This window comes from Odocoileus virginianus, chromosome 4 (assembly GCF_023699985.2).
Source record: "Odocoileus virginianus isolate 20LAN1187 ecotype Illinois chromosome 4, Ovbor_1.2, whole genome shotgun sequence".
Taxonomy (NCBI): domain Eukaryota; kingdom Metazoa; phylum Chordata; class Mammalia; order Artiodactyla; family Cervidae; genus Odocoileus; species Odocoileus virginianus.
The window spans coordinates 59,344,920-59,489,098 of NC_069677.1; the positions used below are offsets into that span (position 1 = coordinate 59,344,920).

General features: G+C 38.2%; 1 non-coding gene across 1 annotated transcript; it reads right to left on the reverse strand.

Annotated features, from left to right (window-relative positions):
* Positions 1-98,003: 98,003 nt before the first annotated feature.
* LOC139034890 (U6 spliceosomal RNA) lies at positions 98,004-98,110 on the reverse strand. Its single transcript, XR_011487468.1, has one exon. It is a non-coding gene; the product is annotated as a U6 spliceosomal RNA (small nuclear RNA).
* Between the last annotated feature and the right edge of the window lie 46,069 nt (positions 98,111-144,179).

Sequence of the window (144,179 nt, forward strand, 5' to 3'; positions counted from 1 at the left end):
TCCAGACTCTCAGCCTACTGGACTCCAGTATCCCCTGCTGTGTGACTCAACATCTGACTGACCACAGACAGCCTCTGGTTTCAACTTTGTTACTATCATTTTGGTGCTGACAGCGCTTTGGTAAGCAACCCAAAGCCAGCTCTGCCATCCGAAGACTTGAATCAGCCCAGAAACCTGGAGAGCAGGATGACTAGGGAGCCAAACCAGGCCACTGTTGTCAGGCTCCCACCCTTACCCTTCATTGGCAGAATTCTAATTTGGTTAGGAATTTTTTTAACACTTCTGTGCCACTATATAGTTGTTTTAAAGGCAAATCAAATATCCATTTTTAAATGTAATCTAGCCTTTGAAATCACAGATCACTTAAACAGAACAAATACAAGATTCTTATTTACATTATGATAAAAATGAGTGTGTATGTATATTTAATTAAATATGAAATCCTCTGAGCATTAAAAGAAAACATTTTTTACATCAATTACTTGCATTTTCTCTTAAAGTTAACTTTTAAGTTTCAGAATGCACGTGAACATTTGTTTTATTTTTAGTGTAAAACAACACATCAGATTCATTTAATAAAGTCAGTTCAGTAACTGTGTGTCTTACTAATATCTCCAAAGACATCTTTTTACAAAAGGCAATGGGGTTAGAAGACAATCTATTGTTTCAAAGAGAAATAGTCTCTTAAACCCTGGTAAGTATCAATTACTATTCATACTACTGTCTAAACAGAGAGAAATTTCTTGACTCAGAAAGCTTCAGTTAGAAAGTATTATGTGCTACTATATGTGGAATGTTTGAGCCTAATCTTCTATATCAAATACACTGTCATTTAACAGCTTTTATTGGAAGAATCTTTTACTATTATTTTAAGACAGTATTTAAGATTGTATTATAATTATACTGAAAATTTGTATTCAGCCAGGAAAATTTTTAGCTTCTCTGTAATCCACCATTTTAATAGAAATATTTCCTCTAGCAATTATCTCTTCTCATTGTTTCTATCTGTATTAAAATCTTCTAAAGCTTAAAATTATAGTAGAGGATAAAATAAAAGGCACTATCAATATCTAATGATCTGAAAATGACCTTATATTTTTAAATAATTTTCCTAGCTCTGCATTAATTATTGTGTGCAATTACCGTTGTAGATATGGATAGAATGCCTGCTAGTGTCCACAGCGAGATACGACAAGAAGAAAATCTATGAATTCTTCTCCTGTTTACACTTCAGTTTCAAAGTTTAAATGTTTACTTAAGCTATTTATGTGTTGATCAGAGATGTTTCTATAGGACAGTGTGGATTAGTTTTCTTCTTGATATGAAATATAAGTGCATGAAAATCAAATCTGCACCAGGAAGTCATGGCTTCACTTATCACATGGCAGTGAACATTACAGAACCTATGGAATAAATAAATGATTCAATCCATTCCGCTTAAAGTACGTTTATGACCTGTCTACACTGTCCAAGACTCTATACTACCTTTGTAAAGCTTAAATCTAGTAAGTAAACCTTACACACACAACATACACAGCTAATTCACAGAGTCAGGTTTGTGAAGGACGTGTTCAAGGGCAAAGACACTACACTTTGCCCCAAATATAGGCAGGGCTGATCCTCCGGGGAAGGCACCAGCATAGCGGTTCTATTTGTTTAAACCGTATAGCATTTCCATACTGGAGTATCTTCCTTTGACTTAAGCTGCTGAAAGCCCTCCCCCAACTTTTCCAATGTTCAGAAACAATAGGGCTGAAGTTGACCCAGCAGGAGTCTTTTCAAGCTGCATGTTTTTCTAGGGGGCTGGTGCCTGGTGGTTGGAAGCCAGCTGCCCACTGGTATGATCTCTTGAGAACCCATTCTGAGAATAAGGTGTAGGTACCCACCAATAAGAGAGCTGAACTGGAAGCAAATCAAAAACAAATATATGCAAAACAGAAAAAGAGACTCAGATGTATAGAACAGACTTGTGGACTCTGGGAGAAGGCGAGGGTGGGAATGTTTCAAGAGAACAGCATCGAAACATGTATATTATCTAGGGTGAAACAGATCACCAGCCCAGGTTGGGTGCATGAGACAAGTGCTCGGGCCTGGTGCACTGGGAAGACCCAGAGGGATTGGGTGGAGAGGGAGGTGGGAGGGGGGACCGGGATGGGGAATACATGTAAATCCATGGCTAATTCATTTCAACGTATGACAATAACCACTGCAATGATGTAAGGTAATTAGCCTCCAACTAATAAAAATAAATGGAAAAAAAAAAAACAAATATATTGGAACATCATCTGAAAACTAGTACCTAAGGCCATGATGAAAACTTCACATGCCCAGCAGTTAAGCAAACAAAACGGACCAGGGCCGGAGGCTGTGTGCCCCAGAGAAGTTGCTGCTGTTCAGCTCAGCATCAGGAAGTCACCTCCTTTTTCAGGCAACACTAGAAATCTGCATCTGTATGTGAAGTCTATTAATTTCTAAATATTCACAATTAACTCAGGGAAAACCAAAATCAAAACACGAATCAAACGACATATGTCTATGAGTATGATTCACCTTGAAGTCCATTAGCTTGCAGCTTCAGATTTGAAATTTTCATTCTTCTCTGGTGAGGTGTGAGCCTGTGCTTTCTCTTCTGACTTGCATAGTGCAAGTAGGAAACTCAGTGCTTATGGCTGTTGTGATCTCATCAGTTCACAGCTATACAAAATGCTGCAGAATCGTATACCCTGGATATGATCAGATGGGTTGAACTCATCTTACAAATCCAAATAGTTGGCATTCATGAGGCCAAGAAAAAAGCATAATGTTATAAGGTTAGAGATCAGAAACTGATTCCTTCTCCCACCCACTTTAAAATATGCAGAGTGTATATTATTCTATGGAAACATAAATTGGTGTTCATTTTGCCTCTGATTTAATGAAACTCTGATATAAACTCTGGTCTAGGATTTTTACCTAAAAAATCTGGGCAATTATTTTTAAAATATATACTAAAAGCATGATTAAACACAGTGAAAACAAAACATACATGTCCACTTCATCGTTTATACAAAATGAAGAGAAGAACAGGGCATCACTTCCCAAAGAGAGGCTTAGGAAAAATCAGAATTTAGTGCAGAATTTAGAAATATTGAGCACTTCCCTGGAATTTTTCCTACTCATTAATGAGGAAATAGTGATTCCTAAGAACTGCTTAGAAGAATCACAGTCTGTTTGGTACTTTAAGAAGTCTCTCACTGAACATAAATTAAATATTTTGGGAGTGGGGGAAGAATGTAGTGAATTACAATGTTTTAGAACTTGTAGACTCACAGATAGTACGAATATGATTATGAATCTGAGTAAGAGTTTGAGTGTGAACTTGAGGTTGGGTATGAGTTTGCGTGGCTTCCCAGGTGGTGTTAGTGGCAAAGAATCTACCTGACAAAGCACAAGACATAAGAGGGGTGAGTTGGATCCTTTGGCAGGAAGATCCCCTGGAGAATCCACTGGAGAAACTACTCAGTATTCTGCAACAATCCTCTTGCCTGGAGAATTCCATGGACAGAGGGGCCTGGCAGGCTACAGTCCACAGAGTTGCAAAGCTGGACATGACTAAACGACTTAGCACACAGACACACATGAGTCTGAATCTGAGTTTGAGTTTGAGTGTGGAGTGAGCAAATGATGCCAGAGTTCAGGCATCAGAAAGACCTGTCGTGTACTAGCTGAATGACTTAAAGCAAGCTGTTTAACCCCTCTAAAGGTCAATTTGATCTTCTGTAAAGTAGGAACAAAAGTGCCTACTGAAAAAAAAAAAATGCCTACTGAAAAAGTTACAAGGATCAAATGGGGTTACAAAGGATTTACCAAGGACTAAATATATTCATCATGATGTCTAGACCGCATTAATTTCCTGATACTTCACCCACTCAACACACAGAGAACAAAAACAGCAGTTATTCACAGCCAAGGACTGAGATGTTAGAGCAAGTTTGCCAGTGAGCAGACCGAGGCGATCAGCCCTCCTGCCCACGCAGCTGACCCAGTACCAAGAAGTCTACTCTTCGGGAACAGAAGACCCTTCAGAAGTTAAAGGGGCTCCTACCAGCCTCTCTGTCTCTTCCTTATCTCTTCCTCTTCCCCTCCTCTACATCATTAAAGTGTCTAGAAGGAATAATGTCTTCAAGTTTATCGACTAGTAACTTAGCAGAGATTTATTTTGTGGCTATAGTAGAGTGACAAAAAGCACCTGAGGATAGGATATCACATATCCTCTAAGGAGCCTCCTAAAGGAACGATGAATAAATGAACGAAGGACCTGTAGCTGGACAGGCATTCCTGGATGGGCAAAAAGGGAAGACTTAGGGATTTTAGCAAAGCCAGAGACTTGAGACCAGTCCTATATGAACAACAGGTATCGTGATGATTAACGGGAGCTGTTTTTTATTGCTGGCTGATTCTGTTCCAATTACCGTGTAAAGGGTATTTAAAACAATGATTTCTTTAATCCCTGTACTTAACTCTAGGAAGATACTATTATACCCATTTAACAGATGTGGAAATGGGAACTGAGGGAAAGGAATGGATGCTGCATTCAAGTTCTAATCAAATTTCAGAGCCAGTGTTCTTAACCAATTCTGTATATTGTCTCCCTCCCAAAGAAAGAGAATACTCCTCTAGTCTGATGATATAAGGTATCCAAGCAGCTCCTTCCATCAAAAGCATGGAAGCTAGTCAACAGTAGTGCTTGACGGAGGGGAAGAAAGAACCTAGGCATTTTGGTTCTGGAGAAATAGCCATGAGAGAAGGCAGAAAGGAAACGAGGCAGCAGTCGTGGACAGACGTGAACAGTGGGAGGTGAGAAGGAACGAGTCAAGGGGATGGGGGAGAGAGGGGGGGAAGGAGAAGGACAGAGAGCCCTTTCCTCCGAGGAGAGCAGGAGTGATAACAGAGCAAGCTGGGAGGTGGGCAAGCCATAACCCAGAGACGGGAGGGAGTGTGGTGAGCAGGAAGGAGGCCCAGCTAACACGGCTCCAGCCAGGAGCTGTGCTAACGAGCTCTCTGGAAGCCACCACCAAACCGCTATTCCGAGGCCTTCGGCAGTTTCAGAACTGCTCTGCCACCCCAGGGGGGGCCCAGCCCCAATTCCTCAACCACAAGGTTAGAGGATCCATTCACTTAGCTCTTTTTCATTTTCTCATCTAAATCAGTCTGCTGAGGAAAGATTGGTTCAGGAGGGAATATACTTGTCCTTTGAGAAATGGAATTAAGATACATCTCCTTCCAACTATATTGAAAACTAAAAGGGAAAAAGTGTTCCTCTGTGTGAAGTTGCGTTTCCTATATATTCAGGATTTCTCCTTCTTTTTAAAATTGGGGTATATTTGCTTTACAGTATTACGTTAGCTTCTGCGGTACAGACATGAATCCGCTATATGTGCACACATGTCCCCTCCCTCCTGGATTTCCCTCCCAGCCCCTCATCCCACCGCTCTGGGTCACCACAGGGCGCTGAGCTGAGATGCGCGTGCTTTCTAACAGGTTCCCTCTAGCTGGCTATTTTACACACGGCGGTGTATGTATGGCATTTCCGTCTCCCCGCTCATCCCTCCTCTCCTTTGCCACCCTGTGTCCACTCGTCTCTACGTCTGCATCTCTATTCCTTCCTGGCAAATATATTGGTCTGTACCATTTTTCTAGATTTCACATATATACATTCATGTACAACATTCGTTTTTCTCTTTCTTACTTCAGTTATATGACAGTCTGTAGGTCCATTCACGTCTCCAGAAATGGCCCAATTTCATTCCTTTTAATGGCTGAGTAATAGTCCATTGTGTATATGTACCACATCTATGTAGTCATTCGATTGTAATCGCACATGCTCTCTACTATACCAGGAATATCACTGTTGTATTTAAGGCAAGCCACAGTGTCAAGTGAAACAAATGCAAATTCTTGCATATAGAGTTTTGCCTCGCTAACTGTCAGTGAACCACTCCCTAACTAAATGCTAGGCTCCCTTCCATTCCAGTCATGCCCTTGCTTTCAAGACAGAGCTCTCAAGAGTTGAAATACTTTGTCTTTTTTCCTGTCTATGACTTTAAGCAAGCGACCAGCTATGAAATGTCTTAGAGTACTTTCTCCTACATTATGCTTTAATTCAGAATCACTTAGAGACGAACATCTTCTACCCTGGCACTTAGCTTTAATTCAACAATGAATTTCTTCTAAAGAGGCCATCTTGCTAATATTGAAGCAGGCCTCCAATTTTCTCTTCTACCATTTTCTCAGTTTCTATAAATCTTTTCTCTTTTCTCCATCAGAAACAAAACACTCCGAGAAATAACCAAATGATTTGCACCTAATCAATGTAAATTTTTATTCAGACCTTTTGATGTCACTTTCAATCAAGAAGTTTGGCAATTAAATAACTCATTCATTTCATTGACTTTACCTTGCCTATTTTGTATGTAGTCAATTACTTGAATCACTCTTTGACCAAATCATGCATTTTTGTTATCTGCATTCTTCTGCCATCATTTCTTATTTCCTAAAGTGGACACTCCCTTTAAGAAATTTTTTTTAATTAGCACTTTATCAAAAAGCTATAAAATATATTGGGTTGGCCCAAAAGTTCATTCAGGTTTTTCCATTAGATGTTACATAAATCCCTGAACAAACTTTTTGGCCAACCCAATAGTTACTATGTAGTTTCTTTGTAAGTAAAATTAAAATTTTACCTATGGAGAATTGTGTCCATTTATCATTAAGACATCTTTTTAAACAGGAAAGGATACAGATATACTCTTATTTTGAAGACTACTACTGATCAGTAAGATAACCTAATTTATGGAGATAATGTAAAGAAATTTAAGGGAAAGTACAATGGATTAGAAGAAAGATGGGAGTTTTTCTTTTTGAAAGATAGAGAAAAATTTACCCTATGGTATAATTAGAAATATCAAGGCTACATTTTAAAAAAATCTTAATTATGTACACCAATAATGTTGGAATTGCTTATATAACATTGACATCCTAGAAAAGAAGAAAAGCACCTAGTTGACAGATATTGCTTCCATTGATGAAATATCTATTTTAATTTGATTATCGTTAAGGAGATTAGTGCATGACGCCCACTTGACCATCTGTAGCAAGGAGGCAGCTCTTACAAATTCAGCCACGTATGGCAAGCGATTATGTCCAGGCAGTGTTAGATCCAGAGGCACTCTTTCTGAAGCGTCCAGAACCCAGCTGAGTTACGGTGCCATTAAGTTTTGTTGGCTTTCCCCCCCCGACAAAAAATAAAGGTAAAATGTGCACTATAGCAACGACTGTGGTCTACCATAATTTTAAAAGTTCAGTATACGATCAGGGAAAAAGACAAAACACAAAATGGGTAAGGAATTTCAACAGCTTTTTGTTGAGGTAAAAGTTTCCCTCTCTTATGATACCAAAAGCACATCTTTAAAAATCCACAAGAAAATCTTGTTGAGAAATGCACATTTACCAGAAAGGCTTTTAATGACCATTTCAACTATTAAAAAACTAGGCTAAATTGTTACTTTTGGCAAGCTATCTGTATATATGAACTAAATATAAACCTCATACAGAAACTGTTTTTCTTCTACTTTCTCCTTTTATAGTGTCCAGGAGGGCTTCAGCCTCTATACTCTGATGAGCGGTACCAAATTTGTCACACAGTAACTTTGAGTTAAAAGTACATTGGCCTATTTTTCTGAACACAAAATTGGGACATATAGTCTGACAAAAGATTCTGTGGCTTGTCCAGTGAAAGACGTAGTCTGGAATAAATGTCAGACACCAAAAATATGGGCGATTCTAAGATGTTTCAATAATTTTTGGTGATAGAACATTGAGAATCAGGACTGCCCCAGAAAATTCACAATAGTAGAGTGTGATCTGTACCCTGCTTTTGAATATCTTTTTTCTCGTGTGTTTTGGTACCCACCCTTCTTCTAGATTATCTAAAGGAATCCCACAGTGCCTCATGGAATGTTGAAAAACCCATGTTTTGTGCAAACTAGGGCTGGAGGTTGTACCCTTGTCTAGGCCAGCTTTGGCAATAGTCACCAGGAAAAAACATAGAGACTGGAGCAGTAGAAGAGACCCAGTTTCCTCACAGCCTATTACACTCCACAGCCATGCAGGACAGTGAAAGTACTTGCCGTATCATTTGTTTCTTAACTAGGGAAGCAAAAGCTACACTATTAGCATGATGACAGAGTTCAGTGGTCAGGGCTAGAATTCAAGACTTACAGCTGATTGGCTTTTGTAGTAATCTATTATTGCATAAAAACAATCACAAGATGTGGTGTCTACTGTCTATATGCCTCATGATTTCATGGGTTAGAAATTAAGTCAAGTCTTAGCCATATGATTCTTCTGTTTCATTTGGCATTGAAAGAGCTTAAGTTGTGTTCAGCCAGCAGAAGCACTGATCTGGAGGGTCTAACAGGGCTTCACCCACATATCTGGTTCTTTGGCAGGGACAGTGGGGCTGATTATGTCGACCAGGGAACCCAAACATGGCCTCTCCATAAGGAGAACGTGGCAGCCTCATTGTTGACAGGCATTTTATGTCATGGCTTGGGACTTCAAAGGTGAGTGTTCTAGACAATAAGAACAAAATTGCATGATTCTCATGACCTAGTTTTGGAGACAAAATGACATCATACCCACGCTGCTCTATTGGTAAAGGCAGTCACGGGGTCCACCCAAGCTGGGACCTAGACCCAGCCCCCTGATGGGAAGATGTCACAGATTGGGGCCACATTTGTAAATGACAACACCAGGACTGAATGACTAACCATAGGGACACAGACAAATTCACTGGAGCTTTACAGGGGGACTTTTTCTCTGGGAGGCCGACCTACAGATAAGATGCTTGAACAAGTTAATTTTTACATTGTACCATGCTTCTCAGTCAGATTCTACTGCTTTTGATATTTGTACATGTTCTTAAGGAAAATATAAAAGTATTACTCTTAAAATAAAGAATTAAAGTAACATAAATAATCAAGCAAAATACCCACCAGACACATCTATTCATTGGAGCCCAACATATACTATAAACTGCTTGTCAGTGTTCATTCTTTCCTTCTCTCTATGTCAATGTTGTCTCTGATTCTCTCCACACATCTGAATCAGTCATTCATCGACACACAGGGTAAATCCCATGAAGTTTTCCCTATTATTTATGCTGCACCAAACCATTTTTTCTCATTGCATTTTTTTTTTTTTTACTGTTTCTATCATTTGACTTTCTTTTACTGTTAAGTATTTTAGTTCAGTCACTCAGTCATGTCCAACTCTTTGCGATCCCAAGAACTGCAGCACGCCAGGCCTCCCTGTCCATCACCAACTCCTGGAGGTCACCAAAACTCATATCCATTGAGTTGGTGATGCCATCCAACCATCTCATCCTCTGTCATCCCCTTATCCTCCTGCCCCCAATCCCTCCCAGCATCAGGGTCTTTCCAATGAGTCAGCTCTCCACATGAGGTGGCCAAAGTATTGGAGTTTCAGCTTCAGCATCAGTCCTTCCAATGAATATCCAGGACTGATCTGCTTTAGGATGGACTGGTTGGATCTCCTTGCAGTCCAAGGGACTCTCAAGAGTCTTCTCCAAAACCACGGTTCAAAAACATCAATTCTTTGGTGCTCAGCTTTCTTTATAGTCCAACTCTCACATCCATACATGACCACTGGAAAAACCATAGCCTTGACTAGATGGACCTTTGTTGACAAAGTAATGTCTCTGCTTTTTAATATGCTGTCTAGGGTGGTCTTAACTTTCCTTCCAAGGAGTAAGCATCTTTTAATTTCATGCCTGCAATCACCATCTGCAGTGATTTTGGAGCCCAGAAAAATAAAGTCAGCCACTGTTTCCCCTGTTTCCCCATCTATTTGTCATGAAGTGATGGGACTGGATGCCATGATCTTAGTTTTCTGAATGTTGAGCTTTAAGCCAACGTTTTCACTCTCCTCTTTCATTTTCATCAAGAGGCTCTTTAGTTCTTCTTTACTTTCTGTCATACGAGTGGTGTCATCTGCATATCTGAGATTATTGATATTTCTCTCAGCAATCTTGATTCCAGCTTGTGCTTCCTCCAGCCCAGCATTTCTCATGATGTACTCTGCATAGAAGGTAAATAAGCAGAGTGATACAGCCTTGATGTACTCCTTTTCCTATTTGGAACCAGTCTGTTGTTCCATGTCCAGTTCTAACTGTTGCTTCCTGACCTGTATACAGGTTTCTCAAGAGGCAGGTCAGATGGTCTGGTATTCCCATCTCTTTCAGAATTTTCCACAGTTTATTGTGATCCACACAGTCAAAGGCTTCGGCATAGTCAATAAAGCAGAAACAGATTGAGGTTGGAAGGAAAGTTATGACCAACTTAGACAGCATATTAAAAAGCAGAGACATTACTTTGCCAAAAAAGGTCCATCTAGTCAAGGCTATGGTTTTTCCAGTGATCATGTATGGATGTGAGAGTTGCACTCACTTTCTTTATGAAAGCTGAGCGCCGAAGAATTGATGTTTTTGAACTGTGGTGTTGGAGAACACTTTGAGAGTCCCTTGGACTGCGAGGATATCTGACCAGTCCATTCTAAAGCAGATCAGTCCTGGGTGTTCATTGGAAGGACTGATTTTGAAGCTGAAACTCCAGTACTTTGGGTACCTGATGAGAAGAGCTGACTCATTGGAAAAGACCCTGATGCTGGGAAAGATTGAGGGCAGGAGAAGGAGGGGACGACAGAGGATGAGATGGTTGGATGGCATCATCAACTCGATGGACATGGGTTTGGGTGGACTCCGGGAGTTGGTGATGGACAGGGAGGCCTGGCATGCCGCGATTCATGGGATCGCAAAGAGTCGACCACGACTGAGCAACTGAACTGCACCGAGATTTAGGCTTACATTTTCTGACTCCTCAGGTGAAGTGAAAGCTCCTTAACTGCATGAATTATTGCATCCTTCACAGAGTATAGCATACTGATTGCTGACCAATTCAATAATTAATTGATTAATAGACTATTCTCCCTAAACTACAGGAATTCTATTGCTTAGAGCTGTTAAATGTTAAAGTATTCTATAACCCTGGTTTGAGAGGATGCCACCTTTTGCATAATGGAGAAACTTCTAGATAAGCAATAATGATTCTCTACAGAATGAGAACAGATTCATTCTATAGAACAAAAGACTAAACGGAGTAAAACATAGCTGCTCTGGGCAGCACGTCTTTCATTTCTTGGAGAATAACTTTGGACCTCAACTTCTTCACCTGTAAAACAGAAATCGTTGCACCTACTTTACAAGAAAGATGGTTTTAAGAGTCAAGTGATATAAAGTGTCCACCATGTCTAGGACTATGAAAGTATCAATAAATTAGGATAGCAGTAACTGCTTCAGGAGAAATTGCAATTCTTGATTCCACTATCATGATCATCTTGTCCCCTGATATTCTGACATAAGAAATCTGAAGATATTCTGCCACTCGGTTTTCTCTCAGTGAAACACTCTCCGGAGATTTAAGAGCACACTGGCCACTGAAGCTGTTTTCTGTAAACTGGCAGCAGGGTAACATGTGTTAGGGCTAAGGCTCAGGAGTCAGATCCTTCTGGGTTAAAACCCCAGTTGCAAGTCTCCTTAGCTCTGTGAATGGGCATAGTGTTTACCGTCACTTTGCCCTAGCTTATTTATCTGTAAAATGGAAGTGGTAATATTATTTACCTATTATTATTATTATTATTATTTGAGTACAATTCAGCTCAGTTCAGTTCAGTCGCTCAGTCGTGTCCGACTCTTTGCGATCCCCTGGACAGCATCACGCCAGGCCCCCCGTCCATCACGAACTCCCGGAGTTTACTCAGACTCATGTCCATCGAGTCGGTGATGTCATCCAACCATCTCATCCTCTGTCGTCCCCTTCTCCTGCCTTCAATCTTTCCCAGCATCAGAGTCTTTTCCAATGAGTCAGTTCTTTGAACCAGGTGGCCAAAGTATTGGAGCTTCAGCTTCAGGATCAGCCCTTCCAATGAATATTCAGGACTGATTTCCTTTAGGATTGACGGGTTGGATCTCCTTGCTGTCCAAGGGACTCTCAAGAGTCTTCAACACCACAGTTCAAAGGCAGCAACTGGCTTCTGAGCTCAGTTAGCATGAGGTTGAGGTTCTACATGTCCGGGATGAATTTTGGTAGAGGATTTAGTCCACTCTTTGTCTTTAAATATAGAAAAGTAAAATGTAGAGTTTGAGAGAAACCTCAGAAGTAATCTAACTCAGGTCTTCAATCATACCAAAATGCTTTATAAATACCTTCCATAAATCATTCAGACTTCCATGGAGGAAATTCATTACCTCATTCTAGCTTAATGTAACTTAAAATTGTTTCTTATTGATTGAATCTAATTCTATTTCCATATAATCTCACACTTTAATCCTAAACATATTCTTATAGTACAAAGAAAAATGCAAAATCCATTTTTCTTTTCAATAAATTATTTAAGATTATCATCACACGGTCTAAGAGTCTTCCATTTTTCTTTCCTTCCAATGGCTCCGCACATGCCCTGAACTTATAATTTTTCTCTCTTGTTGTCTCACCGCCATGTTGATCTACATTCCTTTTGGTGAGAACCAGAAATGAAGACAATGAAATAAACGTGCAGGGAAGAGTTGGGGTGCTACCTCCTTGGTCTAAGGACTAAAATTTTCATTGAACGCAAAATACACTGACTCAACTGTCAGCTCAATCATGCCATTGTGAAGCACAGAGTTTCTCTTCCAAGCTACACAAAGGCCTGTGAAGGTCTGTAATAAGTTTATACTGTGATTATTGCACATAATTTTTAAAGATTTACTTATATTCATAAAACAAAAAAATATATTTCCATTTCTAATCCATGGAGTACATGTGGTCACAGAATTCATCCCATAAAACAAAGAATTGACAGAAAAAAAAATTCTATAGACTATCCATTTTAGTAATATTTTAAAGACATTCAGAGTAAAAAAAAATCAATATTAATTAAAAAACAAGAAATAACATTATATGGGATATTTTATTTAACTTTTCTATATTGTATGACAAGAAAAATATTTTAGTAGAGAATTTATATTTTCAGCCTAACATGACAAGTTATTAGTGTAAATGTTGATATCTTTTAATGATGAAGTTAAGTTACATGACATTTTCAACTAAAATTTAGAAGATATTAGATAAATCTCAGGAATTTTTTTTATTGACCTGGTAAAAAATTTTGGTCCAGTTAGCTAAAGTTGAAACATACAAACTTATTTGAACAGGTTTTTCTGTCATAGAAGAGACTTGTAATCAAAATTATTCAGTGGCCCACTAAGACAAAAGAAGTTTGCCTTATTTTTTCCCACTGTCTTCCTCAACTTATCTTAGATTAAGTGTTTAACCTTTACTTTATATTAGTTGTGTAATCATGTATAATACAGTATAAACTATAGGCACATCAGAAAAATTAAATTAGTAGTCAAAGAGTCTTAGGTTTTAAAAATACAGTAATAACAATTAGGAATAAAGATTATTAAAGAATATTTTCAGAAATAATATTAAAGAATATGGAAAGGATAATAAATTCCAAGACCAGGAAGAGATCCTAATTCTGGTTTTTGTGCTTGGTTCAAGTTGGCCATGAATTTCTGGAGTTATTCAAAGACACCTTTCACATTTGTGGCCAGTTTGACTTGTCCTATCCTAGAGTAATCAAATATCACCAAAAATGTGAAAAATCCTGGGTCTAGCAAAGCGAAGCCAAGATTAGGGGTGTGTAGTTAAGACTGAAATCCTTTTTTGAAATATTTATTTATTCATTCATTTCTTTGGCTGTGCCTGTCTTAGTGGCAGCACATGGGATCTTTGAACTTCATTGCAGCATGTGGGATCTAGTTCTCTGACCAGGGATCAAAATCAGGTCCCCTACAGTGGAAATGAAGAGTATTAGCCTCTGACCACCAAGGAGATACCAAGACCAGACCTTTCAAACCAAAAATTACGCTTAGATTAATGCTGGGCTGGAGGAAGCACAAGCTGGAATCAAGATTGCCGGGAGAAATATCAATAACCTCAGATATGCAGATGACACCATCCTCATGGCAGAAAGTGAAGGAGAACTAAAGAGCCTCTTGATGAAAGTGAAAGACGAGAGTGAAAAAGTTGGCTTAAAGCTCAACATTCAGAAAACTAAGATCATGGCATCCTGTCCCATCACTGCATGGCAAATAGATGGAGAAACAGGGGAAACAGTGGCTGACTTTATTTTCTGGGCTCCAAAATCACTGCAGATGGTGATTGCAGCCATGAAATTAAAAGATGCTTACTCCTTGGAAGGAAAGTTATGACCAACCTAGACAGCATATTAAAAAGCAGAGACATTATACTTTGTCAACAAAGGTCCATCTAGTCAAGGCTATGGTTTTTCCAGTGGTCATGTATGGATGTGATAGCTGGACTATAAAGAAAGCTGAGTGCCAAAAAATTGATGCTTTTGAACTGTGGCGTTGGAGAAGATTCTTGAGAGTCCCTTGGACTTCAAGGAGATCCAACCAGTCCATCCTAAAGGAGATCAGTCCTGGGTGTTCATTGAAAGGACTGATGCTGAAGCTGAAACTCCAATACTTTGGCCACCTGATGTGAAGAGCTGACCTATTTGAACAGACCCTGATGCTGGGAGGGATTGGGGGCAGGAGGAGAAGGGGACGACAGAGGATGAGATGGCTGGATGGCATCAACAACTCCATAAACATGAGTTTGAGTAAACTCCGAGAGTTGGTGATGTACAGGGAGGCCTGGCGTGCTGCGATTCACGGGGTCGCAAAGAGTCAGACACGACTGAGCGACTGAACTGAGCAGGAGACCACATTTTATTTTCTACATGCAATCCCTGTTACTTTGCAAAAGTATTAGTGATTCACACATAACAGCCAGAAGAAGTAGTTGGAAAGTAAAGCAGTTAACCCAAACACCAAAATTAAAAAAAAAAAAATTAAAATATATATATATAAATCCCAATAATTTGAAATGTTAACTTCATAGTTTTATCTCTTCTGATTGATCTGTTTTATCATTCCCGTCTGAAAGGAGAGATCTTTTCTTGGATATATGCTAACCATTAGGATACTGTCTAATTTCACTGTGATAAAGGCTGATTGTATTAACTAGTTATCCTGCCTAAAAAAAGAATACCCTGAGTCAAGAAGACAGGATATAACAGGGTGCTGTAGGCATCCTTTGTGTTTAAATATCCAATCTGTGTTTCACTGAATAGATATCTAAATGACATAGTACCACATTATCCACCAAGCTTCAGAACAAAATAATGTAACCCAATTTAAACAACCAAATACAGCTTTGAATATCATAACTTTTTCATATCGCATCTCATTTTATTTATTATTAACGAGATTTCCTCATTAAGATTACTTACCAAAATAAATTTAGAATGTCCCTATCATGTAATTTTCTTCTTGGCAACTAGGATGCATAGAATTCAAAACTTTTGTGCTATTTTTTCATTCATCTAAGCAATCTGAATGTATTAAAAGATGCAAAGAATATCTATCCTCTATAGAATTAGAAAGTAGCAGTTTCCTTCACTCATAGAGAATGCTCTAGTAAGCAGATCCTTGCTTATCTGTGTCCTCATTTCCTTGTGGTCTAAGATTTAATACTCTTTAATAAAATCACAGGGGAAGGGAGGAACAAATGGAAGCAGAAAAGAGTTCTGTTAAGGCTAATTAGCCAGATTGCCAGAGGACTTTGATTTCAGGATCAGAAGAGCTTAAGATTTTGGTTTATAATTTGATAATTGATCACATGGCCTGACAGTCAAGTTAATAATAACCAGAAACGAAAGTAATGTGCATTCTGCTACTAATTTTAAAGGTAAATTTTAATTATTTAAATCTAGTCTACATATTAGGATTTTTAATCCCTACAAAATTTAGTTATGATAGATTCATTTCTGAGATTTTTTTTAAAAACCCACTATGATTTTGCATATGTTGACTTTACCTTGTAATTCTGTACATCTTTGAATTTACATATTTTGAGATTATATCATTAGGTGAAACACATTTATATTACATATCTTTTCCCATTCCTTTATCATAAGTCTTTCCACATGTTTTGCTTAAGTATGTCACACATATCTAGAGTCTTTTTCTCATCTAAGAGCTAGATCTTTATTTAAATAACTTTACTTAACTAGCATTTTATCTTTCCAATCTTTTAAATAATGTCAATTTACAAAGCATTATAGTCTCAATTTCTAAACTTCAATTATTTTTTTCCAGAGTCTTTTAAAAAGCCAATGTACCCAACTTGAAAGTCTTTGACATTTAATAGAAGAGTTTAATCTATTTACACTTATTGTGCTTACCAACATGCTAAAATAACATTTTTGCAGAAAATTTTCTGGTCTATAGCTGATGTTCATTAAATAGTTGCTGAATATTTGGCCTATTTTTTCTCTTCCTTTCCTAATTTCTATTGAGTTGACAGTGTTTTTCTTTATCCTCCTTTTACTTTCCCTCTAACAGTTTGGAAGTCATGCATTCTATTTTAATTCTTTCAGTAATTTATCACCCAGCCTTAGACAATTATTTTGATGAACAAATTTTATAGATGTTTATTTTAACTAAGACATTATTTTTACACATTTGTATCATTTCTAACTATTCTTCAGTCTAATTTACCAAAATAATATCCATAGGAAACAACAATGGACCTGTGTCAGACAAAGAAATATTTGTGAACATAGATATTTAAATGTGATATTCATCCATTTTAAACTTAAATCAAATGACTATAAAATAATAAAACTTAAAAACAAGAGAATCAATGTAAAAATACTTAAAACACCAATATAATACCCTGTATTTTATAAAATAGTATTCAATAAAGATGGAAATGTTTCCTTTTAAACATATTTTTTATGGACTACTGAATTCACCAAGCAGCATGAGGTACCCAATAAATATTCATATCATTATGACCTGGCTTTGATTGTCATTCTCGTGAGGCTGCACATAGCCATCGAGTTACTACATGACTCAGTTTTTTTACTGATGAAACTGTATGTTTCTTCTGCTGTCAGTGATGTGTAATCAACTGCTGCAGGTTTATTTGTACTGTCTACAGCACAGAAGCAAATTGAGATTAGCATAAATAATTGTAACATTTAACCTTTGGCTAGCATGAAGCCATACATAAATAACAAACTAAAATGTTGGGAAAGGATCATCCATTCCACAGTGTAGATGGACAAAACTATGAAAGTCAAATGAGATAAGAAGTGTCCCTGTTAATTAATGTTCAAGTATACTAATAGAACTCTTACATATTGGCATTTTTAGAGAGATAATTCATTATACAAATAAACTCACAAAAAAAAAGATGTTTTTCTCACTCACATGGAGAATTTTCATAAAAGTGATGTTTCTCCCTGTCAGTAGTAGGGTGAAAGAGTAACGGCCTAACAATAGCAGAAGAGATTAAGAAAAGGTGGCAAGAATACACAGACGAACTATACCAAAAAGGTCTTAATGACCCAGATAACCACGATGGTGTGGTCACTCACCGAGAGCCTAACAGTATGGAGTCTGAAGTCAAGTGGGCCTCAGGGAGCATTACTGCGAACAAGGCTAGTGGAGGTGATGGAATTCCAGCTGAGCCATTTAAAATCCTTAAAGATGATGATGTTAAAGTGCTGCACTCAATATGTCAGCAAATTTGAAAAACTCGGCAGTGACCACAAGAATGGAAAAGTTAGTTTTTCTTCGAATCCCAGAGAAGGGCAATGCCAAAGAATGTACAAACTACCACACAAATTGTGCTTATTTTGCAAGCTAGTAAGGTTATGCTCAAAATCCTTCAAGCTAGGCTTTAGCAGTGTATGAACCAAGAAATTCCAGGTGTAGAAGTTGGATTTAGAAAAGGCAGAGGAACCAGAAATCAAATTGCCAACATGCATTGGATCATAAAGAAAGCGACATAATTCCAGAAAAAAACATTTACTCCTGTTGGTTCAAAATTGGGAAAGGCTATATATATATATATGGCTATATATTGTCACCCTGCTTATTTAATTTATATGCAGAGTACATCGTGTAAAATGCTGGGCTGGATGAAGCACAAGCTGGAATCAAGATTGCCAGGAGAAATATCAATAACCTCAGATATGCAGATGACACCACCCTAATGGCAGAGAGTGAAGAAGAATTCAATAATAGCCTCCTGATGAAGGTGAAAACAGGAGGGACAAAGCTGCCTTAAAACTCAACACTCAAAAAACTAAGATCACGGCATCTGATCACTTCATGGCAAATAGATGGGGAAAAAGTTGGAACAGTGACAGATTTTATTTCCTTGGGCTCCTAACGGCTACAGATGCTGACTGCAGCCATAAAAATAATAGATGCTTGCCCCTGGGAAGGAAAGCTACAATGAATCTAGTGCATGCAAGCTAAGTCACTTCATTTATGTCCGACTCTTTGTGATCCTATGGACTGTGGCCCTCCAGGATCTGATATCCATGGGATTCTCCAGGCAAGATCACTGGGGTGGGTTGCCATGCTCCCCTCCAGGGGATCTTCCTGACCTGGGGATCGAACCCACGTCTTTCATGTCTCCTGCATTTGCAGGCAGGTTCTTTACCAGTAGCACCTAGACAGTGTATTGTTGATCAGTAGCTCAGTCGTGTCCATCTCTTAGCAACCCCATGGACTGCAGCACACCAGGCTTCCCTGTCCCTCACCATCTCCCAGTCCACTAAAACTCAAGTCCATTGAGTTGGTGATGCCATCCAAACATCTTGTCCTCTGTTGTCCCCTTCTCTTCTTGCACTCAATCCTTCCCAGCAGCAGGATCTTATCCAATGAGTCAGTGCTTCACATCAGATGGCTAAAATGCTGAAGCTTCAGCTTCAGCATCTGTCCTTCCAATTAATATTCAGGGTTGGTTTCCTTTAGGATTGACTGGTTTGACTTCTTTGCAGTCCAAGGGACTCTCAAGAGTCTTCTCCAACACCACAGTTCAAGAGCATCAGTTCTTCGGTTCTCAGCCTTCTTTGTAGTCCAATCTCACATTCATATATGACTACTGGAGAAGGAAATAGCAACTCACTCCAGTACTCTTGCCTGGAAAATCCCATGGATGGAGAATCCTGATAGGCTACAGTCCATGGGGTCGCAAAGAGTTGGACACGACTGAGCGACTTCACTTCACTGGAAAAACCATAGCTTTGACTATATGGACTGTTGTCGGAAAAGTAATGTCTCTGCTTTAATACACTGCCTAAGTTTGTCATAGCTTTTCTTCCAAGGAGCATGTGCCTATTAATTTTATGGCTGCAGTCATGGTCCACAGTGATTTTGGAGCCCAAGGAAATAAAGTCTGTCACTGTTTTCATTGTTTCCCCATCTATTTGCCATGAAGTGATGGGACTGGATGCTATGATATTCATTTTTTGAATGTCGAGTTTTAAGCCAAATTTTTCACTCTTCTTTTTGGCTTTCATCAAGAGGCTCTGCAGTTCCTCTTCACTTTCTTCCATTAGGGTGGTGTCATCTGCATATCTGAGGTTATTGATATTTCTCCTGGCAATCTTGATTCCAGCTTGTGCTTCATCCAGACCAGCATTTCACATGACATACTCTGCATATTAATTAAATAAGCAGGGTGACAATATACAGCCTTAACATACTCCTTTCCCAATTTTGAACCAGTCCATTGTTCCATTTCCAGTTCTAACTGTTGCTTCTTGACCAGCATACAGGTTTCTCAGGAGGCAGATAAGGTGGTCTGGCATTCCCATCTCTTTCAGAATTTTCCACAACCTGTTGTGAACCACACAGTCAAAGGCTTTTCATAGTCAATGAAGCAGATGTTTTTCTGGAATTCTCTTGCTTTTTCTATGATCCCACGGATGTTGGCAATTTAATCTCTGGTTCCTCTGACTTTTCTAAATCCAGATTTCTAAATTCCAGATGGAAGTTCTTGGTTCATGTAATGCTGAAGCCTAGCTTGAAGGATTTTGAGCGCTATCTTGCTAGCACGTGAAATGAGTGCAATTGTACGGTAGTTTGCACATTCTTTGGCATTGCCTTTGTTTGGGATTGGAATGAAAATTATGTCTTTTAATACACTACAGAGTGTATTAAAAGGAAAAGACATCACTTTGCTGACAAAAGTCTGTATAGTCAAAGCTATGGTTTTTCCACTAGTTTTGTATGGATGCGAGAGTTGGACCATAAAGAAGGCTGAATACAGAAGAATTGATGCTTTTGAATTGTGGTGCTGGAGAAGAGTCTTGAGAGTCCCTTGGACAGCAAGGAGATCTAACCAGTCAATCCTAAAGGAAATCAATCCTGAATATTCACTGGAAGGACTAATGCTAAAGCTGAAGCACCAATACTTTAGCCACCTGATGCAAAGAGCCAACTCATTGGAAATGACTTTGACGCTAGGAAAGATTGAAGTCAAAGGTGAAGAGCACAGCAGGGGATGAAATGGTTAGAAAGCATCACAGACTCAATCGACATGAATCTGACCATATTCCTGGAGACAGTGAAGGATAGGGAAGCCTAGTGTGTGGCAGTCCATGGGGCTGCAAAGAGTCAGACACAACTTAGCAACTGAAGAACAACAACAGCAGGGTGAAGAGGTATACATCTATAGTATGTACCCTTTCTGACCTTGTGATGGCAGAATAAGGCATTAGGATGTCCGCTTCTTAATCTTATATTTCATACCGTAAGGATCTATTCCTTACATAGCAAAATGTACTTTACATCTGATTAAATTTAAAAAATCGGGAGATTATCCTAGATTATCTGTGATCACAAGGCTTTTATATATGCATGAAGAAGGTAAGAGGATCAGAGAAATAGACACAGCAAGTGAAGTGAAACTCAAAGTGATGAACTGATGGCCTCCAAGTGGAACGGGGTCACAGACAGGAGGAGAGCAGCTTCTAGAAGCTGGAAAAGGCAAGGAAGCAGATGTGCCTCCAGGCCCTCTAGAAGGCATGCGGTCTTGCTGACACATGGCACTGGTCCAGGGAGGCCTATTTCAGACTCCAGAACTCCAGAACTGAACAGTAATTTTGGTTTTGTTTGTGGTAATTTGTTACAGCAGTAATAGAAGCTAATACAGACCTCCACTTGTGAAAAATTCTGAATGGAAAGGAAAGGTCACTGTAAGCTGGGAAGAGTAGCAACTGAGGCCCAGGGAGGATAAAATTTGTTCTGGAGTTACTGATAGAAAATGAATTCAGATGTGGGTCTTTCTAAACCATTACCCCCCACTATATTACCAAGAATTTGGAACTCTCTCAGTGCAGAATGAGTAGAGTCTATCCAAAGGTAAAGTGAAAACTTCTTCTTTTCATGGCTAAAGCAATAGGAAAAATTAAGCTAAAATACGTTCACTTCTACATAAAAATGAAATGCATTGTAAGTCATTAAGGAAGCTCAGATTTTTGCATAGTTCTGCATAAAACTCAAACACCAACAATTTCAAACTACTCTTTTACACTGAAGGGGTTCTTGGATGGCACAAAATCCGACTGAAAGGACTCACACACAATGACATTTTCAGGATGAAGAGGTTTTTATGTAAAATGCCATTTTAAATGAATTAGAGAAAAAACATCATCAAGCCTAAGCATACATATTTTTAATCATGAGACTGGTGAGAGACAAAAATTATTTAAAATAGTAGTGAACAATTTCTCCATTTTTAAATTTTCCAATTTTAAGTAAACTGGAACTTCCTGAAAAACAGAAGTAAGTTTGCCAATGGTGATTCAAGGCATAATTTCTGGTGCCCAAACATCGGTGACCAAACCAAAAGGGGCATGTTAATTACTTTTGAGTAACTTCTTTGAGGTCCAGCAGAGGCTGATTAGGTTCTTTTCATATTATTACATTCCTTTTTAGACTCTACTGGGTCCTTACCTGCTCAAAGATCTCTAATCCTTTTATTTGTTGTTCTATGACATTATTGGCAGAAGTCTGCCGCGTTAAGGAGCTAATCCAGTGGGTGTCCCCCAGACAGTTACAGATGACCGTTTCTCGTATTTGACACTGACGATCGCAGTGATCTGACTATGGTTCCGCCACCTCGAATATTTTCAGTCGAATGTTTGCTCTTTGCCTCCCTTATTTTTGGAATGTAGTTGCTTTATGAGGCTGCGTTGGTTTACGCTATAGAGCAAAGTGAATCGCTTGTAGCATACATGTGACCCTCCTCCGCATTTCCTTCCCGTTTCGGCCACCGCGCATCACTGATACAGCCCCCTCCGCGCTAGAGCAGGTTCCCATCAGTTTTCTGCTTCACACGCAGTGCTCTGCCTGTCAATCACGGCCTCCCAGCCCATCCGGCCTCCCAGCCCATCCGGCCCCTGCGTCCCCCTCGGTATCCTTGCACTTGCTCTCTACGCCTGTGTCTCTCTTCCTGCTTTGAGAGTAAGTTCATCTGTACCACTTTTCTAGATTCCACATCTTTGTGTTAATAGACAGCGTCTGTTTTTCACTTTTTGACAAAGTCGACTTGGCGTGACAGACCCTAGGTCCACCCACGTCTCTGCAAATGTCTCTGCAAATCAACAGATGTCAAGCCTGACTCCTCTATTTTTACTATTGATTGCATTTACTTCACTTTCCCTGAGATAGAGTATCACCTGAAAACTCTCCTCCTACTTTCTGCCTCCAAAAATTCCCAACTTAAGAAACCTTAAATAAATAATAGTAATTCATTGGCCTTACCCCCTTAAGTGCTTAGACTTCTCTTTCTGTCTCTGTTGTTTTCGTGCACACGAGCTCATTTCAGTCTGCTTTCAGCACTTCTCTCTGCTGAAATTACTCTGCCATACATGGCCACTGACTCTCAAAATGCCACCTCCTACGCTCTCTCCAGTCTTTCCAATGCTTGTTTTCCTCACACTGTTTTTCTCTATTATGAATGTTCTCTTTCTTCAGACTCTCATCTACTCTCAGAGCGTTAAATTCTATGAATCTCTTTCCACTTTTATGATTGCTCCTTCTCCCTTTGGCGAGATTGATCCTCTTTTTTTAACCTACTTTCATAAGCATTTCCTCTCTTCCACATGCACTGCAACCAAATATTCTATTATTTTATGTAAAATGTAATTTTAAAAGAATGAGTCACAATTACGAAATCCTTAATTGGAAGAATGGTATAAATAAACATTAGCAGGGAAAACATCCTAGAACCCGAGTATATGTATTTTAACCAAAACAATGGTATGACATTCTCCTATTTTTCTAATTGTTTTCACTTTTCCTAAATTAACTTATTCATTTTAATTGGAGGCTAATTACTTTACAACACTGTGGTGGTTTTTGCCACACACTGACATGAATCCACCATAGGCGTACACATGTCCCCATCCTGAATCCGCCTCCCACCTCCCTCCCCATCCCATCCCTCTGGGTCTTCCCAGTGCACTGGCTCTGAGCACCTGTCTCATGCATCGAGCCTGGACTGGCAGTCTATTTCACATATGGTAATATACATGTTTCAGTGCTATTCTCTCAAATCATCCCACCCTCGCCTTCTCCCACAGAGTCCAAAAGTCTGTTCTTTACATCTGTGTCTCTTTTGCTGTCTCACATATAGGGTCATCATTACCATCTTTCTAAATTCCTTATATATGCATTAATATACTGTATTGGTGTTTTTCTTTCTGACTTACTTCACTCTGTATAATAGGCTCCAGTTTCATCCACCTCATTAGAACGGATTCAAATGTGTTCTTTTTAATTCTTTTTACTAACTGAGTAATATTCCATTGTGTATATGTACAGCTTTCTTATCCGTTCATCTGGTGATGGGCATCTAGGTTGCTTCCATGTCCTGGCTGTTGTAAACAGTGCTGCAGGGAACCCTGGGGTGCACGTGTCTCTTTCAATTCTGGTTTCCTCGGTGTGTATGCCCAGCAGTGGGACTGTTGGTAGAGATTTTTGAGTATATCATCATATTATCTATAAACAGTGATAATTTTTCCCATTCCTTATTTCTTATTTACATTGGTCATTAATTCCAGAAAAGCTTTAAATGATAACTGTGGAAGTCATGATCTTGTGTTTCACCATTAAGCTTTATTTGAAATGTAAATATTTTTATCACATAAAAAGTTATATTTATTTCTCTGTTTCTAAGACATTATTATCAAAGGTGAATTAAAATGTACCACTGTGATTTTTTACATCTGTGGAAATGATTATAACTTTTTTCTTATTTGAATAATTAACATGAATTATGTCATATTTTACTTTAAACAGTTTTATAAGATCTATATTATATCATTCTGTATAAGAGGATTGAATTGCTGAGAGATTCAGCATTACAAGAAGTCACAGAAAAAAATGTAAACCTATTCTGGATTAAATGGTAGAAAGAGAAAAAAAAGGAAGGAAGGAATGATGAAGGGAGGGAAAGAGAAGAAGGAGATGGAGAAGGAGGAAAGATGAGAGAAAATAAAAACAAAATCCTTTATTCAAATGAAATCTAATATGATGACTCTAAAAAAATGATACAAGATGACTACTCCAGTGAAGTGAGGGTAGCAAGCACAGCGGCTCCAATTTTTCAGCCATCCTGAACAATCGGAAAGTTTTTTGATGTACCTGAATTGAACTCTGAGGAACAGAATTTGAAATCATGCTTAGCTCATTTACTCATTCGACAGATTCTTTATTATAAAAGCTACATAAGCATATAAGCTAATTCAAATACTAAACAGTATTAAATGAAATGCAAAAGTATCTTTCACGACCCTCCGTAGGCTTAAATACTCTAAACTCTATTTTTTTTTCTGAAGTGTAATTGACATAATATTATACTGATTTCAGCTGTACCACATACAGATGCAATGTTTCTATACATTGCAAAATGACCACCAGGATAAGACTATTTACCACCTGTCACCATACAAAGTTAACTTTTAGGATTTATTCTCTTGGCAACTGAAAAGTATGCTCTACAATATTATTGAACAGAGTCAGCATGCTGTACATTATATCCCCATGGCTTATTTTATCGCTGGAAATTGTACTTCTTGACTCCGTTCACTCATTTCACTCACTCCCCAGTCTTTCTCCTCTCTAGCAACTACCATTCTGTTCTTTATAGCTCAGATTTCTGTTTTGTTTTGCTTTGTTCATTTGTTTTGCTTTTTAGATTCCACATACAAATGAAATCATATAGCACAAGGTTGTGTGTACCCCAACATACTGTTTACCCCAGTGTAAACCCCGAGGGTACATCCATAGCGTCTAGATATGTTGCAATCAATCATCCCCTGACGTCCAGCAGATGTTTTAAGATTAACAAATGAGTCTCTTTTATATAGTTTAGATGTTTTTCAAACTAAAGCTTTTGCACTGGGTCATTTGATGACTGAAACCACATGTGAGCTCTTTAATAGGAGTATCTTGGTTCATTATATCCCTTTGTATGCCTTGGATATAGACCCCATTGGTTTTCTAAACCAAACCTTTGGAGACTCATATCTCTGGTGCAAGTCCCAAAGGTTGGGGTGCCTGATATGGAGCACGTGCTGTGTGCTAAGTCGCTTCAGCTGTGTCTGACTTTTTGTGAATCTATGGACTGTAGCCTGCCAGGCTCCTCTGTCCATGGAATTTTCCAGTCAACAATGCAGGAATGGGTAGCCATTCCCTTCTCCAGGGCATCTTCCGGACCCAAGGATTGCACCGGGGTCTCCCTCATTGCAAGCAGATTCTTCACTGTCTGAGCCAGCGGGAAAGCGCTTTGCCCTCTGTTAATTGCTTACTTCTCTATCACCCTCTCATTCACTGTGCTTCTGTTTCTCTGGAAGCCTTCTTCCTCGAGCACGCCCGGTCTCATTCAGCCACTGTATTTGCACCAAAGCTCCATGCTGACTGCTCAGTCAAATCACATCCCCTTATTCACAGTCAAAGAAAAATTTCTCATGACAAACAATTCTGCCATATGTTCACTTTCAAAATTCTGAGATACATAGATACAAGCATAAAAAACTTGGATTGAATGGGCAGATTTCCTCTGTGTCCTATCCTTTCTGCATCCTTGGAGTAGCATTCTGCAAATTACCTTTTATCTCCTTTACATCACCCAATTCTCCCCCCCCGCATTAGTTTCTCCCACTTAGAACCCAGATGTGTTTATTCTTTTCTTAAAGAACCACAATAGCAAAGACCTCTCTGGTCCCTGCGTCCCTCTCAAGCTTCTTATTTATCTCTTTTCCTTCTGCCAAAATTCTTGGGGATGAATCCATACTGTAGCACCTAACTTCTCATCTTTCATTTCAGACCATTGCACCCAACTTCAGACCATCTTCCTCCTGCCCCTCTACTTTCCTAAACTATCTTCACCAGCATTACTAACAATTTACTAATTGTTAAGTTCAAGAGCACCTTTTAAGATCTCACATCCCTTGACCTTTCTTCAGCACATTCCACACGACTGAGTCCTTACCCATCTCGGCTCCCCTCTCCCATTACCCTGGCTTCGTCCTTTATTGGCCTTTTCCTGGAACACTGAATAACTGGCTTCCCTCTGATCTGGCTTCTCCACCACCTCCAGTTTTCTTTCTATTGCCCACATCTGTTCAATTCAAAGAAGATTTTGGGAGTTGCCAAAATAAAGAAGACAATTCTAAGGGCAAATGTTCTCAATATGATATTAAGTGAGTAAAACATTTTAAAAACTGTATAAACTGGATATAAATTGTATGACTAGTATAATTTCAACTATGTATGAATATATGTAATGTACACTAAGCATGTATATATGAGCATGTGTGTATTTTTTGTGAAAAAAAAAAATCAAAATGTGAACGTGGTTTTCTGTTAGTAGGATCCTGCATGCTTATTTTCCAAATTACCATTTACTGCTCTTGTAATTTAGAATAAAATGTGATGTGTAGTATGTCAGAAAGCATTTAATTTTGCTTGAGGCATGAAAAAGTCCAAGAGAGCTAAAGATGTAGCATTGCTCTAGCCAGTTTTTAAAGAATAAAAGGGCATTTTCCAGGTAGAAAAAAGTGTCTTTTAGGTAGAAAATCCACAGAGATGAGAAAAAAACACAGAGAATATTCCAGTAGGCTAGAAAATGTGGTGAGTTCTCATCACGATAACCTTCTCTACCGTCCTTGTTAGTATAACGATCTCCAAGTACATCCTCCAAGGTTTTCATAAAATTCACCTCTGCTGGGCCATGCCCCAGCACATCATGGATGCTCTGCTCTGCTCGCTTCTCTCTTATTTCTTAGACCATGCCAACATATTACATAATGATGGAACAGTCCTCATGATTGGCTGGATCCCAAACCCTTGTTTCCTGCTACAATTTCTCTGCCTCTGTCGTAACTTGCGTGGATTATTTCTAGGCAGTAGCATAGAAAGTGATAGATGAACAAATATCCCCGACTACCAACTCCAACCACACATATGTCGGACACTCCAACTACACATGTACGCATACTCACACTCAGATCTTTCCTCTGAGATGCGTATCATCTCCACTGGCATCAAAATGCCATAAAAACCAGCTCGGTGTGGAAGTGTATATAAATGTCTTCCTTCAACAATTCTCATATTCAGGATAACTTCAATAAAAAGCACAAGTAATCTGTTTTCTGAATTTGCTACTTTTTAGCAAAACTTCATCTAGAGATGGCTGCTTTCTAATCTTTTCACCAAAAGTTCTTTCATAAGAATGACTTAAATGTGTTTTAACAAGCAACAAATGCACAGTGAGTAGGATCAAGTCAGCACAACTGCTCTTTTTCTATCCTACACAACCATTCAAGCAGGTATCAGTTTTGATGTGAGTGAACGGGTTAGAGGGATGGAAATAATACTGGCCTGGAATGTAGGGAACTCAGATTTTTGTCCTGGGAATGCTAACTGCCTATAGGACTTTGGGGAAAGTATTACAACTCTCAGGCCTTCAACCTCCTTATCTCTAAAATGAACTCTGAAATAATTTAACCAAAAATGTCTCCCTGACTCTAAAATTCAATGTCTATAAAGAAATATTAATACAAGTTTACCTTAACTCTGTATGTCATTTTGCCCATTTACAAATCAAACTTTAATATCATTTTCAACACTGATTTTTATTTTTACCTTTGAATAACAGTGATAAAACAAAAGCAAATTATCCTGAACTTCAATTTGAAGCCAACTTTCTCAAACACTAGAATAAATTCACTCTAGACAAAATGTTTATAGGCCTAGAAACAGACCATATTTTAGTTCCTTAAAAGACAATTCTTAATACTATTATACTGAAATTAAACTTTGTCTTCTCTGTAGATTTGTGAGCCACATCACTAGATTTCTTACCATAATCATGACTTAACATGTAAGACATCTGAGTAATAATTGTTTCATTATTTTCAATAAGATAAACAAAACAGGTAACAATAAGCCTTTAGGTACTCACTGTCTTTTCACTGTGTGATACTAGCCTTTAAGTAATAAGTGCATTACCTTCTCATAGAAATTAGAGTGCAAATGCTGACCATGCACTTCGGCAATTTTAAAAAACAACAATACATTAAGCGCTGAGACACAAGCAAAATTAGGCTCCCACATCCCCTCCACCAAAAAAAACCAAGAAAAGTTACCTTCCCTTTGAGGAACCAGCTCTATTTTATAATGTGGGTTCAGTCCTTTAGTCGTGTCTGACTCTTTGCAACTCTGTGGGCTGCAGTCCACCAGGCTCCTCTGTCCATGGATTTTCCAGGCAAGAATACTGGAGTGGGTTGCCACTTCCTATGGTAAAAGTAAAGTGAAAGTGTTGGTCGCTCAGCCGTGTCCAGCTCTTTTAGACTCTACTGGACTGTAGCCCACCAGTCTCCTCTGTCCATGGAATTCTCCAGGCAAGAATCCTGGAGTGGGTTGCCATTCCCTTCTCCAGGGAATCTTCCCCACCCAGGGATCGAACTCATGTCTCCTGTATTGCTGGCAGATTCTTCACTGTCTCAGCCACCAGGGAAGCCCCCGTGGTAAAATAAATTCAACATAATTTAAAGTTACAACTAATGCTAACATGCCTGGTCAATGTTTTTTTAAATAACTAGCTAAACAATAGTTTCTTTTACTGTATTCCATTACAGTTTTTTCCATACAAGAAGCATAGATAAATTTTGAGTGATTTCTCAGGACCAGGTATAAAAACCACTTACCTACATTGACCACATGCTCTGATATCATTTGGCCAAAGCCATGTAAAGCAATTTTACCTTCTTTGAAGCAGCAATACTTAGTTTTGTCAAGAAAATCACTCTACCAGTAGAAGCTCCAAAAATAGTTTTAGAAGCTTGGAATCTCCGACAGTTATCATTTATCTCTTCAGTTTATGGCTTGGTCACATCCTAATTACAGACACATGACTATGAAAGTCAATGATATTTTCCAAGCATGAATCTGTTGTTTTACCCTCAAGATTAAAAGAAAAAAAATCCAATCTCTGACTGCTTACCACTAATATTAACAAAAATCACCCTAATACATTCATGGGCATATTGAAGACTCTGTATAGTGCCAAACAACTGGAAGACTCAATCAAATTAGGTGTTGAAGATTTCAGTACTGGAAAAAATTCCCTAATTTATTTTTTACTGATAACTAAATCTAGGTCTATAAAAATAAACTATAATTTTAATCTGCATATGTTTATGGCCAAACATAAAGGAAGTCAGAGCCTTTATTTTTCAAGCAAATGTATGCAGCTTAGAGGGGCAATAGAATTTTTAAATCATAACCCTTAGCTCCAAATAATAGGATTTCAGAGAGTCCCTGGTTGATTAATCAATTTCACAAACTTTCAGTGTAAATACATAGAAAAAAAGAAAAAATAACATAAATTCTTTGTCTTCTAGATTTTCAAATATATAATGAAAATATAACTTTCATTATATCTTTGTAAACATCAGAAATTATATTTTCTCATTGATCGATTAAAGCTTGTTTACATGAAACTGTTTTTTTGTGCAAAAGCATTTTAAAATGCATGAGAAACTTGGTCAAATAACAGTAAAATTACGTCCATGCATTAGTATTTTTAAGAGGCCAAAAAATGATATTCTATTACCATGATGAGACTAGAATTAATTTAAATAACTTTGGGCTTGATTCATGAAAAACAAAAATACTTACACAGTAGGGGGGCATTATTTCTGCATTTTTTTTTATATGCACAAGTCATGGTCTGTATTCAACTTCCAATTCAAAAAGAAAAGTTGCAGATTTATGTAGGCAGGTTTTTGTGTGAGTGCACAGTTCCAAAGTGAAAAATAAATACGCCTGTAGAGAACTTACGCCTTTTAGCAGAGTGTTAAAAGGATTGCAGGCTGAACTCCAGGCAAAAAAATCTCATCCCAATAAATTATTACCAAAATGTTAGCAAGCACTGCGCTGTCACACCCAGGCAGCAGGGACATAATGGTGACACAGAAGAAAACTGCCACATAAATCACTTTAAAATAGCCCTTTGCTCAGTACAGGGGACAAACTTCCATCCTCAGCTGATTCCCATCTTCCACCTTTTCATCTCTGTGATAAAATGGCAACTGTCCAAATCACTAAAAATAATTTAAAATAAATCCCTGGAGATATTGCTGCCAAACTTAGTAAAGCCTTTCATAATTATGAAAGAAACAGATAGACAGAGGATGTGTAAGAAAAACTCTTTTCAGAAATGGTCTCCCTTTTAAATCTGAATTGATAAAGTTAATCACAGGCTTTAAACTAAATCAGAAGACATATAAATATTGATTTTTTTTTCTTAATTCTTCTTGGAAAGTACATCTTTTTATAAAGTATAGAAACCAAAAAAAGTGGATTATGTTAGTAAAATAGTATGGCATTTCAGGGCCATCTCCATAGAGGGGAATGCAATGAAATTCATGAAAAAATGTTCTCAGGATTTTTATGTATATCTGGAAAAGCCAAATTTAAGCATTCAGATCACAACTAAAATTATTTTTAAATAACCATTCAGTAGGAAAATATATCTATTAAAGTCGTCTGTCTTTGAATTAAATGGGCTTTGCAATTATGATCATAAAAAGTCATTCTAGTGGCAAATAAGTCAATATTATTTATATTTTCTTAAAAATAAAATAGAGTATATGTGCTTTTGAAAGACATATTTGTATGTTTATAGAAGTAAAGTAGCTGGCAAAAATAAAGTTAATCAATTTTAAGAAAATAGGTAGAAACACTGTCATAACTCTACAGTGTCTCATGTTCTTAAAAAAAAAAAAATCAATTTTGTTGCTCTTTATGCCTTACACAAATTGAAAATCTTAGCTATCTCAGAGGTGCATCCTGTGAAAAAATTTTATCTTCAGCTTTACTTTTTAATCATGTTTTGAAAATAACTCAGGAATAAACCCAGGCATTCAAGATAATTTTATTAATTCTGTGAAAACTATTGCATCATAACTCAGAGAGCACTCAACTACTTTCCTTGTCAATTTGAAACAGAGACCTACTGTTACTGTCTTAAATTTAGCATCATTCCTTAAGATGAAGCAGAAGAAAAAAAAAAAAAACAACTTGCAATTTAGACAGTTACCAAATCACCAAAACTGTACAGCAACTCTTAATGAGCAAAACCATTAACCATTTTCCAACTGAAGCCCCTGTTCAAATACCTCGGACACCTTGTTAGCACAGAATGAGGTGTTCAATCAAGAGGCTGGGGATTGGAAGTACCAGGGCACAGTGTTGAGCGGTGATTACAAGGGCGAGAGGGTGAGTGCCAAAGTAACAGTCTTCTACCCTGCAGGAAGCTGAGAAACCTTCAAGTCTACATTTGTAAATCAGGCCCGGTGATTACAGCAGTCACAAGCAAGGAACATATGAAACAATTATTTGCACCATTCTTTCAGTGTTTTAATTTGCTCTTAAAATGAACAAGATGATCCCCAGAGTCACTGGCACTTTGTCTTTATAAATTTAGGGCATGCTCTAGGATTTTTCATGGCACCATAAGCAACAGAAAAGACTAAAGGAATCATTTCAAATAGCATTCTTTTTTCTCACAAGCTATATAATTATTCAGGTTTGCTGTAACTTTGAATGTACAGAGAAGTCTGCAGTTTATTTTAGTTAGTTTAGTGGTTGACTCTTTTTAAAACCTTAAGATATGTATTGATTAATTATTCACTTCTAATTTTTGTGTTATAGTTTCCTATCTAAATGAAGTCACTTAGACATTGAAACGCTTGCGTTAAACTGATGAGAGTAACACAATATGTTTCCACTTTTTACCTGTCTTAATCTTTTTTCTGCCAACTGACAGCTTACAAATAACTTACTGAAAGATTTTTACCTTAGACTCTAGTATCTAAGGTGCCCTAAACATTTAATAATTGAGCAATATCAAACTTGTGTGTAAGAGAATATATTTAAGGAAAACATTGTTTTTAAAATAAACATCATTTTTCTTAAGTGAAAAAGTTACACTGAAAAAGCAATGCTAGACAGAAAAGCAAACCTTTAAGACACCGATATATTAGGTTGATTTTATTGCTATTAAGCACATTTTTCAACTGACTTGCCTATTGAGAGAATTAATATTTAGGTGTCATAAAATAAAGAGTTTATAGGTAGAAAAAGGAATTGCAAACATATATTTAATTTTTTTATTCCATGTTATAAAAATCTGTTGTAATTTTTTAAATGTATAACATATGTGAATAATTTTTCTCTTCTGAATTATTTAAAGGATGATATTCTAATTGTTTGGGGTTAGATTTGCTAATTAATTACAGAATTACAGACATGAGGATTTACATATAAGATGGATGATTATATTTTTATATGTCTTTAAAATTTCATAAACAACTTTGTTATGACTTAACCTGAAAAAGAATTTTCAAAAGAACTTAAACACAAATTTATTTTATTATCTTTTATTTCATGCAAACATATTAAATGCTAGATTCTAAGTCTGTATTTTCTTCAATATTTGGATACTGGAAACTATAAAGCATTTTTTAAAAAACCTTTAATCCATTTTCAAATTTGAAAACATCACAACATCCTATTTATATAAGCAAGAAAGGAAAATAATACAATTTTAACTACTCACAACTGATTTCTGGAAATCTATTAAATAATATGATTGTCTATTTTTGAAACAGGTTTATGTACTTTCCTAGAGAGCTTTCTATTTCCTCATGACTATTATTTCTGTCAGTTTGTTTACTGAATGGTACAATACTGAGTTTCCAGATTTTGATTTCCCATAATAAATCAATGGTTTAAAATACTGTAAACTCATATGAGAGATTACCATGTAATTTTGTAATGTATTACAATCACATCATTTGTCCCCAAACCCACAGTGATTATTGTTAAAACGCTCCCTTTCTCAACCAGTAAAATCTTTTTCATCATTTGCCATCCAAATGTAGAGGGCGCTGTTGTTCATGTATTCTGAAAGTGTTTCATAAAGCAAAATACATTCAGCTAATAGTTTAGTATTTGTTTTTCAATAGCTGCCTGTAAATTACAGTGGAAGTATTAACATGCAAAGCTTGAATTTAAATTTAAAGTAAATGTTCATATATTAAGTCATTAAAGTTGTTGTATTTGCCATTAAGGATATGTGTATTTTTAATCAACCCTGAGTTCTAACAAAACTTTAATCCATTTTAAACATCCTGATTACTAGATTCTATACAAATATTTCCATTTTAGTGGCATAGTTATATAAATGAATGATCTTGTGCTTAGGAGATGCATGCTGAAAAATCTAGCAGTGTCATTCTCAAATAGTTCAAAGAAAAAAGAAGTAAATGCGGAAAATATGCAAGTGTTTGTTAAATTATGCTCCCAACATTTTCTATATTTGAAATTCTTCAAAGCAAAATCTTGGGGGAAATATTCTGACTACTTGGCTCATTTTTAATTTCTATGATTATTTCTGTTAATTTTTTTTCTAAGTAAGCATACATTTTAAAAGTATTTCACTGAGCATGCTAGCTTCTTTTTTTGGTTAACATTTAAAGCAGTCCTAAAACATAAAAGCTTATTTTGATTATATGACAAATAGAATATTTCTTTCATTTATTCATTGAGATTGAGCAGAGAAAAACAATTTTAAAATAAAAATTTATATTCACTCCTATTTTTACAAATGTTTTTAAATGAGTATATAAAATAGTGATTTCTCTGTGTTTTAAACATTTCTCCAATATGAAATCATTTGAGTTCACTTCTTTTGTCCTATGACATATGGTTGCTGTAAAGAATTTTAAAATAGATTTTAAAATGCAAGTAAATCATAGTCAATCTTGTTCTAAACACAAAATTTAGGTAAGCCATTGTTATAACTTAAAAAGTCAGTTTTTAAGTTCTAAAAATTTGAGTGCAACTTTATATAGAAAGCATTGAATAAATGCTGCACATAACAAATCAGCACTTTACCAGAAATGACAAGTATTATATAAGCATTAAAATTCCAGATTTAAAATGCATTAACTTAGAAAACTCTAGCCAGACACTAAAAACAGATTATATTATTCTAATGTAGTTTTTATTCTTAATTCTTTATATTTAATGTAATGTACTAAGAATTAACCGTTTCAAGTTTTCTTTCCATTGTTGTATATTTGCTACATCTAAAGGTATTTTTAAAATATTTTTATATGGTGATATATGCTGAATAGAGTTAAGAAAAGGATATTCTCTCCAGTTAAGATTACATTTGAAATCATCCAGATTTTGAATATTTCTTTTTTATTTATATTATGAGGCACTATTGAAGCAGCAGTAACACCTCTCTTTTTCTTTGAAATTTAACTTGCAGAAAAAAAGAGGGAGAGAATGTGAGTGGCTAGAATACATAAATATATATTCCATGCATATCCATAAAACGAAATCACTAGAAAAGCATAAATACAGCTTAAAGAAAAGTTCTGAATGTAACTCGGGCATAACTTTTCACCACTTCAAGTTGTTTTAAAATCAAAATAAGCATGGCAGAAAGCACAAGACGCAAAAGCAGTCACTAAAATGGCTCGCAATTCGCTCTTGTGAACAGGGCATCTGAAACCTCGTCTGCTTAAACTGCATCTAATCCAGCACAAGTAGTCACTGTGTTATTCTTGTGGTACGCACGAACATTCAGGAAGTTCCACCTTAAAAAGCGAGGAGGTGGGGGTAGGGGCAGTAGCGGGGAGAGCTGATCCATAACTGAGTCACAGTTGCCTTTTATGATTGGCAAGTTCTTCGGGACCAAGATGCCCCCCAGCCTGACTGAGCAGGACGCTGAGATGCAGTTCGGCCCTGTCTTTATGTCAAATCACTGCCATCAAAACAATGGCTCATATTACATGAAAATCTTGTGCAAATGAGCCATAATGGGAGTGAATGACAATCTTGTAAGACCATGCAGCAGGGTCCTCCTTTGATCTGAAATACTGTTCATCTTTCTCAAACATAGCCCACTAAGTTTCCTTGGCAAATCCTATAGGAGAAAGTCCCTATAGTTCAGAGTCAGAGAGAAGCAAGCTGAAGTGCAATAGATACCAATAAAAAGTTCCCTGTTGGCCATGGATTTCCAGTTTACTTGTCATTTTTTATTTTTTGTGGTGTTGTTTTGGTAGTTGTCATTTTGGTTTCATCTTTTTCAGAGCATTTATATTTTACACTTCCTCACTGTAAAATCTCAGTTACAATTGTTTTACATATATTGGGTTGAATTTTAAACAGCTGATGTTGAAGATTATTTTGAAAAAAAACCTACAAGGGATATAATTTGAGAATGTGTGAAATTCCTTATTTACATGGGTTTTTGTCATTAATCATCGTGGACTCAGACGGGGTGGTTTCCATGCTGTTAGGCTAAAACATGAGAGAGGAGAGAACTTTCAAGCTTGATGTTTTCTGGAGTAAGAAAAGAGTGATTTAGGTGTTTCTATTTCTAAGGTGTTTTAAGCAACCATGGAAATATACCTCCTGTGGAGTTATAGATCACCCTTTAGATAACAAAAGGCATTTTCTTTTACTCTCTAGTATCAAAATCAAATTGTTTGGTTGAGTAGCCAAATACGTAAGGCACATGGAGACCAAGGCAGGCTGAGTCAATCACGGTAATTCAGTGCTGGTAGGAAATATGCCTCTTCAGTTGTGCTCTGCTTTTGAAGTGTTGCCTAAAAATCAGCCTTGGGCTTCAAAGAGAGAAGGATTATAGCCTTTATCCAGCAATTAATATGGCTGGAACTCAGAATGTCAGCGTCTAACCACGATCTTGGCCGGATAGGAGCATAGCAGGAATTCATTCTCCTTTAAGACTTGGAATAAATCATAAAAAATGAATAAATAAGCAGTGAAATATCATGAATGTGTGACAGCAAAGGGGAAAAAATAAACCCTGCTTGTTTTCGTGACACGCAGACAAGCCCTCCCCCAAAAAACGATGTCCCCAGACCTTTCACCAGTCTTCACCTAGAGCATTTTAATCTCCCACCAACTGTTTAACAGAGAGAAGTGCTACTAGAGAGAAAGCCATTCCTTTTGCTTCTAACACAGATCAGATGACAACCTCTCCAAGGCCCTCCTCTGTCAGAGTTCAAGGGTTCAAAGATGGTCAGGATATCAAACAGCAGAAAAGCAGCAGGATTTTGCAGGAAGAGTTTAAGGACCTCAGATTAGGCAGAGCGGTCAGAAGAGACACCCGTGTTCGGCCTCATTTTCACACTCAATCTCATTTTAAGTGCCTTCTGCCAGCAGCTTAGGGTGGACGAGAGATCCCCTTCTGCTCCTGCGTACTGTAGAAGGCAGGTCCTTAAAATACCACACATTTCTACTTAACATTCTGGTATGTTGGAGGTCAAATATTAAATGGCAAAATGTTCTCACCTTCGTAACAATAGCTTATTTGGAATTACTCTTTCAACATGATGTGTGTAATTTGGTCTAAAGGCAAAAGGTTGTCATGTCATTTCTGCTAGGAGTTGTGAACAAAAATGAAGGAAATCTCTCACTGAGTTTGGGGAAGATTCTCTCTTAAACCAGACAGACCTCCCAGAACAACCAAGCAATCGATCCTTTAAAGTCACACACAGTTGTTGCTGCTTGTTTTTGACACAGTTTTCTACTGACTCTGAAAAATCCCGTACGTAGAGTCTTTATAGTAGAGTTGTGGCTTCTCGTGGCGGCTAAACCATGTGTTTGATTAACAAGCAAAGTCTGTCGCTCAGTACAGAGGTTTCTGTGTGAAGACACTTGAAGAATGAACACCAGAAAATCTAATATTAACAAATTTAATATGTAATATAGCCTCTTTGATATCACATACATGTTTACCCTCAGATTCCACACATACAGAATTAAGATCATAAAGGCATTTGACTTTATTTTTCTTGCATTTAAGATATATCCTGTATTACAGAGCTTTGCATTTGATGCTCTTACGAATGGGCTGATGGTGACTTTAGTTCCAAGAAAGTTGAAAAGAAGAGGAAAAGTTGGTTGGTGGACTAAATCTCTAAGAGAAGGCAAAGTGATAGATTCAGCCTCCTTGTGTTAAAAATGGGGGCAAAACATGTGTTTATAAACTTAAGCAGGAATTTTTCCCCCTCTTCTATTTTTGTCATCTTGCTTTTGAAACAGTGACATTCCCATTCCTAGATTAAGTATCAGAGAGCCCACCATGGCTATTTTGCCACAGAACAACAGGGTCATGAGTGTAAGCAAACATGAGTCAAAGAAAACAAAATTTGTCAACCAGGAAAAAGGAAACAGGAAGCGGGTAGCAAACCTGCTTTTAAGAGTTTATCAGGATGATTTTTTTTTAGATGGGCAAAATACACTGATAACACCCATTATCCAGAAACTTGGGGTTTGGACAATGTCTACTGATACAAAGCATATCATGCAATGTCCCTATTATGATCAGTTGTCAGTAGAGCTCAATTGTTCTGTCCAAACTATTTAAAACCAGTTTCTAAAGAACCACAACCAACTTACGAGTTAATGCTAACTAGATCCACCACAATCACTACCCTGTCCTTACCCCTACCAGTGACCCTCAAGAACCACACAGCCATAAATAAATATATGCCTGCATGCCTGCATGCTAAGTTGCTTTAGTCATGTTCAATTCTTTGCGACCCCACGGAATGTATCCTGCCAGGTTCCTCTATCCATGGGATTCTTCGGGCAAGAATATTGGAGTGGGTTGCCATGCCCTCCCTCCTGGTGATTTTCCCAACCCAGGGATCCAATCCCGTCTGTCTCCTACATTGGCAGGTGGTTTCCTTACCACTAGTGCCCCCTGGGAAGTCCATAAATAAGTATATACGTAATATATAATATAAATACGACAGGCGTGTAACAAGTCGTTTATTAAATAAAATCTATTTAACCGCATTACTACATCAACATATTTTGTTGTGTAAAACTTTTTGTTATTGGTGTGCATACGAAATTAGTGTTTTCCATAATAATAATGTGCTGTGAAAAATACAAAATGTTTAAAAAACAGGAAGAGAAAAAAAATGTGATTACTGTGTCCTGTAAAGCTGAAAAGGAAAAGCCAGAGGAACCAGAGATCAAATTGCCAACACTCCCTGAAACATTCATTGAGAAAGCTAGGGAATTCCAGAAAAACATCTACCTCTGTTTCACCGACTACACCAAAGCCTTTGACTATGTGGATCATAATAAACGGCGAAAAGCTCTCAAAGAGATAGGAATACTAGACCATCTTACCTGTCTCCAGAGAAACTTGTATGCATGTCCAAAGCAACAGTTAGAACCCTGTATGGAACAACTGATTGGTTCAAGATTGACAAAGGGGAAAGACCAGGCTGTTTGCTGTCACCCTGCTTGTTTAATTTATATGCTGAGCACATCATGAGAGATGCCAGACTTGATGAGTTACAAGCTGGAATCAATATAAGCAGGAGAGATATCAACAACCTTGGATATGTGGGTGGTACCACTCTAATGGCAGAAAACAAAGAGGAACTAAGGAGCCTCTTGATGAGGGTGAAGGAGGAGAATGAAAGAGCCAACTTAAAAATAATATTAAAAAAACTAAGATCATGGCATCCGGCCCCATTACTTCATGGCAAATAGAGGAGGAAAAGATGAAAGCAGTGACGGATTTCCTCTTCTTGGGCTCTAAAATCACTGTGGATGATGACTGCAGCCATGAAATCAGAAGACATTTGCTTCTTGGCAGGAGAGAGATGACAAATCTAGACAGTGTGTTGAAAACCAGACATTACCCTGCCAACAACGGTCCGAATAGTCAAGTCTATGGTCTTCCCAGTGTTCACAGACAGTTGTGACAGCTGGACCATAACGAAGGCAGGACACCAAAGAACTGATGCTGGAGAAGACTCCTGAAAGTCCCGTGGACAACAAGGAGATCAAACCAGGAAATCAACCCTGAATACTTGTTGGAAGGACTGATGCTGAAGCTGAAACTCCCGTATTTTGGTCATCTGATGCAAACAGCTGACTCATTGGAAAAGTCCCTGATACTGGGAAAGATTGAGGGCAGAAGGCGAAGAGGGCATCAGAGGATAAGACGGCTGGCTGGCATCACCAATGCAATGGACATGAACTTGGACAAACTTTGGGAGATGACAAGGGAGAGGCAAGGCATGCCACAGTCCATGGGGCTGCAAAGAGCTGGACATGACTGGGCTACTGAACAACAGCAATAAAGCTGAAGCTTCTACAGGGTCCTCAACACTTTCTTTTTTGTTTTTATTTGGTAAGCTCATTTTTTCTAAGTCTTCTTGTCTAGTATTTTAAATTTTTATTCATTTAATCTTTTACGTGGGTTCAAACTGCTAAATAAGGAGTGAAAATTCTTCTTCTTATCCCTCTTTCCATTTTTCTCTTCTCCAGACAGATAATTTTTGTTTTTCTTCACAGTCTTTATGTTATACAAGAAATATAATCAACCACTTTAGCTCCTCTGAAACATGCATCTCTTCCTTCTTTCCTTCCTCTTATCTTTGCCTCTTGCTTCATTGCCATGGCAATGCCCTCTTTTTCCCATTCATCTACTAACTTACTCCATCTGCCTCCATCTCTTCCTTTTTCCTCCTCTAACAATGGAAAATATATTTTTTCCTTCTAGTCCAATTGTTCTACACCTGTTCTACACAGGTTTAGGCACAGTTTTTTGCACTGACTCAAAACTTCACTCCTCAGTTCCCCACTTTCTTCCCTTGCACCTCCACTGTCTACTTCTCAAGATTCTCAAGCTATGTACATTTAAATGATTAAAATGAAAAATGTACTTCCTCAGTTCCACCAGCTGCACTGCATGCGCACAGTAGTCACATGTGGCTAGTGACCACCGCACTGTTTAAACGCAGAATGGACCGGTTATGTCAGCAGCAAACATGTTCTCCCTTCCAGTAGGCTGTCCTTTCGTTATGCTGCTTGTTTCTTTGGCTATGCAAAAGCGTCTAAATCTAATTATGCACTTTTTGTTTATTTTTGCTTTTATTTCTTTTCATTTTGGAGAAGATCCCCCCAGAAAGTTACTACAATTTAAGTCAAAGAGTGTTCTGCTTATGTTTTCCTCTAGGAATTTTCTATAGTTCACTTCTAGTTTGTTTTTGACATTTGTAGTATGGTAATTAAGTCTTTCCTCAAATGTCTAGAGAGTCTTAGCTCTTCATCCATATTTAAGAGTGAGTCCCCAAGAAACTGATCACAGGAAATCTCCCAGAATGCAGCTGCTAGAAAGACACTCCAGGTCCACCTAGCCGCACAGTCATTTATCCCCGTTTTTCTCTGAGAGTCTCCCTCTGCTTTCCCACGGCGACATCAACACCTTCTCAAAATGGCAGCATCAGCCTTGGGTTCATAGGATCCCCTAATTTGGTTCCCCACAGCTCAGTGGCTCAATCTCCGTGGCTCAGTCCTATTACTTGGAAGAATGAACCTGACTGGCCTGGTCAAGTCAGCCTTTGTGGTCAGTGGTCATGAGGGACTTAGGTGGTCCATGAAAACTGCCTCTTCTCAGACTACTAGAGCTGGGAAGGTTCTTTTAGAAAGAAGCATGGAAATCTGGAGAAAATTATTAACCTCGCTAACATAGCAACAGAAAAATTCCAGATAGTTTCTACAGCACACTAGCCAACAAATGAGTGGGACCGGTCTACAACGGCGGGCATGGGTTCACAGGCTGGCGCGAACCCTGACGCAAACATCACTGAAGTTGTTTCAATGTCAGTTTACTATTGATTTGGCAAACAAAAAATGCAAAGGACAATCATCAGGTTTAAGATACAACTCAGTAGACGCAGTTCCCTTTGCCTTCCCAGATCCTCAAAGTTTTGTCAAAATTTCAGCGGATTTGGTAGCACTCACAAGGCCACAATACATAATATAAATGAGGGAAGAAACTGCAGGGCAAGGTCTATAACAGGCAAGAACGCTGAATAATGATCATTGACACCCAGTCTCTGCATAGGTAACACCCACACCCAGCCTAGAAAACTAGGATTGGACAGATTGTAATATGTGAAGAAGAAACTGGTATTTAGTTCTAGGTGACTATATTCTTGCAAAAAGATGTTTTTCTTTATTTTCTATTTTATAGAAAAAGTCAGAAATGAGATTTCCAAGTGATATTTCTGGACTTTGAAATGTTGGCAATTATCAGGAATTTTTAACACTCCCTGCTGGTCAAATGAAACATACCTACTGATAGAAACAGGCCTGCATACAGCTACTTTCTGACCCATCTGCACGTCCCTTAACATACACACACAGATGCCGTATGCAAATCTAATTGTTCCTCCAGGCAGAATCCAATACAATCAAGAAAGAGGAATTTATCTTCATACACCCGTTTTCCACAAAATCACAAGATGCTAGAATAGGAAAAAATACTGGAGTTCAGTGACCACAACTTCATTATTTTAGAGATAAGATAGCTGATGTCTAAAGAGACTTAACAACTTGTTCAAAGTCTTGCAGATAGTAAAATATAAGTATGTCAATATTTTGGGGTTTTCTTTGAAGGGTGGTAAGACTCCTTGAGTTCTAAGGTATAATTCATGGCAAGGTATCACAGCTCCACAGGCTTTCCTGCTCAATCTTATTTTAGTCTGAACCATAATTCATCAAAAACTTTATTTAAATTCCTTTCACAAAACCAACCAAAATTTTCTAATATGCCATCTAGAAGGTTTGATGTAACTAAAACATATAACAGTGGTGTGATTATGATGCAATAAATAATATCAATGTTAGTCTTTACACACTATTGGCAAGGCATGGCTCTTTAACTCCCCTCTACTTCACTTTATACACAGAACTGGTAAAATGCTATATTTATTTCAGGGTGCATTTGCCCAGGTAATTTGCAAACTCCAACTCTGGTTCTTATGGCCAGATTTTTTTTTTAGCTCTTTTGACTTCACACATTGAAATTTATGGTGCATTTCACAGTGCTCCCTGCTGTGGGCCTCATCAGGTCCTGGCTGCCAGGCCACTAGGAAACAAGAAATGAATGCTGGAACACCCCGTGGCTGTTCTTAACTAAAGAACTGCAAACATGACCAAAAGTTCCCTGCAAATCCTCCTAGATTGTCAGAAGAAAAATGGTAACAAGCTGAAGCCATTCAATGAAGCAATATTTTCCTTATTACTTGCAACATCTTTTATTTAGCCTCAACAGTATCATATTTGAAATGATTTCATGACTGGGGGCAATACTCGGTAGCCATCTGTTCTCTCCGATTAGCTGTCAGATGACTAGAGTGTTTTTAGTCAATGTTTTCAAATTACTTTAAAATACCAAAGAATTCAATATTTGTTCATGACATTAATGAGGAATATTTTCATGTTTTCATCCCAAACAAAAAGTTCAGTCTTCCAACAATCTAATATTATCTCTATAGTCACTGGTGCAAATGGGTGGATTCTGACTTTAAAAAAAGGAAAGCAAAGGAAAACAAGAAAAAATGAAAGCAGCAAAAATGTAAAGATGGGTGGGATATACCAAAGCTTCCTTTGCACTTGCAATTTTTAAGAATAAATCTTTAATTTAGAGATTTCTGCCTACCCACCATTGCAAGCCCCTTCGGGGCGATGATCTATCAAGTTCTGACTGTCTCAAACAGTTTGTGCCCAATTCCACATCGATCACACTCACACTTGCTGCACTTTCAACCAGAGAGCCAAGAAACAATAATTTTCAATTAAGAAACCAGAAGAAGACTTGGGGATTTGATTTATGGTGCATGACTAATTATCAAATAGCTGGCCTAATGAAAATTAAGCTGCTGGTTACTACAAAGATTTGACTTTATTTTCTTGAAGAGATACTGATATGATCCAGAATGCAATTTATTGAAGGAGTATGATACATTTGAACAGTCATAGACATGTAAATGAGATAATTATCATTTTTAAGTGATAGGAATAATTATTTATTTATGATGAATTTTATATTCAAAGTACATATACACATGAAATAAAAGATAATCTTTGCTTATAATAATGATTTTCACTCCCTTCTTATGCTACTGGAAGATCTAAAAATATTGCACATAATATAAGGATTGGAGGTTCTCTTTCCAAAAAAGAAAGCTAACATCAATAACTTTGTAATGTTTTTGAAGATTTCTTGATGTAAATTATTCAGAATGAGTAAATGAATGAGAATAGAAAACCATATAAAATATTATCAAGTAAATGTATCAGATCGTATGTATATTTTATGTTATAGTTTTTTCTTGTATTGTTAAATACAGACTTACAGATACAAATGCCAAAATCATAAATACGCTACCATGCAGTTTACCTTTTTCCATATAAAAAGCAATTTAATGCTGTGTCACGTGTGCTGTTCTTTGCCACACTACCTTAGCCTTATTTCCATGTTACTTTTAACTTTCGAGGTGGGGAGGTGTGAAGTCACTCAGTCATGTCCAACTCTTTGCAACCCTGTGGACTATAGCCTAACAGGCTCCTCCGTCCATGGGATTCTCCAGGCAAGAAAACTGGAGTGGGCTGCCATTTCCTTCTCCAGGGGATCTTCCCGACCCAGGGATGGAACCCAGGTCTCCTGCACTGCAGGCAGACGCTTTACCGTCTGAGCCGCCAGGGAAGGACCGACCTCAAACATTTTCTTATGCAACCAAATTGAGCCGTTCTTTGTTTCCTGAACATTGCATTGACTCCCCATCAACCTCGCTTCATTCCCGTGAGTCTACAACCTTCCCCAAATCCACATCCCAAATTTCACCATCTTTCAAGCGCAGAATCAGATGTCACATTCTTCATACAGTGAGCAAAAGTTTTCTCTCTATCCTCTCCCTGTATTCTTCAAAAATGTCTCCATCTTTTGATAGTTCACAGATATGTGTGATCATGGCCAGACCAGTAGTTCTCAGTTTTGGCTGCATGATGAGGACTGGTAATACCCTTTTTTTGACGTCTGTGTTGAATAATGGGTGTTTTCAGTTCATGAAAAATTATCAAACTACATACTTATATGCACTCTTCTAAATGTACATATTATACCTCAGTAAGAAGCAGGTTAAAAGAATGTCAATGCTGTGACTCCAATCCAAACGAATTGAATCAGAATCTCTGGGGAAGGAGCTTTGGGCATTGGTATTTTTTAAAAGTTCCCTAGCTGATTCCAATATTTGGCAAGCTATTCAGAACCACACACCTAGTTGGTGTCTGCAGAAGTTTTTGTCCACTTCCAGAGGGAAAAATACGACTGAGATAGCCGAATGTGAACAGGCAACACAAACTCTGGCAGCCCTGACCATAGACATTCTTCCAAAGAGACTTCTGTTTGACTCTTTTCTAAGCAATGTGCTTGTGGTTTATAATCATTACACGTTACAGAGTTGATAAGCTCTTCCTGAGAATGCTCATTTCTAAAATGTAATCATTTCAATGGGTTTGATATTACTATAGTGTTTGTAATGCTGTGTTTATTATAGTCTTATAAATATAACAGCTGCCCCTTCTGATTTTGTGCCTCCTGAGACCAGGAGCTGGTTCACTTTTTTCAACAAATCAGTTCAGTTCGGTTTAATCACTCAGTCGTGTTCAACTCTTTGTGACCCCATGGACTGCAGCACGCCAGGGCTCCCTGTCCATCACTAACTCCCAGAGTTTACTCAAACTCATGTCCATCGAGTCGGTGATGCCATCCAACATCTCATCCTCTGTTGTCCCCTTCTTCTGCCTCCTTCAATCTTTCCCAGCATCAGGGTCTTTTCAAATGAGTCAGTTCTTCACATCAGGTGGCCAAAAGTATTGGAGTGTCAGCTTCAACATCAGTCCTTCCAGTGAACACCCAGGACTGATCTCCTTTAGGATGGACTGGTTGTATCTCCTTGCAGTCCAAGGACTCTCAAGAGTCTTCTCCAACACCACAGTTCAAAAGCGTCAATTCTTCAGCACTCAGCTTTCTTTATAGTCCAACTATCACATCCATACATGACTACTGGGAAAACCATAGCTTCGACTAGATGGACCTTTGTTGGCAAAGTAATGTCTCTGCTTTTTAATATGCTGTCTAGGTTGGTCATAACTTTCCTTCCAAGGAGTAAGCATCTTTTAACTTCATGGCTGCAGTCACCATCTGCAATGATTTTGGAGCCCCCAAAAATGGAGTCTGCCACTGTTTCCACTGTTTCCCCATCTATTTGCCATGAAGTGACAAATATTCATCACAATATTACTTTGACATTACTTGGTCAATTATTAAAAGGAAAAGTGAGAAGAAAGAAAGCCGAAGTAGGGTGAAAGAGAGACTAACTGTGTGTCCACCCTTGGCTGTTTCATTTAAGATGCAAGAAATATTAGAAACAAGCTTACTGCTTCAATTGTAATATATCAGTATCAGAAAATCTTTTTTGAAATAGTTGGTCTTTAGTGAAACTTATTTTCAACTGTCCTAAATTTATTCATACAGATACTAATTAATGTTTTATTTCTTATTTTTTATTGTCACAAAAGTAATATAAAACATACTATTTTAACCACATTTAACTGAAGGGTTCAGTGGCACTCTGAGCATTCACATTGTTGGCAGCTCTCACCATCCTCCACCTCCCAGTTCTCTCACCTTCCTAAACTGAACCTCTGTCCCTATTAAACCTGAGTTCCAATTCTCCCGTCCCACGGCCTCTGACATCTACCAATATAGTTTCTGACTCCATGGATTTAATTGTGCTAAGTACCTCATATAAGTAGAATCAAACAGTATTTTCTACTTCATACATAGTATGTACATATGTCAATCCCAATCTTCCAAATCCTTTCCACCTTCCCCTTTCATTGGAATAAAGAATCTCAATGACAACCCTCCAATACATTTGCACTCTATCCTATGTCCAGAACTTTCTAAAGTACAGATTTAATCAAGTTTCTACCCTATTTGGGCTTCCCCTGTGGCTCAGCTGGTAAAAGAATCTGCCTGCAATGTGGTAGACCTGGGTTCAGCCCCTGGGTTGGGAAGGTCCCCTGGAGAAGGGAACGGCAGGCAATCCACTCCAGTGTTCTGACCTGGAGAATTCCATGGACTCTATAGGCCATGGGGTCGCAAAGAGTCAGACACGACTGAGCGACTTTCACTCACACACTATTTCACGATCTTTAACACTCATCCATCTCCTTACAACCCAAATTTAGGTTTGGGGGCCAGCAGATGGCTGGGAGTTTCTCAGAAATGTCAAATTTCAAGTCCCACTTCAGAACCACTGAATCAAAATCTGCTTTTAAAACAAAAAAAGTCCAAAGTGAACTGTTTGCACACTCAAGTTTGAGAAGTCAACCCTGACTGACTTTAAGTAAAGTGAGACACAGAAAGAGACGTCAGCACAGTGTTAGCACAGAGTCAGCGATCGATAATAAAGATATGCTCTTTCTGCCGGACTCGCTTCTTTTCAACTCAAATCTCTCATGCTGTGATTGTATTCCCATTGCCTTTGTTCAAAGCTTAGGGAAATAAAAAAATTAAAAATCTAAAATTAATCACTACATTTCATTTTAGTTCAAAGGTAACAGAGCATCAACAAATAAAATCTTTACTAATTTTTTTTTATTTCTTTTGCCAAAGTACTGATGAAGCACCAATACAGAGTTTCCTGTTGTTATTTCTGTTCTGTTGTTAAGAACATAGAAAGAGAATTTTATAATACAAGATCATATTTATATATATTTATAGTGGAATACTATTTGGCAATAAAAAAGAATGAGCCACTTATATATGCAACAACATGGAAGAATCTCAAAATAATAATGCTGAGTGAAACAAGCCAGAAACAAACAGGCTATACACTGTATGATTCCATTTATTAATACATGGCATCTTTCCGGTAAAGGACAAAGTAAAGGGTCAGGAATCAGATGAGGTGCCAGAGGTCATGCAAGGGGATTGAGTACAGAGGAGCATGAGGGAACTTCTTTAGATGATGGAGATGTTCTGTGACTCAAATATGAGAGTGGTGGTTACAAAAAAGCTTAGCTATAGACATACACAGATACAGGTGTGTGTATATGCATGTTTAAAAGCACTGAAGCATCTCTTGGGTTGGCCAAAAAGTTTGTTCAGGTTTTTCATAGCTTACAGAACATCCGAACAAGTTTTTGGCTCGCCCAATAAAAAAGGAGAATTTTATCAGATGGCACAGTGGTGTAGCATCTACCTGCAGGAGACACGGGAGACATGAGTTTAGTCCCTGAGTCAGGAGGGCAGAAGGAAATGACAGCCCACGCCAGGGTTCTTCTTGCCTGGAGAATCCCACGGACAGAGGAGCCTGGTGGGCTATAGTCCACGGGGTCATAGAGAGTCGGACAGGACTGAGTTACTGAGCACACATTACTACATGTCAATTATATCTCAAAAAACCGGACTTAAAAGGCTAATGATTAGTTGTTATATATTTGAAGCATATACAGATGAGGCTAGCACAGCAACAAATTTCTTCTACAGACTGAGTTCTATATAAACTAGAACAGTTATTTCCATATTTCAGTAACTGATTTGGCTATTGTAATAAAAAGAATCACATAAACTTCTCTATCTACATTCTGTAACTCCAGAAGGAAGCCAGTATCTCCCCCATTTTCATAGAACACCCCTAAAGTTCCAGGGCTAAAAGAACAGTGGAAGTTGAATGGCCTCACAAACTGAGAGTTCAACAAAGCACCTCCCCACAGTACCTGAGAGAGAAGGCAGGACTGCTAGGCTTTACCCACCATCAGCATACCAGAGCAAAAGCTAAAATAACAATATTAGCAATGAAATGAGAGGGATTGAGGAGGATCTTTGCAGGGGTGGCTCCTTCCCTCCTCTCACCTAAAGCCAGATAAGAAGGATTCTGAGCAACCCTCTCAGAGACTCGGGGAAATCTGACCTCTCACTTCCATCTGAACTTCTGTTTCTCAGGCGGGTCAGTACGGCTGCCCCGGGAAGGCGGACGGGAGCGAGGCGGCAGAGAGCTTGCGCTCCCGCGGGCCGACCTGGTAAGCCTGTGAGAGCGGCCCGCAGATCAAGTGAACCACAGAAGACAGATGCATTTGGACCATTCTGCTGTTTCTTCTGGAGATGGCTCCTTCTACATGAAGAAATCTCAGGTGCTCTGCCCGGAAAAAGCTGAAAGAGGCAGTGAGGGAACTGTTGACACTAGGGCGGTCCTTCCAGTTTAGAAAGCGCACAGTGGGGGGACCTCTGCATGACATCCGAGTAAACCCAACCAGGAGCATCCTGAAGGCGTCCAAAACCAAGAGAGGATGGCTAAGTAAAGGGCGCCCTGCTTCCTCTCCATCCTGCATCCCACCACTGCACACCAGCCGGAGAGGGAGCCCTGAGAAAGGAAAGCCCCGGAGAAAGGAAAGCAGTGCAGAGCAGGCGAGGTCTCCCTCGTGGGGGTGCCTCTCTCAGACCAAGAGACGTCCTGAGCAAATCTGGAAATGAATTTGAATCTAAATTTCACTCTAGACTTTACTGGATCAAACGCTGGAAAACTTTAAGGCAACTGGAGGGACTCCCTGATGGCCCAGTGGTTAGGAGTCAGCACTTCCAATGCAGAGGGTGCAGGTTCAATCCCCAGTCAGGGAAGTATGATGCTGCACGCTGAGCAGCAAAAAAAAAAAAAAAAATTAAATAAATAAAGTGTACAACTTGAAAAGTTTCAGACAGCCTCTTTAAACAGTAACTGGAAAGCTAGGAGTTCCATCTGAGATACTGTTCAAAAAGAGAGAAGTCAAATTCTTAAAAGCATGTTTGAAGGCCTTACTGTTAAAAAGTCATCCTGTTCGCCTGAGGTTTTGCATTGAGAAAACACTGGTTTAGGAGCTTCATGAAATTAGAAAGTGTCCACGTTAGTAAATGGGTGTCAGTGGTTTCAAGTATAATCCTGGGGACAACAGTGGAGCACTTTTAAGGAAGGTAATATGACAAATGATCTTGATAGCACAAAGAACAATATTGTGCAAGTTAATACGGAGTTTGGGGTTGACATGGACACACGGCCATATTTAAAGTGGATAGCCAACAAGGACCTACTGTATAGTGCAGAGAACTCTGCTCAATGTTACATAACAACCTAAGTGGGAAAAGAATTTGAAGAACACATACATCTATATGTCTAACTGAATCACTTGCTCTACTCCTGAAACTAATACAACATTGGGTTTTGCTATGTAGGATCTTAATTCTCCAACCAGGGATTGAACCCATGTCCCCTGCATTGGATCATGGAGTCTTAACCACTGTACTGCCAGAAAAGTCCCTAACTAAACATTGCTAATCAACTATACTTAAAAAAATACTAATATGGACATCAACAATTCTAAACCAAAATCTGATTCAGTAGTCTACATCCAAGTATAAAGAAATTTTAAGACCTTAATCAACTTATTTCACTTTTATTTTTCTATGAATGCACAGAAATGATATATGATATTTTTAAACTATGAGTAAATAGATACAAAATGAAGACCTCTTTACATAACTTTAAAATAAAAAGATATAAGTAATAATGAATCATTGTCATGATTTAATTGACTTATTCGTCTGAGGCTAAGATGGTAAAAGTGTCTGCCTACAATGCGGGAGACCCATGTTTGATCCCTGGGTTGGGAAGGTATGACCTAAATCAAATCCCTTACGATTACACAGTAGAAGTGAGAAATAGATTTAAGGGACTAGATCGAATAGACAGAGTGCCTGATGAACTATGGAAGGAAGTTCACAACATTGTACAGGAGACAGGGATCAAGACCATCCCCAAGAAAAAGAAATGCAAAAAAGAAAAACGGCTGTCTGAGGAGGCCTTACAAATATCTGAGAAACGAAGAGAAGTGAGGAGCAAAGGAGAAAAGGAAAGATACCCATTTGAATGCAGAGTTCCAAAGAATAGCAGAGAGAGATAAGAAAGCCCTCCTCAGTGATCAATGGAAAGAAATGGAGGAAAACAATAGAATGGGAAAGACTAGATATCTCTTCAAGAAAATAAGAGATACCAAGGGAACATTTCAAGCAAAGATGGGCTCAATAAAGGACAGAAATGGTAGGGATCTAACAGAAGCAGAAGATATTAAGAAGAGGTGGCAAGAATACAAAGAAGAACTACACAAAAAAGATCTTCATGACCTAGATAAGCATGATGGTATGATCACTCACCTAGAGCCAGACATCCTGGAATGTGAAGTCAAATGGGTCTTAGGAAGCACCACTATGAACAAAGCTAGTGGAGGTGATGGAATTTCAGTTGAATTATTTCAAATCCTAAAAGATGACACTGTGAAAGTGCTGCACTCAATATGCTAGCAAATTTGGAAAACTCAGCAGTGGCCATAGGACTGGAAAAGGTCAGTTTTCATTCTAATCCCAAAGAAAGGCAATGCCAAGGAATGCTCAAACTACCGCACAATTGCACTCATCTCACATGCTAGTAAAATAATGCTCAAAATTCTCCAAGCCAGGCTTCAGCAATACGTGAACGGTGAACTTCCAGATGTACAGGCTGGTTTTAGAAAAGGCAGAGGAACCAGAGATCAAATTGCCAACATCCACTGGATCAGTGAAAAAGCAAGAGAGTTCCAGTAAAACATCTATTTCTGCTTTATTGACTACGCCAAAGCCTTTGACTATGTGGATCACAATAAACTGTGGAAAATTCTTCAAGAGATGGGAATACCAGACCACCTGATCTGCCTCTTGAGAAACCTGTATGTAGGTCAGGAAGCAACAGTTAGAACTGGACATGGAACAACAGACTGGTTCCAAATAAGAAAAGGAGTAAGTCAAGGCTGTATGTTGTCACCTTGCTTATTTAACTTATATGCAGAGTACATCATGAGAAACACTGGGCTGGAGGAAGCACAAGCTGGAATCAAGATTGCTGGGAGAAATATCAGTAACCTCAGATATGCAGATGACACCACCCTTATGGCAGAAAGTGAAGAAAAACTAAAGAGCTTCTTGATGAAAGTGAAAGAGGAGAGTGAAAAAGTTGGCTTAAAGCTCAACTTTCAGAAAACTAAGATCATGGCATCTGGTCCCATCACTGCATGGCAAATAGATGGGGAAACAGTGGCTGACTTTATTTTTTGGGGGCTCCAAAATCACTGCAGATGGTGACTGCAGCCATGAAATTAAAAGACGCTTACTCCTTGAAAGGAAAGTTATGACCACCCTAGATAACATATTAAAAAGCAGAGACATTACTTTGTCAACAAAGGTCCGTCTAGTCAAGGCCATGGTTTTTCCAGTGGTCATGTATGGATGTGAGAGTTGGACTATAAAGAAAGCTGAGCACCGAAGAATTGATGCTTTTGCACTGTGGTGTTGGAGAAGATTTTTGAGAGTCCCTTGGACTGCAAGGAGATGCAAACAGTCAAAGGAGATCAGTCCTGGGTGTTCATTGGAGGGACTGATGTTGAAGCTGAAACTCCAATACTTTGGCCACCTGATGTGAAGAACTGACTCATTTGAAAAGACCCTGATGCTGGGAAGGATTGAGGGCAGGAGGAGAAGGGGGTGAGACCAACTCAATAGAGAAGAGTTTGGGTAAACTCCGGGAGTTGGTGATGGACAGGGAGGCCTGGTGTGCTGTGGTCCATGGGGTCACAAAGAGTCAGACATGACTAAGCTATTGACCTGAACTGAACTGAACTGACTTATAATAATGTTTTGTCATCCAACTGGCGGCACATTAGGCTTAATAAAGTAATGTAATATCTGGAATATGTATATATATTCCATATATATGTGTGTATATATATATATTCCATAGGTATATGTATATATACATATATATGTATATACTTGTATGTATGTAAGTATTGTATCCAACTTCTGAGCCCCAACTTTAAAAAGGAAACATAATCCTCTGCTCTTACCCCATTCTTCTATTCCCTTTCCAAGGTATTGGTTTATCGTACAGGCCTGTGCCTACCCTGCCAATGAGGGTAACATGTCATGGAATAGCAGATAAGTAATATAGAAGGAACCTGCGTCCCCAGGTAATTCCACAAAGCAAAGCCACTAACTTATTCTAGGCATCCTCTAGGTCCAGACTGTTATATAAGAGGGAAACAAACTTGTATCATATTAAGTCTGTCATTTCTATCATATTAAGATAGTCTTAAAAAATAAAATAAAATAAGATAGCCTATTTGTTATAGTAGCTTAACCCATACACCAGCTATTGCAATACATAGCAACATAAAAGCTGAAATTTAATACTATATATTAGACACTGTATTTATTGTGATTTATGTATCACAGAAGCCCTAATGGAAGGCACTATTATTATCTCCACTTTTAGAGGTAAAAAACGGACATTTGTAGAGGTTAGCTGTCTAAAGTCATACATAAATGGAGGGACTGAGGTTTGCCACTCATAGATTGACTTCGGTTCTTTACTGTGATAGTATGTTCCCAGCATAGGGCTGTTCTTCCAGCCCCACGAAACATCTCATACTAGTGCAAAGGTTTGATGTAGTGCATTCAAACTTCTGTAACTCTTTAAAACAATACAAGAAACTTGCATCCATATAATGTATAAATTATCATAATTTTGACCAAATGTAATCATAATATTGAATGCTTAATCTTAAGGAATAATTCAAAATATATACACAGAGGCAATATTACCCATAATTGACAAAAACTGAAAAACAAATAGCATCCCACAGTGGAAAAGGGGTTAAAGAAAATTAAGCAACACAAACATTGAAATGCTTGGAGGAAAATATAAATATAAACATTATACCAATCTTTAAACATTTATAGTATAATGGATGCTGTGTGGAAAAGACAGGCTACAAGAAATAGGAGAAAAAATGTCTAACATTTATTATGCATCTACTATATTCTAGACACTAAATGTCTAACATTTATTATGCATCTACTATATTCTAGACACTAAATATTTTACAGAAATATTATTGTATTTAATCATTATCCCAATGATAAATGGAGAAGATGATAACTCTTTGCCTTATCCTATTTTCCAGGTGAAGGAGCTTAGGTCCAAAGAGTTAAAACTTTTGCTAAACATCACATTGCTAGAAAGAAACGGAGAAGCAATTTTCATCCAAGTCCACATCTCACTGAAGTATTTGTTTCTGTTATTCCACACCACTCAAAAAGGACTACACACTTTGATTATGACTATAGAAAAATATGATTAATAGGAGACACAAAATTAAAAAGACATGAAAGAAGTAAAAACAGTATGCTGAGATGACAGGGTTATTTTTGGGTTTTGGCATGTTTTTTCTTACTGGTGAAAAGTATGCCTTGTCCATAATCGCACACGATACATCCCCTCCACTTAAGTATGTGTGATTCTCGCTTATCGTGTAGCACACAACAGATCTGAGAATGGTTGGGGGGGACATTTAAGAAATGCTTCTTAACTTGGTGGTGGTGGTTTATTTGCTAAGTTGTGTCTGACTCTTGCGATCCCATGGACTGTAGCCTGGCAGGCTCCTCTGTCCATGGGATTCATCAGGCAAGAATCCTGGAGTGGGTTGCCGTTTCCTTCTCCAGGGGATCTTCCCGACCCAGGGATCGAACCCTGGTCTCCTGCATTGCAGGCAGATGATTTACCAACTCAGCTATGAGGGAAGTCTAAACTCACCTTCTCTTAACTTACCTCTAGAAAAAGGTTCTATGTGTGATAGGAAACTAATTTTAGAAGCCAACACACCGTAGCTGTCCAGTGAAACCAGGTGACTCCCAGATTTACTCATGGTCTTTCTCAAACTGGATTCTCTCCCAGTGTCACCTTCTTCAGCGGTGGCATCAGCATCTGGCCAGTAACATAAATAATCCGTGACACTTCCCTTTCTCCCACCGTATCCCATTCATTGCCAGTTCCTCTCAATGTTCCAGCTTAAGAACCCCTAAATTCATTCACTTCTCTTTTGAACAAAATGCCTTCATCTCTGCCACCCATAACCTAACTGGTCCAGCCCATCCACTCTTAAAATCTGCTCTTTACTGCAGCCAGAGTAATTTTTTCATTGCCAATCTTATCGTGGCATCCCATGTTTAAAATACCTATTAAGTATTCTCCACTGATCTCAAAATAATTCTGGGTCTACCAGGCCCCAAGAAATCTCTACCAACAGCTTCATCTCTCACTTCCTCTTAGCAGTCCAGCCACTTGGAGTTTACATTACAGCCAATCGTATCACGTCCTTAGTCGCTCAGTCGTGTCAGCCCCATGGACTGCAGCCCTCCAGTCTCCTCTGTCCACGGGGATTCTCCAGGCAAGAGTACTAGAGTGGGTTGCCACGCCCTCCTCCAGGAGATCTTCCCAACCCAGGGATCAAACCCAGGTCTCTCGCACTGCAGGCGGATTCTTTACCGTCTGAGTCGCCGGGGAAGCCTAACTGTGTCATGCTCCTTTGACACAAAGGAGCCACAAAGTCTTTGGCAGACGATGTTCCCTCAACTGATGTGTGTTTCAGTAATGTCCCTTTTTCAACCCTTCCCTTAACTTAACATCTATCTATTCTTTACATTTCACCACGAGTATCACAAGGAATCCATTCTTGATCCTACTTAACGTGAGCTCTTCTCATCTTCCACTCTTCTATGGTAATATGCAATTCCTTCGAGCACTTAAATAAGAATTTTATATTTATTCACGAGAGTTTCTAATTCTCCCAGGAAATTGTAGGCCCCAGAAAGGTAAGGATCTTATCTGTTTTTGTCATGTTATACATCTAGAAACTAGCCCAGAGTCTGACAAATGGCAGACATTTAATAAATACTTCCATCTGATGGTTAAACAACTTATATAAAGATGACCTACTAATCACAGCAGTGTGTGAAATACCTCTGTCCTCTGCTTCTTTATGTCCAAAGACACAAGGTCAAGGTACTTTCTGCATCAAAACTGACAGTGACATTTGCTTTTCCATCCATTCATTCCCTTTCTGATGTTTTCTTCTCCCCAGTGGTATCTTTTGCTCTCTATACACCCAAGGCCTTCTTTTATTTCCAACCCTTACAAGATTTTTATTTAGTTAGTTAACAAACAAAGTAAGGCCTGGCTATATTCAAAGCACTGTGCTACATACAGAGTATAAAGAAATGAACAATAGTAATTCTCACTAAGAAATAAAAATGGCGTAATAGTTGGCAGTAACTATTTTACACATATCACATGCCAGTCACCATTCTCGATGATACAAGATGGGTACAGCACATAAGGATATATACATAAGGGATATATACATAAGGATATATATACATAAGGATATCTACATATATACATATAAGGATATATACATAAGGGATATATACATAAGGATATCTACATATATACATATAAGGATATATACATAAGGGATATATACATAAGGATATATATACATAAGGATATCTACATATATACATATAAGGATATATACATAAGGGATATATACATAAGGATATATATACATAAGGATATCTACATATATACATATAAGGATATATACATAAGGGATATATACATATATACATATAAGGATATATACATAAGGGATATATACATAAGGATATATATACATAAGGATATCTACATATATACATATAAGGATATATACATAAGGGATATATACATAAGGATATCTACATATATACATATAAGGATATATACATAAGGATATACACATAAGGATATATACACATAAGGATATATACACATAAGGATATATACATAAGGATATATATACATAAGGATATATATACATAAGGGATATATACATAAGGATATACACATAAGGATATATACATAAGGGATATATATACATAAGGATATCTACATATATACATATAAGGATATATACATAAGGGATATATACATAAGGATATATATACATAAGGATATCTACATATATACATATAAGGATATATACATAAGGGATATATACATAAGGATATATATACATAAGGATATCTACATATATACATATAAGGATATATACATAAGGGATATATACATAAGGATATATATACATAAGGATATCTACATATATACATATAAGGATATATACATAAGGGATATATACATAAGGATATATACATAAGGATATCTACATATATACATATAAGGATATATACATAAGGGATATATACCTAAGGATATATATACATAAGGATATCTACATATATACATATAAGGATATATACATAAGGATATATACATAAGGATATATATACATAAGGATATCTACATATATACATAAAGGATATATACATAAGGATATATATACATAAGGATATATACATAAGGATATACATACATAAGGATATACACATAAGGATATATACACATAAGGATATATATACATAAGGATATATATACATAAGGATATACACATAAGGATATATACATAAGGGATATATATACATAAGGATATATACATAAGGCTGAGACAAGATGGGTCCAGCACATACCCATGAGCAAGTAGGAACTTAAAGGCCAAACCCTCAGCAGCCAGCCTATCTTGACCTTCTCATTTCCCTTATTCCCTACCGGTAACTTGACCCAATGCAGACAAAGAGACAATATAACAGGAATGTATTAAAAGCCATGTGTAGCTCTGGCCACACTCCCTGCCCGGCCAGGACATCTGCTCAGAAGGAAATGACAAAGGAATCAATCAGAAAGCACATTTCAGGCATTTAAGTCGTCAGTCATTTGTTTAAGTTGGATAAGTTCAAGGCCGTCTTCAAACTGTGATGTTGAGAACTACAGATTGTCATACACTCTGTTAGTCTCCTGCCTTGAACTAACACTGGTGTAAGAATAAAACAAACATTGGGATAACTCAGAATTAGAAAGTTCCTGCATCTAGCATCACAGATCGGATAGCCAAGTCATGACTCTGGAGCCTCGATCATCAAGCTAACCTGGGACTGACAGGCAGCAGGAAAACTAAGGTCACCAGGGAGAAGTGCTCCTTCCAGAACCACAGAGAATCTCCAATAGTTCTTACAATGCTGCATGGTGGGAGGGGGGACCGTAGTAATATATTCATGATAGGTGAGAAAACTGACTTACAGATCATCCAGCAGATATATGAGAGATAATTCTTTCTTCTGCCTTTAAAGCCCAAATCCTTTCCACTATACTATGTAGTTGCATAGTAGAAAGCAATAAGGACATTTAGGAACAATAAGAAACATAAAATCGGCAGATACAAGCTCTAGATTTTCGGGGACAGGAGGAGGTATTCTGATAGGCCCCTGGGTAGGACAGCTTGGAGCACTGTAGAAAGGATGTTCTTGGGCACAGGTGCCAGTTGCAGTAACAATAAATTACACAGTTAAACCGAAATAGTCGCTGTGTGCTGAGGAGAGGTGCTGAAAAGTTACATGGGAACTGAAATGTAAAAGATTCTAGGCGCTAAAATCAGAGTTACCATTGGGGCCCTATGATTACTCTCCTTAAATTCAGACAGGACATAGCTAATTAATCAACTAAAGACTTGTAGTTAGAATTTGCCATTACAATACCTCATTTGTTGGGCTCCTTGTATCCTGAATGTTGAATATTCTCATCTTACTTTTGACTCTCACTAACTGCCTTTCTAAATGTAGATCAATCAATTTTCCCATTATAATTTTTAAGTTAATTATGCTATAACATAAGTTGTGAGCAAATAACACTATAACATAAGTTGTGAACAAATTTCAGTCTTCGGTGATGAGGCGGTCAGTGGAAATATGTGAAAGGTACAGAGACAACTGAAAGAGAGCTGTAGAAATTTGGCAAACTAGATAATACACTTCCCACATAAGGGCTTCAAACTGGAACTTTGGATAAACATGTATTTCTCTGTGAGTTTGTGCTACAAGTTACCTGGCTGCAGCATCTGTGTCTATGTATAAATACAGTGTTTGCTCACATCACCAAGGGCACATCAAGGACTGTCTTGGCCGCTTTACATCTATTAATCAATTTAAACATCACGACCAGCCTGTGGATTGGGAAAATTAGAAGCCTCTGCATCTCACAGAACTGAATTCAGAGAGGTTAAATAACTTACCCAAGGCCATTTAGACTCAAAATTTGAGCTGAGATCCTCTGGCTCCAGCAGGCATGGTCTTAGGTTCCGAAGTGTAAGCCTGGACTTCAGAGCGTGTGTGGGTGTGCTGAGTCTCTTAGCTGTGTCCGACCCGCTGTGACCCTGTGCACTGTAGCCCCCCAAGCTCCTCTGTCTAAGTACCCTCCAGGCGAGAATACTGGAGTGGGTTGCCATGCCCTCCTCCGTGGGCGCTTCCTGACCGAGGATTAAACTTCATGCCCCTTATGTCTCCCACTTCGGTGGGTTCTTTACCAGTAGCACCACCTGGGAAGCCCCGAACCTCAGAGAGCGCTTTAAAAGTGGATGACGGTTCATGACCGTAAAAGAATTGGGAGCAAATGTTCGTGACACCTGCATCTCAGCCAATGTGACCATAAAAAACCACAATCGGTTAAACACATTTATTGGGTTCTAGTATGCTCAAAGTGCTGGGCATCCCCCATGGAGGCTTCCTAACCAAAGCCAGAAAAACACACCCGTGTGTTTGCAGCCTAACCATCCAGTGCTATTTCATGACTAGCTCTACTGGGTATCACTCAACATTATTCAGGCAAAAGCAAAAAGAAGCATCTAACCGAATCAAATTACCAGTCAACAAAACAGAGAAATTCCATTTAAAAGTTATTGGTGTAAGACAGACATTTGGTTGTTGGTGGGACAGAGAGGGGCTTGCCGGGTGGCACTAATGATAAAGAATCCACGAACCAACGCAGGAGACTTAAGAAATGCGGGTTCGATCCCTGGGTCGGGAAGACACCCAGGAGGAGGGAATGGCACCCCACTTTCATGTTCTTGCCTGGAGAATCCTATGGACAGAGGAGTCTGGCAGGCTGCAGTCTATAGGGTTGCAAAGATTCAGACATGACTGAAGAGATTTAGCACAGACATGGGAAATAAGAGAGATGTCTGAGTCATGATTGGTGTCAACACATCTCCTTATAAAAACGGCCACCGCCCTGGCCCTTGTCACCAGATTAGTCTAGACTCTAGAGCAGTGTTTCTCAGAGCCGCGTGTTTCACAGTCACTGGGAGTAATTGTGGAAAACCCAGACTTATACAGAACCGTGCAACGTCAGAAAAATTTCAATGGAGCTCAGGGACCTGAACATTTAATAAGCCCTCAGTATTTCAGAGTCTCAAAGGTTTGAGACCTACCAGTGAGACAAAGGATGAGAAAGAAACTTTACTCACTTTTAGGAATCTATAAAAGAGCTACTCGTGCTCTCCAAAGGTAAACTCATGCTCTCTAAGATTAGAAACTGTAGGTTCATAGGTGCTCCAAATGTAGATCACCATATTATTTCTAGCTTTTTAAAAAATTAATTTATTTAATTGGAGGCTAATTACTTTACAACATTGAGGCAGTTTTTGCCATACACCGACATGAACTCAGCCATGGGTGTCCACGTGTCTCCATCCTGAACGCCCTCCCACCTCCCTTCCCATCCCATCCCTCAGGGTTGTCCCAGTGCCCCAGCTTTGAGTTTCATTCATCAGATCACCAGGCTTTTAAATACAAAAATATCACTGTTCTTTGAAAAAGTATAACATTGAATAATTTAGCTCTCTAGGATTTTACATTTAAATTCAAATTTCTGGAGAAATGTGTCAGAATTCCATTCCTCTGCAACTAACAGCAACAAAGCCAAAGTGTTTTAGACTTTTATTGTGTAACAATAAGTCCAAAGACAGGCATCTGCAGGCGATGGTCCAGAGCTTCAACTCTGCCGTAAGGAAACTCCCTGTCTTTCTGTCTTCCATCCTTACACACCCCCCTGTTGCCTCGCGGTCACAAAACGGCAGCTTTTGCTCCAGCAAAGCACTGAAGTCCGTAAAAAGAAGGAAAGAGAGAAGGGCAATGCCAGTTATATAGGCCTGAACATCCTCCCAGCAGATATCAACTTTGATTTATCTGAGTTTTATCCCAAGATCACAGCATCAGAGACTGAAAAATGACAACCAAAATGGCCACGATTGGTCTAGACCAGGAGTCAGCAAACTACATCCCACTCTCATGGCCAAATGCTGCCTGCTGTCTGTTTTTATAAATCAAGATTTTCTGAAACAACCAGACACACCAGTTTTTATATATAAGCGCTTTCACACTACAATAACAAGGCTGAGTTGTAATTACAAGACAAACCTCCTGGCCCACAAAGCCTAAGATACTTACTCTTTGATCCTTTGTGGTCAGTTTTTGGGTCCTGGATTTATACTATAACAATCCATTATGCATCTGAGAACATCACTGTATTAGGGTTCTGCTGGCAGATACAAATATTAGGCAGGCAATCCTAGTATTTGCCACACCATGCGCTAATAACACTCCTGTTTATTTGCCCCATCTGCGTGCACGCTCAGTCATTAACTCACGTCCAGCACCTCACGGCCCCATGGACTGGAGCCTGCCAGGGTCCTCTGTCCATGGGATTTCTCAGGCAGAATACTGCAGTGGGGTGCCATTCCCTTCTCAATAGTATCTTCCTGACCCGGGGATCAAACCTGAGTTTCCTGCATGGGCAGCCAGGTTCTTTACCACTGAGCCACTAGGAAAACCTGTAAATAACAGGTACTCCTAATAAAGGTGTATTTACCTCAAGTTCTTTTTAATATTAACTGTGAAAAAAATGTGAAATATTTAGAACAGTTTTACCACTTATCAAAGGCTCAATAATACTAGCTATTACTGCTGCTATTTAAATGACACCTCCTTTATTAGCCTTTCACTTTCTTAAACTGTTCACCTGAATTGCCTTTGCCATCAGCAACTGAGAGTCATTTTATTTAAAACGTGTAATTACAGGATTTGTATTTGTCTAATAGCTTTCCTATCGGTAGGTTATGGAAATATGGACTTGAAAGCACATTCTAGATATGTTTGGATTAATTAAAAGTTCTAGATCCCACAAATTGACTTTACATATTTATCAGATATTACCTATCATCAAATGTAAAAACTTCTTCACTTGTTTCATATATCCATTACAGTGATAATGCATTATTAGAAATTGTCTGTAAAGAAAATTAGTGTTTTTATGGGACCTCTTCCATGTATACTGCTATTTTCCAATAGGGTTTCAATCAGGCCTCAGATAAATGTTTTGGTAAGTAACATTTAGTCTTTAAAGTTATCCTAAAAGCAGGAAATGCTTCAAAGTTATCCTAAAATCTTTTTAGGATAACTTGCAAGAAGGTATTTAGGTACAAGAGGCCAAAACAGCTATGATATAATTTCTCTGTATTTGCATAGATTCCTCATTCCTCATAGGTGAGGAATAAATATTATCTTAAATGTTATCTTCCTTATGAAATAGATAAAAAATGTGTTACTAATAAAGCATTAGGAAAAGTTATTTTTAAATATGAAAACATAATCACAGAAAGCTAATGTATTGTATGTTTTTCTTTTCAATCTACAGCACTAAGTTTTGTATTAAAAAGACATGGAGATCTACTTTCACAACATAATTTGAAACACAGAGAAAAAAAAGTTACATGCTGAGCAATGAAATTGAATTTTTTTGAGTCTTGAAGGAAACCTATCCATTTCATTCAAGTCTTCCATATTTTTAAGTTAAAAAAATAGAAATTTACAAAATATTTTGGTAAAATCTGTGGAACTCTGCAGGGTTCCAGGGACTGGAGTGACATCTTTTCCCTGCATTACATGAATAACTCATCAACTGGTCCCATACTCATTTAGCTCCAATGAAATAATAACAGAGAGACTTGTACAAAAGTAATTATCTGTCCACTACAATCTGTCATGCTTGGTTTAAAATTTTTAATCAAAACCCAGGCATACTGAATATAGAAGACTAGAAAACTTGAGACTTGCAGCTAAATATTTAGAGATGGCTTTCTTTGTGCTGGGGGAAAATAATCTACTACAAAACAATAATCTACTGCCATGGGAAGACAACTTCAGTAAAAAATTGGCCTGAACATAAATTCTGATCTTAAAAAAAATACCACAATCAACACTGACAGATGTCATCATAAATGCTGTTGTTTGGGACATAATTCACTATACAGTCCAAAGAATTATATTACTGAAATATTCGCTCTATTTGCAATCAATAGAAACTCTTGGAAATTCAACCATAGCATAAAACTTAAAAATACTGTTTTTCATTGAGACATCTTGTATCCATTTTTTCTAAGATTACCCAAAAGCTAGCTTTCCCCATAATGTCCCTCTAATAGTTTGCATCTCTTTGGGTCTGTGAATCTGACCAACACCAGTAGACACAGTAGTCACTGTTTGACTCCAGCATTCTTCTGTAAATACTTACAGATGTAAGCACTGTGATTTTAATACCTAGGGAAAGCATTTAAGCTAAATTACAAGCTGGGCAATGTTCTGGAATAAGAGCAACTTCTCACCAACATGCTGGAATGTTTTCTCCGTAAGCCTGATGTGCCCTCCCCAAGGCCTCCAGTGTCTGCATGCTCCCCTGGGGCCTCTTCTGTGGTATCCAATCTTCAGCTTCTCTTCCGAGAATTTCCCTTGCGATGGACATCTATTTCATCCCTTTCATGTTCTACTCCAATCAGCATACTGCAAAGGTATCCCTTGGACTATATCAAGTTACTGTTCATTGGGTTCTCAAGGCAAGAATGCTGAAGTGGTCTGCCATTCCTTTCTCCATGAGTACACAAAATAACTTTACAAAAGAGATCATAATGACCCAGATAGCCACAATGGTGTGATCACTCTCCTAGAGACAGACATCCTGGAGTGAGAAGTCAAGTGGGCCTTAGGAAACATTACTACAAACTAAGTTAGTGGAGGTGATGGAATTCCAGCTAAGCTATTTCAAATCCTAAAAGATGATACTATTAAAATGCTTCACTCAATATGACAGCAAATTTGGAAAACTCAACACTAGTCACAGGACTGGAAAAGGTCAGTTTTCATTCCAATCCCAAAGAAAGGTAATGTCAAAGAATGCTCAAACTACTGCACAATTGTACTCCTCATCAGACACTAGCAAAATAATGCTCAAAATTCCCCAAGTGAGGCTTCAACAGTTACATGAACTGAGAACTTCCAGATGTTGAGGCTCGATTTTGAAAAGGCAGAGGAACCAGAGATCAAATTTCCAACATCTGTTGGGCCATAGAAAAAGCAAGAGAGTTCTAGAAAAACATCTACTGGTGCTTCACTGAATATGCTAAAGCTTTTGACTGTGTGGATCACAACAAGCTGTGGAAAATTCTTCAAGAGATGGGAAATCCAGACCATCTTACCTGCTTCCCAAGAAACCTGTGTGCAGGTCAAGAAGCAACAGTTAGAACTGAACATGGAACAAAGGACTGGTTCAAAATTGGAAAAGGAGTATGTCAAGGCTGTATATTGGCACCCTGCTTATTTAACTCACATACAAAGTACATCATGAGAAATTCTGGGCTGGATGAAGGAGAAGTTGGAAAAAAGATTGCTCAGAGAAATATCAATAACCTCAGATATGCAGATGACACCACCTTTATGGCAGAAAGCCAAGAGGAACTAAAGAGCCTCTTGATGAAAGTGAAAGAGGAGAGTGAAAAAGCTGGCTTAAAATAAACACTCAAAAGACTAAGATCATGGCATCTGGTCCCATCACTTCATGGCAAATAGATGGGGATACAATGAAAACAGTGACAGACTTTATTTCTGGGGGCTCCAAAATCAGTGCAGATGGTGACTGCAGCCATGAAATTAAAAGATGCTCACTCCTTGGAAGAAAAGCTATGACCAACCTAGACAGCATATTGAAAAGTAGAGACATTGCTTTGCCAACAAAGGTCCATCTAGTCAAAGCTATAGTTTTTCCAGTAGTCATGTATGGATGTGAGAGTTGCACTGTAAAGAAGGCTGAGTGATGCTTTTGAACTGTGGTGTTGGAGAAGATTCTTGAGAGTCCATTGGACTGCAAGGAGATCCAACTAGTCAATCCTAAAGACAATCAGTCCTGAGTGTTCATTGGAAGGACTGATGCTGAAGCTGAAACTCCAATACTTTGCCCACCTGATGCAACAAACTGACTCACTGGAAAAGACCCTGATGCTTGGAAAGATTGAGAGCGTGAGGAGAAGGGAATGACAGAAGATGAGATGGTTGGGTGGTATCACTGACTTGATGGACATGAGTTTGAGTAAGCTCCAGGAGTTGATCATGGACAGGGAAGCCTGGCGTGCTGCAATCCATAGGGTCACAAAGAGTCAGACACAACTGAGTGACTGAACTGAACAATTCATTACAATCCAAATATTCATGGCAGCATTATCCACTAGCAATAGTCCTAAAGTGGGAAAAAGTCAAATGCCCATTAACAAGCAAATGGATAAACACGCAAACAGAACTTCAGCTTTATAAGGAGGTCACTGCAAACTTCATGAAACCTTCAATCTGATGGATGTTATTTATTCATTTACCATCAAGTTTGGAAAAAAATAGTTTAAATGGTCTTAAATTCTCCTGATTCAGAATAAAAAGTCTGTACTTTAAGAAAAAAGACAAGGGTCACAACATTGAATTATCATGGAAAAGTGGCAGAAGATCATTCCACCATCAACATTTCTACTATTTCCTTTTAGGTAATGAACTTGTTATTATATTATGTAACAAAACAAGTGTTTTGTTGTTTCAATCAGCATCACTTCCATTACCCAGAATAAGGACTCAAAAACAGATTTCTTCCAGACTCATGTCATAATCGTTCCAAAAATACAGGACCCATCTATGTGGTCATCCAACCATTTCTAGACAGAATACAATTTATGCTTTGAAAACATAAATGATTATAGTTGGCAAAGAAAGAGATGATGGAAATAAATGTAGCCCTGGAAAACAGTTTTCTGTGTCTTATAGGATCAAATTCTAATAAATTACTGTCATATGAGTGCTACTAGTCTCACTCTGGGAAAATCCTATTCACCAAAATCTGACCAAAATTTGGCCAGAAAGAAAGCTTTTATTGGATGCAATCTGGGCCTTTCCATTAGAAAGAAACAAAGACTACAAAGGCTGCATTGTTATATATGTCATTTCTCCCGTATCCAAAATTATGTCAGATAGCTTATATTAAAGAAGAAGAACCGACAGCAAAACACATCTACCCCAACACAGAACAGCTTCTGCCTCAGCTGTCTCCTGACGGAAACCAGATGAATCAAGCACTGAATTTAATGCTCTTTGTATTCATTCTTGCTAACTTCAAGTCTCAAAACTCTCCTGTTGTATGTCAGTCAGCATTTTGCTGTGTTTATCAAGAGTAACCAAGAGCAAGTTTAATCAGGGAATGACTTTACTTTTAATCACCTTAAACCATTGTATTTGGTTTGCCTTTTTAAGAAATCTATTCGATTAAGTATTTTTGGCGGAGATTTCATCACTATCTGCAAAAATGGTTCTGCCCCTTCCTAATGTCAATTTGTGCTTTTCCTTAGAAGTTACATTACTAAAGCTGTGGTTTAGAGAAAATTTAGTCTCTATCTTGCTAATACATCCAGTCTCCATACAAGTATACCCAAAGAAAAAAATATTAACATTATGGATATATAAAGGAAAAAAAATGTATCACTCTTCTCAAAATTTAATACCTGGTAGATAATCCATTCTCTTTTGATTTGTAAGGGAAAAGACTCCCAACAGATTTTTCACAGTTCACCAATCAATTGGGGAAACTAATCTGGTCAACCTAAGGTTCCAGTCTCTCCCACGGCCATAATTTCATAGGAGTCACAGGGTTAAAAGACAAGTAAGACGCTTGGAAATCCTATCATCCCTACATCATCCATTTGTAGAAAAGGCTACAGATGTGCCAAGACTGGAGGCTACCAGTAAATGACCCAGTAAATGGCTCTTTCTCCCAGTAAATGACCTCATAGATTTACATGCCAATCAACACTCGGGCCCTCCCCTCTTCTCTGAGAGAGACTGCAAGATATGAATTTTCACTATTAAGAGAAAAGGCATCTCTGTTTAATTTACCAAAGAGAATGAGGAATAACATAAAAAATTGTCCTAGACTATGACTGATTTATATCAAACAAGCCAATTACGGTAAAATTATGTCCCCATTCTCTTGAGAACAGAGAAGGTTTGAAAATGGAGCTCATAATCAATCATACCTTGGGATAAAGCCTCCATGATATCCCCAAAATATGGGGTCTGGAGAGCTTCAAGGTTGACAAACACATCTCCACCAGGAGAATGATGCATCTAGCTCCACGAAAGCAGAAACTCCAGCACCCTGGATCCTCCTGGATCTCATCTACATCTCTCTTCAGCTAGCTGTTCATCTGCTGTTGTTGCTGTTGTTTAGTCATTAAGTCGTGTCCAACTCTTTGTGACCTCATGGACTGCAGCACGCCAGGCTTCCCTGTCCTTCACTGTCTCATGGAGTTTGCTCAGACTCAAGTGCATTGAGTTGGTGATGACATCCAACTATCTCATCCTCTGTCGCCCCCTTCTCCTCCTGCCCTCCATCTTTCCCAGCATCATCATATCCTTTAATAAGCTGGCAAACGTGTTTCCCTGAGTTCTTTGAACCACTTTAGATCTTTGAATGATATTGTTACAAGATGCTGCAATATCATCAAACCCTATGAAAGCAAAGCTTTCTTGAATTAGCCCATTAATTGATAGGAAAAGAATACCTTGATATTAAAAAAAGGTGCTGCTGTAACTGTCTATTGAAAGCTATTTCTGTCTCCATATTTCTAGCTAACAATAATGTACCCACTTAATTTTTGGTAGCAATGTTTGGTAATGTAGAAGAGGTTCCCTGGTGGCTCAGGCAGTAAAGAATCTGCCTGCAATGCAAGAGATCCAGGTTTGATCTGTGGGCTGGGAAGATCCCCTGGAAGAGGACATGGCAACCTACTCCAGTACTCTGGCCTGGAGAACCCCTTGGGCAGAGGAGCCTGGTGGGCTACAGTCCATGGGGTTGCAGAGTCAGACACAAGTGAGTGTCTAACACACACAGTGTTAGGTAACGGAAGAGACAGACCTGAGGTTATAACCCCTTATGCCTTATATGAGGTTATGTCCTCATGCCTTAAGTCAGCTGCAAAGTACACAATATCCCTTCTTGCGAGAATAGTAACTCAAAATAATTTCCTAATTAAAACCACTCGTAAAAAAAATATGTTGGTAAACACCAAAAATTCACACTAGGGGGACTTCCCTGTGGTCTAGGAGCTGCCCTGGTGGCTCAGCGGGTAAAGAATCTGCGTGCAATGCAGGAGACCCAGGTTCAATCCCCGGGTCAGGAAGATCCCCTGGAGAAGGGAATGGCAACCCACTTCAGCGTTCCTGCCTGGAGAATTCCATGGGCAGGGTTGCCTGGTGGGCTACAGGCCATGGGAGCGCAAGAGTCGGACACGACTGAGTGACGAACACTTTCACTTTTTCCTGTGGTCTAATGATTAAGAATCCACCTGGCAATGTAGGGGACACAAGTCTGATTCCTGGTCCATGGAAATCCCACATGGAAGCAGCTAAGTCCACATGCTGCAGCTACCGAACCCCAAGTGCCGGAAAGCCCATGGCCTGCGACAAGAGAAGCCACTGCAACGAGGGGCCCGAGACCCACAGTCAAGTGTAGCCCATGCTCGCCTCAACTAGAGAAAGCTCGCACAGCCAAAAGTTAATTACTCAATTAACTAAAGTTCAAATTTAAACTTATAACAGAATCACAGTAAACTGACCATAACATCCTACAATGTGTATATATGGTGTATATAAAACAAATGACATTTCTAAAGAAGATGGTTTTACTTTTTTGGTGATTTTTATGCCACTTTCTCTTTTCACACTAAAAATGATTTTCAGAAAATGATAGTGTCCTGACTGTGTGAGAAAGATGCTTCTGATTCCCTTTCATTCAGATCATTCCTTACATCATGTTTCTAGTAACATTGTTAGGTTTTCTGAGTGAACTTGTGAAAGTAAAAGTGTTAGTTGCTCAGTCACGTCTGACTCTTTGCGACTCCATGGACCATAGCCCGCCAGGCTCCTCTGTCCATGGGATTTCTCAGGCAAGAATACTGGAGTGGGTTGCCATTCCCTCCTCCAGAGGATCTTCCCGACCCAGGGATCGAACCCGCATCTCCTGCATTGCAGCAGATTCTTTACCATCTGAGCCACCAGGAGTGACCTTGTACCCAGAGGCAAAAATACCTTTTATCCACTTACTATTCATAAAAGTATTGACTGGGCATCATGTGTACATGAGAGAAAGTGAAACTGAAGTCACTCAGTCGTGTCTGACTCTTTGTAACCCATGGACTGTAGCCTAGCATGCTCCTCCGTCCATGGGATTTTCCAGGCAAGAGTACTGGAGTGGGTTGCCATTTCCTTCTCCAGAGGATTTTCCCAACCCAGGGATTGAACCCGGGTCTCCCGCATTCTAGGCAGAAGCTTTACCGTCTGAGCCCCCAGGGAAAGCCTGTGCCAAATATTGGGCAGGACATAAATATAATAAATAAAACATTTTCCTTCCACTAAGATGCCTGAAATCTTTACAGGGAGATGACACGGTGCACAGATAAATTCCAGTCTTTCGTGAGAGACAGTAAGAGAATGGACTAAACCAGTACCACAAGCGTTCAGAGGGGAACTATCATTGTTTCTGGAGGAAAATATTGAGTCTTACATTTGTCTCTGTAAATTCCTATAGGGATGTGTTTGTGTTCAAAATTAGCACCAGTAAAGTGATGGAAACATAAAAAGAAAAAAATAAATAATAACTCACAGATCTCATAAGAAATACAGATGCTATTCAATTTTCAGACTTCAAAAATCAGAGATTTTATAACTTCCATTTTTACTTAGTCCTAGAATATAGCCAAAATATAACAACAAAGTCTTCACCATGTCTGGTTGATTTCAATTACCTGAATGTAAATCTACTACTGGAATTTCTGCAGAAGTTAAAAAAAAAAAAATGAGCAGGATCCTAAAACAGCCTTCTTTTCTGTGGGTAAACTGCCCTTGCTCCCAACTTATCTACAAAGAGTTCATTTTGTATTTATTTAATTACTGTTGTCATCTTCCCTAAACCACCTTCCTAAATCTCCTTATATCCCTCTTAAAATTCAGTGACTGAACATAATATATTAAAATTCTAATAAGAGCCTCTGTGTCTACTGGAAATATTAGAATCATTATAAAACTGGAATACTTACAATTTTTTAAAACTGCATTTGCATTTCAACTCCTGTTAGTATATCCTATAGAAATCCTCATAACTGGGGGAAAATGTTTATTTATGGTACTTTTATAATATTAAGTTTTTTTCAATAAGTATGTAGCAATAAGCAGATAATTCAATTATTGTGCTGTGTGCCTGCTTAAAAGAATGAGGTAAAACTATATAGGGTGACATAGAAAGATCTTTAAGACACAAAAAATGTGCATATTTTATAGAGTTGTATGTTTATGTACATATGCCTGGGAAAGGTTGGTGGGACATATATTACCAATCTGTAAACATTGTTCTTCTATGCAGAGAGAAGAATGAATTCAGAGAAAAGGTGGAGTAACATTTTTACTTTAATATCTGTGTTTTGTTTGACCATTTTACATTAAGAAAAGCTATGACAAACCTAGACAGCATATTTAAAAAGCAGAGACATTACTTTGCTGACAAAGGTCCATATAGTCAAAGCTATGGTTTTTCCAGTAATTGTGGATGGATATGAGTGTTGGACCTTCAAGAAAGCTGGTGCCAAAGAACTAATGCTTTTGAACTGTGGTGTTGGAGAAGACTCTTGAGAGTCCCTTAGACTGCAAGGAGATCCAACCAGTCCATCCTAAAGGAATATTCACTGAAAGGACTGATGCTGAAGCTGAAGCTCCAATACTTTAGCCACCTGATGTAAAGAACTGACTCATTGGAAAAGCCCCTGATGCTGGGAAAGATTGAGGGCAGGAGAAGGGGACGACAGAGGATGAGATGGCTGGATGGCATCAATGATTCAATGCACATGAATTTGAGCAAGCTCCGGGAGTTGGTGACGGACAGGGAAGCCTGGCGTGCTGCAGTCCATGAGGTCGCAAACTGTCAGACACGACTGAGGGACTGTAGTGAACTGACTTTACATAGATATACTTAAACAACTTCATTTGGAATAAATCTCTTAATTCACAAATACATGTTGTAGTTTACTATTTGCAGGCTAAGAGTACATATATTCTCAATAGCTTAAAACAGTGGTGAGAAAGTATTGAAAATAATTCATTAAAAACTTGAAAGAATTTCAAAGCAAAAACTGTCTTGTTGTTACTCTAGAATTTTCTAATTTTCTGTTTCTAAGAAAAAATTTCAACATGAAATTGTAAAAGCCAGGATTGTAGACTAGCAATTAAACTGGTGTCAGGTTAATTGAAAAAATCTGAATTCATTTTAAATCTGTAAGGACACGTTGAAAGGCACTTCTTTAAACAGTTTACAAATTCTTCTGAATAAACAAAACTTCCAACACTGGCCCCCTTAAGAAGCCGAAGGTTGGGCCTCCCTGTGGCTCCGTGGTAAAGAATCCTGCTGCCAATGCAGGAGGCGCGGGTTCCATCCCCGATCCAGGAAGATCCCGCAGGCCACGGGCAGCGAAGACTGCGCAGCGCTACCAGCCTGAGGTCTGCAGCCGAGGAACCGCACCTGCGGAGCCTGCGTGCCCTGGAGCCTGCGCCCTAACAGGGGAGGCCCTGCAACGAGAGACCCAGGCACTTCACCTAGAGAGTAGCCCCCACTCGCCACAACTAGGGAAAAGTCCGCCCAGCAGCGAAGACCCAGCACAGTCAAAAATAACTAAGTAAAATTATTCTTTTTAAAGCCACTCTTTCTTAAAAAAAATAAAATAAAGAAGCAGCAGCAGCCAGGGGTTAGGGTTTGGGAGAAAGAGATGAAGAAAAAGGAGAATGAGAAATACTGCAGAAGAAGGTGCGTCTAATATCCAGGGGGTGGAAAGGGCAGGGTGGTCCTAACCATCCTGGGCCATCAGTTTAGGTCCAAGCCTTAGTGGATATGAATTGACCTGAACTGTTGACTCAGAAGGGGTAAAGAGAAGCAGGTGTCTTTTCTAACTGAGGAAACAGTATTGCGGGTAGAGATGCTACTGGCACCAACACCCTTTTCTTCCTTGGTGGTTGCGGTTTGGCAGTAGCGGCCTCAGTCCAGGAAGGACTATATTGACTGCTCACCATCGCAAGCGTAAGGCAGAACAGAAGATGGGGCAGGTTGCTGATGAGACCACTGACAGTCAACACATCAATTGACTGGCCCCAGAGTGAAAATCCTCGTGAACCGTAGAAAGGAAATGATATGAGTTGGCACTGGCTTTGCTTAAGTTTGCTGTTGCTGGTGGGAGGGGGGTTCAGGATGGGGAACACATGTAAATCCATGGCTGATTCATGTCAATGTATGGCAAAAACCACTACAATATTGTAAAGTATTTAGCCTCCAACTAATAAAAATAATTGGGGGAAAAAAAAAGTTTGCTGTTGCTGATAGGAATCAAAAGAAAAAAAAATGATGATGTCTGGTTTTCTTATTTCTTCATATTTTATATTTTGTTATGACTAACCATGCCTTACTGAGCAGTTGTTTAATTATTCTTATTTTCATAAGAAGTGAAGTACTAAAGAGAGCACACATGTCCTTTTTAATTAATTAATTTCTGCATCTGATTCATCTGTGTTTGCAGGACTAAGTTATAAGGATCTGGGACATAATATAGCACCCACCACAGCTTAGGAGTCATACATTGCCTTTACTTCCAGACAAGGCATTTAGAGAAACAAACTTTCTATCTTCAAGGCCAGTCAAACTTGAATATGGCTGTTGTACATATGGGTAGTCTGAGAGATTCCCACCAGTAAAGTGGTAAGTAAGCCCAGTATCAGTCAAGTCCAGCAACCAGCGTACACTTTCATTCCATTCATTAGCTTTTGCTTTTAAACACACACACACACACACACACACACACACACACACACCCTGGCGACCTTAGGTTCTGGGGAAGTTATGATTAGCCTCTAAAAACTTGAGAATACCCACACCTGCTTGTCTGCTAATTCAATCAATGTTTTTTCAACATCACTGTACATGGTATGGAAGAAAAGGATGGTGCAAAGTTCATGCTGTTCCACCATTATTTGAAATGGAGATTAACACAAGATCTATCACAGATACCAAAAATTCACTTAATTCAGCCTAATTTTAATTAACTGGCATGGCATGATGAGAAGAGAGAGCTTGTGCAAGTCTCTTTCTATTTATCACTATTTCAAATGGAAATTAATCTCAAGATTTATTACAAACAACCAAAATTCTTTAGAACCTGAAAAAACATCTAACCTACCAAGTAAAAGTGTCATTTTGGTGTATGAATCAATGTATTTCTGAAATAATACACACGCAAATTCAAAAAATGTTTTATAAATACCATACAAGCTTTTTATTTTTTTGAATTTTTTCTAACTTTGTTGAGACATTTTTCATCAAAAATAACCCTCACTTTATGTTATTGACATTGCCTCCAAAAAAGTCTTTCATGGCTCCAATAATTCTAGTTTAAATATCTATTAAGTAAGATATTACAGTATTTCTTACAGGAAGCCTCTCTTCAGTGACTTTCATGTTTTAAATTAGGGTCATAAGCCGTTTGAATCTGAAATTCACAAAGGAAGAGTATGAAATTTGGGGAAAAAAATTGAGGCTACTTCCATCCTAGTTGGGGCTTCCCAGTAGAGACGCTAGTGGTAAAGAACCTGCCTGCCGATGCAGGAGACACAGGAGACTCAGGTTCGGTCCCTGGGTCGGAAGGTCCCCTGGAGGAGGACATGGCCACCCACCCCAGTGTTCCTGCCTGGAGAACCCCAGGGACGGGGGAGCCCTGCAGGCTACGTTGAGGGGGTCGCAGAGAGCCAGGCACGACGGAAGTGACTGAAGACACGCGCACACCCCCCCATCAGAGTTCAGTGAGCTTGTCACCTAGGAAAACTTGGCGAGAACACAGCCTGTTCCACGTAAGTGTTGTAAAGATGATTTTAGGAAAACACTCTTAAACCTTTACGCCGTAAAACAGACTCCAGAGTGCAATAAGAACAGATACTTTGAAACATAGAATTAGGAGGTAATTATACAGAAAAGCTCCATGACATGTTTCTGCTTCACAGAAGACTCCATCCAGACCTCAGAATGAGTAAATTGGTAGGTGTTTGTTTAAGAAAAAAAACACAATTTAGGGAAGTATAACTTTAAACTCATCTCTATCAAAAATTATATTTTCACCATCTGTTTCTCATTCATTTACACTCAATTAATCAAAAATTTAAGTTCCCTGTCAGCGAAAAGGATGGGAGTCTTTCAAAACAAACATGTAAGACTTCATATTTGCAACCTGGTGGAAGACGACCAAGTTTTTCAACCATCAAGTATGACCTGTTTTATTATGGCTTGCTTTCCCTGCCCTTGAAAACAGTATTGTACATTATTTTTTCACATCAATTCTAAAAGATAATCAACTTATTTTTTAAAAAAACAGGCAATTGCCCTATTTTAACCTTCATTATTTAAATTGGCAAGTGATATTTTGCATACCCCAATTTGTATGCATTTATATTGAAAAAAGAGAAAAAAACTTCTGTAGGAAATCTGGAACATTTAAAAAAAAATTTAATGAATAATTTAATACTGGATAACAACATAGCTTCAGAGGAAAATATTCTGACTTGTACATGGTATAAAGCAGAAAAATTAATATGACACATAGATAACACACTGTTTGTAAAATATTCTTTCTATCTCTTAGATCCCATGTGATGTTGCAGTTGCCATAGCAACTGTATTTGTGTTCAGCAGGAAGATACTTATGTATAGAATGCTTACATTTACTCACCAAATTCTCTGAAAATTATACCAAGTGGAAGTTATGAATTAAAACTCTCCATGGATAAGCAGCTCTTGTCCCTTAAGTTTAAAATTATCATCAAATAGTTTTAATCATTTTTTTTTCATACAAATATTGACTTCATAAATTTCATCATCTTATAAACAATGGCTGAGCTATAGAGAATTCTTAACTTCTCACAATTTAGTAGTTTGTGGGGAGCATAATATGCTAAAAAGATTAATTATTTTAATCAATTATGAACCATTAAATAAAAACTGTACAAACATTTTTTTAAATTTCAGTTTTAAACACCGAATAATGGGCTGGTTTCTACCCTCCCCATAATGAGTCTTACACTCAAAGGCGCATACTTTGAACAAATACCTCTATACACCACATTTGCCAACTAAGTTCTAAAATCAACTTCTAAAACCAACTAAATGTCATGAACCTTAATGCCATTGTGGGAGAAACGGAGAACGCTCCTTGAGTCCATTTGGCGAGGATGGTGAGCATACTTTGTTTCCCCAAGAGAAGAAAGAAGAGTAGTAAACCATTTTTGCAGAATGTCATTCTCCCACAACAGTTTATGAAAGAAACATCTGTGACAAGAATCTCTAATGCTTTCCTCAAAGCCACAGCTGACAGTAAAAGAGCATTGCTAAAAGTGGCAAATCAATCCCATTCCACCCTTCCAAGAGCATGACACCTAATTTGCTATGTATCACATGTATTTTCCTCACATGTGCTGAGACTGTGACATTGATGTGGTGGCTTTCATCCAAGCCTCAGCTGAATAAACACTTGGCCATACAGTGGGCAAACTGGCACCCTTAAAAAGTCTTCTGTCCCAGGAAAGTTAACTTCACCTCAGGGAAGCATTTATCTAAGTTTTAGTTTGCAGTGTGGGTACATAAATGGAATCTCTGAACCTTGTTTGGAAAACCTTAAATCACCTGACACATACAGAGTACATTCAGTGTTTTTCAAACTGGTTTTCTTGGTGTAATGCAATTTTTATGTGACTACCTGAAAACATATGCAAATCCAACAGACAAAAACAAGTAAAAATATATAAGATTTCTAATCAAGTTATTTCACTGCAGAGCATGTACTTGTTTAAAAAAAAGCACAAGAAATAAGCACATTATGTATATCTGAAACATGTACCATAACTTCTTAGAGCAAAAATTTTATTGATGTATAAAATATATCCCAAATATCCATAGATTTTCAGTGTACAGCTTAATGAAACTTGCAAAGTGAAATCAGTTAGGATCAAGTACAGAACATTATCAGGATCACGGAAGTCCCCATTATACCTCCCTGAAACACACAATTGCTTTTAAATTTGACATCAGAAATTTTAAGCAATAAGAAATTTCCATTTAAGTGATATTGAGCAAATAATGAAAGTTTTAATAAACCGTGTGGATGATACCAAGCCTCTTAGAGTTGGCAAGGCTGTCGCTTTTTCTGTCTTTTGTGAGACTGCACATGCTTCTTTTTATCCTCCAACAATCAGGGAAATCACCAGTTACCTTTACCTTCAATTTGCCCGTTTTTTAAATTCCCACTGAAGTTTTGCAAAAGTGCAGGAGTGGTCAGAGAATACACGGGGTGATATCTCGATTATCCCATCCCTTCCTTCTGCAGAACTTTACTGTGTTATGGTTGCCAAGGGGAGACTGGGGAAATGAGATAACTGGGGAGCTAGTTTTAAAATGGACAAGTTACAAGGTCCTGCCGTGCGGCAGAGGGAAGCCTGCTCAGGGCTCTGTGCCAGCCCGGGTGGGAGGGGAGTTCCGGGGAGAGTGGATGCAGGTACACGCATGTCTGAGGCCCTTTGCTGTTCCCCTGAAACTGCCACAGCGTCGTTAGTCTGTTACACCCCAATACAAAACAAAAGGTGTTTTTAAAAAAAATACTCTATAGAAACACAGCTAGGCAAAGAGTCAGAAAACTTCCTTGGCTGGTGGGGGTGGGAGGGGATCTCTGCTTTTATGAGTTTTCTATTGTCAAAATAATTCCCTCTAATAAAACAACCTTAAATCTCAAAAAAGAGAACTTTACTATAAATTCCTGCTCTCAATTTAAATTATACTTAAGAGAGAATACATATATTACAATTTACTCTGTCTCTCAGATTTCTCTTCAATAAAATTCCTAAAGTAAAAAACAGCACCTATTAAAACCTAATAGGTTTTAATAAAAAACAGCACTTATTTTAAAACCTACAATTGATGTAGTGTAAATGCATTCTGTCATGCTCTTTGACTGACAGATCAGACTTAAATGCTCTCTTTGTGACAGTAAGTAACTGGTGACAGCCCAGGACCGTATGAAGCAGCCCAAATCTCTACTGGAAGCCACACCCTAAATCTCAAACTAGAGTTTTAGTAGCCCAGCCAGTACCTTCAGGTAAATTTGACAGGCTCACCTCAAAAGCTCACTATGCTCAGAACTAAATATCCCCTCCGCTGATTAGCTAAACCAGAAGACCAAAACACAGGGTCGTCTTTGGCAACGTCCTTACACTGCCTTTGTCAGTCCTTAGATTCAAATGAACAATAAGTTATTTCAATTCAACCTGCAAACTCTCTTTTAAACCTGTCTCTTGTCTTTTCCCACGCCCCTGCAGTCCTTACTGGTTTCTGAGTATGCCATTGCCTATGCAATCTCTCTTGAATGACATTTTCCTCTCTTGCCTGGGTCTCCAGCCCTCGAAATCCATCTTGAAATGGTTCCTCTCCAGGTACCGTCCTCCACCCAATCCATTCTCTGAGCAGAATCAGCTCCTCCCTTGCTTCTCCCATAGCATGTGTCACCTTGTGTAATTATACACTGCTCATTATGCCCTCCACTAGAACACGAACACCTGGGCTGGAACAAAGCTTCCTCATCTTTATTTTCCCAGTGCCTAGTGTATCATCTGGCATGTATGATAATGATGAAAGAAAAAAAATTAAAATAATATCAGCCCATCCTAAAGGAAATCAGCCCTGAATATTCACTGGAAGGACTGATGCTGAAGCTGAAGTTCCAATACCTTGGCCTCCTGGTGTGAAGAGCGGACTCACTGGAAAAGACTCGGAGGCTGGGAAAGACTGAGGGCAGGAGAAGGGGCCACAGAGGATGAGCTGGTTGGACGGCATTATTGCCTCAATGGACATGAGTTTGAGCAAACTCCAGGGGATAAGAAAGGACAGGGAAGCCTGGTGTGTTGAGTCCATAGCGTCACAGAGTCAGACACAACTGAGCAACTGAACAACAACAGAGATTCAACACAATTCACTACATAGATTAATAAATAAAAGTTATGCAACAATCTCAATGAATGGAGGAAGCACACTGGTAAAATTTATGATTTGTTAATAGTTTTAAAAACATAAAAACAACTGGTCAACATGGAGGGGAACTTTGAAATACTGAAAAGGAGTATCTATAAAAAGCCTACAGCAAGCATCATAAGTGATGAAACACTACAAATTTTTACTTTGAGTTCGGGAAAATCACAAAAATGTTCTCTACTCACACTTTTATTAAACATTTTAATTATGTCATAATCAGTACAATCAGACAAGAAAAGAAAATCAACTAGTGAAAAAAATTAGGGCCACAAATAAGACTGTCATTGTTCTAAGATATATGATCATTTACATAGAAAACAGGACAGACATATCAATTACTGTAAATAATGAGATTTCATAAATTTGCTGAATAAAAAATTACTACCTAAATTAAATGCATTTTTATACATCATCTACAAAAACAAAAAAAAAATACAATTTTTAAAAATCCATGGACAATAGCATCAAAAAATTGACTGCTTAGGAATAAGTCCAATGAAACATGTATAAGAAAAAAGTATAAAATGTTTTCAGAAACATTAAAAGAAGACACAAAAAATGGATGCATATCTATGTTTATATACTGGAAGACTCAGTATAGAAACTATGTTGATTCTGCCAATATTGCTCTACAGATTTAAAACAACCCCACTCAAATATCAACAGGATATTTTGTGTAACTTGACAAGCTAATTCTAAAGTTTTTATGAAGATGTTGGTCACCCAGTCGTGGCTGACTCTTTGCGACCCCATGAACTGTCGCCCACCAGACTCCTCTGTCCACGGAATTCTCTGGGCAAGAACACTGGAGAGGTGGCCGTTCCCTTCTCCAGGGGATCTTCCCAACCCAGGGATCAAAGGTGGGTCTCCTGTATTCCAAGCAGATTCTTCACCATCTGAGTCACCAGGCATAAGCCACATGTTTAAGGAAATGCAAAGACACAGATGAACGGCTAAGACGCCCTTGAAGAGGAAGGAGGGGAAGCACTTGCTCCATCAGTTCTCAACTGAAAGGGTGTTTAATCGGCATAAATTAGACAAACAGGCCAATACAACAGAAGGAAATTTTCATGACACAGATAGCACGCACAGCAATGGGAAAAGAATCAAATTCAGTAAATTGCACTATCGCAGTTCTGAAGAAGAGAATGGGTAGCCACTCCAGTATTCTGGAGAATTCCATGGACAGAGGAGCCTGGCAAGCTACAGTCTATGGAGGTGCAAAGAATCATACACAACTGAGGAATTTTCTCTCACTTACATTAAAAAAAAAAAAGTGAATCCTGACCTTACATTTTACACAAAATAAAAATCAACTCAGGTCACAGATATTTTGTCTCTTATTTAAGAAATCTTTCTATCTCCTAGTCATAAACAGACTTTCCTTATTTAGCTCCTGGAAGCTTTATTGTTCACCTTTTCAGATTATAGACATCATATAGAAGAGATAATTGACATAATGTTCATTTCAGGTATATCACCCAGTGATGCAATGCTTTATACATTACAAAATGATCTCCATGACAAATCTAATTACCTACCATCTGTTACCATACAAACTCATTACAACATTGGGATAGAGACTTTTTAAACAAAACATGCTGACTCAGAAAAAAACTAACCAAAAAATAGAAGTAACAAGAAAGGCAAAAAGTGATCAATTGCACTTCATTAAAATTAACAAATTCTGTTTCTCAAAAACTCTATTAGAGTAAAAAGGCAACCCACAGGTGATGATATCTGCAACAAACGCAACAGGCAAAAGAAAAGTAATATAAAAAGAACTACAAACCAAATGAAGAAAATGGAAAACTAGAGAGAAAATGGGGAAATGACCTCAATGTCCACTTCATAAAATAAGATATATGAATGCCTTAGAAACAAAAGAACTTATTTAGAAATAGGAAAATGCTAATTAAAAGTATAATGGAAAACATTAAATTTCAAAAATAATTTTTGAAATCAGATTATTTCAAAAATTACAATCCAAACCATGACAAATGTTAACAAGAATGGGGAGCAATAGAAACTATCATGAGTACAACTGACACAAACACTGGCAAATACATAGGCATCATGTAGTCAAGTAAAAAAATCACTATATATTGTAACACAGCAATTCCAGACTGGTGTCTCCAGTGAAGAAAGGTATGTAAACTAAAAACAACTCGTCTATCAAGAGTGGTATGATGAGATGGAACACTGTGTTGCAAAGCAATGAAATAAACAATTTAAATTTACTCACAACAACACACACGAATCTTATAAACATAAGGCTGGATAAAAGATGCAAAGCACCAAAGAATAGCATGATTACATTCACATATGGTTTGAAAACAGTAAAACAAAGCTAGAATATTTTGTCTATGATTAATGTATAACTTTTTCCTTTTTATTTTTATATAAGTATAGCTGACATACAACATTGTATTAGTTTCAGGTGTAATTCTACATTTTATATATATATATTCCAAATTAATTACCAAAATAAATCTAGTAACTTCTGTTACCATACAAAGTTATTACAATACTATTGACTATATTCCCTACGCTGTCCATTACATCCTCATGACTTATTTTATAATTAGATGTTTGTAGTTCTTAATCCCATTTATGTATTTCACCCAACTCCCTCTCTTCCCCTCTAGAGACCACTAGTTTATCTCCGTATCTGAGTCTGTTTATATTTTGTATTCTTTGTTTTGATTTTTAGATTCAACATATAAGTGAAGTCGCATGTTATTTGTCTTTGTCTGATGACATTTCACTGAGTATAAACTCTCTAGGTCCACTCAAGTTGTTAAAAAGGACTTCATTCTTTTCATTCTTTTTTTATGGCTGAGCAATATTCCACTATATATATATATATATATATATATATATATATATATATATACACACCACCTTTTCTTAATCCATTTGTCTACTGATGTCATTGAGGTTGCATTCACATCTTGGCTATTGTAAATAATGCTGCAATGAACACAAAGGTGCATGTATCTTTTCAAATTAATTTTTGAGGCAGTCCCATTTATTTTTGCTTTGCCGCTCTTGCCTGTGGAGACAAAAGTATTGCCAAGACTGGTGTCAAAGAGTATATTGTGTATGATTTCTTCTGGGAGTTGTACAGTTTCAGTTCTTGCATCTAAGCCTAATTCATTTTGATGTTGTGTTTGTACATAAGAAAGTGTTCCAGCTTCATTCTTTTGCATGTAACTGCCCAGATTTTCCAATATTTACTGAAGAGATTGTCTTTTCTCCACTACGGATCCACAGATTTTGGGAAGTTATATTTCTATTTTTACTTATCTCAAGAAATTTTTTATTTCTCTTTGACCTCTTCATTAACCCACTGACTGTTTAGAAGCTTGTTGTTTAGCCTGCACACATTTATGTTTTTCTAGTTGTCTTGTGGTTGGTTTCTAGGTTTATACAATTGTGGTCAGAAAAGATGCTTGAAATTATTTCAATCTTCTTAAAGAAACTTGTTTTGTGGCCTAATATGTAATCTAGTTTATGATTTATTCCATAGGCACTTGAAAAGAATGCACATTCTGTTCCTTTTGGGTAGAGTGTTTGGTATATGTCTAATAAGTGTGTCTGGTCTGATGTGTCATTTAAGGCTAATGTTTCCTAACTGATTTTCTGTCTATAAAATCTATCTGTTGATGTAAGGGGGATGTTAACTTCCCTACTAATATTGTGCTTCCTTTTATGTTTGTTAATATTTGCTTTATATATTTAGATGCTCTTTTGTTGGATACATAGATATTTACAATTTATATATCCTCTTGTTGAATTGACCTCTTTTTTCATAATCTGATGTCCTTCTTTTTCACATTTTACAATATTTGCTTTAAAATCTATTTTGTTGCTAGCTAAATAGGAAAAGGAGTATGTCAAGGCTGTATATTGTCACCCTGCTTATTTAAATTATATGCAGAGTACATCATGAGTAACGCTGGGCTGGAAGAAGCACAAATTGGAATCAAGATTATCGGGAGAAATATCAATAATTTCAGATACAAAGATGACACCACCCTTATGGCAGAAAGTGGAGATGAACTAAAAAGCCTCTTAATGAAAGTGAAAGAGGAGAGTGAAAAAGTTGGCTTAAAGCTCAACATTCAGAAAGCTAAGATCATGGCATCTTGTCCCATTACTTCATGGGAAATAGATGGGGAAACAGTGGAAACAGTGGCTGACTTTATTTTGGGGGGCTCCAAAATCACTACAGATGGTGACTGCAGCCATGAAATTAAAAGACGCTTACTCCTTGGAAGGAAAGTTACGACCAACCTAGACAGCATATTAAAAAGCAGAGACATTACTTTGCCAACAAAGGTCCGTCTAGTCAAATCTACGGTTTTTCCAGGGGTCATGTATAGATGTGAGAGTTGGACTATAAAGAAAGCTGAGTGCCAAAGAATTGATGCTTTTGAACTGTGGTGCTGGAGAAGACTCTTGAGAGTCCCTTGGACTGCAAGGAGATCCAACCAGTCCATCCAAAGGAGATCAGTCCTGGGTGTTCATTGGAAGGACTGATGCTGAAGTGAAACTCCAATACTTTGGCCACCTGAGGCAGAGAGCTGACTCATTGGAAAAGATCCTGATGCTGGGAAAGACTGAGGGCAGGAGGAGAAGGGGACGACAGAGGATGAGATGGTCGGATGGCATCACCGACTCCATGGGCATGAGTTTGAGTAAACTCCGGGAGTTGGTGATGGACAGGGAGGCCTGGCGTGCTGCGGTTCACGGGGTTGCACAGAGTCAGACACAACTGAGCGACTGAACTGAACTGAATATTAAGAACTGTGTGAAAAGCCTAAATGTAAGTTCTCAGGTCTGGCTCCAATCTACAGAACTAGAATCTTCAGAGAATGGTCTGGGAATCTCAGGTGTCTGTTATGATATTTTGAAAACATTATCTGATGACTGTGACAATTTTTTAAAGAATAAATGAAATAAGACAAAATGAAACAAAAATAAAATTTTAAAACTAAAAAAAGTAAATAAAGTCTATTTTGCCTGATATGAGTATTGTCATATTAGTTTTCTACCTAGCCTTCTTTTTGTTTCCATGGAATACCATTTTTTATCTCTTCACTTTCAGTTTATGCATGTCCTTAATCTTGAAATGAGACTACTGTAGACAGCATATATATGGGTCTTGCTTTATCCATTCAGCAGCCTTATGTCTTTTGATTGGAGCATTTATTTATTTACATTTAAGGTATTGACTGATATGTATTTAATGCCATTTTATTTATTATTCTCAGGTTGTTTTTGTAGTTCTCTGTCCCTTTCCTCCCATGTTCCTTTCCCTTGTGATTTGGTGACTTTCTTTAGTGTTACATTTGGATTCCTTTCTCTTCAGTTTCTGTGCATATGTTATAGCTTTTTGGTTTGCAGTTATCATGAGGTTCCTTTATAAAAACATGTATTTAGCAGTCTATTTTAAGTTGATGGTCATTTATCTTTGAGCACATTGTGCACATTTGTACTACCCCCCAAAGTTTTATGTTTTGATGCCATATTTTCCAAGTTTTAATTTTGTGTTGCTCAACTCTTAGCTATAAATGATTTTACTACTTTTGTCTTTTAAATTTTACGCTAGATTTATAGGTGGTTGATCCATCACCCTTGATACATGTTTACTTTTACCAGTGACATTTTTAAATCATAATTTTCTAGTTATGGCCTACATGAAAAAAAGAAAGCATTTTCTATTCCATTTAAGTAAGTTCCCTTAAAGTTTCTTTTAAGGCTGATTTAGTGGCAGCGAAATCCTGTAGCTTTTTATTTTTTTTAGTAATTCTTTCTCTCTCCTTCAATTCTGAATGGTAACTTTGCCAAGTAGAATATTCTTGGTTGTAAGTTTTTTCCCAGCACTTTGAGTATATCATGCCAGTCCTTTCTGATCTATAAAGTTTCTGCTGAAAAATCAGGTATTCTATTATGCATAGCGATTTGCTTTCTCTTGCTGCTTTTAAGATCCTCTCTTCATCTCTAATTTTTGATATTTTAATTGCAATGTTTCTTTCCGGGGGATTCATTTTGCTTGGGTCTCTCTGTCCTTCCTGAGCTTGTATGTCTCTTCTCTTCTCCATTTTGGGGCAGTTTTCAGCCATTATTTTTTCACATAGGTTTTCTGTCCATTTTTCTCTCTTCTCCTTCTGGAACCCCTACATTATGAATGCTACTATGTTTAGTGTTGTTGTTCTAGAGGTCTTTTAACTATTCTCATTTTTTAAATTATTTTTTGTTTTTTATTGTTCTGATTAGGTGATTTCCACTGCCCTGTTCTCCAGACTAATGATTTGTTCTTCTGTACCCTCTAATGTACTGCTGATTCCTTCTAGAGTATTTTTTTTTTTAATTTTAACTATTGTATTCTCTAGTTCTGATTTGTTCCTTTTTGTATTTTCTATCTTTAAGTTCTCACCGAGTTCATCTATTCTTTTACGTCTTCAGTGAGGATCATAACTATTCCTGTGAACTCTCTCTGGTAAATTGTCGCTACTTTTCTGAGGTTTCATCTGTTTGTCTCTATGTACTAGGCGTCGCAGCTATGTCTCCCAGTCATCTGTGTCTCTGGAGCACCCCTTATGTGGCCTCTGGGTGCTTTCCTGCTGGGGTTAGGCCATGGTTCTTGGAAGCAGGCTAATGCAAGGAGCTGGCTACAAGCCCAGCGTGCTGAGAGGCCTCGTTGCGTCAGCTGAGTGCATGAGTTTGCTGAGCAGAGCCTTAGGAGTGTGAGCCTCATTGGAAGGCACCAGTGTCAGCCAGAGCCACTCTCCAAGCGAGGTGAGCGGGAGCTGCTTTGAAAGGGCCAACAAGGCTGAGTGGGCTGGGTGCAGAGGGTATTCAGGGTAACACTGGGTGGGGCTCCCAGTGTTAGGCAGTGGGTGGCAGTGCCAGAAACGTTGGCTGCCGATGCTGGACCAGCTAGGTGACAACAGAGTTAAGAGGCAAAATGGTTCCATCCCTGCATAAAATTTCAGCAGATGCCTACCCTCAGGGACAAGCACTGAAGTTTGTCAGTGACTCTCCTCTTAGGAACCAGGTGTTCATCACACTGCTGTCTCTACTGGAACTCAGAATGAGTGGTTTGCGTGCAAGTCCTTCAAGAATGGAGCCTCAGTTCCATCCAGGCCTCCGGCTCTCTTGAATGTAAGCCCTTCTGGTTTGCAAAGTCACATTGAGGTGGCTCATTTTCCAGCGCAGGTTCCCTGGTCTGGGGAACCAAACCTGGGGCTTGAACCCCTGGCTGTTCAACAGGACTTCCATGGTTGTGATATACTTCCTGTTTATGCGCTGCAGCACTGGGACATGACTTCTGACTAAACCACATCTCTGTCCCTACTTATTTTGAGGTAGCCTTTTCTTTATGTCTTTCGTTGTAGAAAATCTGTTTTGCTAGAGTCATCAGGTCATTCTCAGACACAGTTCTTCTATCTGCAGTTGCCGTTTTAGTGTGCTCATGGCAGGAGGAGAGCTCAGGATTTTCCTACTCTTTTATCTTGATCCAGACTTCTGTGTATAAATCTTGAAACTTAAAAAAAGATTGACTGTTTAAAGTGTTAAAATAACGGTGACCTCTAGTAGGTATGATCAAGAAGGGACACATAAGGAGCTTCTGAACAACCAAAACTTCAATTTTCTACTTGAATGAAGGTTACATTAGTGGATAATTTTTTACTTATTCATTTATGTTTACACACTTTTCCACAGATGATAATCTTCACAATTATGCACATCTATATGGGAAAAGCATTCAAGCCAAAAGCTCCCTTTAATCATCTGCTTTCTGGGACTCTGAAAGGAGTTTTGTTCATTGTAAGTGCCGTGCATTCTCTAAGTTATCTATCTCCTTCCATGAATCCAATCACCATCACTTCTATAATCATCTCTCCTTAGAGTTACCTATCAGTTAGCTAACCAGCTATCATCCACCCTCTTATAGAATATTATCAATTAGATGATCTCCAAAAGCAACAGGTTTAAAGCAACTCAATCATTTCTCTCTGAATCTACTCTTCTCTATAGCCTCTCTCCCAATTTTTTTTTAAACCTTTCTTTGTTTCTTAGTTAATAGAGAACCTGACCCAAGCTGAGACAATCAAATTCTTTCCTTGGGCTTTTCCTGAATTAAAACTAAGAGGATCAGTTCTTTGGGATGGGTGTGTGTCAGAGGTGGCAAGACTTAGGAATATCAGTAACCATATATCTTAAAAGAGGGAACCAGTCTGCAGGACAAGAGATCTGAGCTGACACAGAGAAAAGAAGCTATAACAGAGAAACAGAGTCCTGCAATATTCAAGTTCTGTAATCTAGCTGAAGTTCAGCATCATCCTTTCCCTTTTCACAGACATATGAGTGGTATTTTTATCCATGCCAGTTTAACTTGCATTTTAATATAGCAAATAAAATCCTACTCAGAGAACCTAGATAAATTGCTCCTACTCACATTCTTTGATGTATATGACAACAATCAGGAGATTTCTGCTCTAACAATAAATTACTCTAATATACCTATAAAACAATGACGGTTTTCCAGCCTACACATGGTTAACCCCAATCTAGCTGGCAAATTAATATTGTACTTATTAGATTTATGAACTACATATAATACTTAGAAATATTAAATTAAGTGTTTCCCTGGTAGCAGAGCAGCAAAGAATCCGCCTGCCAAAGCAGAAAATGCAGGTTCAATCCCTAGACCAGGAAGATCCCCTAGACAAGGAAATGGCAACCCAGTATTGCCACTCCATGGGAATTCCCATGAACTGAGGAGGCTGGAGGGCTGCAGTCCAAGGGGTCGAAAAAGAGTTGGACATGACCTAGCAGCTGAAAAAAAAGCAACAACAAATATTAAATTAAGTATATAATCTTTAAAATTCATTTAAAAAGAGATGAAAATCCTGCCATCTGCAACAACATGCATGAACCCGGAAGACATTGTGCTACGTGAAATGTCAGACAAACCACTTCAGTATTCTTGCTTTGAGAACCCCATGTTCAGTTCAGTTCAGTTGCTCAGTCATGTCCGACTCTTTGCGACCCCATGAACCACAGCACGCCAGGCCTCACCAACTCCCAGAGTCCACCCAAACCCATGTCCATTGAGTCGGTGATGCCAGCCAACCATCTCATCCTCTGTCGTCCCCTTCTCCTCCTGCCCTCAATCTTTCCCAGCATCAGGGTCTTTTCCAAGAAGTCATCTCTTTGCATCAGGTGGCCAAAGTTTCAATATCAGTCCTTCCAATGAACACCCAGGACTGATCTTTAGGATGGACTGGTTGGATCCAAGGGACTCTCAAGAGTCTTCTCCAACACCACAGTTCAAAAGCATCAATTCTTCAGCGCTCAGCTTTCTTCACAGTCCAACTCTCACATCCATACACGACCACTGGAAAAACCATAGCCTTGACTAGACAAACCTTTGTTGGCAAAGTAATGTCTCTGATTTTTAATATGCTGTCTAGGTTGGTCATAACTTTCCTTCCAAGGAGTAAATATCTTTTAATTTCATGGTGGCAATCACCATCTGTAGTGATTTTGGAGCCCAGAAAAATAAAGTCAGCCACTGTTTTCACTGTTTCCCCATCTATTTCCCATAAAGCGATGGGACCGGATGCCATGATCTTAGTTTTCTGAAGTGTGAGGACGGGGAAAAACGAGAGCATAATGACCACAGTGTACAAACTTTCAACTATAAATGAATAAGTTCTGAGAATCTGATGTACAGCTTGGTGGCTGTAGTTAATAGTTAATAATACTGTATTCTATATTTGAAGTCTACTATGACAGTAGATCTTAAAAATTCTCAATTTTTAAAAAATGGTAACCAGTGCTCGCTTCGGCAGCACATTTACTAAAAAAAAAAAGGTAACCAAGTGAGATGATATATGGTTGATTAATTGTGGTAAGGATTTCACAGTGTAATGGATATCAAATCATCCTCATGTTGGATGATGTCATGTAATATACTACAACTGTATTTGTCAACTATACTTCAATAAATCTGAAAAAAATAAAATACATATTTTTCAGGTTAAATTCAGTCTTTAAAAATGTTAATTAACTTAAGGTAACCTACCTAAAATCTGTCCAAGAATGTTGTCTCTATAGGGATTTCACAATTTGAACAAGTTCAGGATATTGGAGTTTCCATTTTCTTAGAGCCATTTTAATGTGTAAATAAAATGTTTGTATCAGTCTAATGTCTGAAAACTTCTACAAAGCAAAAGAAAATAAGGCAAGAGTTAAGCTAAAAAAACCAATAAATGGAAAAGACACCTTTTCAAGGAATAAGAATAGACCTCAGTATGCATGCACATTCACATCACATCATCTTATGCAGATCTATATACTGTCTAATATTCACTTAAAATGGGTGATCTTCATAGCAACCAATGAATCAAACGGTACATGAGCTGACTGTGAAGTACAGATATTTGTCTTTCTTAGAGTAAAACCAACTGTGTAAGAAACAAAACTGACTATGATCCTGGAGATTTAACCTAATATATGAGATACTTTTAAATATGTTTTCCAACTCATAATTGATGACATCAATATTATTTTTCCATAGATTTCTTCCCCTCTTTAGCCTCTCTTTTCTGCTTTGATGGCTTAAAAATCAGGGCTAGCAAAACCACTGAGATTTATTTCAGTGTGTTAGGCAGAACAGTGGCCCAAAGATGTCCATGCCCCAGTCCCTGGACCTGTGTGCCACCTTACATGGCAAAAGGGACTTTGTGGAAGTAATTTAGGGTACAGACATTGAAACACAGGGATTACCCTAAATTGTTTGAGTGAACTCTGTCTAATCACATGAGTCTTTGAAAACAGAAAATCTTTTCCAGCTGAGGTCAGAAAAAGATATGATGACAGGAGAAAGTTTAGAGTGATGCTACATTGCTGACTCTGAAAATGAAGAAAGCAGGCATGAATCAAGCAATGTAGATGGCCACCAAAAGACGGAAAAGGCAACAAAATCAAATTTCCATAAAGGAAGGCAGCCACACTGACACATCCATATCGGCCCACTGAAATCCATGTTAGGCTTCTAATTCATGGAATAAATTTGTACTGTTGTAAGCCACTAAATTATGACTTTGTGTTAGTCTGACGTAGCAGAAATAGACTAATAAACTATGTGTGACATTGGTGTGATTTCATAAAGGCAGGAACGAATTAAAGGAAGGGAGAGAAAGATTTCCACAGTCTCATCCATACTCTATAGAATGTAATTCGACAGATCTAAGCAAAGCACATGTCCCTTCAAAATGGTGGTGGCCTAGACATAAAATTAGCAGGTTGCCATCCGTATCCAAAAACCTCAAGATATTCCAAAGAATTCATGAAAATTTGTGTCTTCTGCCAGACTCTGTTTTAAGCCACACTGAGTCTCCTTCAACCGCAAAAACAACACTGAATGATAATTAAGAGTGAAAACAGGCCCAAACCTGCATATCTTCCTTCAACAGACTACCAGGTCAGATAAACAGAAAATGTACTTTTCCTAAGACATTTTTGGGTGTGGATGTGTGAGTTTGTGTTTACATATATTTTTAATAAGAAGAAAAACCTTTTTTCAAAAGATTATTTTTCTTCCTTGAGGGACTTACCCAGGGTGGCTATGAGAAGAGGGGAGGGGGGATTAAACACTTTCACGTTCATTATCTCATTTGTATATGAAATGGCTTTTAAGTAAAGACATTTTCTTCTCTAAAAAGAAGCAGGCAATAGACATTTAACAGATTTATAGATGTTACTGAACAGAACTCTCTTTATCAGAATTGTGCAAGCAAGACTTGCATTCTGGACTCCCATTTTGAACAGAAGCATATAGATGCTAGTATAATAAAATATGGGACTTCCCCCAAGGCAAAGCGGTAAAGAATTTGCCTGCAATGCAGGAGCCACGGGAGATTCAGGTTCCATTCCTGGGCTGGGAAGATCCCCTGGAGGAGGGCATGGCCCCACTCCAGTATTCTTGCCTGAAGAATCCCAAAGAGAGAGGAGCTTGATGGGCCGCGGTCCATAGGGTTGCAAAGAGCTGATACAATCAACCGAATTAGCAAGCATGCACAATAAAATACGTTCTATAAACGGGTGGAACTGGGTTTTCAATACAAATAATAATGTATTTATACAGATTTTGTATTTCTCTCTACAATAAAAGGGAACCTGTTTCTTTTGTTAGTTTTTAACACTTTGTTCAGTTCAGTTCAGTCTCTCAGTCTATGTCCAACTCTTTGTGACCCCATGAATCGCAGCACACCAGGCCTCCCTGTCCATCACCAACTCCCTGAGTCCACCCAAACCCATGTCCATTGAGTCGGTGATGCCATCCAACCATCTCATCCTCTGTCATCCACTTCTCCTCCTGCCCTCAATCTTTCCCAGCATCTGGGTCTTTTCAAATGAGTCAGCTCTTCCCATCAGGTGGCCAAAGTATGGGACTTTCAGCTTCAACATCAATCCTTCCAATGAACACCCAGGACTGATCTCCTTTAGGATGGACTGGTTGGATCTCCTCGCAGTCCAAGGGACTCTCAAGAGTCTTCTCCAACACCACAGTTCAAAAGCATCAATGCTTCTGTGCTCAGGTTTCTTTATAGTCCAACTCTCATACCCATACATGACCACTGGAAAAACTATAGGCTTGACTAGAAGGACCTTTATTGACAAAGTAATGTCTCTGCTTTTTAATATGCTGTCTAGGTTGGTCATAACTTTCCTTCCAAGGTGTAAGCGCCTTTTAATTTCATGGCTGCAATCACCATCTAGAGTGCTTTTGGAGCCCAGAAAAAATAAAGTCAGCTACTGTTTCCACTGTTTCCCCATCTATTTGCCATGCACTGATGGGACCAGATGCCATGATCTTAGTTTTCTGAATGTTGAGCTTTAAGCCAACTTTGTCACTCTCCTCTTTCACTTTCATCAAGAGGCTCTTTAGTTATTCTTCACTTTCTGCCATAGGGGTGGTGTCGTCTGCATATCTGGGGTTATTGATATTTCTCCCGGCAATCTTGATTCCAGCTTGTGCTTCGCCCAACCCAGCGTTTCTCATGATGTACTCTGCATATAAGTTAAATAAGCAGGGTGACAATATACAGCCTTGAGGTACTCCTTTTCCTATTTGGAACCAATCTGTTGTTCCACATCCAGTTCTAACTGTTGCTTTGTGACCTGCATACAGGTTTCTCAAGAGGCAAGTCAGGTGGTCTGGTATTCCCATCTCTTGAAGAATTTTCCACAGTTTATTGTGATCCACACAGTCGAAGGCTTTGGCATAGTCAATAAAGCAGAAATAGATGTTTTTATGGATCTCTCTTGCTTTTTCGATGATCCAGCGGATGTTGGCAATTTGATCTCTGGTTCCTCTGCCTTCTCTAAATCCAGCTTGAACATCTGGAAGTCCACGGTTCATGTATTGCTGAAGCCTGGCTTGGAGAATTTTGAGCATTACTTTACTAGTGTGTGAGATGAGTGCAATTGTGCAGTAGTTTGAGCATTCCTTGGCATTGCCTTTCTTTGGGATTGGAATGAAAACTGACCTTTCTTTGGGATTGGAATGAAAACAGTCCTATGGCCACTGCTGAGCTTTTCAAATTTGCTGACATATTGAGTGCAGCACTTTCACAGTATCGTCTTTCAGGATTTGAAATAGCTCAACTGGAATTCCATCACCTCCACTAGCTTTGTTCATAGTGATGCTTTCTAAGGCCCACTTGACTTCACATTCCAGGATGTCTGGCTCTAGGTGAGTGATCACACCATTGTGATTATCTGGGTCATGAAGATCTTTTTTGTACAGTTCTTCTGTGTATTCTTGCCACCTCTTCTTAATATCTTCTGCTTTTGTTAGGTCCTTACCATTTCTGTCCTTTACTGAGCCCATCTTTGCATGAAATGTTCCCTTGGTATTTCTAATTTTCTTGAAGAGATATCTAGTCTTTCCCATTCTATTGTTTTCCTATTATTTTTTTCAAGAGTTCTCAGTGTGGTCTAAGGAACCCCAGGGCATCATTAGGGTCTTTCCAAGGGGTCCAAGAAGTCCTCCTTTTTCCAATGACATATCCATGTGAAGCCAGATTTTCTGGATATACTTCAACCTAAACAAAATATCCCATAGACTAAATGCAGTACTAATTTCTGATATGATAAATATTTATAGGTAAGATCCACATAAACAAAAGCTTTTTAAGGTCTTCATTTGTTTTTTAAGAGTGTAAGGGGTTTCTCTCTTTGACTGTTCATAAGAATGTAAATTGGTGAAGCCACTATGGAAAATATATGGAGGTTCCTTTAAAAAACTCATAATAGAATTTCCACATGATCCAGAAATCCCCATACATTCAGAAAAGATGAAAATTCTCATTCAAAAAATACATGCACTCCAGTGTTCATGTGATATTATTTACTAATAGCCAAGACAGGGAAGCAACCTAAGTGTCCATCAAAAGATGAAGAGATAAAGAAGACACAATATATACACATATATACACAACTGAATATTACTCAGTCATAGAAAAAAGAGTTAAATATTGCCATTCACAGCAACATAGATGGTCCTAGAGATTATCATACGGAGTGAAGTAAGGCAGACAAAGAAATGTAAGTATATGGTGTCACTTATACATGGAATCTAAAAAAAATCCTTTGCTCTCCACTCTTTCTTTTTGAAGGAAACGTCCCATGTCAAAGGGTTATTTCTTTGTATAGACTTTCTTCCTTTCTTTCCTGTTTTAAATTTTGGCCCTGCTGGGTCTCTCTTGCTTTCTCCCCAGTTGCAGGACATGGTGGCTTGTCTAGTTAGGGTTAGTTGCCCAATCAGGGATCGAATCCATGTTCCCCACATTGGAAGGTGTTTTCTTAACAACCAGACACGCAAGGAAGTCCCTGTATAGACTGTCTATAACCAAATTTTGCCTGGGAAATTTTTTTATTTCCCACTATCACTTTGGATAGTTCAATATCATAGCAATTTATTCTTCTTTGAGAAAAAATGAGGTTGTTAGCTGTCACTGCATTCATATCAATTTCAAAGTAAACTGAGAGGTTTATTTCCTTAAGTATCCTTCATAGAAATTGAAGTAAATTTGTATAACTTTTAATAATGGCACTTTCATTTACTTTTTACTTATATAATCTAGTTCTAATCTACAGTAACTTTCTTATCTCCCAGTATCTTCACTGCATACACCCTCTGATTCCATCCAGTTCTCTGTGTTCAGAGATTAACTAATTACCATTAACTATTTATGAATTATGGCCCTTGCCCTCAAAGAATTAAGGTTTGGTGGCAGGAAATAAACATTGTCCCAAATAATTGGCATGAAAAGAAAATAATGATAAATGTTTCAAGACACACGAAAACAACATATGAACTAGACATAGAACAAATATATGGATAACGAGAGGGGAAGGGGAGTAGAGGGGTGAACTGGGAGACTGGAATTGACACATATATGCTACTGGGTGTAAAACAGGTAATTAATGAAACCTACCACAGAGCACTGGATCATAGGAAAAGCAAGAGAGCTCCAGGAAAACATCTAATTCTGCTTCACTGACCACACTGAAGCCTGTGACTGTGTGGATCACAACAACTGTGGGAAATTCTTCAAAAGATGGGAATACCAGACCACCTTACCTGCCTCCTGAGAAACTTGTGTGCACGTCAAGAATCAACAGTTAGAATCAGACATGAAACAATGGACTAGTTCAAAATTGGGAAAGACTACATCAAGGCTGTATATTATCACCTTGCTTATTTAACTTATATGCACAATACATCATGAGAAATGCCACGCTGGATGAAGCAGAAGCTGGAATCAAGATTGCTGGGAGAAGTATCAATAACCTCAGATATGCAGATGACAGCACCTTTATATCAGAAACAGAAAAGGAACTAAAGAGCCTCTTGATGAAAGTGAAAGAGGAGAGTGAAAAAGCTGGCGTAAAGCTCAACATTCAGAAAACTAAGATCATGGTATCCGGTCCCATCACTTCATGGGAAATAGATGGGGAAACAATGGGCACAGTAAGAGACTTTATTTTCTTGGGCTTGAAAATCACTGCAGATGGTGACTGCAGCTCTGAAATTAAGAGACACTTGCTCCTTGGAAGAAAAGTTGTGACCAACCTAGACAGCATATTTAAAAGCAGAGACATTAGTTTGCCAACAAGGTCTGTCTGGTCAAAGCTATGGTTCTTCCAGTAGTCACATACGGATGTGAGAGTTGGACCATAAAGAAGGCTGAATGCTGAAGAATTGATGCTTTTGAACTGTGGTGTTGGAGAAGACTCTTGAGAGTCCCTTGGACTGCAAGGACATCAAACCATTCAATCCTAATGGAAATCAGTCCTGAACATTAATTGGAAGGACTGACACTAATGCTGAAGCTCTGATAATTTGGCCACCTTATGTGAAGAGCTGACTCGTTGGAAAAGACCCTGATGCTGGGAGGGATTGAGGGCAGGAGGAGAAGGGGACAGAGGATGAGATGGTTGGATGGCATCACCGACTCAATGGCCATGAGTTTGAGCAAGCTCCAGGAGATGGTTCAGGACAGGGAAGCCTGGCGTGCTGCAGTCCATGGGTCGCGAAGAGTCGGACACGACTGAGCGACTGAACAGCAGCCACACAGCCTGGGGGGCTCCCCGCAGTGCTCTGCGGCGCCCCAAACAGGAAGGCGACCCCAAAACGCAGAGATGGACGTGCACACACAGCTGCCTCGCTCTGCTGCACGACAGAACCAACATGGTGAAGCCACTACACTCCTACACAAAGTTTATAAAATAAAGATGAAAACAACGTGCTCGTGGCAAAGACTGACAGCTACTCATACAATATCCATGTTCCTCTTCCTCTTAGTACAAGAGACCACTTTTCTTCTAGCTGTCAACATTCCCAGGCACCCTAGAAGCAGGTCTGGCTCTGTTACTAACTTTGCTTGCTGCTGATGGGGCCATGGAATGCTCTGATTCATAAAATGAAAGCCAAAGTTGAGTTGGATCCTCTGAGAAGCTCTTTATAGGAGCATGTTCCTTTTACAGTTCCCTTCCTGTTTCCTGCCGTCTGAAACTTAAACAAGACGGTTACAGCTCCAGCAGGCACCTTGGAGGATGAGAAATCCAAAATGAAGCCAGGAGGGACAGAAAGATGAGAAAGAGGCTGAGCCTTGGATGCTTGCGGAGCCATAAAAAAGTAAACATCTCTATCGCTTAAGCTATTAAGAAGGAAGCAGGGTTTCTGTCACATAAAGTTGAACTTGGTCCTAAAAGATACACTCTTGGAAATTCAGAGAGAAAAAAAAACTTCTACTGGGTATTTCTAGCAACGTTTGAGCTAGACCTTGAAGACTGTACAGAGTTTTATCATGTGATCCATGCCAGAGAAATCCATGAAAGAGATTATCTCAAGAAAATGCTGCCCTCACAGTAGAACAAACGTAATACGGAAGAGCACTGTAGCTCCTTCCTTAGCCTTGGTACATCCCCGTCCCCAGAAAAAGGTCATGGCCCTTCACATTTCAGTCTCCCCTAAAATCTAGTTCAAAATCAGCTTCCTCCAAACGGCCTTCCCATACCACTCTAACGCCTCTAGAACCCAAGACCCACCCATTCATAAGCATTGTTTGTTATCTAAAGACTTGGGAGGTTTATGTCTTATCTTACAATATAGGTAATAAGCTTTCTGATAGCAGATAATGTTCTTTAAATCCCTAATTATGCTTGTAGTCTTTGCACACTTTATAATCTCAGTCACAAAAACGCATCATTTTCAACCCTCTTCAAATGTCTCTAGGTGGGTGAGAGGGAAGTTCAAGAGGGAAGGGACATATGCATACTTATGGCTGATTCACATTGTTGTACGGGAAAAATTAAAACAACGTTGTAAACCAATTATCCTTCAATTAAAATTTGTTTTAAAAGTAGACTCTGAAGCCAATCAGGAAGAATAAGAAATTTTTGCAAAAGAATAATGAGAGTGATTTTTAGCTTTTTTATAGTCTTTGTTCATACAAAATCCTACGTCCCTGTTCAAACACTTCAGTGAGTCCTTCACTGACTCTAAATTCAAGTTCTTTAAACTATTATATTAAAAAAAGAGCATTCTAACAATATCTAAGGATATTCCAAAAGCAATAAGATTCCCATGATTCCACCACTTAAAAAAAAATGTCTTTAGGTGTGGTCTGACCTGGCTTGCATGCTGAGCATTTGGGCAGAAAATAGATAAATATGTAAATAGCAATTCTAGTGTTTGATAGCTTATGAAGGATTTCCTATCCATGGTTTCACATTGCTTTACAAGAACTTTATGAATTAGGTACATCCATGCCCCTTTGTTTATCCAAAAAAATATATTTTGCTTTTGTTTACAATATATTTTAAGGCTTACCGGGACAGCAGTAACAAAATTGTAAATCATTACAATACAATGGAGAAGCACTAATGGAGAAGCAGGGTAAGATCCCAGGAGGCTTAGCAAACAGAACATAGCCGCTTTCTGGTGGGATAAGCCTAAGAGCTCTGAAGAGGTAGTGACAGGCGGGATGTATGAAAGTGTTAAGTTGCTCAGTCGTGTCCAACTCTTTGCAGCCCCATGGACTATAGCCTGCCGGGCTTCTCTGTCTATAGAATCCTCCAGGCAAGAATACTGGAGATTCCCTTCTCCAGGGGATCTTTCCAACCCAGGTATCAAACCCAGGTCTCCTGGGTGGTGGATTCTTTACCATCTGAACTACCGGTAATAGGTGAACTTGGTTGTAAACGAAGAAAGGTGCCTGGAAATCTGGGGGGAAGAAGCATTACAGATAGAACAGTGTGCGTAACAAGATATAGCCCATCTGAGGAGCAGCAAATAATCTGAGAGCAGAGGAAGTAAGGAGGAAATTTAAGTGAGACTGGAGAGTGAGCTAGAGGCTAGAAATGAAACATGCTGTATACTAGCTGTAGCACTCCTGTCTTATCTTGTAGGCAAAGAAAAGTTGCTAAAGGATTTTAAGCCCAGGAACCCTGGTCAGATTTACAACTGTAAAGATAATTCTGAATACAGTGTCACAAATTATCCAGGTAAACAATAAAAACATTCATGAAAAGTGGTACTAAAGTGGTAGCAATACAAGGCAATGCCATAACATAAATAAGCTTTTTCAGGATTTCAAAACTATATTATTGCCTTTCAAAAAAGAGAGAGGGAGACAGACTATGACTCACAAAATGCCAGTACCTGTTAACAAACCATATATCTTTCCTGATTTTTCATATTTTTAGGCTGACTTGTTTATTTGTCCTTATACCCTGCCATTAAAACTGAGAATCAACTATTTCAAGGCTGCACTTACAAGCCAACAGATTATAATTTTATTTTTCTTTCTCAGTTGATCTTTTTTCTTCTTTAGGAAAATATAAAAATGGCACTTGTATCAAGTTCAAATGCCATCAATAATCCTTTAGGCAGCAGCAACATTAATCAACTAGAAAAGAGTATTTTCCTTGTTTTTTAATCCAGAAGTATTCCGAAGTATTTTACGACCTTTCACCCATAAAAATAGCTTTGTGCACCATGAGAATTTTTTCAAGACTGGATGAAATGAGTTAGCTGTCTCAGCAAGCCAGGAAGGCCAGCTAACGCTCAAGTACTTCCTTTGCCAACCTCTGCTTCTGAACTAACAACTATAATGTGCTTCTTGGGAAAACGCCAAAGACACTACTACGGACCTTTCTTTTCTCTGCCCATATGTTCTTGAGAAACCAGAGGATGAATGTCAACTCTATTTATTAGCCACTTGTACCTTAGGCTAGTTGCTTGACCTTATGGAGCCCATTTCTTTAACAGTAAAATGTAGATTAAATTGGTTAAGAATTAAATAATATACTCTATATTGTGTTTAACAGTAACTGGCATAGAGCAATTGCTCAATACATAGAACTATTATGAGTATTACTATTTCTATAATGGAAATGTTTTACTTTTCTTCTGCCTGATGGGGAATGAGGCTTTCCCTATTGGGAAGAAACTCTGCTTACCACAAAACTCCTGTCAATCATCATTTCATTTATCAAAATTATTATTATTATTATTTTAGAGAAGCTAAAAAAATATGGAATGCTTCACGAATTTGCATGTCATCTTTGCACAGGTGCCATGCTAATCTACCCTGTATCATTCCAATTTTAGTATATGTGCTGCCGAAGTGAGCACCAAAATTATTTTTAAGGGTGAATTGTGTCATGGTAGTTAAGAAATCTATCACCCACAATGTCATCTGTGGTTTTTGTGCAAATTTGTTCAGTTTAAGGTGACCTTAGACTGTTACTATTTACTGGAGTACATATAAGCAAATTATCTCACAAAAAGATAAGTACCTAGGCACTATGCTTTGCAGAATCTCAAAAATAATGTTTCAAGGGCAATGAGAATTGACAATAACCAGACACACATGGAAACGAAAATAAAATATGAGTAAGAACAGAAGGAAAATACAAGAATTTGCATAGTGATGTTATCACAAACATTACAATATGACTACACTTACTATCCATAAAATATCTCCAGAGTATAGCAAGCTACAAACATTGACAAAGCAAGTTTGAAAAATCAAATATACTTTAAAGGAATAAAAAGTATTATAAAATAAATATAGTAAAAACATAGCATATAAAATAATTATAAAAATTCAATACTATAAAAATGTAAAAAATAAAATTTAAAAATATGCTCAGTAGTCATGTTTGGCAGCAAACCAAACATCATTAAAATAGTAAAAAGTAGAAAACTGGAAGATTTGTAAGGAAAAATATACAGAAGGCTGCAAGTAGAGATAAAAACACAGAAGCATAGATGAGACTATCAAAGACAAGAAAGATTTAGTGAAAACTTTCAGAAGAAAATAATATTTCTAAATTTGTATGCATCTAATTACATAGCCCCCCAGAAAGCAAATACTGACAGTACCAAAATAAGAGACAAATCCACAATTATAGTGGGAGACTGTAATATACCTCTCTGAGTTGTTGATAAAATTAATAGAAAAATAAGTAAGGCTATAGACATTTAAAACACAATTAACAAAATTGACCTATGGAATTATACCCTGCAATTGTAGAATACATATTTTTCAAGCACACACAAAACATTCAGAAAATAGACAGTGGTGGTTTAGTAGCTCTATAGACGGTATCCCACCAGGCTCCTCGGTCCATGGGATTTCCTAGGCAAGAATACTGGAGTAGGTTGCCATTTCCTTCTCCAAGGAAACTGACTGTATACAAATGCACAAGGTAATTTCTGGAGTTTTAGCATTGTTTTATAGCTTACCTTGTATGGCAACAACATGAACATGAACATTATAATAATTTGTTAAGCTATACAACTATGTCATGTACTTTTTAATATGTGCTTCATACTTTATAATATCTTTTAAATGAATCTGAAACACATAAAATATGTTATCTAACCAAAATGCATTTATGTCAGAAATTATTCAGAAACTAGTAACTAGAAAATTTCCCAAATTTTCAGAAATTAAATAATGTATTCTAAATATCACATGGGTCAAAGAAATATTGCAAAACAAATTAAAAATATTTTGAACTGTGTAAATAAATGCTATGTAATAGCAAAGTTTATAGGATGAATATAAAGCAATGTATAAAATAATATTAGCAGGAAACGCATAAAATAGAAAGAGAAATATTGAAAATTGATAAATAATTGTTAAACATCTGTCTAAAGTCGTTAGAAAAGACATCAAAAAGTAAAACCAAAAATATATGGAGGAAAGAAATGGAGATAAATACAAAATTTAGTGAAATGTTTTAAAAATATAAAATAGAAAAGACCAAAAAAGCTAAAGATGTATGTTTGAAAAGATAAATCTGTAATAAGGTTAACCAAGAAAGGGGAGAGAGATGGAGGGGGTGAGGGAGAGAAGGAGAAAAGGAGAGAAAGACTAATAGGAATGAACACAATAATCACTGCAGATACTGAAGACATGAACCAGGTCAAAAGGAGGGATGTGAACAAATGCTTAAGTTCCTAGAAAACTTAGCATGCGTGCATGCTAAGTCGCTTCAGTCCTGTCCGACTCTTTGCAAACATATGGACTGTAGCCCACCAGGCTCCTCTGTCCCTGGGATCCTCCAGGCAAGAATATTGGAGTGGGTTGCCATGCCCTCCTCCAGGGGATCTTCCCGACCCAGGGATAGAACCCGCATTTTTTACGTCTCCCGCACTGGCAGATGGGTTCTTTACCAGTAGTGCCACCTGGGAAACAGAAAAGAAAAGTGCATCTTGAACAAAATTTGGCTCAAGAAGAGATGTAAAACCTAAATAAGCCATGTCCCCTCAAATTTTGTATGTTGCAGCTGCACCCCCAGTGTGATAGAGTCCAGAGATGGGACCTCAGGGAGATGATTAGGTTTAGATGAAGTAACGAGGGTAAAGCCCTAATGATGGGATTGTATGCTCTGGATTATGATGAGTTTATTCACCAGAGAGCTCTCTCTTGGTCTTTCTCTCTCTATGGCTCTCTCCTTCTCTTTCTCTTTCTGATGTGAGGACACAGTGAGAAGGTGGCCATCTGCAAGCCAGAAAAGAGACTTCACCCTATTTCAATACTGCACTCTGATCTCAGATGTTCAGCCTCAGAAATGGTGAGAAAATTAATGTCTATTGTTTAAGCCACACAGTCTATGGTATTTGTTATGAAAATTCAGGCAGATGAACATGTAGAATTATACAAATTCTTTCAGAGATTAGAGAAACATGTTGTAGTCCAATTCTTTTTATCATCAACTTGATAACAAACCTGAAGGGCAACATAAGAAAATTAAAAGCCATTTTCAAATCTTACTTTGAATACAAAAATGTTTTTTTAAAGTTATTAAACCAAATCTATCAATATACAAAGAGAATAATATATTATGACCAACTGATTTTACCCTATAATGAAGTGTTGGCTTAACACTTAAAAAAAAATCAAATAATGTAATTCACTACTACATCCACAAATAAAAGGAGATAAATATTTTAAGCTCACTAGATGTAGAGAAAGCACTGATAGAATGTAAAAGCCATTGATGATAAGAATTTGTGCCACAAATTCTAGGAACAAAGGTGAGCTTTCTTAACCTGATAAGGGATATTGACAAAAAAAGAAACAAACCATAGTGACCATTATATTAAATGGTGAAGCTTTGGAAATTTTCCCTTTGAGTTGAGGGTAAAAGTTAAAATATCTGCAGTCAGAATATCTATCCAACATTTTAAAGGAGACCCTAGCTCATAGTACAAAAAGGAAAGAAAATAGTAAGGTCAGTCTTAAAAAGAAAAAAAAAAAATGTCATTGTTAACAGGTGATAAAAATTAGCATATAGAAAATCCAAAATATTCTATAGGTTAATTATTAGCCTTAATTAAAGAGTTTAGTAAGGTTGTTAGATTTTAATCAATATAGGAAGTAAATTCAATTTTATCTATCAGGAACAGATATAGAATAAAATGTACAAATGATTCCATTTAAGACAATAAAAATATCAGATATTTAGGAATAAATTAAACAAAAATCATTGCAAAATCTCTATCAAAACATTACAAAAAAATTATCAAACTTTTTGAGAAACAATGAAGATATAGATACGGTCTTCCTAGGTGGCACTATGGCAAAGAATCTGCCTGCCACTGCAGAAGACACAGGAGACGAGGTTCAATCCCTGGTCAACCCCAGGAGTCAGAGAGACCCCCTGGAGAAGGAAATGGCAACCCACTCCAGTATTCTTCCCTGGAAAATTCAATGGACAGAGGAGCCTGGAGGGGTACAGTCCATGAGGTCGCAAAGAGTTGGACATGACGACCACCACCCTTATGGCAGAAAGCGAAGAGGAACTAAAACGCCTCTTGATGAAGGTGAAAGAGGAGAGTGAAAAAGTTGGCTTAAAGCTCAACATTCAGAAAACTAAGCTCATGGCATCTGGTCCCATCACTTCATGGCAAATAGATGGGGAAACAGTGGAAACAGTCTCAGACTTTATTTTTCTGAGCTCCAAAATCACTGCTGATGGTGACTGCAGCCATGAAATTAAAAGACACTCCTTGGAACGGTAGTTATGACCAACATAGACAGCATATTAAAAAGCAGAGACATTACTTTGCCAACAAAGGTCTGTCTAGTCAAGGTTATGGTTTTTCCAGGGGTCATGTATGGATGTGAGTGTTGGACTATAAAGAAAGCTGAGTGCCGAAGAATTGATGCTTTTGAACTGTGGTGTTGGAGAAGACTCTTGAGAGCCCCTTGGACTACAAGGAAATCCAACCAGTCCTTCCTAAAGGAGATCAGTCCTGGGTGTTCATTGGAAGGACTGATGCTGAAGCTGAAACTCCAATACTTTGGCCACCTCATGTGAAGAGTTGACTCATTGGAAAAGACCCTGATGCTGGGAGGGATTGGGGGCAGGAGGAGAAGGGGATGACAGAGGATGAGACGGCTGGATGGCATCATCGACTCGATGGACATGAGTTTGAGTAAACTCCGGGAGTTGGTGATGGACAGGGAGCCTGGCGTGCTGCGGTTCATGGGGTCGCAAAGAGTCAGACACGACTGAGCGACTGGACTGAACTGAACTGAGGAGCTGAGCATGCACACAGAGATAGTTATGGAACAGAGTGACATGTCATAAAATGTTCCTACTAACAGTGATGGTGATGATGATCTAACACATATATGGAACATTTCATTGAGTTGCTCAGCTACTAGCATTTCCTCAGCCTGAAAACCCTACAGGATAAATAGTTTATATGATGTTCCAGGATTGAAAGGTTGGGTATTGCAAAGATGACAATTCTTTCCTAATTTATTTATAACTTAAATGCAATTCCAATTGGAATTCCAACAAAGGTTATTTGTTTTATTTTTGATGGATCTGGAGAAATTTATTCTAAAATTCATATGAAAATACAAAGGGTAAGAAATAATCAACACACACTTGAATAACAAGTTGTGAGGACTTACTCTACTGTATATCAGTATTTATAATAAAACTAGAGTATTTAAAATTGTGTTATATTTATACAGGAATAGACAAATAGAAAGAGGGAATAGGACAAAAAGCTCAGAATAGAATCCTACACATAGAAATATTTGATTTATGACAGAAGTTACCACCTTATCACTCCTCTGCTTACCAACAGAGCAGAGAGGAAAGATGATCTTGTAAATAAACAGTAATAGGAAAACTGGATATCTATTTTAGAAAAAAAAACTTGAAACTGAACCCATGCATCACACCATACACAAAAACTAATTACAAATGTTTAAAGATCTAAAGTTGAATGAATTTTTTTTAATAAATAAATAAATAAAGTTGAACAAAATTAAAAGATATTTAAAAGGTAATGTCAGACAATATCATCTGACCTCAGGGTAGGAAATAATTTCTTAAATAAAATAGCAAAGCATTAGCAATAAAGGACAAGATTAATAAACTTGAATTCTGTAAAACGAATAACTTCTACTTCCCCAAAATACCATTAAAATAGTGAAAAAGAGTTCAGAGTGGGAGGAGATAGTTGCATCACAATTAAAAGTAAAAGGCCTAAAATCCTACATAACAATAAGAAAGTAACTAAAATACAATTTTTTAAAATGAGCAAGAAATAACAGGTACTCCTCAAAAGAAAAAAAACTCAAATGGAAAATAAAAATATGCAAAGGGGTTTAATCAAATTAAAAATTGTAAACACCCATTAAAATTTAATGAAATACAATTATTTCATCATATTGACAAAAAGTTTTAAGTCTTTAATACTAAAAGAATTTGCAATGTCTGGGAACTCTCATATACTATAATGGGAATATAAAGTACTGATAGCATACCATGCTTGAAAACTGTTTACTGCTATCTACTCCAGTTAAAGATACTATATCTATGATTTAGAAATTATATTTCTGTTTTATGTGTGTGTGGGTGTGTGTGTGTGCATGTGTAACAATAATTTTACAGGGAAAAATGACCAAGGAGAAATTGCGCAATGGAATATTTATATTTAAAAGGAATATGGGACTTCTACTTCTGTTAATGGTAAAGTAATTTGGAATCACTTTTCCACTAACAATAACTAAAAAATTAGATCTCGTATTTTATAAATCTTTTAAAAACATTAAGGAGCTAACAATATATTAGGCAATTACCAGCTCCAGATCCAGAGAGGCAATTCCTGTCCTTGGATTGTCTTCACCTGTAAAGTACTCGTCATTCCTAAAAGGTATGAAATTAGCTAAGCTGCTTTTGGTGACACTTAGAACTAGAGATAACAGTTAAGAGTTTAGGGCTCACAAAGGGTAGACATTTTGATAAACTAACTCACACTTAGGCTGGGACTCAAAGAGCTTCACTCTTAAGAACTGCATTAGAAGTAAATCAGTTCTACAATGGATTGCCGCCTAGCTTCAGGTAATTTCTGCATTGCAGAATATATCAATCTCTGAATTTGGATTAAGGTGATCATGTGCTCGTACTCCCAAATGCCAAGAAAAGGCAAAGAAAATCCTTTTTGGAGGAAGATATAAACCAGAACTATTTTCTACAAATAGATTTTCAAATACAATGACCAACACAGAATTGAAGATAATCAGACGCGTGTGAAGCCATAAAACTATTGAACTGGCATACCTACTGTTCTTGTCATCTGTAAACCTAAAAGGGAAACTCAGTGGAAAACAGATTATAAAAGTGGGTCATAAGTCTTTCTGGTAGCTTGATTTATTCCAAAAAGCTCAATACTATTGTCAAGAAAACCTCAAAGAATATCATCCAAAGCCTCCAGACAGAATACTTAGTGGCTTCAAATAGAACAATGGTCTAAGTGCTTCAGTTATGTATCCAAATTAAATGTTTGGAATATATCATTATCACTACATTTCCATCATAAAAACCTTCAGTCTTTGTTTCCAAGTAAAATCAAGCTTCATTTGAGAACATACAGTTTTCCAGCTGAAGCAAGAACTTTTCCATTTCAAAGAAACTACAGTGAAATCAAAAGTACACATGAAGAGGAATTCCCTGGTGGTCCAGTGGCTAAGATTCCAAGCTCCCAATGCAAGGGGCCCAGGTTCAATCCCTGGTCAGGGAACTAGATCCCACATGCTGCAATTAAAGATCCTGAATGATCCTGCATGCTGCAAATAAAAGAGATCCTGCGTACTGCAACTAGCAACTAAGACCCAGCACAGCCAATAAAATTTTTTTTCAAGTTCACATGAATATTCTGTATATAATTGAAATCAATAGTTGCTTAATAAAAGCTTTACAAAATCATATTTTCCCCTTCACTTTATAAGATAATAAGATAGATATACTTCAAATGGAATTAATTAGTAGTTATCATTCTATGGTTAATATTGTGATTTTGGCTAAAGTGTAATCACAATTCATTTTACTTTATAAGGACTTCCCTGGTGGCTCAGAAGTTAAGAATTCACCTGCAATGCAAGAGACTCGGGTTCAATCTTTGGATCAACAAGACCCATGGAGAAGGGAATGGCAACCCACTCCAGTATTGTTGCCTGGAGAATTCCATGGACAGAGGAGTCTGATAAGCCTCAGTCCGTGGGGTCTCAAAGAGTTGGACAGGACTGAGCAATTAACACTTTCACACTTTCACTTTATAAGTTATATTATGATCTATGGAAATAGCACATAAAGTAAAACCCTTTATAAGTTTCCACGGTAAGTTATTTTATTTAAAAAAAAAAAAAAAAGAGGAAGAAAGCAGGAAAGAGAGACAGATCAAAAGAGCCCTGATAGTTTATTCTCTAAAAGTGACTGTAACTAAAAGAAAATCATTCCTTAGACAAGATGCTGACCTGATTTCAACTTTTATTAATTTAGCCCATTCAAATTATATGTCAATTAATCAACTGAAATTTTACAAATCATTAAAAAATTTTTGCTAATTAACTAACAATTGCCAATAAGAAGAATCACTGATTAAGAAAGTCCTTAAATCCGTACATGCTTATATCATTCCACTCACATGACAGCAAACTTCCCCCCAACTCAAGGTCTTTGTTTATAAAGGCCTGTTGCTTTAGTCCCACCATTAAAGTTTCTATGTTACCTTCTTTTCATGCAAAGCTCACTATCTTTCCACCAAGGATATATCCCAAATAATGCAATCTGTTTATTAATAGAAAGAAGTACTATGGTATAAATAGAGCAAGGTATATTAAAACTTTCTAAATTTTTTCACAACCTACTATGCAAAAGTTTCATTTCCTCCTGGGCAACTACCTTAAACTGACTAATTTTCATTTTGGAGTAGAATTTCTCAATAAATTTACCTGTAAAATAAAAAAGATAAAGAGAGATCTAAGAGTTAATTAAATAAATCTTTGTTTCTTTTTTCCTAAAAAAGAAATTTGTCTAGCATAGCTAAACTCAGAATTCTTTGTCTACTCATGAAAATTTTATAATTTACAACTTAGAAGTGAATTGCATTCTTGTTGAATGATAGCTACTGTTATGCTGCCTTGTAAGTTTCATTTAGTCACATGATGAAATAATTTAAGGAAAAAATTTGGGAATTATGATGCTACTTTCTGCTATTTTTAGGCATTTCTTTTTTTCCCACAAGATAATATATAAGTGTTTAATTTTGGAGCTTGTAGAGATACAACTACTGAAAGATCTTGAGCTCAAAATGAAGGCAATTCACCACAACTTTCATTTTGCTACAACCTGTTCAAAGATTCTTGTAATTTATTATGATCATCCCTGTTTTAAAACTTAAGCACTCAGTCAGAGACAACCTCTGTTTATAACTTTATTTAGCATATAAGTATCCTTCAAAAACTAAATTCAGTACATCAATAACTCAAAATATTTACCCTTTTGTTTATGAAAAATAAATTCCCAAGATAAAAGTATGAGTAAACAATTTGAAAAATAAAGTACTTTGTTTTCAATATGAATAGATCTTTACTGAGGGAGGACATTGTAGTCATGAAAGCATAACTGTATCTGTTACTTTAGGAAATGAGACAAAGCAATAAACTAAATTTCATAAAAGCTAAAGCCAAAAAAAAAATCTAGTTGTGGTCTATTAGTTTTCCATATGACGCTACCTGTGCTTAGAGCATTACCTGAGCAAAAGACATACAAGCAGCAAGGTTTCCAGTTTAGCTTACCTTCTACATCACTTGAGAGTTGGATGTAATGTTTTAATCCTGTACAAATTTTATAAATCAAATAGCTTACCTAATCAACATTCCCATAGAAACACTGACAGCTAGGGAGTGTAGGTTGGAGGGGAGACAGATGTAGTGAGAGGAAGTGAAGTGTCTCTATTTTGTTGAAATTTAATTTCGTTAATGTAGAAAATAAAGTATATATATATATATATACACACATATATATATATATAAAACATTTAAGAATGTTTTCTTTTACAAAATTAAAATAAGTTTCCAAAAAATAAAAAATAAAATAAGTTTCCTGGATTTTAAAATATATATCATTATACAGTTCAAACAGAAAATTATGACAAAGATATTAAACATTACCTATAATCCCATTACCAAAGAAGATTCACCCAACATTTTGGGGAACATGATCCTAAACATCCAGCAATACATACAAATGTAATTTTAATGGGCTTAATCTACATTACATTTTAATACACATAACTCACAGAAGAACATTTTATAGAGGGTTTTTCTCATCAATAAATATAAATATACAATATCATTTTTAGTAATCATAGCTTTCTGGTATATGAATACACAACAATTTATTTGACTATTAATGGATATTTGCTATTTTTCACCAACTATGGTGTTGCTATTAAATCATCTTTGTATACATGTCCGGTCATTTCCTAAGAATAAATTTCAACAAGTGAATTTGCTAGATCAAACTGCACAAAAGTTACATTTTTATATAGATTGTCAGAAAGATTGCACTAATTTATGCACTCTGCAGCTCTGGAGGGTACACATTTTGCTTTTGTTTAATTCATTCATTTTTAATTGAAGGTTAATTACAATCAACATGGATATACATATATCCCCTCCCTCTGAACCTCCATCCCAGCTCCCACCCCATCCTACTCCTCGAGGTTATCACAGAGCTCCAATTTGAGTTCCCTGAGTCACGTGGCAATCCCCACCGACTCTTTTACATTAAGGTCGTGTATGTTTCCATGCTACTCCCGCTATTCGGCCCCCCGTCTCCTTCTTACCTCCCCGCCCTCTGCCCACACGTCTGTTCTCTATGTCTGCGTCTCCACTGCTGCCGTGAAAATAGATTCATTAGTAGAACCTATTAGTAGAAGGTCTTTCTAGAGTCCATATATATGTGTTAATACCCAATATTTGTTTTTCTCATATTCGGCTTTGTCAATCCCAGATCTTTAAAACATCTATCTTAATGTTTTTCTCTAAAACTAATGGTCAACATTTTTTATTAATTTGATTTTTTTCTTTTATAAAAAAGTTGATCATCTTTTCACATGCATACTATCCATCTGCATTTCTTCGCCTGAAGTCTTAAAATGTACTTTTTGGTGCACATTTTGCCTAGGCAATTCTGAAATTTAATTTTAGAAAAATCCTACAGAAATGGCACACGAATCTGCCCTTGATGGAATAACACAACTGTCTTGCCAGTGAAACATATGGCTAGACCACAGTTGCATCTGATGGCTCTACAAACTCTGTTTTGAATCAGTTACTTACAAATTAGCTTATTTCATTCACACTTCTTCACCACTAACCTGACAGGCAATTTTTAAAGAGAAGAAATGTGTGACTCTAGTTTCAAGGTTTTTTTTTTTTTTCTTTTTCAAGTATTTCACAACTGAAGCATCTCCCTCAGTATGTCTTTAGAGGACTTTAACTACATTTCCATTTACAATGTCATAGAGTTAACTCCTGTGAAACTTTCTCGCTTTCATGAGCACTATTATAGCCAACATGACACTGTCCCCAAAGCCACGCTGATGTCTTTTCATCCATCTCAGGCTGGAGTCAGAGACACCAAAAAGAGACACATTCTTTCATGCCATCTGGGCAATCTTCCGCAGTGCTCACCCTCACCCAGCTATGTGCACTGCTGGGAATTCTGGAAACCTCTTTCCTGCCCAGCACAGATGTCCTCTTGCTTCAAGACCTGAAATAACAATGGACCAGTCAGTCTCTGAGGCTTCCCAGGCGGCCCTAGTGAAGAACCAGCCCACCAACGCAGGAGACGTGTGAGGTGCGGGTTCGATCCCTGGATCGGGAAGATGCCCGGGAGGAGGGCACGGCAACCCGGCCCAGCACCCCGGCCTGGAGGGCCCCGTGGACGGGGAGCCTGGGGCCTACAGCGGCGAGCGGCACACAGCTGGAGCGACCTGGCACGCAGGTGCAGTCGTTCTCCAGACCGGCCGGCAGTTCCTGGCTGTCGTCTACCTAACTAACGCACAGCATGTTTTATATATCTTTTAAAGGGTAACAACTATTTATAGTTAGGTTTTTTTTAACTACTAACTTCATCTGTTTTAGCTTCAACCATTTAAAAATAATTCTGCCTCATCTGAGAAGTGAAGGAGGTGGGCGCATCCCCTGGGGCAGAGCCCTGCGAAACTTCTGTCGTCAGGCTCCCTCCTCCACACCAGCCGGAGAAGCCAGGCTCTCAGCCTCTTCCCTACGCTTCCAAAGATGCTGCTTCTGGAAGGCCCTGAGAAAATGAGAATCCACAGAGGAAACTCCCATTCGCCTGCCATTGTTGTTGTGTCAGTACCTTAGGCTCTAACCCTGCGCTCAATTGCCTCCTGGGGATCCTTTGTTACAGGGGGAAGAAACATGTAGAATAGTCTTCTCAGTTTCCAAAATCCCATTTTAACTAGAACATGCCTGTTTGAGCAGACATCTCTTTCTGAAACAAAGCAAATGCTATTCTAAAGTTTGCCTCCTGTTCACCTCCCTTATGAAAAGAGAGGAAAAAAGATTCACTTGCTGTATATATTCTGTTAAAATGTAGTGTTTAAAATCCATACCTTTTGTTGTTGTTGTTGGCCTTGTCTGTATACTTATATTGAGGTAAATATCTAACCTGATTGGATTTATTATACTCTCAATTTGGAAAGCTAAAGTACAATTGACGAGTGTATATTAAGGATTCTACTTTTTTCTTTCATTGCCAAGGAAGAGAAATCTTACATGGAAAATAAGCTGGATAATAAAATTGTGCATAAGTAATTTCCCTCAAGACAGAAATAAACTTTAAAAATTGATTACATAACTAAAATCAACTTAAATATAAAAATCAATTAACTTGGACTTTTCATTGAATTGTCTGGCTGCTTCATGAGAAATGATGCCCTAGAGAAACAAGAAAAGAATAGTCTTTTTTTTTTTAATAGTATGAAAAAAGCTTGATTTCTGAGTTCTTATTTCCAAGAACTGAATGTTCATTTTGACTCTATAGAACGCTGTACTGTGTCTGTTTACTCATGTGACTGAGTTTAATTGCTAATTCAGTGTTGTTTCTGAGGTACTTTAAATTCAGTAATGAAGACTCACATAATGAAGTATTATGTAGACTAATTAATGAATATATAATGCCACATAATGCCACATAAAGTTATTGCAAATGCCAACTGTTGTCATCATACATGTCAGACTTAATTTTGTTTCTGAATCCACTGAGCTGGGTCCCTGATTTCTATCTCCAATACTTCATTTGATATGGCAACCACTTCCAGTTCTTTGCTAGTTGCTCAGCATAGGAACATTTTATTGAGCAGAAAATCAGAAAGACAAACTAGATTTTGAATCAGGAAAATCATACATTTCATTTCAATGATAGTTCTACCATTTACAAACTCTCTGATTTTGCCTAACCCGTTTGAAATTCAGTGTTGAGTTTTTAAATGAGAATCGTAATATTCTCCTACTCAACACACATTACCTGAGAGTATGTCACATTCTCACTCCTGCTCTAGGCATTGGGGATACAACACAGCATAGTCCTTATTTCAATGAGGACTCAAGTGACTGATCTTGACAGATATGCAGAATATTTGCATCCATATTTGAGGGCTTGTTCCCTAAAATCTGAGGAGTAAGGAAGGAGTGTTACTTAAGTACAATTTAGTTTCATTGACTTGGAAGTATTTTCTTTCCATATCTCTATCTCTCTTACCAAGTCTGGCCATTAAATGAGTTCTGATACATCCAAAACTTGAATCTACCCTCCAAGTACACAACTGCATCATGAATCATTCAGATACATGTCAGAAGCTCTGAATGGAAGTTCGAAGAAACTGAGAACTGTCCAGAGCCAATGGCAGGATCGACTGTGTGTTAGGCATTGAGCCAGTTTCTCCATAAACAACACTAAATTGAATCTCCCCACAATGTTACGAGTGGACCCTTCACTCCGCTGCCGTGGTAAATGGTTCCTGTCTTCTTCACAGCGCTTAATATACACTGTGAAGTGCCAGTCACTCAGTCACAGCCGACTCTTCGTGACCCCCTGGACTATAGCTGCCAGGCTCCTCCGTCCATGGGATTCTCCAGGCAAGAATACTGGAGTGGGTTGCCCACTCCAGCGGGTTGCCTTCTCCAGGAGATCTTCCCAACCCAGCGACTGAACTTGGGTCTCCTGTGTTACAGGCAGATTCTTTACTGTCTGAAGAACTCTTCACTGAATTCAAGATTTTACTTCCCCACCTGGGAAGTCCCTGCTTCCCATTAAATTCCTTGAAACAGGAGCTGTGCTGTGTGCACTGTTGCATAACCAGCATCGAGGAAAGGGGGAAGGAACATGACATATCATCTGCAAATAGTCGTTGAATGGAAGAACACTATGATCCTCACTTAAAAACTCATGATGCTGAGTTTCAAATATGCTAGGCATGATCAGAGAGTGAGTGCATGGCAGAAAGAAGGAAAGAAGGAGCTAGTTGCTCCCAGCTCTTTGTGAGCCCATGGACTGTAGCCCAGCAGGCTCCTCTGTCCTTGGGATTTCCCAGGCAAGAACACTGGAGTGGGGTGCCTTTCCTTTCTCCAGGGGATCCTCCTCAGCCAAGGATAAACCCAGGTCTCCTGCATTGTAGGCTGATTATTTACTGTGTAAGCCACCAGGGAAGCCCTGGTAATAGCAGAACTATCATTTAAACTAAATATCTGGGTTATTTTTTCCTTATTCGAGAGCCAGCTTGCCTCCGATACCTACTAAACAGAGGTTTCTGTAGTAGAAGTCACACTAGGCCTATGGCCCACTGATATAAACTGATCCCGGTAGTGAGAACAGAATTAGTTACTGAGTATTATGGCTAATTCAATAATGAAGACTCCATTTGGGGTGCAACCAACACTCTCCTATATTGCTATGGAAATACAAAATGGTACAACTCCTCTAGAAAACATTTTGGCAGTTTCTTATAAGTTAAGTAGACACTTACCTCATGACGTAGCAATGCCACTCATATTTTCCCAGATGAAATGAAAACCTGCATTTACTTATAAACCTGAACATGAATGTTTATACCAATCCTATTCACAATCACCAAAACCTGAAACAACCCAAATATTCTTCGGTTGCACATGGTTAAACAAACTGAGCTATATCCCTACAATGGAATACCACTCAGGAATAAAAAGGAACAATCTACGAAACACATACTACATGGACAGATCTCAAAGGCATTATACAATATGAAAGAAGTCAAACTCAAAAGGCTCCATACACATAGTTCCATTTATATGACATTCTGGAAGAGAGACTAGGACAGAAGAGGTAACCAGAAAGAAATTGTCAGGGCCAGAGTAGGGGATGGGTTGACTATAACTTGGTATAAGGAAACTTGGGGGAGTGGTAGAGCCATATATTGCTTATGATGATGGTTCTGTGACTGTATACATTTGCTGGTTATCACAGTACTGTACCAAAAGAAAGGTCCATTTCACTGTACTTCTTAACTTAGAAAGAGCAAAAAGTCAAGAGAAACAAAAAATAATAATAGGCGTACAATTACCATAAACCCAGCAATTTCACTCCTAGGTATTTACCCAAGAAAAAATATCTATGTCCAAAACACTGTTATAAGGAATGTTTAGAAGAATTAAAAATAATAAAATTGGGCCAGGGAGAGAAGGAAGATAGGGTTGGTATGAACTAATTCTCATTTCTTATATGGGGAGACAATTGATATTGCAAGTTGATAAATCAAGAAATCATAGGTACTTGCACATTATTTGATATTAGTAGAGCTAAATAAAAGAAGAGCTTAAACACAAGCAATTAAAATTGTTTCCTCTAGAGAATGAGATTGAAGCCAGGGAAGGGTGGGGCAGAAAACAAGTACCTTTTTAGTATGTATTCTTTATTATTTGATTTTCTCATCTGGTCAATATGTCACTTTACTTAAAAATCTTAAAGTTAAGAAAGTTTAGTATGTTTCTCAAGTGTCACATCAAATTAGTACTTTTTCCAAGCGAAATCTCATCAGTAAACCAAATCTGATGATATTTTTTTTAAATAAGTAAAATCATGCACATTAGATTTTCCCCTGAACCTGAGACATATATTGGAAATCCTAATTATTTATGAGTGTCTCTGTGCATTTAAACTTGTACTAGGCACCATACAGTGGAGAAATGATAGAGTCAGAGGTAATCCCTTCAAGAGGCTCACTTCCTAGAAAACAAAACATTTTAAGCAAATTTAAGAACGCTTGCCGAGCAACATTCTCAACCAAGGTGATTGATGTCAATGAAGAACAAACTTCCTCTTAACCTGGAAGGTTGATAAGACAAGTTTCTTTTCCCATCCAAACAAGCCAAGACCAGAAGAGAAAGAAAATAGTTTCCAGGTGAGAATGCTCTTAGGGAGTTTTATGTGACACAAAGGAAAGCAGAACACATTCATTTTCCATCCCTCCCAGCTGCTCTAATGTTATAAAGTGCTGCTGTGCTGCCCGTATACATCTGCTTACAGAATGGCATCTGCAGATGATTGCCTCCAGGTGTGTGCCTGAAGGAAGCTCCTGAAAGGCAGTGCAAACTGGAACCCGGCCTCCCAAGCAGATGTCGGTCTGCAGAAACCTGCAGACCTGTGCAGATATATTTTGAGAAATAAAGTTGAAACCAAGTTTTGAAAACCAGAGATGGCATAAATTAAACTTGGCGTAAATTAACTTGGCATAAACTTGGGAAATTATTTTTAGGACATTTTATATATACATATTTAGAACATTTTTTTGGTATAAAGCTGCTGTGTGGCTCATAAAAAAGAACAGTGGGTTCTCATGGGGAGGAAATCCAAAAAGAGGGTCTATATGTATACAGAGAACTGATTCACTCTGCTATACAGTAGAAAGTAACACAACATTGCAAAGCAACTATATTCCAATAAAAATTAATCTACAAAACAACGACGACAACAACAAAAAAAACCTTGGCGTTCTATTTTTTCTCAAAGATGAAACAGTCTGCCATTTACGCCAGACATTTTCTATCTGCTATGACACCTTGCCTGGATGCAAAGAACTTAAGAGATTCCAAAGAAGCAAAATCCTTCCAAGATGAAGCAATTACAGAAAATTCAAAGACTGAATGATAGGGATCACTGTAAAGTATTTTCCAATAGGGTACTCCTTAATTAAAAAAGAAAATACTTGTCAAAAATAAGAAGAAATATACAAATATCAAATTTACAAACACCTGAGTCAGTTTATTTCTTGCAAAGTATTTCTCCAAAGAGCATTCCAGAAACGGTCCCGATTTAGCCGGCGAGAAGTGGAAAAGATGGTTAAGTTTTCTGTTAAACAGATGAATGACAGTTTATTTGTGCGTCCTGGTCGTCCCCATGAGGGTGCTCTTGTACTGTCTTTCTGTTCTGTAACATGTTCTAGAAGAGTTAATTAATCAAAAATCACAGTGGTAGTCAAATCCTCACTTTGTTGCAGAATATTAATTATATGTATATACACTCATGGCCATGCACATTTTTTTTAAGAATGTGAGGAAGCTACCAGAAAAGAAAACAGATATGTTTCTGGTTCTGTGCTTCTTCCCTTACAGGCTTTAGGTATTTTTAATATTCAGTTCCAGATACTATTTGTTCTTTCATTTATTTATTTATTTATTAATTGTTGAGTGTGAATTTTGCTAGTAGTAGCAGGAAAAAAATTCAAAACAAAACAGAGGCTGACCTTGACCTCAAAAATCTTAGGATCAGGGACCTCACTGGTGGTCACGTGGTTAAGACTCCATGCCCCCAATGCAGGGCGCCCAGGTTCATACCTGGTCAGGGAACTAGATCCCACATGTTGCAATTAAAGATTCCATGTGCCACAAATAAGACCTGTCACAGCCAAATAAACAAATAAAAATACTTAAAATTTTTTTAGGGTCAGAAAAGAGATGACCAAACATGTAGAAAATCCACAATGGGGGAAGGAGAGAATGGGACAAATGGAGAAAGTAGCACAGACTTACGTACACTACCGTGTGTAAGATACACAGTTGATGAGAGGTTGTGTAACAGAGAGCTCAGCCAGGCACTCTGCGATGATCTAGAGGCGTGGGGTGGGAGGCAGGAAGGAGGCTCAAGAGGCAGGTGACATATGTGTAATTACAGGCGATTTGCATTGTTGTATGGCAGAAAGCACCACAACATTGTAAATCAATTGTTTTCCAATAAAAAGGAAATTAAAAAAAAAAGAAAACTCACAATGTAAGTTAAAGTAGAAATAAAAGAGATTCGGATGAAGCATTAAGGGATAATGACTGGAGATGTTATTTCCAGTTAGAAGAAGCCACGGGTATCACAGAGAAGTTATCATTTAGCCTAGATCTTAAATATGGGTAGGATCTGGGAAGATGAATGAGGAATGACATGATACAACAGAAGAATAACATGATATACAGAAGGAAAAGGTTTGATATGTCATTCCAAGTTTTGTTTTATTTGCAAAACTAAAACAAGCAGAAATAGTACATTACCATAATTTACATGATAAATAATCATTGGCACAAGAGATAACTCACATAAATGTTCTCTGAAAGTCTAATCTGTTTAACTGAAGGAGCAGTTTGCTTATATGCAGCATTATATTAGTTGCTGTGGCTTAGTCACCAAGCTATGTCCAACTCTTCTGTGACCCCAGGGACTGCAGCCCACCTTTGTCCATGGGGATTCTCCAGGCAAGAACACTGGAGTGGGCTGCCCTGCCCTTCTGCAGAGGATCTTCCTGACCCAGGACGGAAACCACGTCTCCTGCACTGGCAGGCAGGTCCTTTACCAGTGAGCCACCAGGAAAGCCGCATTACGTTAGAGGGCCCAGCTAACACAGTAAGAGAAGAAATAGGGCTGTGAGGTTAAAAGGAAAGTTAGCGAGCCATTGGTCACGTCTGATATTTCCATCTGGAGAATGCAGAAGTAACTCCAGAGCAACATACAGAAACTAACAATGTCCTTTATGACAGCAGGAACTAAAGAGCAGGAGTAATAAAATTTGGAACAGTTCCAGTAATTCAAAGACGTTAAGTACTGTATTCTAGGCTTGTATTATCGCACTCTTCACAACAACTGTATTTTTTAAAAAGTGCTATTATCATTCCCAAATTAGAACTAAATAAATGGAGACATACACAGTAGGTAGTAGAGCCAGGATCTGAACTCGGGCATTTGAATCTGGAACCCGGACCTCTTAACCCCTATCTACTCTGCACTAAGGGAAAATTCTAACAACACTGGCATAATCAGCAATGTTGTCAAGAACAAATCTAACAAAAGAAGAATGAGGCCTGGACAGAGAAAATCATCAAATTTTAAGGAAGGAAAAGTGAAATGTTAGTTAGTTGTGTCTGACTCTGTGTGACCCCATGGACTGCAGCCCGCCGGCTCCTCTGTCCATGGACTCTCCACACAGGAATACTGCAGTGGGCAGCCACCCCCTTCTCCAGGGGGCCTTTCGGGCCCAGGGGATGAACCTGCGCCTTCTGCACTGCAGACAGATTCTGGACCGTGTGGGGCACCAGGGAAGCCCCACGCAGGGACGTTAGAAAGCCTCTAAGAACTGGAGAGATGTACAATGTTCAGAGTTGAAGAGACTCAATAGCATGAGATGGTATTCTCCATAACTGACTTAGGGATTCAACTCAGATCCCATCAAGACACTAAGTTTTCACTTCAGAAAGTAAGTCTCTCATGTCTGACTCTTTGCGACCCCATGGACTATACAGTCCATGGAATTCTCCAGGCCAGAACACTGGAGTTGGTAACACCATTCTCTTCTCCAGGAGATCTTCCCAACCCAGGGATTGAACACAGGTCTGCTGCATTGCAGGCGGATTCTTAACCAGCTAAGCCACAAGGGAAGCCCAAGAATACTGGAGTCAGTAGCCTATCCCTTCTCCCGCAGATCTTCCCAACCCAGGAATCCAGCTAGGGTCTCCTGCATTGCAAGCAAGTTCTTTACCAGCTGAACTATCAAGGAATCCTAAAATTCATATGAAAAGCAAACAGCCAAGAATGGCCAATACAAAAAGGTAGAACTCACTCTAGTATGTACTGAGATGTAAAATAATAATAACAATAAAACAATACAACATTAATTAAAATGATGTGGCATTTGTGCACACAAAACCCATTAGATCAATAAAATGAGACCAAAAGGTCAAAAACAACCCCATCTGGGAATTTGGCATATAGCATTACAATGCAATGAATAAAGGATGTTCTACTCCAGGATAAAGGCCAGAAAAGTTGGTTATCCATATGGGATAAAATAAAATAAGAAATTTTAACACACTTTATACACCAAAATAAGTTCCAGATGGAAGAGACAAATGGTTATGAACCTCCTGCATTGGAAAAGAAAAAAATATGGTGAAAAGTTTTATGACCTCATGATATATTTTAAAGTCTCTTTAAATAAAATATATTAGAAAAGATCAATAAATGTGTCTGCTTTAAAACTAAAGTACCTATGGGGAGGGATGGATTGGGAGTTTGAAGTTAGCAGACACAAACTATCATAAACCATCAGAATGGATAAACAACATGGTCCTGGTGTAGAGCACAGGGAATTGTACTCAGTGGCCTGTAGTCAACCACGATGGAAAAGCATGTGTGTGTGTGTGTGTGTGTGTGTGTGTATGTGTGTATGTGTATGTGTGTGTGTGTATGTGTGTGTGTGTAATGTGTGTGTGTGTACATGTGTGTATACGTGTGTGTACGTGTGTGTACGTGTGTATGTGTGTGTGTATGTGTGTGTGTGTGCGCTGTGTATGTGTGTGTGTGTATACATGTGTGTACGTGTGTGTGTGTGTATGTGTGTGTGTGTGTGTGTATGTGTGTGTATGTGTGTGTACGTGTGTGTATACGTGTGTGTATGTGTGCGTACGTGTGTGTGTGTGTGTACGTGTGTGTGTGTATACATGTGTGTACGTGTGTGTACGTGTGTGTGTGTGTGTATACGTGTGTGTGTACGTGTGTGTATGTGTGTGTATGTGTGTAGCTTAATCACCCTGCTGTCCGTCAGAAACTAATACAGCTTTGTGAATCAACTACACTTCAATAAGACAAAAAAGAAAAAAAATTACAATACCTTTACAAAAAGGCACTATAAACATTTATAGACAAATGAGATAGGAAGAGAATGTGGCACTATGTGTAACATATGGGATTTTTAGTAGGAAAATGGGCAGAGGGTGTGAATAGGCAATTTACAGAAGAGAAACCTCACAGACAAATAAACCTATATTGCTTTGCTCAATCTCACTAGCAATCAGAGAAAGGCAAATGTAAATTAAAATAACAATGAGTTAGGATTTTATACACTATTAAGTTCACCAGATGTAGAAGGAGAGTACCAAATCATTTATGCAAATTTTAAGCATGAAAAGCAACACACCGTGTTGTTTACAGGTTATACTCTAAATGTATTAAAAGCATGATGCTGGAGTAACACACACCAACATCGGAACAGTGGGTGCATAAGAGGAGGAAAGGAAGCAAAAGAAATCAAAGAAAGTAAAAAGGAAATTTTAGCTGCTTCTGAAAAATGATTTGAAGCAAATACGGCAAGCTGTCAACAACTGTTGTATCAGTAGGCTGGCTACACGCACGTTTGTTACATTATTTCCATACTGTTTTCTGTAGCTTTGAAAATTTTTTGAGTATTTTTTAAATTCAATAAAGATTTTTCAAAATCACATGTTTCCACCATTTTTCCTGCATCTTGATTATTCCAATGAATACACTCGCTACTTCAGTTCCTAGAGTCCAGGGAACGAGAAGAATGAGATCCAGCCCGCGCCCTAAGGAGTCCGCCGAGCAGCTGGAGAGACAAGACAACGGGCGGCAGGAAGACGCTGCAGGCAGTCGAAACAAAGACGACAATCGACTGCAGAACTCGCTTCATGTACATTACCCAAAGCTCTTCTCTACTTGTCTGCCTTTAAGTTTCTTCAAGGAACCATATCTCCTTGCTATGTCTCCCTTCACTCTAACCCCATAATTTTAAATACTCTCTACCTCTTTCTGCATCTGCAACCTAAACTTTGACTCCTTTTGAAAGTCTAGTACCATTTGGGCATTCAGGATGTCCACATTATTTTCTCTGCACTCACATTTTTGTTTGACTAGGCCAAACCAGATCCTCTAGGAGTAAGACAGATGATTTGTAAAATAGTGAGTCATTTCCATGTATATGAGCAATAAGGGATTACTTTTCATAATTTAACAGTAGTCTCATTCTCCAACCAGAATGATAAATGATAGCCACCACACTTCAAAGCTCCACTGCAGTTATTCATTGGCCATTCCCTTTTTAGAATAAGTTCAAAATGGAGACAAATATTTTTAAAGACAACTTAATGTGTGTTTGTAGGATACATAGAGTCATAACTGAAGGGGAAAAAAAGAAGGTATTTGAAAGAATTTTGCAAATATATTTTATTTTTCCAAGTAGGAGTGGGGGTTGTAAGAGTAAAGAATTCATGAAAAAATTTCAGAGAAAAAACAAAGAAACTTAGCAGAAAGGGAAAACTGATGATAGCTAATCTAAATACTAAACAGCTTTTAGGAATAAATGTGGATATCTGTTATAAAAAATTTGAAGCCTAAATAAATATATTTCTTACATGATGGCTCTTGAGATTGCTACTCAGAGAAACTGAAAGTTATTTTCAAAATCATGGTGTTGTAGAACAGGATCTATAAAGTTTGCTGTTGACAGTATCTTAAATATGACATACTTCAATATAGAATAAGTCTATTATGTTGAAATATAACACAGTTGACTTTCATGTCCATGGTTTCCCTTCCATAGATTCAACAAAGAAAAAATCAAAAATATTTTTCTTACCATAGGAAGTTTCAAAAGACAAAACTTGAATTTGTCACATGCCTGAAACGGCTTGCATATCATTTATATTGCATTAGGCGTTTAAAGTAATTTGTAGAGAGTAAAGTGCAGAGGGGCATTTCAGTGAGTTATACGCAAATACAACAGCATATTACACAAGAAAGCGAGTGCCCAAGGATCTTGGTTTCTGCGGGGGTTTTGCAATCAATCCCAGCAGATACCGAGGGTTGACTGTCAGTTTATAACAGAGTTTAGTCTCCAACAAAGAATATTGATGTTTCTAAAGTGCAAGATAGACCTAGGAATTTAAAACCACCGTATAATTTAAATTACACAGTTAGGTTGCTAAAACACAGCTTTCACAATTTACTTTCTAAGAAAAAAATTCTGAGAATGTTTTTAAATATTCTAACACTGGCTCAGAATTTGTAGCTGGCTGTTAGTAAAAAATTGCTATTACTAAAATTTCTCTGTAACTACACTTATGGAAGTATGAAAGATATTCCAAAAACTAAGAAAGATTTTTAAAAGATAAAATTTAAAGCTAATTCCTGATCTTTCTACTTCACAAATTAGAAGAAATCTCCAAATACAAACAAGAAAATACATACTATACCAGCATTCACAAAAAGGTGAATATTGTTATGGCCTCCTTCTTCCCCACCTTATGCTGTTCTGTGTCGGAACCCTAGAAAAGGCGGGAGAGACAATCAGGCCATCATGACAGGGCCTCTCCCCAGGGCTCAGGGTGCAAGGGGTGACTGGGCCTGAGAAGAAAGTGAGTAAAAACCTTATGCTCGATTCAGGTTTTCAATTTGCAATCTCAACTCTCCACTGTCATTAGAAATGTTGCAATTTCTATTGACAACACCCACATCCCATAAAATGCTGTAATTCCCTCAGGGGAAAAAAAAAATGCCAGTCGATCTGGCTTTCTGAAATTTAGAGCCAACCCAAGCACAACTGAAGGTAATGGAATCTTTGCTACCTATTTGTAAAAGTGATAAGATAGGAATAAAGGTAAGTATAGAGTTCAATCTGAAGGAAAAGAAAGCAGGAAAATATTTCAACATAAAGTACTGTAATCAGTCAAGTTCCTAAGATAAGCAAATTAAGAAACTGGCCTGATTTTTATTTTCTTTCTGCCGAGTAAAACACACATAGTTTCTATGCCTTTTCTATTGGCTTCCCCCCTCCAGGTCTCTGCTTTCAAACCAGAAAAGAACCTACTCGGCAAAATCTTAAAGCCTATATAATAAAATGTGTGCTCTTTATTTAAAGAGAAAAAGGAGGAAAAGTAGCATAATTTACATAAGAAAATGCCTAATATGTCACATTCTATGCAAAATTTGGTAAAATTTTGAACAAAGGAAAATTTATATATAGTTTCCCCAGCAAAGATTCTATTTGAATTTTTGCTATTTAAATGTGTGCCCATCAGGTCAATTCAGTTCAGTCACTCAGTCATGTCTGACTCTTTGCAAGCCCATGGACTGCAGCACGCCAGGCTACCCCGTCTGTCGCCAACTCCCGGAGTTTACTCAAACTCATGTCCATGGAGTCGGTGATGCTATCCAACCATCTCATCCTCTGTCCCCTTCTCCTCCCGCCTTCAATCCTTCCCAGCATCAGGGTCTTTTCAAATGAGTCAGCTCTTCGCATCAGGTGGCCAAAGTATTGGAGTTTCGGCTAATTTGATATAATGCAGGGTTTCTCAACTTTGGCTCTGTTGAAACTTTGGGCTGTATAATTTTTGCTGTCTTGGGGTCTACTCTTTTTCATTAGGTGACCTAAAATCCTAGAAGGAAAAAACAGATGGCAAAGACAGCACCTAGTGAGTGAGAGTATGTTGGGGGGCAAGCTGTCATCCTGTGCACCTTAGGATGTTCAGTTGCAACCCTGGCCTTTCCCCCAGGCCAGTAACACCCTCCACGCTGCACACACATGCCAGTCCCTCACCGTAAGCAAAGAAAACGTCTCCAAGCTCTCAAACATTCCAAATACACACGGAGGAGCAGAACCACCCCTTGGTTGAGAATTGTTGAGTTAATGGTTGGTCAAGCATAGAGAAGCAACAAATATTTATTGTGTGCCTATTATATACAAATTAGGACTGTGGACTATGAGTCATCAAATTGTGAAAATACAATATTTGCTTTTAAGAAAGTTACTATGTACTTGTGTGACTATCTAAAGAGTAGAGATTATAAATACAAAATCAAAACTGCAGATACACGTATATCACATATCTACAGATAGATATATGGGGACGTATCCAACTTGTTGTGACAGTCCCAGTTCAGAAAGTCCAACAGTGAAAGGGCTATCATGGAAGAATCAAGAAAAGCTTTATGGAATAGTACAAATCTAACTGCAGCTTCAAGATTGGTTTTGGAGAGAAAATGTTATGTAATATTTGGCCCATCTCTGCAGAGGCACAGGTAATTCAGTTCTGGAAAGCAGACTATAAATTAAAAATGAAGAAAAGACTCTTCTATGTCCATTTATGGAAGAATTTATGCTTAATTATATTGGGAAATAAATACATTTCTCTATAATTACCGACATTTATTGATCTTGCAAATTGTATTCACATGATTTTCAAATAGCCTGAAATAACAATTTTTCATTGATAAATTTTAAGCTGTAGTCTTGGGCTTAGCAGAGAAAGCTAGCTCACAATTCATTATACATAGTTATCAAAAGAGAATGTAAAGTCTCTCCAGTAGTTTGTTTTTTTATTTTTCAGAAATGATTCATATTATACACATCAATTATTAATGTGTTTAGACTTTTCAAATTTTCTTTAACTTTCTGAATATTACTGCTTTTAACCTTATATCAAATAATAATTAAGTGTTAATAATTAACATACCAAACAAATTTCATTATAGAGCAATAGAAAGATTCTCTATCATCTGGTCTTAATAGTCACCATTTATTGAGTCCTGAAGGCTGGGAACTATACTAAGGACTTTAAAATAGTTTTCTCTATTTTCTATATATTTTTGTAGACAGAAAATATGAATTTATTATTTTTTTTTTTTGCCAGGCTACTCAGATCAGATTGCAGGAACCTCCTCAGCCAGAGGTTGAACCCAAGCCAGAGCAGTGAAAGCCTGGAGTCCTAACCACTAAGCTAGCAGGGAACTCCCCAAAATGAAAATTTAAAATCAAATGAATGTAATATGTGCACCTCTATCTGAAGAAAAGTTACTTTGGGAAAAAATGACTTACTGAAATTTATTGATCTCTCTCTATACTGGTAGATGAATGTAGAAACAAGTATATGATTGAAAATGGAAAGTTGAGGGAAGTATTATCTGGCAAATTTTCTCAAATTTTAATGCAATTTATTAGACTCATATCTCCTATTTTGTCTCCATCCTTTATTGAATTTTCATTGCACCTCAGAACATGCTACAATATTTAATTTTCATATATATTAAAGCAGGCTTTGTTTTATCTGAAATGATTGAGTAACTCAAATATGCAACTTTTTTAAAAGATAAAAAGAAACATTGAGTAGCTAGTAATTTTAAATCTTTATCTGTTTTACAAAATCCACTCCATGTAGCATTTGTGTGTTGAAGTCACACCAATCAGTATATCTATGTTGGGTCCTACAAGAACTATTATATAGTTATAAAGAAATTGTTCAGCAGAGGTAAAAAGTCTATTTCATATGGATACAAAGTAAAGAAACCTTGAAAAATAAATATAAACATGAAAAAATCTTTGTTTGAAAGAATCATCGTGAAAAAAACCTAAACAAGAGCATTTTTTAGTTTAAATATTACATAGTTGGATTAACATAAATCAAATGATGCATTATAGACTATAAACAATGTCAATATTCTTCTTAATCTCTCAATTTTGATATGGACCAACAACTGCAAAAGCAGAGGAAATTATGTCTGTTCTTGCTAAATGGAAAACGCCTATTCAAAGAGTTGGCAGTAAGCAAACATGTTTATCAATTTACATAATAAATTCAGAGGGAAACAGGAACATGCTGACAAACATTGTCCCAACCCTGTAAATCTGGATTTATAGTTACATGTTTATTTGGTATTCGAGAATATGCTTCCTCAACAGCAAGAGGAGAGTTAAATAACCTGAGAAGGTCCAGTTTATATGTAACCTCATGTATTGGTTATACTGAAGTCTCGATAAGGAATTTATTCAAAGAGAAAACCAATATTTTATAATATATGCATAATGAAGGAGTGAATTGTACACATCACCATACATTTTTCAATTAGTAAAGAATTTACTATTTTTTATTACCAGTTATCAATATCTCATTCTTGCCAATGAAATTTTTAACTTCTAAGTTGGAACTGTATAACTAGCAAGTACTTTTTATTCACTAAGCAAATGCAAGAGTAATTTTGCTGACATCTAGTTGATTTTTAATGAACAAAGGAAACATCACTCCCAGACTAAGAAAGTTTTGGGTATTTGATACTAAATTCATTGATTCTCAGTTATTATTTTCCAATTATAACTAGAAAGGACCAACGATCGTGCTCAATGTGTATAAAATGCTTCGTGTAAAATGCTGTCCTGCTGCTGCATCTTTATTCAACATCAGCTTCCAGATGGGAACTATTTTTCATGGTTCATAAAGCCAAATCCAGCTGCTACATTGGGACCTACATAAGGAATCCACATTTCATTGCCTTCTCAATGCTTATAAAACAATTCTGTTGCTTCTTTAGCCGTGGTGCAGCCCACTGTTCCCAGTGCAAACGAGAGATCCAAAAAGAACTTGTCATGTCTTCATAGTTGATTACTTAGCAGTGCTATGCGTAATAGGATCCTGATTTTACAACATTTTCTAGATATCTAAGCTAGCTTAAACAAAAACAATCTTCAACAGCAACCGTAGATTGAGCAAATTACCAAAAGTGTTTGTAACATTTCCTATGAAAACCCACAATGGCTATTAAATACTTCTGTAATCTTAGCTTTATTAAGAGACAGGAAGTGCACAGCTTCCTGTCTTCTCACTCAGCTAATCTGACTCTTTGATGGTCATGCGTTTGGAATAACCATGGGGTTTCCACCACAGCATCTCTTCCCACAGCTAAATGGAATTAACCCTGTCAAGCCTCAAGAAAAAAAAAAAAAAAGAAAGAGAGAGAAAAGAAAAGGAAAGGGGAAAAAAAGAATGCATCTCATTATTAGAATAGAAATACAAATGGAACTTTGAGTGAGTAGCAGTTATGTTAAATTTTGCACATTTAAGTTTAGGACATTTTTGGCAGGGCCACCAATAGAAAAAGAAACATCAATTTTAGAAAATGGGAGTTAGCTTTCCAAAGACCCATGGTTATGCTTTATTACTACCTATAGATGTCAAATGTTTGGTATCTTCTCAGTCATGTTTCCTAAATATTTTCCTAGATTCTGAATTAATATCTGCTCCTGTGTTTTAGCCAACAGACTCACAATCTCAGAAGGAGAAAAAAACAGATGGAAAAGTCAGTGCCTAGCGAGTTAATGCGCGAGTCTGACAGGGAGGCCAGTTTTCTGTGAACTGGGAAGCACGGGCTGTAGTCAAGGCGGGATAATCCCCGTCCCGCTGAGGGCTTGCCCCAGAGGTCTGATGCCGCGCCAAAGCCTCTTACGCAGCCTGAGACAAAGCCGATCTCGAGCCGAATGCAGCTCCTGAAGCCACCGTCCTGCTCCCAGACAACCTCCAGCTGCACTGCCTCTGCGTTCCTGTTTCCTGCTGTTTATGTTTACTTGTTCCCAAAGCCACAATGGTACAAAAACAAATACTAGTCATGCAGTGTTTTGTACTGATGCAGGTAAAGTACTCTGCTCTCTTTTTCACTTGGACCTAGCTTGTGCAAATAGGTTTTTAATATATGCTGAGATTAATGTGGTCATTACAGACCAGTGTAGAAACACGCATTTAACAACAGGTCACACAGCCACCATTTCTATTCCAGAATAATTTCTGTTTTGACCCTTGAGCAAAGATGAGCAAATGGGTATTCTGAAAGAAATGTATTTGAATTGTCTGCTTCCTCTGCCTTGTCAAGTCCCAGTGGATAGTCTGTTTGGATTTTTACCACAATCTTTTTGACCTTTGACAAGGAATTGTGCTGACTCGTCTGATTTAAATGTTTGCAACATGCTTTCAAGTTATTTTTTTAATTGGACCAAATAGAACATAGGTTATTTCAGGAAGGTATTTTTATTTTTAAGTCAATTCTCTTCATTCTTCATAAAAATAGGATTATATCCATTGTGGCTGCATAAATACACAGCCTACAGAACTGTCTGTAGTTTCGCTGGTACAAGAGTGTCACTGAAATCCTCTAATGTAATCTGACAGAGGTAACAGAGTACCTTTTCATGGAAAGAAAACCAATAAAGAAGATTAACGTAAATGTAATCATATGTTAAATTCAAAAACGAAAAAATGGACTTTAAGCTTTGCATTACTTAAGCCTAATATAAGCACTGAGAATAAGTGGATGGTAAACACATTTTGAATCAGTTTAAAAATTCTGCACTCAAAAAAGAAATTGGGGAAGTGAAAAGAAAAGAATAAATATTCCTGAAATTAAGATACAGATGTCTTTCGAACTCATCTTTTTACCTATAATTAGATCATTTAAAACTGCAAAATATGTAATCTAATATTAATTAAACAGAAGATATATCAAAATCTTAAATTTTTCCTTGAGTATACACGGATACAAGCTTTGAGAATCTACATAGTTACGAGAACATACAACTTTTTTTTTCCTTTTTGGTTATTCTTTTTCTTCTTTATTTAGGGAGTTACTCAAATTCAGTATGTTGATTAAATTTTAAAAGTTATCATGTTCCTTCCCAGAAGTGAATATTCAAGACACTCAAGACAAAAATAAACATAATTAAATGAATAACCTTATACCATACACTTCTAGTTGTAGGTGTGCTAGAAAACCACAGTCGCATTTTACATACAGTATCCATGCTAACCTGTCCTGCACAGCTTCACTTCTGTTTCACATACAGTATCCGTGCTAACCTGTCCTGCACAGCTTCACTTCTGTATCACATACAGTATCCGTGCTAACCTGTCCTGGGCAGCTTCACTTCTGTATCACATACAGTATCCGTGCTAACCTGTCCTGGGCAGCTTCACTTCTGTTTCACATACAGTATCCATGCTAACCTGTCCTGCACAGCTTCACTTCTGTTTCACATACAGTATCCATGCTAACCTGTCCTGCATAGCTTCACTTCTGTTTCACATACAGTATCCATGCTAACCTGTCCTGGACAGCTTCACTTCTGTTTCACATACAGTATCCGTGCTAACCTGCCCTGACAGCTTCACTTCTGTTTCACATACAGTATCCGTGCTAACCTGTCCTGGGCAGCTTCACTTCTGTATCACATACAGTATCCGTGCTAACCTGTCCTGGGCAGCTTCACTTCTGTATCACATACAGTATCCATGCTAACCTGCCCTGGACAGCTTCACTTCTGTTTCACATACAGTATCCATGCTAACCTGTCCTGCACAGCTTCACTTCTGTATCACATACAGTATCCGTGCTAACCTGTCATGGACAGCTTGACTTCTGTTTCACATACAGTATCCGTGCTAACCCGTCCTGGGCAGCTTCACTTCTGTTTCACATACAGTATCCGTGCTAACCTGTCCTGCACAGCTTCACTTCTGTATCACATACAGTATCCGTGCTAATCTGTCCTGCACAGCTTCATTTCTGTTTCACATACAGTATCCATGCTAACCTGTCCTGCACAGCTTCATTTCTGTTTCACATACAGTATCCGTGCTAACCTGCCCTGGACAGCTTCACTTCTGTTTCACATACAGTATCCGTGCTAACCTGTCCTGCACAGCTTCACTTCTGTTTCACATACAGTATCCATGCTAACCTGCCCTGACAGCTTCACTTCTGTTTCACATACAGTATCCATGCTAACCTGTCATGGACAGCTTCATTTCTGTTTCACATACAGTATCCATGCTAACCTGTCATGGACAGCTTCACTTCTGTTTCACATACAGTATCCGTGCTAACCCGTCCTGGGCAGCTTCACTTCTGTTTCACATACAGTATCTGTGCTAACCTGCCCTGACAGCTTCATTTCTGTTTCACATACAGTATCCATGCTAACCTGTCCTGCACAGCTTCACTTGTTTCACATACAGTATCCGTGCTAACCTGCCCTGACAGCTTCACTTCTGTTTCACATACAGTATCCGTGCTAACCCGTCATGGACAGCTTCATTTCTGTTTCACATACAGTATCCGTGCTAACCTGTCCTGCACAGCTTCACTTCTGTATCACATACAGTATCCATGCTAACTCATCCTGGGCAGCTTCACTTCTGTTTCACATACAGTATCCATGCTAACTCATCCTGGACAGCTTCACTTCTGTTTCACATACAGTATCCATGCTAACCTGTCATGGACAGCTTCACTTCTGTATCACATACAGTATCCGTGCTAACCTGCCCTGGACAGCTTCACTTCTGTTTCACATACAGTATCCGTGCTAACCCGTCCTGGACAGCTTCACTTCTGTTTCACATACAGTATCCGTGCTAACCCGTCCTGGACAGCTTCACTTCTGTTTCACATACAGTATCCGTGCTAACCCGTCCTGGACAGCTTCACTTCTGTTTCACATACAGTATCCATGCTAACCTGTCCTGCACAGCTTCACTTCTGTTTCACATACAGTATCCATGCTAACCTGCCCTGACAGCTTCATTTCTGTTTCACATACAGTATCCGTGCTAACCTGCCCTGGACAGCTTCACTTGTTTCACATACAGTATCCGTGCTAACCCGTCCTGGACAGCTTCACTTCTGTTTCACATACAGTATCCATGCTAACCTGTCCTTCACAGCTTCACTTCTGTTTCACATACAGTATCCATGCTAACCTGCCCTGACAGCTTCATTTCTGTTTCACATACAGTATCCGTGCTAACCTGTCCTGGGCAGCTTCACTTCTGTTTCACATACAGTATCCGTGCTAACCCGTCCTGGACAGCTTCACTTCTGTTTCACATACAGTATCCATGCTAACCTGTCCTGCACAGCTTCACTTCTGTATCACATACAGTATCCATGCTAACTCATCCTGGACAGCTTCACTTCTGTTTCACATACAGTATCCATGCTAACCTGTCATGGACAGCTTCACTTCTGTATCACATACAGTATCCGTGCTAACCTGTCCTGGGCAGCTTCACTTCTGTTTCACATACAGTATCCGTGCTAACCCGTCCTGGGCAGCTTCACTTCTGTTTCACATACAGTATCCATGCTAACCTGTCATGGACAGCTTCACTTCTGTATCACATACAGTATCCGTGCTAACCTGCCCTGGACAGCTTCATTTCTGTTTCACATACAGTATCCGTGCTAACCTGTCCTGGGCAGCTTCACTTCTGTTTCACATACAGTATCCGTGCTAACCCGTCCTGGGCAGCTTCACTTCTGTATCATATACAGTATCCATGCTAACCTGCCCTGGACAGCTTCACTTCTGTTTCACATACAGTATCCATGCTAACCTGTCCTGCACAGCTTCACTTCTGTTTCACATACAGTATCCACGCTAACCTGCCCTGGACAGCTTCACTTCTGTTTCACATACAGTATCCGTGCTAACCTGTCCTGGACAGCTTCACTTCTGTTTCACATACAGTATCCGTGCTAACCTGTCCTGCACAGCTTCACTTCTGTTTCACATACAGTATCCATGCTAACCTGCCCTGGACAGCTTCACTTCTGTTTCACATACAGTATCCACGCTAACCTGCCCTGGACAGCTTCACTTCTGTTTCACATACAGTATCCGTGCTAACCTGTCCTGGGAAGCTTCACTTCTGTTCTTACGAGCGCTGCTGTGCTGACTCACTCAGTCCTATCTGACCCTTTGTCACCCCACAGGCTGTGCCACGCCAGGCTCCTCTGTCCGTGGGGATTCTCCAGGCAAGAATACATGCCCACATCAGCCTGCAATGTGGGCAACGTGGGTTCTATCCCTGAGTTTGGCAGGGGATTTTCCCAACTCAGGGATCGAACCCAGGTTTCGCACATTGCAGGCGGATTCTTTACCATCTCAGCCACCAGGGAAGCCTTTCTATTCTTACAACAGAGTCCCAAACAACAAAATGAAAGGTGGAAACTCTTGAGAAACAGAAAAATAGATGTAAATTTAAAGCCCAAAAAGAAAGTCAAAATATAAGCAGGCAAGGCACTGCATGTCATCCCATTTTATTAAGTTTACAGATTTAGCCAGCCTATATGACAGCAACTTATTGCATTGCAATGACTAATGTTTGAGAATTCCAGAAATATTATACCAATCTGCAGTGAAGTCGCTCAGTTGTGTCCGACTCTTTGTGACCCACGGACTAGGGCCTACCAGGCTCCTCCCAAGGGATTCTCCAGGCCAGAGTCCTGGAGTGGGTTGCCATTTCCTTCTCCAGAGGATCTTCCCCACCCAGGGATCAAACCGGGGTCTCCTGCATTGCAGGCAGACGCTTCACTGTCTCAGGGAAGTCTTATACCAACCTGAGGACAGCTTAAGTCACAGCTTTAGTAATTTCCTTATTAACTGATATTAATATTTTGTTAGTATTCTTTTAAGTGGAAATGGTAATAAGATAGGACAGAAGGACAAAAAATAAATGAGCTAATAGGAGCTTAGAAAGTGATCCCACATTTCCAGACTGAGACTTAGAAAAATGACAGAAAATATTTACAGAATTGTTATTACTCAAACTGATTTGTAGTTTTATCGTATTATTCACATGAACATACACAGTGACCCAGTGAACTGTAGCCCCACCAAGGTTCCTCCTTCCATGGGTTTTTCCAGGCAAGAGTACTGGAGTGGGTTGTCATCCCCTTCTCCAGGGGATCCTCCCAACCCAGGGATCGAACCCTGGTCTCCTGCATTGCAGGCAGATTCTTCTACATCTGAGCCACCGAAGAGGCCCCCAGTTGTCTCTATCCATCATTTAGTACCAGACGGGAAAACCACGGGAAAGGAGCAGACCAGTATTTTCAACTGGCGGGGGCTTTGCTTCCCAGGGGTCATTCCGCAGTGACTGGAGATGCTTTTGACTGTCACAGGTGGGGAGTGAGGTGCTGATTGCATCTGGTAGATAGAGGCCAGGGATGCTGTTAACCATCTTACAGTGTACAAGACAGTACCCCCCCCCCAAAAAAAAGAGATATGTAGCCACAAATGTCAATAATGTCAAGGTTGGAAGACTAAGACAAACAAAAACAACAAAATAAAAGATGCTCAATTAAGACTTTTTTCCTATTGTTCCCTACTTCCTGGGGAAAGATAGATAAAACTCATGATAAAACAATTTTCATCGCTCTCACCTTCATGATTTTACTGATGGTTCTAATTTTCTGGTTTTCCACTTTGAGGTAATATTTTAAAGTTTCAAGGCTATTCTTGTGAACATCAGTTTTTCTTTGCAGTGTTGTCTCTTTCTCCTAGAACTTAAAATCACAGATGCTACTTTTTTCTCTCCATCCTCAGGATCAGACACTCTTAAAACCAAAACCAGCATTTTTCTAGCCTATGAGAAGGAAGAAAGGGAGAAGCCAGGAGCTATAGGCCCTTATCCTAGAAAATGTCTAATAGACTAGTTTTACAAGGATGCCCCCAATGGAGATGAACAAACAGGGCGGGAATGTGGTGGAAAATTCTAAACTCCTATGCTTCTGGTGAACTCTGTTTCCCCTCATCTGAAAATGAGGACAAGAAACACTATAATCCTCTAACCCTGCACTTTCCAAAATACATTCCTCACAATAGCCCCTCAAGAGAAGGATTCAGAGCTGAAATAATAATAGCAAGCATAGCAAAAAATTACTGCCATGCTTAGAGATTCTCAACACACATTATATAGTAAAGATTCTGAGAAATGCTGCAATAGATGCTTTACTTTACAGTGTTAATTAACCTAATGTTTGTCAAACTTGACCAGAGGAATATTTTTATTGTGATTAACTTTGTTGACCTCACTGCACCTGTTAACATTTAGGAAGAACCAGCTCAGCTTTTCTAACAGAATAAAATAATTCATTTTCATCTGATCTTAAAGAGTATATAAGCTTCTATGTTTTACATGGAATTGTGAAACACAATCTTTTTAAGATAAAAAAATCTCTGAATGTTCAAAAGTCACCTAGCCAATGCTGCATGCACTAATTACTAAAAAAGTTAAACTCCATCAGGTGCAAAACACCCTCTGATTAAAAACCTTACTTACAGCCAAAACCAGAAAGGCTTTCTAAAGCCATCTCATTTCACGCTCCTATGAGTCTATCCCAGGAATATACAAATTTAAATGATCAAAATTACTTCTTCCAGTTAATATTTCTTTAATTGGAACAATTGGATCACTGCCTAACATATTTACTTAAATATTACATATTTATAGACAATATGTGGTTATTCTCCTTTTAGATTTCATTTTTCCATTAATCTTATTTCTTATTCTTTTAATTTACAGTAATTATGTGGACTATACCTAGTAGCTCAGCTGGTAAAGAATCTGCCTGCAATGCAGAGACCTGGGTTCAATCCCTGGATTGGGAAGATCCCATGGAGAAGGGAACAGACATCTACTCCAGTATTCTGGCCTGGAGAATTCCTATGGACTGTATAGTCCATGAGGTTGCAAAGAGTCGGACACAACTGAGTGACTTTCACTTTGCTTCAGTGATAACAACAGAAATTAAAATGTATCAAGAATTGCCCCACCTGTTTTATATGTAGTCACTCCCTCCCAGCAACTGTTGGCATAACACCGTTACTCCTATCTGAGAACCGTGAATCAAACCAACGGCACACTTCACGCTACTGTGAAAGAGTTAACTGGAATGAGCATTTTACACGTAGCAAATATTTCACAAACATTCTTTCCTTTGTTTCTCATTTTAAAAAAGTCTGTAGGTATTCATCCTCTTGTTTTGCATGTGAAGAAATGAAGAACAATCAATAACTCTCCCAAGATCACAAAGCCAAAGGATGAGTCCAAAACAAACACTCCCCACATCTGTTTCTGCTCAAAGATGCTGCTGCTGTGTGCTTTCAGGCCTTCTGGAAGCTGCTCAGGCTTGCTGCCAGCTCTGCTGTGGGTCAGCCGAGAGCGCTCGCAGTCTCTGAGCTGCTTGTCCTTCGTGGCTTAGCGTGGCTAAGACACAGAAGGAAACCACTGAGCATAACAGTTATCTGGATGTCTGGAAGCACACAGCAGGCAAAGATGACCTGTGCTAATCATGTATTTATTAAATAGAAAAAGGCCTTCCCTCTTTTCTAGCTGGAGTTTTCTTACATAAATTAACTTTGCTTAACCTTCCTACAGTGTTTGCTGATATTCACTAATGTGTCATTTCTATGCAGCTACACTAATAATAATAGTATTACAAATATTAATGAGAAACAAAGGAATAGTGGGAACCAGATACCATAAAGATAATGGTTCATATTTTTCACTGATTTTATCTTAAAACAACATGATAGTATGTATCTATTTATTTGCTAGAAGATGCATTTTTAATAATTAGCATCCCAGACTTGGGACAGAATTTACCTAAGTATGTGCAGTAAGTTCAGTTCAGTTCAGTTGCTCAGTCATGTCCAGCTCTTTGTGACCCATGGACTGCAGCACACAAGGCTTCCCTATCCATCACCAACTCCTGGAGCCTACTCTACTCACATGCATAGCATCGGTGAGACCATCCACCCATCCCATCCTCCGCCGTCCCCTTCCCCTCCCTCCTTCAATCTTCCCCAGCATCAGGGTCTTTTCCAATGTGCAGTAAACCAATAAATAGAATAAACTCTTGGGATTTTAGCATTTTGTACAATGAGTGCTACAAAATGCTAAAGCAGCTCTAACAGATTTTCTTTTTATTACCTTAAACTAATTTCTTACAGAAATGTTATACTAGAAAAATATAACATGTATTGGCTTATTTAAGTTGCCTCCTCTTGTAAGTAATATTTCAGTGACCCTAAATATTATCTATAATTAGAAAACCAAGGGGCTTCCCAGGTGGCACTAGTGGTAAAGAACCTGTCGCCAATGCAGGAGACATAAGAGATGCAGGTTCGATCCCTGGGTCGGGAAGATCCCCTGAAGGAGGGCATGGCAACCCACTCCAATATTCTTGCCTGGAGGATCCCCATGGACAGAGGAGTCTGGTGGTCTACAGTCCAAAGGGTTGCAAAGAGTTGGACATGACTGAAGCGACTTAGCACACACATACACAGAGAAAACCAAGAAAATGAGATGTTTGTGCATAAAACTGAACTATTAATAACAAAGTAACCTGATTCAAGACACAAAGTTTTCCTTCTTCTTTGTAAGCTGGTCTTGAATATTTGAATTCCAGTACCCAGGTGCACTTTTGAGCTCTACTCACCAGTGTGCTTAGCTCACTATCTATACTCCATCTCAGCTGTTTTAGACATCACTCTCATATTTGCTAAAAGGACAAAATCTCTGACAGTCTCTCAACTATGGCCAAAGTATCTGCTGAGGCTTAAGATAATAATAAAAGCAATTACAACAATGTTAATAGATAACATTTAGTTCGTGTTTACTTGGTGCTAGGCACTGTATTAACTGAATTTAATCCTCAGAACAAGCCCACTGGAAAAGTATCACAGTGACTATAAAATAATAAAAAATATGAAACTTAGACTGTGTTTCTGCAGCCAGCAGGGTTGGAACCTGTAATTATAAGCAAGCATCTCAACCTCAGAGCTAGAGCTTTGCACCAGTATGTTATATTAGAACCCAGGAACCACCAAGAACACCTTGAGAGCTCCCGTGTTTACATTTACTTCCCTCTTTGTGCTTCCCTGGGTTGCCAGAAAAGTTTTAGAATTCACCAGACTTTCTGGAAGAACTTCAGACTAAGGATGCTTTAAGACCTTGCCGTATCGAACCTATGATATGACTCCAGAGAGTCATTCTGTTTAAAGTCACATCCTCGAGCTTCCCAGGAGCTGTCTTACGTGGGAAGGAAACCATCAGTCAGTCACCTGAACATCTGTAACAGTGAACAGCTATTTCAAGAGCCAGAGCTTTGCCCAGTGCATTTTAGGCCCTCTCTTGGGAACAGAAGGTTACCCCGCTGGTTTAGAAAGTTGAAAATGAGCGCTTAGTCAAGTGATGGATGTGGCATCATGGCAAAAGATGTTTCCTGAATAATGTCCTCCTATTCTCGGAGAGCTTAAAAGGAAATTAAAGAAACAAATTCTGGGACTTCCACTAGGCTAGTAAGCAATCTGTATGTTGACTGTATTCATGATGAACAGCAAAAGTTTAGAGTTAACTGGAAATATCCGAAAGCCGTAAACTGGACACTTCCTGTAACTAACCATATTATTTAACTGAGCATAGGAAAAAAGGAAGGCTAAGAAGAATGAGAAGTGGGAAGGAAGGAGGAAAGGGAGGAAGGGGAACTAGAAAAACAGAGAGGAAGGAAACAGTCAATTAAAAAATATATAAAATTAAAGTCCCCTAATCCCACTACAGAGTCAACTAGGATTTTTGCTATTTCTCACATAAAGTGAAAATTTTTGTCTAGTCCTGATGTATTCCTGGGGTGCATGATATGAAAATGTGACTGATGTGATGAGGTGCACTATCAGGTAATAGATGCGACTTGCTTTTTTAAGATGACATTTTAGTGATTTATGTGAAACTACTTTAACCCATTTATGGAAGTCCTATAAATCTAATTTAGATATGTGAACTGAATGCTTAGTTCTATATGATTCCATTATTAGAAATAAATACTTTTATAAAGGAATAAAATGTGTCTGTGGATGCAGCATATGTTTCCTACACATAGTTTCTATCTCTTTTAATGTTACACGCTGTGTGTTTGCCTGATGACTTCACATGCAACATCCCTGAAGGTGTGTATCTGAAATATATGTACTTAAACATTTGCCTGTTAAATTTATATTTGGGATAAAATAGGAGAGACTATTATTTAATGAAATTCAATTTTCATACTTTTATAAAGGGAAAAATGGCCCCCTTGAGGATCCTATTACATAATGGTATAGAAATCACTTAATTAATTAACATTTCATATATATATATATCTTTCTTAGATTATGTTTAATTGACAGAAAGTACCTGGCCACTAAGTTGAAGATGGTCTCAGACATGTCAAGTTACTGCCTTTTCTCCTGGGATGCCCCTGGTGGTCCAGTGGTGAGGGCTCCACACTCCCAATGCAGGGACACAGGGTCAGCCCCTGGCTGGGACACTAAGACGCTCCATGCTGCACTGGACGCCCAAATAATCCTTCTAATGCTTAATAAAAAATTAAAACTTCTGCCTCTTTTCTTCCCTTTCCATGAACTAAGAGAGAATCAGGAAAAAAGAAAGACAGAGAGAGAGAGAGAAAATCAGGATACATATGATAAATGATAACAGAGTATCTGTACATTAGGTTTTTTATTTTTATGAGAAAATATAGGTATTATGCAAAGGATTATCAATATATAATTTTATACTTCAAATCCTCATTAAGAAAAATTAAATGCTCTTTTTAAAGGCTAATCAATTATTTGTTTTTAAAGTTAAACATCAAATGTCTAAGAAAACCCTAAGTCTAGAACTACTTGAGGCAAGGAGAGAAATGAGGTGAAGGGCCGGCAAGCCCAATTTCACAAAATGCCTTACAAGCCTGAGTAAGGTGTGTGGTTTTGGATTCTAAGTACAGAAGGAGGCCATAGAATTTTATTTTTTTAAGTCATGGTTATAGAGATATAACTGACTCCTCTGTCCATGAGATTCTCCAAGCAAGAATACTGCAGTGGGTTGCCATGCCCTTCTCCAGGGGATCCTCCTGACTCAGGGATTAAACCCAGTTCTTCCACATTGCATGCAGATTCTTTACCATCTGAGCCGGCAGAGAAGCCCTGCATAATGTACCTCACGTGTATCTAATTTGGAATAGAAGCTACTCAAAAATTCCATAGTGCCCATGTATAATTCTCAGAGTTAAAGGGAGACACTTTGTAAGGATGAGTTAATTCTCTTGTTTTTTCCAGGGGACGTAGTACTTAACTGCATCTATGAAATTGGCACTCCATCATCATCATCATCATCATCATCATAAAGATGAATATAATTATTATTAGTTTTTATTACATTCATATATGTGCTGGTTATACTCTATATATACATTATACATATAAAATTATCACACACACAAACGTAATAAAATTCACCCTTTTCATGTATAACTGATGATTATAGACAAAAGAATAAAGTTGTGTAATTAACACAGTCAAGAAATAGATCCATTTCATTACCCTAGAAAGTTCTTTTGTGTTCTCCCCCACTCACCACCACTGATCTGATCTTTGTTCCTATAGTTTCTCCAAAGTCTCATATAAATGGCATCATGCAGCCTTTGGTTTCCTGCTTCTTTCACGCAGCATAATGCCCATCAGCCTCATCCCTGCTGTTGTGTGCATCAGTTGCTCGTTTTTACCTAAAGAATTCCACTATAAGAATGTAATTGTTTACCCATTCACTGGTTGACAAACATTTGCCTTGTTTTCAGTTGGGACCAGCTATGGAGGCTGTTAGAGAAGGAGTGACATTATCTCACTTAAACACTTGAAAAAAATCTGTGGCTCCTCCATGGAGAATGAATTTTAGGGTGTCTATGTCTAAAGTGGGAGACCAGCAGCAGGAAACCCAGCCCAGTAGTTCAGGAAACAGAAGATGGAACAGGTGCAAGTGGAGATGGAGAAAAAAATCAACACAATCACAATACTGTCCTCACTTTGAAAGCAGAGTGTAAAACGTGTGCAGTAATGAAAAAGTGGTAAAAATCGAAAATGCCTCCTGAGTTTTTGTCTGGAGTACCCAGCTTATTGTGCATATCTTCATTTCCAATCACCTATCTCCAGATCACTTTAGCATATCCACTCCATGGGTATCATTTAGTAAAATTAAATTTGGGACATCAAAAATTTGAAAATATAGAATTTTCTATGAAACTAGCAATCTATCATTCAGTCCACATAAAACAAATCTTTCATGACAGGCAGATTACATTTAGAGTTTTATAATAATTCTCTCCAAAACTATCAACAAAACACAATTTAATTTGTCTTCAGAGTTATACTTGGAACACTAAGACTAGATCAGATAAGCTGGGAAATTTTAAATCCTTTCACAGTCACATTTTGGCCTCAATATTAATTTAAGAAAAACATTAGAACTGTAATCTTGCTCGTACTGGGATGTCTGAAGCAGCACATCATTCTGTGGGAGATTACTCCTGAGGTGGTTCTAATTCCGCAAAATGAACTAAGTGTCTCCTAAGAAAAAAGAAGGGAATAAAAACATTCTTATGAGGTATCTGCCTTTAACTTAGAATTGAACACTGCTAGTGCACAGTCTATAAGGAATTTCTACCCAAAATCTTCTACTTCTAATTGACACTGTGGACTGGATTATTCTTACTGTGTACTCAGTAATTTTGGAAGTTGAACTCATTAAGTAGAGAATCATATTTTGGTTTTTCTAATATCTGAAATGTATAATCATGTAAAAATGAGATTGTTTAATAAAATTACCCACATTTATATCCAGACCATAACTTCACTTTGAGTTGCACAGAATAGAGTCTGTGTGCTTAAATTCGTAGACAGCATTTTGGGTGAGTTTTACTTTCTCTGTATTTACTGAGAGACATATTAAACATAAATTACCAGCAGTGAGAATGGACCTTCACCTCCATTATCCCATGGAAAGACAAAAAGATCCTTTTACTTAATTTGGAACCACTGTTTCTATATTTCAGAAAAGGCTCAGTTGTAAAGATTCATAATTCTCCTGATTTTTAGGTTCCTGATGATTTGTCTGTACCTCTTTTCTGCATTAACAAATGCATCCACAAATTGAAAAGCATGTAATAGTGGGTTAACTGTAGTTAGCTTCACAGCATGGCAGTCTCATTTGGAGTTAGAGAGTATATACGAGTGAATGATGTATTAGAACACACGCAGGACTTCCCTGCTGGTCCAGCGGTTAAGAATCCACCGGCCAGTTCACGGGACTCAGATTCGACCCCTGGTCCAGGAAGGCTCCACCTGCCGCAGGCTAATTAAGCCCGAGCGCCGTAACACTGAGCCCACGGGCCGCAGGTAATGAAGCCAGGCCCTCAAGCCTGCGCTCCGCAACGAGAGAGACCACCACCACGAGAAGCTTGTGAGCTACAGCTGGTGGAAGCCTCACAGAGCAACAAAGACGCAACACAGAAATAAATCCGTTTTTTAAAGTGCTGTTTAAAAAAAAGAATCACACATACGCTAGTCAATATTATGACTGCTCAGTTAATATATATTCACACAATATAAATGTGTGAATATCCATGACCATAAGAATCAAGTTTATAAAACACCTCATTTAGCTGCTTAGGCCACCTAATGCAAAGAGCTGACTCATTGGAAAAGACCCTGCTGCTGGGAAAGACTGAAGGCAGGTGGAGAAGGGGACGACAGAGGATGAGCGGCTGGATGGACATGAGTCTGAGACCGGGAGACGGCGAAGGACGGGAGGCGTGGCGTGCTGCGGTCCATAGGGTCACATGGACCAGCCAGCTGCACATGGCTGAGGGACTGAACAACAGTAGCTGCTTATTTTGTTGATCACATGCCAATGTTAGATTTTAAGAAGGGAAACTACTGCTAGATTTCTCTACATGTATGTCATTTTCTCAAGTATTGAATTTCCATGCCATATTGTGTAACTCAGAACTACAATACTGAAATAGATTAATTATTATAATAAAAAAGTTCCATAGACTTTTATTAAAAGTTTATAATAAAAAATAACAGACATTTATGTGTTTTCCCATGTTGTTGAAACTGGTTTTTAAAGCTAATGGGAGTAGAAATCTTAGGAGCCTCTATTCCATGAATCAACTTGAGTGATAGCATTGTTTTAATTTTTCATTTTTGAAACAAGCATTTAGTATCTGCCTACACTGTACTGTATAGAGACAAATATAAAATGGCCTTGTTTTCCAAACTTCGTTTTGTAGGATGGAGACATTGCGTCATAACAAGTCAGTTCAAAACTAATATTATCAAACTAGCAAATATCTGTGCATATGATGAGCATATATGTAAACACGCTCACACATATATTTACCAGGCTTTACCAAAACACATATCCCTGCCCCTTCACATGCTTTCCTCACCAAGCCCTGGAAAGATTATCCCACTGCCATGGAAAAACACAAACATGTATGTGTGTACACATATACATATATATATATATGGCAGCCAATTTATAAAATTTTTATTTGAAACTTTATACTATTTCTATTATACATCATACATTTCATAAATATAACTTGAAATACACATTATCATTATCCTTTTTAATATATGATTAGCTTCTTATTTGGGGCAGTTTTTCATTCTCTCTGAGTTTCAATTACTTACCTGCAGAGTAGGGCAATAACACCTGCTTCATAGGTTCAGAGTCAGGATTTTAGAGGACAGTGTATGGATGGAGTGGCCAATATCTGACCTTAGAAAGAGCTGAATAAATGGCAGCTATTTCCAGCAGCAGCAGCAGTATTGTCACTGTTAATCAAACTCGGCTGCAAAGTCTGTTGCCAATAATAGGCACAGGTCAGCTAGCTGGGTTGCTAGAATTTGGAATTCAGCTCTGCCACTTACAATATTTTATGCTCAGATCATCAATAAGTCTGTGAAATTTTCCTATGGAATCAGCTCTGAGCATGTTAACTGAAACATAGTAGAATCTCTTTATTATGCTTTTAAATTAAAACACATTGCACTTGTTTCCAGATGTGGTATAAGGCCCTGGAAATAAAAAGGTATATGAAGGAAAAACTGTACAAAGGAGTAAAATTATGAAAGAAAAGACATTGCTATACAACTAACAGCATTGTGGAGTGAGGTGTGCTGGAAAAGAAATAGACACAAGTTATTATGACAGGTCCTCATAGAACTGTTCAACTTCAGCTTCTTCAGCATTAGTGGTTGGAGCACAGACTTGGATTACTGTGATACTGAATGGTTGCCTTGGAAACGAACAGAGATCATTCTGTCATTTTTTGAAATTGCACCCAAGTACTACATTTCAGACGCTAGTTGACTATGAGGGCTACTCCATTTCTTCTAAGGAATTCTTACCCACAGTCGTAGACATGATGTAATCCAAGTAGACTGTAAACCAAGTCTATGCCCCAACCACTAATGCCAAGGAAGCTGAAGTTTAACGATTCTATGAAGACCTACAAGACCTTCTAGTTCAGTTCAGTTCAGTCGCTCAGTTGTGTCTGACTCTTTGTGATCCCATGGACTACAGCACCCCAGGGTAGGATTCCCCATCCAACGCCAACTCCTGGAGCTTACACCAAAAAGAAGATACACATTCCAGGGGACCGGAATGACAAAGTAGGAAGTCAAGAGACACCTGGAGTAACAGGCAAATTTGGCCTTGGAGTACAGAATGAAGTAGGGCAAAGACTAACAGAGTTTTGCCAAAAGAACGCACTGGTGAGGGCAAACACCCTCTTCCAACAACACAAGAGACAGCTCTACACATGGACATCACCAGATGGTCAACACTGAAATCAGCTTGACTGTATTCTTTGCAGCCAAAGATGGACAAACTCTATACAGTGAGCAAAAACAAGACTGGGAGCTGACGGTAGCTCAGATCATGAACTCCTTACTGCAAAATTCAGACTGAAACTGAAGAAAGTGGAGAAAACCACTAGACCATTCAGGTATGACCTAACTCTAATCCCTTACGACTATACAGTGGAAGTAACAAATAGATTCAAGGGATTAGGTCTGATAGACAGAGTGCCTGAAGAACTATGGACGGAGGTTCGTGACATTGTACAGGAGGCAGGGATCAAGACCATTCTCAAGAAAAAGAAATGCAAAAAGGCAAAATGGTTGCCTAAGGAGGCCTTACAAATAGCTGAGAAAAGAGAAGCTTAAAGCAAAGGAGAAAAGAAACAATATGCCCATCTGAATGCAGAGTTCCAAAGAATAGCAAGCAGAGATAAGAAAGCCTTCCTCAGTGATCAATGCAAAGAAATAGAGGAAAATAATAGAATGGGAAAGACTAGAGATCTCATCAAGAAAATTCGAGACACCAAGGGAACATTTCATGCAAAGATGGGCACAATAAAGGATAGAAATGATATGGACCTAACAGAAGCAGAAGATATTAAGAAGAGGTGGCAAGAATACACAGAAAAACTATACAAAAAAGATCTTAATGACCCAGATAATCATGATGGTGTGATCACTCACCTAGAGCCAGACATCCTGGAATACAAAGTCAAGTGGGTCTTAGGAAGCATCACTGTGAACAAAGCTAGTGGAGGTGATGGAATTCCAGTTGAACTATTTCAAATCCTGAAAGATGATGCTGTGAAAGTGCTGCACTCAATATGCCAGCAAATTTGGAAAACTCATCAGTGGCCACAGGACTGGAAAAGGTCAGTTTTCATTCCAATCCCAAAGAAAGCAATGCCAAAGAATGTTCAACCTACTTCACAATTGCACTCATTCCACACACTAGCAAAGTAATGCTCAAAATTCTCCAAGCCAGGCTTCAACAGTACATGAATTGAGAACTTCCAGATGTTCAAGATGGATCTAGAAAAGGCAGAGGAACCAGAGACCAGATTGCCAACATCAGTTGGATCATGGAAAGCAAGAGAGTTCCAGAAAAGCATGTACTTCTGCTTTATTGACTATGCTAAAGCCTCTGAGTATGTGGATCACAACAAACTGTGGAAAATTCTTCAAGAGATGGGTATACCAGACCACCTTATCTGCCTCCTGAGAAATCTGTATGCAGGTCAAGAAGCAAGTTAGAATCAGACATGGAACAACAGACTGGTTCCAAATTGGGAAAGGGGTACGTCATTTAACTTATATGCACTGTACATCATGCGACATGCTGGGCTGGATGAAGCACAAGCTGGAATCAAGATTGCTGGGAGAAATATCAATAACCTCATATGCAGATGACAGCACCCTTATGACAGAAAGTGAAGAAGAACTTAAGAGCTTCTTGATAAAAGTCAAAGAGAAGAGTGAAAAAAGCTGGCTTAAAACTCAACATTCCAAAAGAGCATGGCATCTGGTCCCATCACTTCATGGCAAATAGAAGGGGAAACAATGGAAACAGTGAAAGACTTCATTTTAGGGGGTTCCAAAATCACTACAAATGGTGACTGCAGCCATGAAATTAAAAGACACTTGCTCCTTGGAAGAAAGTCTAAAACCAATCTAGACAGCATATTAAAAAGCAGAGACATTACTTTGCCAACAAATGTCCATCTAGTCAAAGCTATGGTTTTTCTAGTAGTCATGTGTGGATGTGAGAGTTGGACCATAAAGAAAGCAGAGCACATAAGAATTGATGCTTTTGAACTGTGGTGTTGGAGAAGACTCTGAAGAGTTTCTTGCACTGCAAGGAGATCCAATCAGTCAATCCTAAAGGAAATCAGTCCTGAATATTCATTGAAAGGACTGATGCTGAAGCTGAAATTCCAATACTTTGGCCACTTGATGCAAAGAACTGACTCACTGAAAAAAGACACTGATGCTTGGAAAGATTGAAGGCAGGAGGAGAAGGGGATGACAGAGGATGAGATGGTTGGATGGCATCATTGACTCAATGGACATGAGTTTGAGCAAGCTCCAGGAGTTGGTGATAAACAGGGAAGCCTGGCATGCTGGAGTCCATGGGGTCTCAAAGAGTTGGACATGACTGAGCAACTAACTGAACTGATTATGATGGGGGAAAAGAGACAGT